Below are 130,269 nucleotides of genomic sequence, written 5' to 3'. Positions count from 1 at the left end.
AGAGCAGCGGCTGCTCTCTAGAGCTGCCAGCCCTTGCCAGCAGTGGGGAGACAATAGTTGCCCTCCAGGATGGCTCAGTCTCCAGCATGGCTTGATTGCCCTGGTGTGCAGAGCCATATGGTGCCTGGGCACCCACGTCCAAACCCCTGGTGTCTACAGGGCTCAGGAGGACCAGGTCACTCAGGCTGATGCTGCCAAGGACTCGGGTCCTCTGCAGCCTGTCCCATCACTGGGCTCCGCAGCCAAGCTTGTGCCTCATGTACCCGCCTGTCCTAAACCCTGTAGTTGCCGCTGGGGACCAAGCGCTGCCGGGAATCCCGGACAACACGGCGTGTGCCGGGCCTGCATCGCTCTGGTGTGCCAGGGAGGTCTGTGCTGGGGTTCGAGTCTGGCTGCTGCCCTCCAGAAAGATCTGCTGGTAGCTGCTGTGGGTGAGCCCTGGCCCCACTGGCGATGCCAGGAGCTGCTCAGGTGAGAGTGCCGTGCATCCCGGAGCTGCAATCCTCCTGCTCGCTGTGAGCCCCATCCTGGCGCGTCTCAGACGGTGACACAGCCCGGTCCGTCCCCGGCGCGGCGCCACAGGTACGTGTGAGCCTGGGACGTGTCAGCCCCATGCACACAGGGGGTGGCCAGGACCCCCCTCCCAAGCACCCCTGCCTCGCCTCGCTTACACAACATTATCATTTCATAATACTCTGAAATATACATGAAGTTGGCTGAATGCAGATGAAATTGCACCATTTACTTCATGAATATTTCATGCAGCCTCAGCTCCGAAGTTTCTGACTGGCAGAGCCAGGAGCCAGGGCCGGACCATGCTCTCCCCTGCCCCACGCAGGAGGTGACGGGGACTCATGGGGACGTCTGTGCCTGGCACCCACGCTGGCATCTCCTTCCTCCTCCTGGGTGTTGCTGACACCATGTCCTTCTTGCCCAGGCTCCTGCAGGTGGAGGGGAAGCAGCGTCCAGCCGTGCCCAGGCCCCTGGCAGCCCACTGCCTGAGGCAGATCCCCTCTTACAGGGTCCTGGAGCAGGGGAGGGTGGAAAGTGCCAGGACAGTGTGTGTCAGCCTGGACAAACAGCCTTTTTGCTGTGCCAGCAAGCTGCCCTGCCGCCTCCTCTGCAGCGTTGCTCCTGCCACCGGGGTCCTGCCTGTACTCTCCAGCCCTGCCGCTTGTTGCAGCGCTTCCCACTTGAGCATCCCAGGCAGATGCCATTAGCAGCCTCTCTCCCCTCCCCTGCCTCCTCAGTAATGAAGACATTAAGCGTGGTGGCTGCTACCTCTGGCCTCTGCAGCTCCTCACCTCCTTCCACGGCTCATTCCCAGGGGAGCGATTCCCCTGTTGTGCCCCAGCTCTCTGTGGGGCCACAGTGGTCTCCATCCTGGGAAGTAGGTACGACCTCCTGTCATCTCCACCGGCTCCTGTGATGGCAGTGCTTGTCCCTCCTGGGGCTGAGGACGTCCTGGGGTGAGCACCCCGACCCCAGTCCCCCACCACCGCTCGGGGTTGGTGGCTGCTCAGGACTGGACACACTGCTTTGTATGGATGGCACAGCATTTTGGGTAATGAAATATTCACAGGTCAGTGATTCCTTGAGAAATGACGGGGATCAGTCAATTCCTTTTCAGGGAGTAATTTTCTTCCCCTTCACGGCCTCTGTTTCATGTTGACAGTCATTAGCATGAGCCAGTGGCCGGATCGAAGCGGGGACGTTGCAGCAGTCACGTGGATGAGCCGTGCCGGGCATGGCCGTGCAGCCCCCGGGTGCTGGGGGAGGCTCTCCCGCTGCCCCAGGGCACTTTCTGAGCCCATCTGCTTCACTGCCCTGCTCCCAGGCAGCGGGCATGAGGGCACAGGCTCCTGCCAGCCTCTGTGTGTGGTGCCTTGGCCGGCCCCAGCTCCGTGTCCCGCGGGCGGACCCCAGCGCAGCAACGCGCTGCAGGCCTGTTGCAGCAGCAGGCGGCTGCCTCAGTGCAGGCAGAGCCACGGGCTGGGAGTGACCTCAGGGAATTGCTCAGCACCCGTCTCCTGCTCAGCTCTGAGCTTGGGCTGTGTCACCGTGTGTGAGGGGATGCCCTGACGGCAGGCTGGGTCAGCGGAACGCGCTTTCTGCCGGCACTGCCTGCAGGACGTGCTGCCTGTTGTGGCTTTGCAGCTTGGGAGAACGTCTTGGTGGTGTCCTTGGACACTGTGGTAGGATCAGGACACAGCAGGTGGCTGGTCTCAGCGGGGCCCGGGCTGGGCTGGCTGCCCGTGGGTCTGTGCTGCCCGTCTCCCAGACACCGCAGCTGCAGACCCCCGGGTGTGTGCTGCCGCTGGGGCTCCCTCCTGCTGGCGCTGGGGAGCGTGTGGTGACGGGACTGTGTCGGGCTGAGCCCGGTGTGCAGGACGAGGCATTGCAGGCACAGCTGTCGGGAGGAGTTTCTCTGGGCTGGAGATGAGCACAGACCAGGCCAGGGCAGCAGGGTGACCACGAGGCTTTTGGAGGAAACTCTGGACACTTTTGCAGCAGCCAGGAGTGAGGGGATCAGCCCCAGGCCAGGCTCACACCAGGGTGGACGTTGTGACTGTGTGTGCAAGCAGAGGCTGTGGCTGAGCACAGGCACAGCTCGCTGGCCAGCCTGGCGAGCTGCTCGTGAGGGACTGGGGAGCTTGAGACCCCCACACTGCACCTTTGCACCATGCCAGCAGGATGCCCACCGCGGCCAAGGTGTCCTGGCACGTTGCAGGGTGCTGGGGCCAGCGCGTGCCCTGTCGTCAGCCTGATGCTCTGTGCTCAGCTCATTGCTCAGACGTGTTCTCTGTGTTTGGGGGCTCCTGGTGCGCTGTTTGCTTAGAAAGGAGCAAATGTTAGAAATGGCGTCGTCAGCCCCGAGCTGACAGGCACAATCACCAAAGTGCGGCGTCGGCAGGAACCGGCCCCACGCGCTAAATGACTTGAAAGGAAATGGCCTGGATTGTGCTGAGGAGGCAGAGTGCAGTGGGGAGAAAGCAAGTGGAGCAAACAAAAAAAACTTCATTAATTAAAGAAACTCGTTAATGAGGGACATTTAATCAGCTAAAGATGATATCTACCCCCTGCCTGCTGCGGCAGCCGCTGCACAGGGCTGGTGGCACGAGGCTGAGCCGCGGGCAGGGCAGGGGACACCGTCAGGGGAGCTGAGGGTCCTGCCAGCTCTGCCCCTCGTGCTGGGCTTGGGGAGTTTCCTGCATCCAGCTGGATGGAGCCACTCCCGGGGGCTACCTGGGCCTCCGGGGCTCCTCAAGCTGCTTGGCACAGTGCTCTGTAGAGGAGCTGGAGCAGCAGGATGCCCATGGGATGCAGCAGCCTGTCCTGCGCTTCCCAGAGCCCCTTGATGGCAAAAGCCTCAGCTCCTCATCCCAGCCCCTCTGCTCTCAGCCCCGTGATGGTTCACCTAAGGCTGTGCCACAGCCCTGAGGCTATCCTGCCCAAGCAGAGGGGCAGAGTGGGGAGCAGAGGCACTGGGGTGCTGCTCGTGCCCCCCATGCTATGTCAAATACTGATGGCTTTGCTCCATGCTCAGCTTTGAGTTCTGCACTGATCTGTCTCCTGTATTAAATCAGGGCTACAGGCTATCAATGATCAGAATTTCTTTTAATATAGATGCCTCACAAAGTGCTGGGCAGGAGCATCCCCCACACCCTGGGCAGTGTGAGCAGGGGATGCCTGTCAGACCCCTGTCCCTGGCACCACGGAGGGCTCACTGTGCAGCTGGGCACCCTGAGCTGTGGGGCAGAGGTGGGTCCCCAGGATCCCCCAGGTACTTGGCACAAGGAGAGACCCAGGGAAGGGGTTTCTCTGGTACGGGCTCAAGCACTGCTGTGTTGGGGGGCAGAGGGGCTCGCTCACTGTCTGGGGACAGGGCTGTTCCCACACTGCAGGCTGCTTGGAGCTGCAGACAGAGGAGGGCCCAGGCAGTGTTAGGTGTGGAACGGAGGCAGCCACTTCTCTGTGACATCGATGGGCCTTGCACAGCCAAACCAGTTGCCATACCCCTCCCCAGGGGCCCTTGCCCCTGGCATCCCCCCACCACCGAGCCCTGGCCCTGCCCAGGGATGGAGGGGCAGTGCTGTTGGGAGGAAGGCACTGGGAGCCATAGGTCTGCACCTCTGCAGCACCGGCAGCAAAACAGGGGAACTTAATGGTCCCTGAATGAAATAATACTCAGGCTGACAAGCACTGCGACGGCTCTAATTAATAACAGATATGAACGTGGCTGTCGGGATAGGCTGGCAAGGGGCCAGTGGGGCCCAAGACTTGGGCAGGTGGGGATGATCTCTGCCCCAGCACCCACCTTCATCCCCCTGCCTGCTGGCTCATCCCGCCTGGGCAGTGGTGCCCATCCTCAAGGACGAGTGTCCAGCACAGGGAATGCAGGAGCGGCCCTGGCTGCTCCTGCTGCTGGCTCCCTTCGCAGGCTGGGAGGGTCAGATGTGAGCAGGGGTTGCAGGCAGGGGCAATCGGGCACTGGGCACAGGATGGAAACCCTCAGTGGTGCAGGCAGGAGCATCACCCCGGCTGCCTGGCTCGATGGGGCTGCACCGCCCCGCAGCTCCGGCAGCCCCTGGCCGTGCTGGCAGGTGCCTGAGGCTGGCGTGGCCCCCAGCAGCTGAGTCAGCACGGAAGGCGCTGGCGCAGCTGCCGGTGACTTGCAGATCTGTAGCGGGGTCTGCACGTGGTCCCCAGCACGGGCTCCGCTGCCTCCCTCGCAGGCGCGATGGCCTCGCCAGCTCTGCCAGCTGCGGCCCCCCAGCAGCCCCCCGCTGCCCCTCCACGCCATAAATCGGCCACACACACAATTAAGGAGCCTGTCTGCAGGGCTGAGCCGCAGCTGTATTTCATGGGCGAGTGGCTGCCACGGCAGGTTGTAAAGCACTGAGGGGCTGCTGGCGCTGGCCCAGGCGGTCGTGGCCTCTTGGCCATGGCGGGAGCTGCTGCCGTGTGCCACGGTGGGTGTCTGTGGCTGCCGGTGCTGCACACATGTGGGTGAGAGAGGAGAGCTGGAGAGTGCATGCAGGGCTGTGAGGATGGGTGTGCAGGAGAGGCCCAGGCTGGCAGCCCCAACCCCAGCGGGCAGCCCTTGGCGCGTGGTGCGGGTGCAGCTCACCCCGTTTGACCAGGGCAGCCCAGCCGCTGAGTTAGAGCAAAAGGTCTAATCAAATATTTAGCAGTTAATTGATCCATGTCTGGTGTTTGCCAAGGGGCCGTTGGCATCCCTCCTGGCTGCCCTTCCCTGCCTCCCTTCCCTGGCCTTGCTCCCCTTCACTGCTGCCTCTGTGGGTACTGGTGCTCTGCAGCCCCCCCTGGAGCAATGTTACTCTCCTGGCTTTGCTTTGCCCCACACAGGGCTCCAATCCAAGGGCTGCCCTGGTTTCCTTCATGGAGGAGAAGGTGCTGTGCAGGCTCCCCTAATTAAGACCCAGTGGAGGGGGTGAGGGGATGCTCCATCCTCCTGCTGCCTGAGCCCCAAGCACTGGGCAGTCACGACTCCGGAGTGAGGGGAGATGGGGGCTCAGCTGCTGGCAATGCCACCCGGGAGCTGCCATGGCACAGAGACCTGGGTTGGGGGTGGACAGCAAAGGCTGTGCTGGGGCTGAGGGGGCTGGGTCTGGCTGAGGGGACCAGGCCCCCTCCCTGGGGCAGGTGGTAACCCCAGCATCCCGGGGCCCCTGATGGGTAAGGGGCTGGTGCCGCTGTCTCGGCAGGGTAACCAGGACGCCACGGCTCCGCCGGACGCGATGGCTCAGCCCTACCCTCCGGCCCAGTACCCCCCACCCCCCCAGAACGGGATCCCCGCAGAATACGCGCCGCCGCACCCGCACCCCACACAGGACTACTCGGGGCAAAGCACAGTACCAGAGCACGCCATGACCCTCTACACACCAGCACAGAGCCACGCCGAGCAGCCGGGCACCGACGCCAGCACACAGTCCATAGCAGGGACGCAGACGGTACCGGTAAGGGCGCGGGGGCAGCGGTGCTGGGCTGGCTGCGATCCCTTGGGGTGCTGGGTGGGTTGCCCTCGCCAGCTTGCTCCCTCACAGCCCCTCCTGTCGTTTCTAATCACTTGTAATCTACCTGCTTGGCTGCCTTCCCACCAGAGAGCTTCAATTACGAGCTTGTAATGCAGCGCCAGGAAAGTGCTGAGCTGAGCACTTCGCAGCCCGGCTGCAGCGTGCCCGTGTGCCGCCCGGCGACAGCGGGAGAAGCCACATGATGATGCTGGCTGTCCCTCTGCACGGGGTCACCCCAGGGTGTGTTCCCTGTGCCCCCCAACACGCAGTCCCCTGGAGTGGGTGGTGCTCTGACCCCGCTGGCTGTGGGCAGGGGCGATGGCTCTTCCCCAGGCTGGGCATTCCTCAAGTCTCTGCAGGCAGAGATTCCCTCCATCACCTCCCAGCTCACTGGGCTGTGGGGAGACCCACAGGGTGCTGCCCAGAGCTTGGGGACCACTGGGTCAAGGGTGCCCCTGGGGCAGGGCCAGGCACAGGGGAGGGGGAACGTGGGGCTGGGAAGTCCCGGGCTGACAGCCGGTGGTGCTTCCCTCAGCAGACAGACGAGGCGGCACAGACAGACAGCCAGCAGCTACACTCCTCAGACAACACAGACAAGCAGCAGCCCAAGAGGTTACACGTCTCCAACATCCCCTTCCGATTCCGGGACCCCGATTTGCGGCAAATGTTCGGGGTGAGTCCAGCCCCATCCAGGCACCTGCAGCCTCTGCTCTCTGCTCTTTGCCCCACAGCACCGCAGGGACCCTGCCCCAGCCCTGCCTGCATGGCACCAGGAGTCCCCATGGCAGCCCTGTGCCAGCAGCCCCAGGTGTGGGGCTGGGGGCTCTGTGGGTGCTCACCCCTCTGCCCTCTCCTCTTGCAGCAATTTGGGAAGATCCTGGACGTGGAGATCATTTTCAATGAGCGGGGCTCTAAGGTGGGTGCTGCCTGTGGCTGGTGCTGTTTTGGGGAGGGGACCAGGTGAAGCCGGGGTGCCCAGCAGCTCCTCTACCCGCTCTCCCCTCCTCTGCTGCCCTGCAGGACCCAGGCATGGGGTACCCCATCACCGGGCAATGTGGGTCCCTGAGCACTGGAGGGAGGGCTGGGCTTGCTCTGCCCCCCTGCACAGGCAGCTCGTGTCCCTCTCTGTGTGGATGTCTCTGTTGTATCTTCCCTGCTTTCTGTGCCCCTCTCCCAGACTCTCCTCCCAGCTCGCAGGCGATGCCGGGGCCTCAGCTGGGACCCCCGGCCCGAGCGGGGACCCCAGCCTGGGCTCTCCATCTCTGCACTGCGGCAGCCTCATCTCCTGCGCCAGCTCTCCTGATTCACCCCCTCTCTCTCTCTGTCCCCGCACCCTCTCTCTGTCTCTTTCTGTCTCTTTCTTTCTCCTTTTCTCCTCTGCTCACAGGGTTTTGGGTTTGTAACTTTTGAAACTAGCACAGATGCCGACCGGGCACGGGAGAAGCTGAATGGCACCATCGTAGAGGGCCGGAAGATTGAGGTGCTCAGATAAGTGTGCTAGTGCCATGCCCGCGTGTGCGTGCGGCCCCTGGCCCTGCCCAGGGGGCTTTCTCCTGCCTGGGGCTGCAGCCAGGGGAGAGCTGGGGCAGGGGACGCGTTGGGGCAGCGCCAGGTCCCAGCCCGGTCCCGCATGCCCGGGGGAGCCGTGCCCAGCGCGTGCATGCGTCCGGGAGCGTGTGTGCCGGCTGCCGGGACAGTCAGCCCTTGACACAAGGAGCCCCCCATGCCTCTGCTCAGCCGCCCTGAGCTCTGCAGGGAGCAGGGGGGCTCTCTGCTCCGTGTGCTGTGCCAGAGAGGGCAGGGTGCTGTGCAGGCAGCTGCCACGCTGCCCAGACAACAAGGCTTCTCTTTCTTCAAGCCAGGCAGAGGGATCAGGCTCTGCTGGCTCCTTGGCAGGACCTTGCTGGTTGCTGGCGGTGGGAAGTGGGGCAGCATGGGGAGGGGGCAGCAGGATGCTGAGGTTGCCAGCAATGCTCAGCACAGGGCAGGGCAGCCGGGCAGGGCCCAGTGATGCCCCCATGGAGAACATGGTCTGACAAAGCAGGCAGGAGCTCACAGGCACTCGCAGGAGGGAGCTGGGCTTCTGCCCACTGTCTGTCCTTCCTGTGGGCCAAGGTGGGCTGGGGTGGACACAGGAGGTGTCTGGACCTGGTGGCAGCATGTCAGGGCTCAGCCTGAGCAATGACACCGCAGCGGTGAGGGCACTGGCCACCAGCCCAACCAGTGCCTGTCACTCGAGCTGGGAGGCCTGGGCTGGGGGGACGGGCAGGACAGTGTCACGGCAGCGTGGCTGCGGGCAGAGACTCGCCCCACGTCTCCCCGTGCTGCTGCCACCCTTCACTCTGGCACCTGAAGCAGCAGTGACACGCCGAGTGCAGCCGAGTGGGCCTGGGCACAGCCCCACCAGCCCCACAGCCCCCAGGCACTGAGCTCCCTCCTCTCCCCACAGGTGAACAACGCCACAGCCCGGGTCATGACGAACAAGAAGGCTGCCAACCCTTACACCAACGGTACGGGCTGGAGCTGCGGTGGTGGGGGCATCCCCGAGCATCCTCGCTGCCAGGCTGCTGCTCAGCTCCTGCAGCAAACACCCGTCACACCTTCAGGCATTCAGGAGGGCGGCCGCTGGGATGGGAGCTGCTGCCCCTTGGAGCCCGGCCGGGGTGGGGGGAGCACAGGGGGAGGATGCCCTCGGCCTCACCAGCTCTCTGTGCCCACAGGCTGGAAGCTGAACCCGGTGGTGGGAGCGGTCTACGGCCCCGAGTTCTACGCAGGTAACACGGGGTTGGGGCCAGCCCTGCCGTGGGTCCCCCCTGACACTGGCCCCACACAGCGCCCGGCCCCACCACATCCCTCCCTCCCTCCCGCAGTAACGGGGTTCCCCTACCCCGCCACGGGGACAGCCGTGGCCTACCGAGGGGCTCACCTACGGGGACGAGGACGTGCCGTCTACAACACTTTCCGAGCTGCGCCGCCGCCCCCGCCCATCCCCACCTACGGCGCGTGAGTACCCACCAGCACCGGCACCTTTGCCAACACATCGCTCCAGTTCCGCTGCCATCGGAAGCTCCCCCAGCACCTCCTGGGCTTGGGCTTTGTGACACCCTTCCCCCAGCTGCTGCCTCTGGGCTGACCCTGGGTCCAGCAGCCCCTGTGCCCCAAAGCACCGGCCGGCACCCCGGCTGAGGTGGGTGGTTCAATGGGAATGCTCTGTCCCGGCACACGCGGCCACTCCAGTGTCAGGCACAGACATGGCGATCTGTGGCTGCTCCCAGCAATGGTCATGCCCTGGACCTCTCCATCCCTGTGGCACCACCTGCCCTGTGCCCACCCCCACATCCCTGCCCTCGCTACCGGGAGTCCTAGCCCAGGATGTGACCTCAGGCTGCCTGGGTGGCCTCTCTAGCAGCAGCTCCCCCCATTTCAACCCTCCCTGGCAGCCAGTGGCACAGGCTGGGCTCTGATGCCTCCACCTTCCTTGCAGGGTCGTCTACCAGGACGGGTTCTACGGAGCCGAGATCTACGTAAGTGCTGCTGTGCCAGGGTCTGGGAGCGAGCGGCACCAGGGGGGCTCAGCCTTGGGCTCTGCCCCCTGCCAGCTCCTTCCCCAGGGAAGGCAGCTGGAGCCCGGGCAGAGGGGAGTGGGCAGGGTTGGCACCGCGTGGGTCCTGTGCCGCAGGCAGCCCCTCGCAGGGCCCTGTGTGGCGTCCCCAGCCATGGCGGGCGCCGGTGCCCTCTCACACCCACGTTTAACCTCCGTATTTAAGAAGCCGTGGGTGATATTTCAGGCGGGCAGCTGAAGGATTTATCTAACATGACACCTCATTAAAGCGATCAGGGAGGTGACATTCTCTCCTCTGGAAGTTTAATGTTTTAAGGTTAATGTTTGTGAGAGCCCCTGGGGAATGGTTAATGAGGCTGCTGTGTGCTGGGTGGCACAAGCACCGGCTCCCATGGGGTCTCTTCGCTGCTCCTTGGCAGTGCCCAGGGGTGTGCAGCTTCCCCAGCCCCCCAGGCTGCCCCCTCACTGACACGTCTCTCTCTGCTGCAGGGGGGTTACGCTGCCTACAGATACGCTCAGCCTGCAGCAGCAGCAGCAGCGTACAGCGACAGGTGAGCACCGCAGCACTGCTCCGGGGGATGATGCCCCATTTCCTCCTGCAGCAACCGGCCCCACACACCCACAGCTCAAGCCCCACAGGATGAGACCAGAGCCAGGCACCATGAAGGCATCCTGCAAACCAAGGCCCACGTGCTCTCCTGGGGCTCACTCTGCAAAGGGAGAAGCGGGGAGCCCGAGGGGCTCCTGGGCACAGCAAAGGGAGGGGGGCTGCTGAGGGGAGACAGCCCCCCGACCCTGGATACTAACACCCAGTGCTGTGTTTGCTCCTAGTTACGGCAGAGTGTACGCCGCGGCAGACCCGTACCACCACACCATCGGCCCCGCCGCCACGTACAGCATCGGCACCATGGTAAGAGCACCCCCTGCGGCCTTTCTTTGCCCCTCGATGTGAGCTGCAGCCGGCCTGGGGAGGGGGCCCGGCCCAGCAGCCGGGACGCTCGCGGGGTGCAGGGGCTGCGGGGGGAGCCGGCGGCAGCGGCAGGAGCAGCGCAGCCCCTGCCAGGCTCTGTCTGCAGGCAGGAGAGAGAGGAGACCCCCACCCACCCCGTGCCCCGTCACACCCACTGGTGCAGCCCTGTGCAGTCCTGCCCACACATGCCAGGGGCGGGGTCCTGGCTACCCCCGACACTGACTGCATGGGCCCTGCCTGGGGACCAGGTCCCCATTTGTCCTCGCACATCCCTGTCTCGTCCCACATCCCCAGACCCACATGCATCCCGCACAGGCAGCAGGCGTGTGCCTGCCGGCGCCTGCAGCCCACGCACGCACGCGGCTCTCAGCTCTGCAGCCAGCATCAAAGATGAAAAATCCAACTCATGGGTGGGATCTCAAAGCCAAACTCTCTTTTTCTTCCCTTTTTTCACGCCGGGGCTGGGCTGCCCAGCGCCCCTCAGCACCCCCAGCCCCAGGCAGCCCTGTCCCACAGGGGATGGCAGGCAGGTGCCAGCCCGGTGCTGCGGCAGGGATGGGGATGGGCTCCTCTGTGGTCACTGCAGGCAGGAGGAGGCCCAGTTACAGCAATGCCACGCTGGGGTCACTGAGGCTCGATGCTCCCCACGGCTGCCAGCCTGTGCTCGGCTGCCAGGCAGCAGCCCAAGCCGCCGCTGAGCCCAGGCAGCGCTGGGCGCCCACAGCCCTGACCGCCCCTCATGTCCCAAGGACAGAAACAATTTGGTGGCATTTTAAAAGAAAAAAGGAGAAAAAAATGAAGGGAAGAACTGGGCTTTGCCTCTCTCTCAAATACTGATTGGCTTTTTTTTCATCTTTGATGTTTCAGGCTAGTCTATACCGAGGAGGGTACAGCCGCTTCACTCCCTACTAGCAAGACAGACCCAGCCCCTCCCACCACTAACACTGAGCGCTCACTAGCACCAAACCAAACCAGGCAGACAGAGCCCGGGGCCGCTGGAGGAAGCGCAGGCGCTGCCCGGGGCCTGGGGCTGGGCATCGCCGGGCTCCGCTGAGCCCGTAGGGTTCCCTCGAGCCGCTCGTCCCGCCGCCCGCCCGCCGCTCCTGCACCGTCGCCTGCCCCGTGCCCCGGCGCTGCCACGCGCCGCACGGGCAGCTCCTGCCCAGGCACCTCTGGGGACCATGGGGAGCAGGGACGGCCCTTGGCCCCAGTGGTACCCCAACCCCAGAGCTGGGACGAGAGTCCCCGTGCAGCTCCAGCCCAAGCCCCATGCTGGGGGTGCAGAGGGCTCACTCCTCTGCGAGGCAGGGGGAGATGCTCAGCTCACAAACACAGGGGTGTGATGGCAGCAGCCCCTCAGCCCATAACAGAGAGAGGAGCTGGCAGAGGTGCTCCAGGGACGGCGCCAGGCTGGGGTGGGTGCAGGACCCCGGGGACAGCCCCCAGGCAGGAACGGGGTGTGCGGCACAGGGCGAGGCTCGGGGGGCTGCCCTGTGTGCTGCTCCAGCCAAAGACCTGCCTCTCTGTTTCTGTTGTAGTGAAACCGTGGCCGTTTCCTTCTGGGACCAGGAAGGGCAAAAAACAATCCACAGACACACACAAAAAAATCAAACATTACAAACCTAAAAAGTTAAAAGCAAAGCAACAACAACAACAAAAGCAAAGCGGTAACAGCCAAGTGAAAGTCCCACATGTCCACACACGCACCGAGCAAGCGAGGCCCGGAGGAGCGCGGCGCCGAGCACTGACCGGCCGCGGGGCCCCTCTTGGCACGGCCGCGGCAGGGAGGGAGCAGCCGTGTGCCAGCGGGCGCGGGGCAGCCGAGGGGCCTCTGCCCACCCAGGCGCAGGGCCTGGGCACCACGTCTTCCTTTGAGCCCCGGCACGGCGGCGCTGGGGGTGCCGGCGGAGCGCTGCGGACGCTGCCCCTTCGTTGGCTCTGGGACCGGTGCCGGGGTGGGAACCGGCTCCATGTGTACTGGGCAGCAGCGTGTCGAGTGTGCGAGGCCTCGGCTCCCGCACGGCGGCGGCCGCGCAGCCGCGTTCTGAGGCGCTGGGCGTTGCAGGGGCACGAGCCTCTGCCTTTTAAAGGCAATTTTTGTTAAGAGGAGCTTGCAACTCGCTTGCCATCCCTTTCCCCTCCCCTCCATCCCCTGACGCACCCAGGGCTCCCACCTCGCAGGGAGCAGCCCTGACTGACGCCGCTCACGGTCCCCTGCACCGAGCCGGGACGGGGACGGCCCCAGTCCTGCTCCCGCCTGTTCTGCGGCGCGGGACACGCTCACGGCCACCCGTCCCTGCCTGGGACAGTGGGACCCCACCAGCCCTCGGCGCAGGGGCTCAGCCTTTGCGTTGCCCAGGGCTGGGGGCTGGCACAGCCCACGAGGACGAGCCCGAGCCGCGGGGCCGGCCTGCAGCCGCTGGCAGGCCGGGTCCAGTGCGCAGCGGCACAGGGCGCTGCGGGGCCCACCCCGGGCTGCAGCCCCGTCCCACGGGTGGCTCCGTGCTCAGCCCCCTGCCCCGCGTGGCCCTGCCACTCCTCAAACCTCACTTTATAGTCTGCAGATGCCCCGATGCTCCAGCGATGAGCTCCCCCTTTTCTATTCCCGGTGTACATAGCCCCGGCCGCCCCGGCCCCGCGCCCCGTGTACAAAGCTCCTTCCATCGCTGTACTGGCTTCTTCCTTACAGCAGCCCCTGCGCCGGCCGCCAGCGCGCAGGCTGGCACCGGCCCATCCTGTATGCTTCAAAGGTGTGACCATTCTAATAAACAGCATTATTATTATTATTATTATTATTATTATTATTATTACAAGGATTATTATTATTATTGAAATTATTAATAAAGATTTCTTTCTTCAACCAGGGTGACTCGGGCTGTGACTGGGGCGCTGGTGCAGCGGGGCTGACTGCAGCCATAGCGAGGGAGCAAAGGGCTGGGCCCTTCGTTTTTCAAACTATCAGATAAATCATTTCAGAGCGAGTCCCTCAGCAGAGGAGCAGCAGCTGAGCTGCTGACATTAATGTTCCTGAGCTGGAGCCAGCATTGTTTGTGGGACCGGGGCCGGTGCTGGGGGGAGCTGGGGCTGGGTGACCCCGCTGCGCCATGCACTCGCCTGCCTCCCTGCCTGCTAATTGCTTGCTCACCAGACTGTGAGAAAATAATTGCAGCTATAAATTTTCTCTCCTTCTCCACATCAGACGTGCAGGGAGGCAGCAGGGGCACAGCCGCTGCCTGCCAGCCCCGGGGAGGGCAGCGCTGGGCTCAGGGGTGGCGGATGGGTGCAGCAGCTGCTCGCACTGGGAGGCTCCTCAAGAATGATGCACTGGTCCCTGAGTGGCTGGGGGGGTCTCAAGCAGGGACCTCCAGCCCCAGCGAGTGCATTTTGCAGGCAGCAGGAGCTGCAAGAGCGGGGAAAGTCCTTGGCAGCCCCTCACGAGCCCCTGGCCACCAGCCAGTGGGCTGCCAATGGCAAGAGCTGGGCCCAGCCACGAGGTGGGCAAAGAGAGATGCACTGAACCAGGGTGATGAAACATGGCACAGAGGGGACACAGACATGGGATTGCACCTCGTTCACCTTTAATGCCCGTCCCGGCTGGTGCCGCCGGCTGGCTCAGAGTACACCAGCACCAGCCGGCCCCAGCGCTCGGTGCCCACGGGCAGCTCATCGCGCAGCACTGGCTCCACCAGCAGCTCCAGCCGGCAGGACTGGCCAGGCACCGGCCGCGGCACCGGCAGCCCCACGGCACGGAACAGGCAGCCCTGCGCCAGCCCCAGCAGCTGCGGCGCCGTCTGGCCCTGGCGACAGCGGGCACCCAGGCTGAGCACGCGGAAGCAGTTGGCGCGGCCGGGGGGAAAGACCCAGCGGAGGGTGAGGCTGAGCGAGAGCTGCTCTGCTGAGGGACCCTCCTGCCACCAGAACTGTGAGGCCACCAGGCTTTGCACCTGTGGCGCAGCAGCCGCCACGCTGGCCGCATCCAGCACCTGCAGGGGGAACCACAGGATGGTTGGGGCCGGGACGAGCAGCGGGAGCCCTTCCCACGCTCCTGGCACAGGGCAGCACCGGGGCAGGCGGCTGCCAGCAGGAGCAGTGGGCACTCACCCGGACCTCGCCGAGGAGGCAGGTGAAGGGGGTCTCCTGTGGGCTGGGCTGGTGGCGGGACACGAGCAGGGAGAGGTCCCGCAGGCTGCAGTCCTGCAGGTCCAGCTCGTAGCACCTGAGAGCAGAGGGACAGAGCAGATGTGGCATTGGAGGGCCCTGGGGTGCCCACGGCTGCCCATGAGCACAGGGTGCTGGCGAGGCACTCACCGGCTGGTCCAGCCATGGGAGCTACGGCTGCAGGCAGCGAGCAGCTTGGCGAGGCCGGGCGGTGGTGCTGGGAGGAACCGGGGGTGGTGGCGGCCGTTGGGCTCTGCAGAGGGAGCAGAGTCAAGGAAGTGAGGGGCTGAGCTGGCCCTGCAGCGGGTGCTCGCTGCAGAGAGCACAGGGGGCAGTGTCCTCACCGGGCAGGGAGGTCATGTTGCCTTCGTGGCAGGTACCCGAGTCCCATGTGGTGATTTCCAGGGCAACCGTGATCTCATCCAGGTGCGGCCCCTCCAGCTTGTAGAGCAGGGTCAGGAAGAGCTTGGGGGGCGCCGGCATCTGCAAAGAGAAAAGGCTGATGACCCCAAATCCACCCAGAGAGAGACAGAGACAGAGAGAGAGGAGAGAAAGAGAAGATGTGTCGAGTTAGGTCTGCTGGGCAGTGTGGGCAGAGAGCCCCGCGGCACGCTCACCGCGAGGCCTCAAGGCTGCACAGCTCTGCCTGTGCTGCTGCTGAGAGGGTGGCAAGAGGGCTTCATCCCCAGCTCACCGGATGGCCACGTGCTCCTCGCCAGGGGGGATGGTCCCCTGCACCCTGAGGGAGCTGCCCCCACACCAGGCATCCTGCAGGCAGCAGCTGGTGCTCAGCCTGCCCTCAAGCTCTGGATAGAGCGGCTGGATCTCCTGCACACTCAGGTCGTACCAGGGACCGGTCTCTTCCTCCTGCAGGACAGGGTGAGTTGGCCAGGTGAGGGGCTGGAAGCAGGGACCCTCTGCCCAGTCCACCCCTGCCCAGCTGGAGCTGAGCCATCAACCCACACCCACCTTCCCATCCAGGAACCTGCTGGTGCCCATGCCCAGGCTAAAGGAGGTGGCGAGGGGCAGCGTGCAGATGCTGTGTATGGGCAGGTACTCAGCCAGCAAGCCCCAGAACCTGGAGGAAAGGGGAAGCAGAGAGCTCTGGTACAGCCCTGGCATGGCATTGGGCACCGCTGCAGCAGGGGCAGGGCTGGGCAGCCAGGTCCTGGCCAGCTACCTCGGGCTGCCAGCAGCTCTGCCTCAGCCCTGCAACCCCAGGCTGCTCCCAGGCCTGTCTCCCCATCACAGCCCTGACTCAGCCCAGCTGCCCTCACTTGTTCTCATTGCTCAGGAAGTTTTCCTCCCCCAGGTGCTCGTAGACCCATCCAGGGGCAAAGATGGCAGCAGAGAGGCCGTGCTGGCGGATCAGGCGCAGGGACTGCAGAGAGGAGCAGTGAGCAGCACAGTGAGTCACCTCATCACCTGCCCTGTCCCCACTTCCCCAAGTCCCGCTGGCCCAGTGGTGGGGCAGAACAACACCACGGTGATGTGCTGTGGCACCTCCCCATCCAGGGCCGGCAGCACCGGGATCCCCCCGCCTCCCTCTCCACGGGTGATCAGCAGCCCAGCAGCTCTGGCTTCCCTGGGTGAACAGCCCAGCATATCCCAGCACGGTCATCCCTGGGAGCTCAGAGCCCTGCCCAGGGTCTCGCTCTGGCCCAGCCTCAGCACACCCACCTTGTCAGTGTCAAAGCCGCCACCAATCACGTCCCCGCGGCCAAAGACATCGATGCCCACGTAGACGTCGGTGCGGCGTGGCCCGGCCAGCCTGCGCGTCTGCTCCAGCTGCTGCTCCTTCCAGTTATAGTTGGTGAACAGCCCATCACAGGCATCGAAAAACACCCTGTGGACGAGGGCCAGGGCAGCAGGTGGGTGCTGTGGCTGTCCCCACAGACCACACAGCCCACTCCCTGATCACCCCTGAGCACCGGGTTTGGGGTGTGCTCACGGCCCCCACCCAGGGGAGGTTTAGCCTGGGCAAAGTCAGGCGTTGGGCAGGGCCCAGCCTCACCTATTCTCGTCGTTGAGCTCGTTCTGCCACCGCAGCGTGCCGTTCTGCAGGATGCTGTCGTACCAGATCACCAGCCCGCCCGGCACGGCGCTGTGCACCTGTGCCGTCAGGTGCCGCAGGAACGGCGGCAGGTTCCGTGCCACAGCCGCCTGCCAGGACAGAGCGGGGATGGTCGGCACAAGGCGAGGGGGGTCATGCATAGGAGGGGGAGCTGAGGGAGGGCAAGGCGAGGCAGGGAGTGCCAGGGCTCACACTCAGCGTGTTCTCCAGGTTGACCAGCCAGCCGTCGAAGTGGTAGTGCCGGGCGATGCGGGCCAGCTGCTCGCTCACCGCGCCGTACGCCTCCTCCCCGCCGGCCAGGAACGCCTCGCACAGCTTCTCCCCGTCCGTCCACTCCGTGATGAACGTGCCTGGGAGGCGCAAGAGCGGCGTCAGCCGTGTGCCCTGGCAAACACAGAGCAGGCCAGCGGCTGCCACGGGCCCGGTGCCGCCGCCCTCACCCAGCACGGGGACGCCGTTGCGGTGCGCCGCGTTGGTCCAGCACACGGGCGGGATGGTGACGGTGTGGTGGCTGAAGTAGACGAAGATGTCGATGTAGCGCCAGTGGTAGAAGACATAGGGGTTGCGTGTGGCCGAGCCCTGGATGAACCTGCAGCCATAGACAGGGAAGAGGGTTGGGCAAGGCAGGAAGGACGCGGGCAGACGGCTGCGGGGCTGGGCAGGAGCCTGACTCATGCCCCCAGAACCGGGCAGGGCTGTGGCACCAAGCACAGACCCAGGGCTGGCTAGGAAACAACTCAAGCAGAAGAGGGTTTGAGATGCCGAGCCCCGCTGTCACGCCTCCCCGGCGCCCAGCACGTGCCTGTCCTCCAGGTACCCGCCGCGCATGTCGTGGCACACGAGCGTCCGCGGCCTCTTGCTGTGCAGCGGCGGCTCTCGCTTCGCCAGCGGCACGGCCGAGATGTTGAAGTCACCGTTGCTGTCGGGCTGCCAGGACAGCAGCTCCTCCAGGCCGGACAAGAAGAAGCTGATGGGCTCCGTCGTCCCGGTGTCGAAGTACCTGGCTGGGGCGGGTGGGGAGAGGGGCAAGGGACTGAGCCGGGAGCGCCCGCTGGAAGCCGGTGGAGCTGCGGGTGCCGTCCCCGCGGTGCCTCACCCGGCAGCGGCTGCGGACGGGCGCTGATGGTTTCGTGCAGGACGGTGGTTCCCCGGGACTCCGCCGCCGGCTGGAAGCTGCGCGGGGCGGGGGGTGAGGGCCGGGCCGGGCCGGGCCAGCACCGCGGCCAGCGCCCGCCGAGCCCCGGCGCCGACCCCGGCCCCGACCGCGACCCCGGCCCCGAACCCGGGCCCGGGCCCGCTCCCACCTCCGCCGCCGCCGTCCGGGCTGCTCCTCTTCCGCCTCCGCCGGCTCCTCGGCGCCGGCTCCGGGCCTCTTGCCGCGCCGCCCGGGCCCTTCCCCCGCCACGGCCGCCATGGTGTCGCTGTCGCTGCTGTCGCTGCTGCCGCCGCCGCCGCTGCTGCTGCTACTGCTGCTGCCGCTGCTGCCGCTGCTGCTGCTTCTGCTGCCGCCGCTGCTGCTGCTGCTGCTACTGCTGCTGCCGCTGCTGCCGCTGCTGCTGCCTGCACTGGCGGCGGCGCGGCCGCGTCCTGGCCCCGCTCGCCCGGAGGCGCGGCCCGCGATGCTCCGCCCGCCGCGACCCGGCTCCGGCCCCCGTGTCCCGGGATGGGAGTGTGCAGCGCTACAGCGTGTGTGCTGGGTTACACCGTGTGTGCTGGGTTACACCGTGTGTGCAGCGCTACAGCGTGTGTGCTGGGTTACACCGTGTGTGCAGGATGGGATCCCTGTCCCAGGATGGGGTGTGTGTGCAGGGTTCCACCGTGTGTCCGGGATGGGATGTGTGTCCTGGGTTACACTGTGTATCTCATCCCGGGATGGGATGCGTCCCAGAGTGGGGATGTGACTGTAGGGGTGGGATGTGTCCCAGGATGGGACACGTGTCCTGGGATGTGTTGTCTCCCAGGCCCTGCCTGGGACAGAGCCAGTCCCTGGGCTGGCAGTCGTCCTGCCACAGGCAGCCTTTCCTTCCTGCCATGTGTCAGCCAAGGGCCTGGTGCACGGGGTCCTTGGGGCCATGGGGCAGCAGCACCAGGGCTCTGGAGGCACTTCCAGCCCTGGATGGCCTGACCAGCCCCACCTGAGCACCCACCTGTGGGACTAGGGCTCTATTTAAGCTCAGCCCCAAACATTCACTCCTTTGGTATGGAAGGAGGGGTGCTGGTCTCTAGGTGCAGCCCTGCTCTGCCCAGCCACAGACCCACTAATCTAGCACCTAATCACCAGCTTCCCAGCCAGACCTCAGACCTGCCTCATCATCGTGGACTCCAAGTTATCTGGATTATTGGTAAGCTCATCCTCCCCCCAGCCTGCCCTGCTTGCAAGATGACAGGCTCATTACTGTGCTCAGCTTCCTGGCCCTTGCAGGAGCTGGCTCAGGTCTCCCTGGCTCGCCAAGGCCAGTCTGTCCCTCCCTTCCCACCACCAGCCCAGCAGCACCCTGCCCTGAGCTGCTCAGAGCCTCCCTGCACAGAAAGCAAGAGACACACTGAAACTGTGAGTAGGACTGGAAGTTGTGGGGTGTTTAATGTGGTCACAAGCTGTACAGAGAGCAAGGGCGAGCAGGCTGCCCTAGGCCTCGCTCTGCTATTGCATCTACAGAAGTGCAAAGCCTGGCCAGCAGATATCTGAGTGCAGAGGGAGTGGCTGGGGCTGAAGGGCCCGGCAGTGGCTGTGGAGGGGAGCCAGCCCCCCTCTGCAGCTCACACCGAGCAGAGGCTGTGATGGGGGAACTGTGACAGGGCATGCTGAGGGGAGCTGATGAAATTCACACCTCGTGGGAGTGCTTAGGGGAGGTATCAGCCCAGAGAGCACCCAGCACTGTGTTGTGCCTTGGGGCCCAGCTCAGCAAAAGAGCCCTTAGTGGTTTTATTTCCTTTCCTGCTGGATGCTGAGCACTTTCTGCCCTCTTCCAGGAGCAGGAGCCTGCAGAGCTCAGCACAGTGCAAGCCAGGCAAAGGGGGGAACACAGTGCACGTGTCTGTCCTGCCTTGCACCGGGGCACTGGGAGCCAAACCCATTCATCTGGCACCAGCTCACAGCCAGTGCCAGGGGTGCTTGTGCCCCAGCAAACCAGCTCTGAAGGGCACAGGGGTGAATGAGCTCCCTGCCAGCCCTGGGGAAGCAAACGCAGCGGAGGCTGGAAGTGGCTCCAACCCCTCCAGACACAGGGCCTGGGAGCTGGGGGGGATGTTCACACGCTGCTCGGGGAGCGGTACACAGCAGGGCCAACAGCTTCACGGCGGGAGGAGTGCCCGGGGTGAGGGGGCAGCGGGGGCTCCGGGGACACCCTCCCCAGGGGATGAGGGGCAGGGGGCACTCGGAGGGCAGCGGGCGCTCAGGGGTCGCCGCTGTACTTGACGAGGTGGCCGCTGAAGGTGACGTACGTGTCGTACTCGTCGCTGAAGACGGCGTTCTCGCGCTCGCCCTTGTAGAGCCGCACCCAGACCTCGTCCTGCTCCCGCAGCTCCAGCATGACGCTCTGGCTCTGCATGATGCTGCGGTCGCTCACCTGCGCGTACAGGATCACCACCTCCGCCCCGTTGCGCATCAGGTGCAGGTACGTCTCCTTCTGGTTCCACGTGTGCACGTTGAGGCTGAAGTAGTAGATGCCGGGGACGTAGCAGTAGAACTTGCCCGTGAACATGTTGAAGTGGTCGTAGAGGTTGACAAACTCGGTGTCAAAGATGAGGGTCTGGTAGTAGTCGTTGCTGTGCAGGGGTTTCTTGCGGCCCACCGAGAAGGCTGCGTAGTGGCTTTTGCAGCGCTCACCCGGCGCCCCCACGCTGCCCTTCTGCCCCTTGGGCCCTGCGTGGCCCCTGCTGCCGGCCACCCCTGTCTTGCCAAACTTGCCCTGCATGCCTCGCTCACCACGATCCCCCTTCTCACCTGGGCAAAGCAGGAGGGATGGTTGTGCAGTCAGAGGCAGGTGCCACCTCTAAACCCAATGCCTGAGGAGCCCCTTTGCCTGACAGAAAGGGGTGAGGATGGCAGGGACCACCCCCCTCCCCCCAGCCCCTGCCCCCTCCACGGGCTCATGTGCTGCCTCCAAAGCTGCTGCCCAGAGGCCTCCAAGAGCACAAGCAGCTCATGCCTCAGAGCATCTTCTGCCTGCTGCCCCTCTGCCCACACAGGGCACTGGACTGCAGGCACCAACCCCCAGCATCTCGCTCCCAGTTTGGTCAACACTGGCTCCCCAGGGAGCTGGCACTGGGAGCCCAGCTTTGCCTTGACCCTGGGCTGATGCCAGCAGACCAGGCAGACTGATGGTGCCCAGGTTTGGCTGGAGGCAGTGCTGCCAGCCCTCACCTTTCAGGATGGTCATGTTGATCTGAGGCAGGGGCTGGTAGGGGGGGTAGGAGAAGTGTGGGCTGGGCGGCTCACAGCAGCGAACGCAGCGGGGCCGCGAGTGCAGCCCCTCCTGGGCACCGCCGGGCTCCTGCTCCTGCACAGGCCTGGCGAGGACAGAGCAAAGCACCACAGGGAGCTGCAAAGGGGCCACGGTCCTTTGTGGTGCCAGGGCTGCCCCAGCCCCCACTGCCAAACGCCCTGGCCCTGAGGTGCCCTCACCTGGCACGGTGCTGGGATGGTGCCTCCTCGGGGTCCATCTGCCAACGCTGGTCAGGGCTGGGAGTGGTCTGGCTGCCCGCAGGGCAGGGCACCAGCAGGCAGGAAAGCAGCAGGACACCGAGTGCCCAAAGCCCCTCCATGCTGAGTCCGTGCCCTGTGAGATGCCAGGGGTGGCTGAGGGGGACAGCACAGCCTGGCAGAGGCAGAGATGCCCTGCCCTGCCAGCCTGGCTGTGCCCTGCACCATCCTCAGGACAGGACCTGGTGTGCCACTCAGCCCCAGGCACTGTACACCTGAGCTTTCCCCATCTCTTGCAGCTGCAAGGACCATCTGTATCTAAGCAGCTGCTTTTAGCTGGGCCATGTGCCTTGGTGATGTTCCAGTGAGTTCCTGGGGAGCCCCACACTGGAGAAGTGCAGGGGCTTGGGGCTCACCAGCAAGCTGGGAGCTGGGGACATGCAGCCCCTTGAGCCCTGGCATGCAGGGGAGAGGGAATTACCTGGGCAGCCAAAGGTGGAGTGGAGCAGCAGTCTCTGCCTGACTGTCCAAGCCCTGGGCCACGTGCTGCTGCTCCACCTCAGCCTGGCTTCAGCTGCCTCTCATGGATGCCCAAGAGCAGCAACTCGGTGTCAGCACCTGAAAAAGTTACAGGCAGCTCCAGCTGCCATGGGGCAGATGCTGGGGTGCAGCCCTGCCTACCCCATTCTTGCCTGGGGAGTGTGCCTGCATCCTCCCTCCTGCACCACAGCGTGCAGGATGTCCACAGCACAGGCCCTGTGGAAGGGGCCCCTGTGCCCCAGGAGCTGCCAGCCCTTGATCTGAGGGTTTGCAAGGAGACAAGTCCCACTTTCCCAGAGCCATGGATGTGGGCTGGGAGCTGGCTGCCACAGGGAGAAACCTTTCCTGAGGGCCCACATCGTGTGTGGGGCCAAAGCTAATATTTGCAGTAGCTGGTGGCCCCATGGCCCAGCCTGGGCAGCTCTGCTGCCCTTCCCTGCTGCATCAGCACTGGAGGGGCTGCAGGTGCGGAGCTGGGCACGCAGCACCTCGCCCTGGGCCCCAGGGCAGCCGTGGCCAAACACGTGTGGTGCTGCCCCAGTGCTCAGCAGGTCTGAGCTGGGGCATGGCCAGATGGGCACAGGTTTGGGCTGCCCCATCCCACACGCTGCGGTGCTGCAGCCCCCGCTCTGGCCTCGGGCACGGCTGTGTCCATCTCCCCTCCCCTCGTGCTGCCAGGCTGCACCCCACATGCTCTCTGGGATGCTGGAGTGCCTGAGCCCAGGGTGCTGTGCTGGGCTGAGCCAGGCCATGAGGAAGGCTTTTGGGGCAGGATCCTGTTGTTTAGGTGAAAGTGTGCACTCTGAGCACTGGGGGTGCGAGTGATCACCAGCCTGGGCAGCGGGTACCGTGTCGGTCTGGGGTCTGGGGACAGGGCAGGCATGCTGGGGCAGGGTGGTGAGGCCAGGGTGGATGCCTGGCTCATGAGTCACCTTTGGTGGGGCTGGGAAGGGGAGGAGGGATAGGGAAAAGCTCCAAAGGTCTTTCCCTGCTGCCCACACTCTCTGCAAAGGGCCTGTCCCCTCTTGGGTGCCTGTGTCCCCCCCTCCCTCCTGCCTCTGGCCCGTTATCTCAGCCCACATCCCCAGGCACTGTGGGGACAGGGAGGGGCAGGGCTGTAGGCACTGTGCAGGCAGCCTGGCAGCGTGTCCTCCCTGCCTGTACCCTGGCCTGGGGCCTGAGGGCAGGGGAGAAGCGGGTCTGTGGGTAGAAGCACAGAGGAGGCCAGTCAGGGGCTCGTGAGCCGCCATCACCCTGGGGAGCCTTGGCCCTGGCTCTCCAGCTGTGCCAGCCACATGCCAGTGAACACGATCTGCAGCCCAGTGGGGTTTTGGGAAGCCTGTGGCTTTCCCTCAGTTCTGGGATCATGCAACCAGACATTCCCCTGAGAGCCGCAGCAGGCTCAGCCCCGGGGGAAATGCAGCTTCCCAGGGAACTGCTGCACGAAGAGGAGAAATCCTTCCCCAGGAAATCCCCACCACGACAGGCCCCTGTGGTGGGGCTGGAACTGGAGGTGGGTGTTCAGCACAGGGCACCCACCAGCAGCACCTGGGGCTCCCGGGCAGGAGCGTGTGTCCCCCACAGCCCAGGGGCAGGCGGCACACGCAGCCCTGCTGAAGGGACGCTGTTTTTCCTGTTGAGTTGGATGCTCTCCAGGAGCAGTTGGGAGATTTAACTCCAGTGGCTGCTAAAGCCGTGGGACTGTAAGTCAAAACATCCTGAAATACATTCCCGGCAGTGACAAAGACCAGGATGAAACACGAGCAGAGCCTGGGGCCGGGAGGAGGGGGCTCAGAGCAGTGGGGTGCTGTGCTGATGGGATGGCTTCAGGCCCTGTCCTTTGCTGCAGTGGCTGCAGAGCTGTTTGCACACCCAGAGCAGCGCAGACCCTGCGGACAGCAGGGTGGAAGCCGTGCGAGGGCAGCAGCAGTGGGATGTTGTGCTGGGGATCCCTGCAGCCAGCACGTCCCCCACAAACGTGCCTGGGGGCAGCCCAGCCTCGGGTCTGCTGGGCTGTTTGGCGCAGGGCTGAGGGAGCCACGCTGGATGTGTGCAGGGTCGGTGCCGCTGGCTCCAGCCCTCACCCGCAGCCGGGGGCCAGGCTGTGCCCTCGGGGCTGGGAGCCTCTGCCAGCCGCCCCCCGCACAGGCAGGGCAGTGGCCTCGCTCGACTGCCCGAGGCTGTGGGGGCCAGCGGCCCCGCTCCCGCGTGCCTGGCCCCACGGTGCGTCCCGGGGGTGCAGGTCCCCGGGCCTGGAGGGGCTCCCCAAAGCCGCCCCCCACGTACCTCTGGGGCAGGGCCGCTCCCTCCTGGCGCTGCCTTTCCTGCCCTAGAGCATCCCGCGCCCCCGGCAGCGGCCGCGTCCCGCTCCAGCCGCCTCCGCGCCTCGGCCCGGGCGGAAATGCACTTTCCAGGAGGCAGCGGCGGAGCGGGACGAGGCGCAGCCCTTCCCCCTGCCAGATGTGCGCCCGGCGGCGCGGGCGGCCGCCCTTAACCGTGTGCGCGCCCGGCGGCTGCGGCGCCGGGCCTGGGACCCAACGAGCTGGGGCGGCGCGGGCCGGGGACCGGCCGGAGCCTGCGCGGAGGGGTTCACCCGGCCCGGGGGCAGCGGAACGCGGCCGGGACGGGCCTTCGGCGGCCGCTCGCACACGCGCGGCGTCCCGCAACCGGTCTGTGCCCGCTCCGCAACCCGAGTGACGGGGGGGGGCACACAGGCCGCGGCCGGGCCAGGCTCCGAAGGGCAGCGGCTGCCGGGGCCGGGCCGCGGGCGCCGGGGCAGGGCCGAACCTCGCGTGGCGGCGCCAGGGCCGCTCGTGCGGGCAGCGCGGGCCGGGCCGGGCCGCTCCCGCCGGGCGGCGGCGCGGACTGCAGCTCCCGGCGTGCCCCGCGGCGGGGGCGGGCGGGCCCCTCGAGGCCTGCTGGGAGTTGTAGTTGCGGCCGCGGTTTGGCCGCTACAGGCCGCCGTGGCGGCGCGCGGGGGCTGCCGGGAGCTGTAGGCGGCTGCGCGCGGGCGGCGCCGCGGTGAGCGGGGACCGGGGGCGGCGGCACCGCGCGGGGGGCACCGGGGCGGGGGCGCGGCGTGGCCTGGCGCGCCGAGACCGGGCCGGGCCGGGCCTGCAGCACGGGGCTCGCTGTCGGGCTGGGGCGGGAGCTCCGCGGGCCCGCAGCGCCCCGCTCGGGCGCGAGCGGCGGGGTCCCGGGGCTGAGCCCCGCGCCGAGGGGTCCCGGCCTCCCTCAGGGCCGCGTCCGGCGGGGCCGGTCTCCGTGTCCGTGCCCGGATGGGCTGGGAGTCCCATGGCCGTGCTTCGGGGCAGCTGCTGGGGTCCCTGCGGCCGCGCGGGGGGCTGCGCTGCACCGAGCGGGCTCCCCGGGCCCTGCCAAGGGCGATGCTCAGGGGTCTCGCCGGGACGGACGGGTGCGCCCAGCCCGCGGGGTCCCGGCGCGAGCAGCCGCCCCTCACGGGCTCTCCCCTGTCCCAGCCGCGGCCCGGAGCACCCGCCGCCTGCTCGGGGCTCGGCCCCCCACGCTCAATGCAGCCTCTGTTCACACCTCGGGCTGCTGAAAGGCACATTGAGAGCGTGGCCGTGCGGCCGCCCGCGGGGAGCAACGGCCCTTGCCCAGCGCCAGGCCCAGGGCCCCACCGCAGCCGCCGGTGGGCCCTTCGGGGCAGCCCCGGGCTGCAGTCGCTGTCCCACGGTGCGTGGCACAGGGGCAGAGCGAGCGGTGCTGGGGCAGCTCCCTGGCCCCTAGCTGGGGCTCCCTGGTCTGGGTCAGCTTGGCCCCTGCGCCCTACACAGCCTGTCGGGCCTTGTCTGCAGGAGCCCAGCCGGCTGCCACGTCCTGTGTGCCAGGCAGAGGGAGGTGGCAGGGACAGGCACTGCTGGTGTCAGGGCCCCGCGGTGGGCACAGCTTGGGGTGGGCTGAAGGGCCCCCAGGTGAGTCCTGCCTGCAGGAAACGCTGTGGCTGGACAGAGCTGTCAGGGGGGAGCTGCTGTGAGTTTAAGGCCGGGCAGGTCGAGATGTTTGTCCCTTAGACCTTGGCACTGCGCTTCCTGCTCAGGTGTGTGCATCCTGCTTGGGTGGAGCTGCCACGTGTCTGGGTATCGTGGCGGGGCTGGGGACACACTCAGCAGCAGCGCCAGTTCCCGCGGCCGCCAGAGCTGGGCCAGGCTGGCTGCTCCACAGGCAGCAAGCGACAGGCAAGGAGCTGCTTCCCCTGGGACTGGACCTGGGCACCACTCAGCAGGACACCCCGGGGGCTCGCCCCTGGCTCCCTGCCTGGGCTGCTGTGGAGCCTGAGGCAGGTTGAGGTGCTGAGCAGGTCCTGTGTGCCTGCCAACACACCAAGGCTTGCTCTGGTCTGGCAATGCAGGGGGAGGTGAGAAGGGGCTAAGCATCAAAGCAGCGCTCTCGGCATGCTGGCTCTTTCCTGTGTGGGACAGCAGCACCTCCTGCTGCTGCAGGGGAGGGGATGAGGCTGTGCCCTGCTGTCCCCCGAGCTCAGTGCAACACCAGGCTCCAGCTTTCTTCCAGCTCTCTGACCAGCTTCCCTCTCTTTCTGCCAGGTTCTCCTCGCCCCCAGGCTGATGCCCGTGCCGCCCTGCCATGAGTCTATGAGCCCGCTCCGGATCAGCGTGGGGGGCCTGCCCGTCCTCGCGTCCATGACCAAGGCTGCGGACCCCCGCTTCCGTCTGCGCTGGAGGGCCATTGCGCTGTCGGCCTGCGTGGGGCTGCTGCTGCTGCTCTTCTTCCTTCAGCGCTCCTCCCCAGCACGGCACAGCCCGCCCAGTCCCCGCACCTGGCAGCTGGGCCTGCGGGCAGGGCAGCGCTACAATGACACCTACCCGCTGTCCCCCCCGCAGAAGAACCCCGAGGGCGTGCGCTACCGCATCGGCCTCATCGCAGACCTGGACACGCGCTCCCGCGGCCCCCAGGAGAACACCTGGTTCAGTTACCTGAAGAAGGGCTACCTGGTGCTGTCAGACAGCGGGGACAGCGTGGCGGTGGAGTGGGACAAAGAGGAGAGCGTGCTGCAGTCCCACCTGGCTGAGAAGGGCAGGGGCATGGAGCTCTCCGAGCTGGTCGTCTTCAACGGGAAGCTGTACACAGTGGACGACCGGACAGGAGTGGTTTACCAGATCGAGGGGAACAAGGTGGTGCCCTGGGTGATCCTCCCGGACGGGGACGGCACAGTGGGGAAAGGTGAGCAGCCCCATCCTGCCCTGCAGGCGCAGAGCAGCAAAGCCCTTGCCCCTCCGTGGCTCTCTGGAGTGGGGTGTGCCACTTTTTTGACCCCATATCCCATCCGGGCTGGGGCCGGTTCCTGCCAGGGACCAGGTGTCTGTGTGGGCAAAGGCTGTGCCCAGCAGTGGGTCTGGGGTGGTGTCCAGGGCAGCGGGGACCAGTCTGATGTCTGTGTACGAGCCCTGCCTCATGCTGTTCTCTCCTGTGCAGGCTTCAAGGCAGAGTGGCTGGCAGTGAAGGACGAGCATCTCTACGTGGGGGGACTGGGCAAGGAGTGGACCACGACGACAGGGGAGGTGGTGAACGAGAACCCTGAGTGGGTGAAGGTCGTCGGCTACAAGGGTGACGTGGGCCACGAGAACTGGGTAGCCAACTACAATGCGCTGCGGGCTGCGGCAGGGATCCGGCCCCCAGGTACTGAGCAAGGCTCCCCCTCCTCACCCCCTACCCCAGGCCTGCTGCTGGCTCAGGAGCTGAGCCCTCCCTCCCCATAGGCACGGGGACTGGTGTGGGGTTTAAAGGATGCCGGAGGCCAAAGAGCTCCCCATCCCGGTGTAAGGGCCAGAGCCGCCCTGGCCAGTTTTATCCCCTCTCTGTGCCACAAGTAGCTGGAGAGTGGCTCAGCCAGTGCTGAGCCTGGCAGCCAGGCCCCTGGGCAGCCCCATCCTAGCTCTGGGAGGGAGCAGGAGTGCTGCTGCAGGGGCGGCGGGGCAGGAGCGGGTGGGAACGCTGGCAGCGGTTGCCGGTGCGGGGCTGAGCTCCCGGGCTGCGGCGGTGCGGGAAGGGCTGCGGTGCGTGCCCGTGTGCCGCGTCAGCCGCCGGTCCTGCCGCAGGTTACCTGATCCACGAGTCGGCGTCCTGGAGCGACACCCTGCAGCGCTGGTTCTTCCTGCCGCGCCGCGCCAGCCACCAGCGCTACGACGAGGCGGCGGACGAGCGCCGGGGCACCAACCTGCTGCTCAGCTCCACGCAGGACTTCGGGGACGTGACGGTGGGGCGCGTGGGAGACGTCGTCCCCACCCACGGCTTCTCCTCTTTCAAGTTCATCCCGGACACGGACGACCAGATCATCGTGGCGCTGAAATCGGAGGAGGACAACGGCAAGATCGCCAGCTACATCATGGCCTTCACGCTGGACGGGCGCTTCCTCCTGCCCGAGACCAGGATCGGCAGCGTGAAATACGAGGGCATTGAGTTTATTTAACCTTAGACTTTGGCACTGGACCAGAGGGGCTCGGGGGGGGCTGGGGCAGGCCCTGCCCACGCTCGGGGCCGGGCGCCGCGGGCTCGCTCCCAGCTCTGTCCTTGGCATCCCCTGTAAAGCGTTGGCTCGCTGCAGCAGCCTGGTGCGAGTGTTTCAGCAGTGGCACCTGCTGGCAAGGGGCTGCCACCACAGCGGGCACCGGCACAGCCGGGTGGCCCAGGCCCCCAGCGCCGCGTCCCTGGGCAGCCCCTGCGCTGCAGTTGTTAGTGCCCAGCCCCTAATTACCACAGAAACCCTCTGCAGCGGTGGGTAGCTCTGGTGACATCCAGTGACTGTCTCCTGGGGCCACTCTGTTTGACAACCTCCAGCACCTCACTGGGAGTGTACTAGAGATGTGGGGACAGGCACCGCCATGGGGAGCAGCATCCTCGAGGGCACAGTTGGTCGGATGCTGCCCCGTGCCTGGCACTGTGACCAGAGCAGGGTGTCACGCCAGGGCTGGCTGCGATGTCACAGCCACGGGGGATTTCATCAGGCCTTTCCCCAGAAGCTGCTTCTCCTTCCCTTTTCCCCCGAAGCTGGGCGAGGTGACGGCCGGAGTGACGGGCAGCCCTGGCCACTGGTTTCTGGGGAAGGTCTTGCGTGGGAAGGGGCTGTGACTGTCCCTCTGCCCCGTCACCGAGGGTGACGCAGCACTTCCCGCCACTGCTGGGAAAGAGGCTTTTGTTGGCCCCTGGGGCTGCTGCAGACCAGCACAGCCGCTCTGCCCACGGCGCTGGGAGAGGCGAGTGTTGCCCCCAGTGACTGACAAGGCCTTGAGCTGTCACCAGGTGTAACATGGCATGTCCTGCATCAGTCCCAGCCCATGCCCCAGGGAGGTTTGGGGTCTGCTGGCTTTGTGTCTCCTCCCAGTCCCAGCTGTGCATGGCTCAGGCCCCAGAGCTGCCTCTAGACCCAAAGCTGTCAGCTCTGGGAAACGCCAGGGCTTGGGCAGACGCCTGGGGCTGGTGGGTGGCGTGGCCATGAGGCTTCCAAGAGCTGCAGCACTCGCTCGGTGCAGGAGACAGAGCCAGAAGCACCAGCTTGGCTTCCCGGGGCCAGCAGCAGCTGGGAAGCAGTGACAGCAGCCCTGGGCTTGGCTGGCCAGGGAGCCCTTCCCCAGCTTGCCAGCGCTGTTGTGAAATCGCAGCAGCAGCCCGTGGCCCCCAGGAGGAACTTGCACAAGTCTCAGGAGCCAGAAGTGCGAGATGTGGGCATCTGCAGCCCCCTGGGCCTCCGTCCCACCCCGCTGACGGCAGGGACCGCAGCACCCAGGGTGCAGAGGCCCTCCCCAGGGTTCAGCGCCGCCCGCCCGCCCCGGGTCGGGTGAGGAGCGTGTGCGAGGCCAGACACGTGTTTTCATTTAGCCCAGACAATGACTCAGCCGGCGCTGGGCTGAGAGCAGATGTGCTGTCTCCACGGGCACGGCCCCAGCGCCACGGGCAGCACCCGGCCCGGGGCACCTGAAGCATCCCCAGCCCGGGCCGGGCGCCAGCTGGCCACAGGCCACGGCGGCTGCTCTGCCCTGGGCTGCTCTTGGCTTGGCACGGCCGCTCCTGGCCTTGCTCGCCCTCCCGGCCTGGGGCTGGCAGCTCCACAGCACCTGTCCTGCCCCAGAGCTGTCCCAGTGCCCATCCCTGCCCTGTATCCCCTTCGTGTCCCCTGGGCTCAGTCGGGCCAGGAGCTCTGCACCCTGCTGGGAAGTGGGGCTCCCTGTACCGTGTGCCCCGGCATTCCCAGACCACCCCAGTGCCTGCCCACGCTGCCCCTTTTCCTAGTGATGTACCTGGGCCCCATCTGCCCCCCACATCGTGCAGGCAGGATGGCAGGGGCCTGGGAGGCTCCAGGGCAGCGTGTGGTGTGGGCAGCAGGGCCATCAGCCCCGCAGTGCCGTCGGAGCAGTGAGTGTCCCTCAGTCGTTTGACTCCTGGTGACTGCTGCCAAAGTACAGTGGGCTCAGAGACCCAGAGCCCCATCTCCAGCCTTCATCCAGCCTCCTGGTGCCGTGGATGATCACGGCAGCAGCTTCGCTGTAGGCTCAAGCTTGGACCAGGTTCTGCTGCCCACGTTTCTGCTGTTTCTTTTCATCCTAAAGGGCAAGCTGCTCTGACACTTCCTTCAAACAAAGTAGGTGCTGCAGGGCGGCTCTGGATCAAGAGGCTGGCTCGGGAGCAGGTTCTGTGGCCATGACACTGGCTTGTTCCTGCCAACGTTTGCCCACGGCTGGGCTCAGAAGCTGTGTCCCTGCCCAGAGGCAGCGTGTGTCACGGGGACAAAAGCACTGCTGGAGGGATGGAGCGTGGGGCTACAGGTGAGGCAGCTGGGACAGGGGCAAGGTGGGGATTTGAGAAAGGGCAGGCAGCTCCTGGCTGGGGGGAAGCCCGAGGTCTCTGGGCACGTCTGAGGAGCGAAGACCCCCGGGTGAGCACAGCCACGGGCCAGCCGTGCGCCGGGCGCAGGGGACGGGGCAGGCAAAGGGGGCCGGAGTGGTGGGATGAGCGGAGCCGAACTGGAAGAGCAGGAAGCAGAGGAAATGCTTGGGCACAGACATAATCGCGCAGCCCTCCCCTGCAATTTGCTGCTCGGCTCGGCGCAGGCCGGCGGCCAGGTCTGCGCGCCGGGGCCGGGCTCCCGGTGCCGCCCGGTGCTTCCCGCCGCCAGACCCTTCCCGGGCGCGGGGGCGCGGGGCCGCGGGAGCGGGCGGCATGCGCGGGGCTCGGCCGGGGGCGCGGGCGGCCGGTGCCCGCGGCGGGGGCCGGGCCGGGCCGGGGGCGGCGATCGCGGCGCGGAGCCGCATCCTGCGGAGGGGCGGGAGCAGCCGGGCTGGCCCCGCGCCACGCAGAGGAGGAGCAGCAAATCCCCGGAGCACGTTAAAAAGCGAGGCTGAGCGGCAGCCGGGGAAGGAAGAAAACACCTCCCTAGAAGGCAGCGGAGCAGCGGCGGCAGCAGCGCCCGCAACGCCGCGCAGGGGCCGCGGCTGCCGGAGCCAAACTTTCCGGCGGCGGCTCGGCCGGGCCCGGCGGTGGATGCGGCTTTGTCGGGAGGGTCGCTGAGGCTGCAGCCCCGCCGCAAGATGCCCGCCGCGCTGCCCAGCCTGCTGGCCTGGGTGGCCGTGCTGCTGCTCGGCAGGGCCCGCCCGGCCGACGCCTGCAGCTGCTCGCCCATCCACCCGCAACAGGCCTTCTGCAACGCGGACGTAGGTGAGCGCCGCCCCCGCGCTTTGTCCCCGCGGGGCCCGGAGCCCCCCCGGCAGCAGCCCCGGCCCGGCCCGCGGCAACTTCGCGGCGGGGGAAGGGGCGGAAAGTTGGCGCGGAGCGGCCGGGCTCGGGCGGGCAGGGGCGGGCGGAGCCGCCGCGGCCCCGGCACCTGCCCGCAGCCCTGGGCGCGGGGGTGTGTCACGGGAGCAGATGCGCTCGGCCCGGCCGTCCCCGCGCCTTTCGGGGCACTCTCGCGGCCGCGCCCCGCGTCGCTCCCCGGGGCGGCCCCCGCCGCGCAGCCCCCGGTGACACGGGCGGGCCCGGCCTCCTCCTTTTAACTTTGATTAAAGCGCGGTGGTACGTGGCAGCGCGGGGAGCTGCCGGGGCGGGCCGGGGCCCTCCGAGCGCGGCCGCCGCTCGCTCGGTACCGGCCCCGGGGAGCGGCCGCGGCGGGCTCGGTCAGCTCCCGGCTGCTCCTTATTTCCAGGCATTTCCTCTCCCCCGTCCCACTTTGTTCGGCTTGGATGCTGCTGAAAGGGAGGGCTTGGCAGCGCCGGGGTCCGAATTCCTCTTTCTATGAATAATGCCCTTATTAAATTGTAGCAGATCAGACAAACAGCGCAGCCCCAGCTCCGGACACCCGCCTGTGCGGGGCCGTTCCCAGGCTCGGCTGGAGAGGCAGCATTCCCAAGCACTGAGGCAGCCCCAGCCTCGGGACAGCCCAGGCCTGTCCCCCGCTCCTGAGCGGGATGCTCCCGGTGCATCCCCGGGCTCCCCTCGCCCCTTCCAGACCCGGCTCCCGGCGTCTCCCCGGCGAGGGCAGCCCCTGGGCGCCCCGGCTCGGCCTCGCCGCTGGCGCAGCGTGTGCTGCGAGGCACGGTGGGGACGGGGAGGCTTCTAGACAAAATGGAGCACGGAGTTTTTGAGGTTGCTGCTCGACCCCGCTGTCCCTGCGCCGTGGGATCCCGGTGCCCCCTCCGGGAGCGGGGCTGCGGCTTCCCGTCACGCTCTCGCCCAGATCAGCTTTCCGGGGCACTCGTGACTCACTGCCCGGCCAGGGGTGCTGGCTCAGCCGTGACTCAGCTGCTGAGTCACCATCTGTCTCGGCGGCCCCGGCTGCCTCCGCTGTCTCCGGGGGGTGCAGCATGGCCGGGACGGGGTCTCTCGCAGGTCGGGCTGCCCACTGCCCTCGGCAGCTGCCTGTCCTGGGGGTGCCTGAGCTTGTCCCGCCTCCAGCCTCCTCCCGGGCTGTGCTGCCCACAGCACTGGCACCGTCTGCCTCCCAGCCCGAGTCCTCTACACTGTTGCTTTGTGTGAGCCCAGATGGGGATGGTGACGGGCTCAGGGGAGCAGGTTTCACCGTGGGATGAGCTCCCCAGCCTTCTCTTCCCACACAGCACAGATGTGTCTCCTGCAGGCTGCGATGCCTCTCGTCTTGCCCCAGATGCCCTCTGGCCAGGCCTTCAGTGGAGACGTGGTGGCTGCTGATGCCCCGCGATGCTGGGTGCACCCAGGGCAGCTGATGAGCCCTTAAAGACCTGAGCAGGACTCAGCAGGGGAGGAAGCTGAGCTAGTGTGGTGCAGGATCGTGGCCCTGTGGGGCTTGGATCCCCACTCCATGCAAGGTGCCTGCCAGGTCTGTCTGTGCATCCTTACAGTTCCCCTGCCCTCACTCATGACCTGCAGCTGGCTCTCCCCTGGAGCAGGGCTGGAGCAGCCAGAGCCCAGGGCTGCATTTTCAGACAGCACAGGGGGAGGCAAATGCAGCTCTGCCTCGAGCATGGAGTGCAGGAGGAGCTGAGGCTTGTGTCACTGGAGCTGGTGACTTGGAACAAGTGACCTGGCCTGTTTGCACCAGGTTGCTCTGCTTGGCTGCAGGGTGAGGATGTGTCCGGGCTGTGGCTGAGCCTCTGGAGCAGCGTGGGGATCTGAGGGCTGAGGAAAGTGATCTCAGCCCCTCTGGACACAGCCGTGGCTTTGGCTTTGTGTGGCTCTGGGCATGGCTGTGGCTTTGACTTTGTGTGGCAGTGCTGGGTCAGGAAGGGTCAATGAGGCAGCGGAGAGTGAGGGCTCGGTGTGCTGCCTGGGATGGGGGCACATTGGATGCAGCCCCAGCAGCGTCACCCCCATCGCACTTGTCTCAGTGCTTGGTTCCTCAGGATGAAGCACAGGGGAGGAATGGTGAGAGCTGTGGCACCCGGCAGAGACCAAGCAGAGGGTTCAGGTTTGGGGAGAGAGGTGTGAAAGCCCCTGCTGAGCGCTGCCAGGGGAGCGCAGCTGCCTGCCGGGCCCCACTGAGCCCGGAGGGGCCGGGGAGCTGCCGGCCCCGCTGCCAGCCCGCCGAGCTCTGCCGGCCAGAGCCCTTCCTGCGCGGCTGGCGCGGGGGCCGTGGGCTGACTGCTGGGGCCGCCGCTGATTGGGCCCCGTCCCGCTCCCGTCAGACGGCCGGGATGACGCAGGCGGCAGCCGGAGCCCGTGGCTCCCGCGCAGGCCGGTGGGCGACGGGGCCTGGTGCCTGGCCGCTGCCTCCCACCGCCCCTGGGCACTGCCACGCTCAGGGCAGCCCGTGGTCTCTGCTGCTGCCCCGCTGTGAGCTGTGTTGCTCAGCCCCACATCCCTCCAGCCCCGGCATCCCTCCCTGCAGCCCCCCATCCCCAGACAGCTCTGCCAGGGGTGCCCTGCTCTGCGGCTGCTGGGGCACGGGCAGGCACCTGGGGCTGGTTGCTGCCTGTACGCCAGGCGGGGCTGGGGCTGAGTCCCTCCCAGGGCAGTTTTCTGTCTCTCCATCCCCACTGGCCGCAAGCGCGGCTGCAGTGGCCGTGGGGCTGGGTGTCTGTGCTGGCAGTGCCGGGTGGGCAGTGCTGGCACTGGCAGTGGCCCCTCTGCTCAGGCGGCTGCCAGCAGCCCCAGAGAAGGGAGCTTTGTTCCCAGGCCGTTTGGGCCGGCAGCAGCCCCTGCGGTCTGTGGGCACCGGCGCTTCCTGGGCAGCCGCGGGCTGGTGCTGTGGGGCTGCGCTGTGGAGTCCGGGGTGGGATGGCAGGGGAAGGGGCAGCTGTTTGTGGTGTCTCTTCCCAGGAGGGGAGTCGTGGCGCTGAGGCTTCGTGTGCTGCCCCAGGCTGGGGTGGGTGATGGCAGGATCTGCCCCACTGCAGGGCAACACCCAGGCAGCCTCCCCTCCTGCCAGGTCTCACTGGGGCAGGTCACCACTTCCAAAACCCCTTTTCTCCTTCCCTGGGGAGAACCTGGGGCTGTTGCATCCCTCTGCAGGGTCTTGTGGCATCTCCCTGCTGCCTGCCCACAGTGCCTCCTGCTGTGATGACAACTGTCTGCAGCAGAAAGCCCCTGAGATGGGGTAGCCGTGTGGCAGGGACGGGGAGACACAGCATCCTACCAGCTGGCAAGCCCAGAGAGACCTCCCAGTCGGTTTGTGGTGCTGGGTGACTCTATCTGCTCCCAGCTTTGCTACTGGAGCTGCACAGCAGCCCCAGTCCATCCCAGCTGGTTGTGTGCTGGTTGCCCAGCCTGGGAGCAGCACAAGGTCAGCTGCCATGGCATGGGAACTGCTTTGCTGTGGGATGCCCCAGGCAGCCTCAGCTGGTCTGGATGGGAAGTGCCAGCACTCCCCACCCCTCCTCAGCTGGGGGCAGATATCCCTCTCTCTGCCTGCCCTCATGCCCATCCCCTCACCCCTCCGGGGTCCTCATTGCTGGGTGGCCGTGGCTTGCAGCCCCAGGGACCGGCACAGGAGTTATCACTGGTGAGGCTCCCCATGGCGCATCTTCTTGCCATGGCTTGTCCTGCCTGGAGAAGGAGCATTTCCAGCATTGCCCTAGTCAGATGCTGGGGACCTGCCGTGCCTGCCTTGTGCCCCAGGAGCCAGGAGAGCCTCGGCTCGGCTTCATAGAGAGCCTGGGCCTGGCAGCAGGAGGGGTGGGTGACAGGGCCAATGAGGGTCTCGGCACCTGGGGAGGTCTCTGAGTGCCGGGGCTTTGCTCCATGCCTTGGCCCTGCCTCCTTATCCTGGGATCTCAGCTGGGGTCTCCTTGGGGGCTGGCCTTTGCCATCCCTGCGTCTCGCCCTCCTCACCGCTCCGGCTCCTGGCTGGCGCGGAGCAGCTTGGCTGCGCTTCGGGGTCTTGGCGGGGAAAGCGCAGCGCAGGCGTCCCCTCCACAAAGCCGCACTGTTCAGAACAAATCCGCCCAGAATTGGGCTGCATTTTTGTCAAGTGATTCATCAGCACGTGAATGGAAAAGGCTGGAGCCCAGTGAACCAGGAACCGCTCCCTGCGCCTGCAGCCGGAGGCCGGAGCCGCGCGCGGGTCTCGCGCTCGGTTGCAGCCGAGTCGCCGCGGAGCAGCCGAGGGCCTGGCACGGGCAGGACGCGGCTGCTTCTGGGCTGGGGGGCTGAGGGGCAGCCCTGGGAGCTGTGGGAAGAGGAGCAGGCGCTGCAGCAGGGCAGGGACCAGGCAGAGCTCCTCCAGCCCGCCTCAGGGGCTGGGGCTGGGGACTGCACTGAGGGACCTGCCCTGCTGCAAAGGGGCTGGGGCTTCCTGCATGGCTGAGGTGCTGCAGCGCTGACAATGTGCACAGGCAGCTCGGCCCTTCCCCTGTGAGGGGGGCACGGCTGGGGCAGCCCTCGGTGCATCCCCAGTACTGATGGGCATTGCAGCCCCCTGTCCTGCACCCAGTGCCCACACTGGTTGTGGGAGGCTCTTTTGGGAAGGCTCTTCCCTGGCTCATGCTGGTGGCAGCTCTCCCCAGAGTGAGCTCAGTTGGCACTTGTGGTACCTGCATGGGGCTGTGCCCGCTGTGACCTTCAGCTTAAATAGCCCGTGTGCATGCCCCTGCGCCCCGCGGTATTTATAGAGCACGGTCAGATTCCCTCTCCTTGCCATGCCAGGCGAAAGAAGGCGAGCTCATCCGTGCCAGGCTGGTGGGTGGCCCCCTGCACCTTTCAGTGGGCGACACAAGCTGGGTCCCAGCTCAGCTGGCACTTGCTCTCCTGCCACCCTGGCCAAATGTCCCTGTTCCCTACCCCTGCGAGCCCCTGCCCTGCAGCCACCCCCCTCCCTGGCTGTGAGGGTGCTGAGCAGGAGCTGTGGCTTTGGGGCTGCCCCTTCCCCCCGCGCCATCGGCGTCCCTGGGGCTGGCCAAGAGCTGTGACCTGCGCGCTGCAGCTCCGAATGCGGCCGTGTCCCGAGCTGGTGAGTCGGGGTGAGCTGGCTGCCTGCTGCCCGCCCTGCCCTGCCCTGCCAGCCCCGGACACTGCAGGTCACTGCCACGTGCCGGCCGCTCACATGCTGGTTCCTGTGTCCCTGGGCTGCGCTGGCAGCGTGACCGCCGGCACCTTTCCACTGCAGAGATGTCCCCACGGTGCCGTGGCCTCACCACCCTTGGGGCACTCGACCTTGTGCCTTGGCAGCTGCTGGGACCACCCTGGGGCTGCGTGGAACCGGGGGGGCTGCTCGGCACTGCCAGCTGGGAGCTGCCTCCCCTCCCTGGGCCGTGGTTCTCTGTGTCCCAGCCCCAGCTGTCCCTGGGTTATTTCTGCAGGCAGTGAGAGCAGGAAGCAACAGCATAGCCCCAAGAGGATGTGGTTGCTGCACCTGCATGGCGTGAGGCTCCATGGGGCAGGGGCTGAGGCCTGGCAGGGACCCCAGGCTCCAGCCACGGGGTGTGAAGGCAGCCTGGCCTCAGGGCCCTGCTGCCCCGGCACAGGGTGCAGAGGAGCTGGCAGGGGCTGGTGGGGTCGGGGCTGGCATGAGCTGCCTGTGCAGGCACTTGGTGGGCAGCACTGACGTCCGTGGCAGTGCCACAGGGACACAGCTCCCAGCTCCCTCTGACGGCTCCCTCTGCCCTTTTCTCCTCCAGCCTGGACAAGCCACGCAGGCGCTTGGCTGGGGCCCACGTCTGGTTTAATTAGTGACAGAGGGACAAATGCCGTGGTGCTCCCAGCCTGCTGCTGGCAGGTTTCAGCTGTGCTGGTGCCATCTGGGTGACAGGCACAAGCCTGGACATGGCCACCCTGAGCCTCATCTGGCAGGGGCTGGGCAGAGACCGAGGCAGCGCTGGCCAAGGGCGACTGGTCCGTCACGGCTGGCGGCGGTGCCGGGTGATCCTGGGGTGACCTCTCCTTGTCACCTGCCATGAGGACACTGCCACAACGCTGCCCCTCACCACCCACGTGTGCCAGAGCCCCGCGTGGCTTTGGGCAGCTGGGCATCTGCAGGGAGGGCAGCTGGCCCCGAGCGAGAGTGAGGGGCTCTGGGGTGGGGGGCTGAGCGAGGCCACTCTGCCAGGGCAGCACCACATGGCAGTGGCGGCACCTCCAGTCCCTGGGCACCCTCTGACCTCGAGGCCTCCCCGTTGCAGTGATCCGAGCAAAGGCTGTCTCTGCAAAAGAAGTGGATTCAGGGAACGACATCTACGGGAACCCGATCAAACGGATCCAGTATGAAATCAAGCAGATCAAGGTAACGGGGCGGACTGGGGCGGGAGGCCGGGGGGCACGGGGCAGCTGCCGTGCAACTGCTCACCCCCTCTCCTTCCCCCCAGATGTTTAAGGGCCCTGACAAGGACATAGAGTTCATCTACACGGCTCCATCCACCGCCGTGTGCGGCCGGCTGCTGGACACCGGCGGGAAGAAGGAATATCTCATTGCAGGTGAGCGGCCACAATAGAGGGCTCGGGGGCTGGTGTCAGTACTGGCCTTGCTGCCTCATGTGCTTCCTGAGACACCCGTGGTGTGTGTGCCCGCCCCACCACCCCTCTCGGCAGCCCCCCTGGCTGTGCCCTGCCTGTGCCCTGGGCTGTGGCAGGGACAGCGAGGGGACGAGCTCCGCTCCCTGGGTAAAGTGCATGGTGGGAGGGGCTAGATGGATGCAGCCCCCAGCCCCTGGGCCAGGCTGACCCCAGGCACCTCGAGTTGACATGAGGTTCAGGGCACCTGGGGGACCCTCTGAGCAGCCGGTTTGGCCTCTCCTCAGGCAAGTCAGAGGGCAATGGCAAGATGCACATCACACTCTGTGACTTGGTCTCCACCTGGGACTCACTGAGCCCGACGCAGAAGAAGAGCCTAAACCAGCGGTACCAGATGGGCTGCGAGTGCAAGGTGAGTGGCTGAGCTCCCCCTGAGCGTGGGCTGTGCCCCCCTCCCCATGCCAGCAGGGTCTGCAGCCCCGGGGCAGGCGTGGGCTCCGTGGCAAGATGCTGCTCCCTGTCCTTCAAGGATGACTGTGCAGGGGCACAGCACGTGGCCGGGGCTCTGGCTGCCTGACTGGCAACTAAGGCCCTGCCTAGGACCTGCACCCAGGGGCTCCCTCGGTCCCCTCCAGTGGGGTCACGTCCCTGCTGTGTCCTGCAGGAAAGGGGGGAGAGCTGGGGGAGGTGAGTCAAGCTGTGGAGGCTCAGTGTCCCCAGCTGCCCTGTGCTTCTGCCTGTCCTGCTCCCACCTCGGTGCTGCTGCTGACAATGTCTGTTGTGTGCAGATCTCGCGCTGCCTCTCCATCCCCTGCTTCGTCTCCTCCTCGGATGAGTGTCTCTGGACAGACTGGGCGATGGAGAAGAACAACGTGGACGGGCGGCAGGCGAAGCACTACGCTTGCATCAAGAGGAGTGACGGCTCGTGCGCCTGGTACCGCGGCATGGCCCCCCCCAAGCAAGAGTTTCTCGACATCGAGGACCCCTAAAGCCAAACGAGCGCATTCCAGTAGCCAGTAGAAAAAAAACCAACCCTGCGAGATGTTAGACTGGTCCACGCTGATATCAACTCCTGCAGACAGCATGAAAACCTGCTCGGCCGCGGGCTGAGGCTGCCGCGGCGTGCGGGGGGCAGGGACAGGGACCCGCTCTGCTGCAGGCTCCTGGCAGCCCGTGGCCACGCTGGGCTGAGTGGGGTGCGGGGGGACCCCTCTGCCAGGGCCACGTCCTCCCTGGCCACACTCAGCCCTGGCAGCTGTGAAGGAATCGAACCCTTGTGGGTGGCGGGAGCTGCCCCGTCTGCGTAGCCGGTCTACCAGTGCCCCCGCCGCAGAGACCCCCCGCAGCCCCTGCCAGGCAGCGTCCCCTCTGCAGCGTCCCGGCCCCCCTCCTGACCCTGCCGTGTCCCCACATCCACCCAGCGCCTGCCCCTGCCTGCAGGGTGCAGGGAGGGTGCAGCCCTCCAGGCAGGAGCTCGGGGCAGAGCCCCGGCTGTGTGCGAGGGGCTTTTGCAGAGTCAGACGGCTCCTGCATGGGCGTCTCCTCTCAAAAAGCCAGAAGGGCACGTTACTGCAGCTGGGGTGACCCCAGGCACTGCTGCCCCCCACCCCGTGCTCCTCTCCTCACGAGGACTTGGAGGTGAGCGTGGGGTTCGCTGCCTGCCCCGGCATGGCCGGGGGGGCCCTTCCCACTGCAGCCTCCTTCCAGACCCTTCTGTGGCCACCACTGTTGGACGGGCTCAGAGCCACCAGCCTGGGCAGGGGGCTGGGCAGGGAGCTGCCCCTCGGCAGTGCCCCGGAGGGTGCAGAGCGTTCGCTGGAGCCTCGCGCAGCTGTTGCCTGAGCCAGGCCGTGGCCTTGGGCGCTGCGGCGGCACCACGGCCGCCTGACCCCCCGTCCTGTGTGGTGAGGGATGGAGCCTGGCACCGGGCTGGGCACAGGCAGCAGCACAGCCGCAGGGAAACCCGTCCCCTCGCCGCGGTGATCCCCCAGGCTCCGCGGGCCCCGCTGTCTCTGAGCCATTCCCGCGGGCTCCGGGCCCTCGCCGCAGCTGTGGGAGCGTGCTGGGAGTGACCCCGCAGCCCTGCGCCCGGGGGCCTTTTCATGCTGTGATCCCCGTAGGGTTTGAGATGTCGAACTGGACCAGTCTGGGCAATTTCAACGTATTAAAGAGAAAAATTAAAAAGAAAGAAAAAAAGACAAAAAAACCCCCAACCTCTAATCCATCCCATATACGAGTCCCGTTCGCTTCCTGTACGGTTATGTCATATCTGCCATTTACTCCTCTCTGCTGGTAGTCTGCCTTTGAGTTTAATATTGCCACTGTTTTCCCACCGGCTCTTTGGTCCCTGTCCGTGATTTCTGTCGCTGCTCGTCCGGCGCTGGAGTCGCTCCGGTTTCGGGCGGGGAGGCTGCGCCGGGAGCGCCCGGGCAGGGGCGAGAGCGGCGGCGGCGGCCGCTCCCCCGCCTCGGCCTGAGCCCCCGCCGGTGCCGCCGGCGGCCGCGGGAGGGGGATCGGGCGAGGGGCGACGTCAGAGCTGCCTTCTCAGCAACGTCACAATGGCTGGGGCCCGAGCGCGGAGGGTCCCGTGTCCCGGCTCCAGGAGCTCGGCAGTCCGTTGTCTGGACGTGCCAGAGGCGGAGCTCGCAGCTGAGGCGGAGCCGGAGACTGAGCCGGAGCCAGAGTCCGACGCTGAGGCGGAGCCCGAGGCGGAGCCAGAGCCGGAGCCGGAGCTAGAGTCCGAAGCTGAGGCGGAGCCAGAGCCGGAGCCGGAGCTAGAGTCCGAAGCTGAGGCGGAGCCAGAGCCGGAGCCGGAGTCCGACGCTGAGGCGGAGCCCGAGCCGGAGCCCGGGGCGGAGGCGGAGCCCGAGGCGGAGCGGTTGGGCCGGGCCGGGCCGGGCCGCGCCGGGCAGCGAGTTCTCGGGGCGAGGCGGGAGCGCGGCTGTTCCCGCCCCCGAAGGGAGCGGCGCGGAAGCGGCCTGTGGCGGCGGCGGCCGGCGCGGAGCGCGGCTTTCAGGCAGCTACACGTGCGCCGCGATGGTGGGGTCCCGGATGGTGAGTGTGACCCGGCCGGGCCGCGCAGCGTTCCGGGTGCTCACACGCGGCGGCCGGCGGCGGCGGCGCGGCGGCGCTGAAGGTCGCGGGCGGCGGCCGGAGGGAGAGCGCGGGGCCCGGAGCGGCGGCCGGGGACCCGCTGAGGGCCGCGGGAGCGGGCCCAAGGCGCAGCGCGTTGTTCGGGTGACGGGTGGCCCCGAGCCGGGGGCGGGACGGGCCGGCGTCTCCCCTCGACCAGCCGTTTCACCCGCGCAGCCGAAGTCGCCGGGCCCCGCCGAGTCGGTCGCCGAGAGGCTGAACGAGGTGCTGAAGCCGGACCGGCAGGAGACGGGCGAGGCCGCGAAGCTGGGCCAGCTGCTCGCTGCCTCGGCCAAGAAGGTGCTGCTGCAAAAGATCGAGTTCGAGCCCGCCAGCCGCGACCTGGCCGGGCAGCTGGGGCAGCTGCGGGGAAAGTATCTGCTGCTCAACCCCGAGGCTAAGGACGGCGATTGCCGCCGTGACGCCGAGGAGCGGCCGGCTGACAAGCAGGGTAAGCAGAGGGGGCGAGCAGAGCCCTGCCCGCGCTGCCCACCCGCGGCTCGTGGCCTGTCTCTCACTGCCTCTCTCCCTGCAGGCGGCGGTGGTGACGCCAGGGAACCGGGGGATGGCATCCCCGCGCCCCAGAAGGTGCTCTTCCCTGCCGAGAGTCTCTCCATGAAGTGGAAGCAAATCTACCGTGTCGGCGCAGGGCTGCACAACCTCGGGAACACTTGTTTCCTCAACTCCACGGTGCAGTGCCTGACCTACACACCACCGCTCGCCAACTACCTGCTCTCCAAGGAGCACAGACGCAGATGTGAGTGGCTCTGGCTCAGCCTGCTCTGCTGTGGGCTCTGGCAAAGGCCGTGCGGGTGTCAGGATGCGCCTTCTCTGCCCCCTCCTGCCCATTTCTCCACTGAGGGGTCAATTCCTGCACACAGGTCACTTTTCTCAGCTGTAGCAGCGATGCTGAGCTCAGCATCCTTGTGTCTGGGGAGGCTCTGTATCTGCTAGGCACTGTAGCCAGGATTGAGATGGGTCCAAGGGGGTCTGTTGGTGCCCGGGGGCTGACTGGGAGTCCCAAGCAGCTGCTGCCTGTGGGGACTGCCTGAGGGCCTGGCAGAAGGTGCCATGTATGGGTGGCTTTGAAAGGCAGGCTGGTGGGCACTGCTCCGAGCTGTGAGCAAGGGGAGCGGACAGGGCTCGCAGCCCTGTCCGTAGGGCTCTGGTGGGATCTGCCCCTCAGGGCCGGCCTTTGGCCTCCTCCAGCAAGTACCTGTGGCCTGTTTTCCCTTCATGTGATGCTGCCTCACCCAGGGGGTTGCAGAGGCTGTGCCAGCTGGGGTGGCAGTGCTGCTCCCTGGGTACCTGGGGTGCCCCAGAGCTCGTAGGGAAAACTGCGTGTGGCTGAGCTTGTGTTGGACCGGGAGTGCCCCATCCCCTGTACTGCTCCCATCTCTCGTGGGTTTGTCCCAACGTCTGTTCTTTCCTGCTGCAGGTCAACAAGGAGGCTTCTGCATGATATGTATTATGCAGAATCACGTAATCCAGGCTTTTGCCAACAGTGGGAATACAATAAAGCCAATGGCCTTCATCCGAGACCTCAAGAGTAAGGATAACTGCCTTCCCCTCCCCTCCCATAGCCACGCAGGAGAGCGGTGACTAAGGCAGGAGCAGAACCTTTGAGAGTGGGGCAGGAGCTGGCACACAGCTCTCCCAGGATGACTCGCTGGGCCTGATGGTGTCCAGTGGCTTCATGGCCTGCCTGGGGCTTCCCCTATGGGCAGTATGAGTGATGGCTGGTGTGGGCTGGGGGTCCTGAGAGAGAGAGGCATCTGTTGCAGCACTGGGGCTGATTCCTCCCTCTCCCACAGACATCTCCCAGAACCTGCAGTTCGGCAGGCAGGAGGATGCACATGAGTTCCTGCATTATGTCATAGATGCCATGCAGAAGGCCTTTCTGAACGACTGTACCAAGTATGTGCAGCCCCTGGTGCCCCTTCACTGCAACTCTCTGCTGTCCCTTCGCTGGTCCCTTGTACCTGTGGGAGGGGACTGTGGGGTGAAAATGTGCCCTGGGTTGGATTTCTGGAGGCTTCAGCTGGGCTTCTCTGCCCCTCTGTGACACAGCTTTGGGCTGTCATCTGCTTTCTGCCTCCTCCAGCCCATCATAGCTCTGGGCTTGTCCCCAAACCCTGAGGCTGCTGTGGGTTTGCGTCCTGCCCTGGTTGCCAGGGGATACAGATGTGTTTGCTCATTAAGCCCCAGCTCTGTGACTGTGGGCGAGCAGCTTTCCCCTGGTCCCCCTATCCTGGGAAGCCTGCATTGCCCCTCTGCAGTGCCCAGCTCTGAGCCCTGGCCAGACATTTCTGCTCCTTCTAGAGGAAAGTGCACTTTGGAGCCTGGTGCCACTCCTTGAGCCCTGGCATTGGGAGAGCAGAGTGGCAGAGGCTGCTGCTTCCCTCTGCTACTGGAGCTCTGTGGCCCGTCTGCTGGCCAGAGCACATGGGGGAGTTGCCCTGAGGACAAGGGGTGGCTGCTGTGGCGAGCAGGTTGAGATCTGTGCTACTCTCTCTAGGTTGGATCGCCAGACCCAGGCCACCACGCTGATCCACCAGATCTTTGGCGGCTGCCTGCGGTCCCGTGGTGAGTGCTGGGGCTGAGACACTCAGGATTGCTCTTTTCCCAAGAGCCTTGCAGCAGAAATCTTTAGGGGAAATTGCCAAGCATGTGTCCATTACCCAGGGCTGAGGCTGGTCAGTCTTGCAGTGCCTGTGGGTTGTGACCCCTGTTTGGTTACAAAGTCACCTGGGCAGGGTGAGGGGAGGGCTGGGACTGCAGCAGCTTCAAGGGCTTTTCCAACCCAAACAATTCCTGTGATCCAGCCACACTTTGTGTCCCAGCATGCAGTGGAATTGCCAGCCCTCCTCAGAGCCAGGCTGTGAATCTTGATGCTCACATCCCAGAGCCCAAACCTGGAGAGGGGGGATTGCAGCTACCTGGACTGGGGTGGGCTGGGGGCTGTGCCAGCGTGTGCTCATTGCTCTTCCTTTTGCAGTCATGTGCTTGGCGTGCAAGAGTGCCTCAGACACCTATGAGCCTTACCTGGACCTGTCTCTGGACATCAAGGTACTGCAGCAGGGTTGGGATGGGGAAGAGCTCTGCAGAGGGATGTTTCTGAGTGCTTCTGAGGCTCCTGAACCTGCCAGCACCAAGGCATGGTGCAGCCGAGAGAGAAGCAGCTTCTGTTTGTCGTGCTGCCATCTCTGCCTGGCAGAGCAGTGCCTGTTGCTGAGCGTGACCCCCGGCTCCTCTGTTGAGGCTCCCTGGTGCTGGGGGGCCATAGGGATGTGCCTCACTGCCAGCCCCACGGCTTCAGTGTGGTCTGTGGTCCTGTGCTCAGGCTCTGTGTGGCCTCTTCGGGCCAGTGTCCTGTGGGGAGCCAGGCTGTGCGTGGACTGGCCACTGGTGCCCTGAGCACTGCTGTGTCCTTGCAGGAAGCTCCAAGCGTAGCACGGGCGCTGCAGCTGTTTGTGATGCCAGAGCTGCTGGGTGGGGAGAACGCCTACATGTGTGACAAGTGAGTGAGGGGCTGTGGGGGTGGGGAAGGGGCTCGTGGGTGCTAGTGGGAAGCAGCCACGTGTCTGTGGAAGAGGCCATGGGAGGCCAAGGTGCCCAGGCTCAGCAGGGTCATTTCCGTGGGGTTTGCCGCTTGGCCAAGGCTGGCAGTCACCGTGGGGTGGAACAGCTTGACTAGCTCGAGCTCTTTCTGTGCAGATGCAAGAAGAAAGTGTCAGCCTGCAAACGCTTCACCATCCACCAAGCCTCCAACATCCTCGTAGTCACCCTGAAGCGCTTTGCTGACTTCACTGGAGGCAAAATCACAAAGGTGAGCGCTGGGCGGCCCAGAGCCAGGGCTGCCTCCTGGCCGAGGCCCTGCTGCCCGCTGCAGGGTGGGATGTGTCCTGCAGCCCTTCCCCAGCGCTGCGGACTGCTGGGAGTTGGACTCATCCTGTGGCATCTTCCCCACTGTGACCTCTGCCTGGGGAGAGCAGGTCTCCCTCCCTCAAGAGATGGGGCTTGTAGGATAGCTGAGCTGCTCTTGCTCTTGTCTGCTGTGACAGCTCCTGAGATATCCTCTTTCCACAGGACGTGGGATACCCCGAGTTCTTGAACATCCGGCCCTACATGTCGGAGAACCACGGGCCCCCCGTCACGTACAGGCTGTATGCAGTGCTGGTGCACTCAGGGTACAGCTGCCACGCAGGACACTACTACTGCTACGTGAAGGTGAGCCCAGGGTGCTGCCCTGGCAACCGCTCGGGGCTGGGGGTGCTCGTGGCTCCCTGTGCTGTGCAGAAAGGAGGATGCTGAGCAGGGAGCGTGGAAGGCTGCAGATTCCCCTGTGGGTTCTGGGGAGAGCAAGGCTGCTGCTGGGCATTGCTCCTGCTGCTCTTCATGCCAGGAGGGTCCCCGGACACAGCCTTACTCTGTTCTCTCTTCCACAGGCCAGCAACGGGCAGTGGTATCAAATGAACGATAACCTGGTCCGCACCAGCAACATCAAAGTGGTCCTCAACCAGCAGGCCTACATGCTGTTCTACCTGAGGTGAGAGTGCCCCCTGTGCCCCCTGCCCCTTTGTGTCCTCTGCCCCTAGCTCTTGGTGCTTGGGCCAGGGCTGGCAGCCTGTGCCTGGTGTGGCTCTGGCGTGGCTCCGGCGCACGCGCTGCCTCGGGACGGGCCCAGCATTTGATGCAGAGCACCTCAGCTCCTTGGAGCTGCTGCTCCTGTGTCTCACGTGGGTCTGGTAGGCGCTGGAGTGGCTCCAGCCCTCGCAGTTAACCCCAGCACTTCTCTGCCTGTGCCAGACTCCAAGAGAAGAGCAAGGAGGTGCCTGTTAGCAAAGCTGCCTCTGCCTCCAGGTGGACCAAGAGGATTGTGACCTCCTTCCCAGCTTCCCCATCCACGGGCTTGGTGAGTTCTGAGCTGCTCTCGGTGCTGCTCCAGGGGGGCTGCTGCCCCTCTGCCTTCCCTGTGAGGCTGGGGGGCTGCAGCTTTGCAGGGAGGACGGTGCTGAGCCGCGGGTTCCTGCGTGGGCCTAGGCAGGGAGGGATGGGCAGGGTCATTGTGTCCTTGGCTCCTTGAATTCTCTCCTCACTGAACTTCTCTCTTCCTGTCTAGAAACTATCTGTGGTGCTAGGGAAGAGGCAGCTGGGGCAGGACATGGGGGTCCCTGTCGCCCGTGACTCGTTTGGGACAGCGCTGAAGCAGCCAAAGCTGCTGAATGGAACTGATCTGCTGCAGATGTCCAATAGACCCCTGCCACCCAAAGTGCCCCACACAGCCCCAGTGCAGTGCAGTGACACAGCCCAGAAGGTCAGAAAGCTGCAGCTGCCTCATGCTCCCGTTGCTGAGGACTCCTGCAATGCCAGCGATGCAAGCAGGGCCAAAGAGAAGCTGCCCCAGCATAGCTCCTGCGAGAGCAGGGGGCCACCTACCTCATCCAAGCTGCCTCTGGAACCTGGCCAGCAGCCTGGAGGCAGTGGCGATAATGCCAGTGCCCTGGAGAAGGACTCCAATGGCAGCAGTGCTGCCAGCCCAGCCCAGGGCACAGTGTGGAAGCCTTACAAAGAATCCCAGAAGGCCCAGAGCAGAACCTTCTGCCCCTCTGAGGAATTGGACTGTGGCTCAGCCCCCGCCACTGGCCCTGGTGCCACACCAGCTGCCCACAAAGACTCCAAGTCTGCAAAACTGAAATCCTTCCAGCTAGCCAGAAGCACTCTGGAGCCGAGCAGCAACGTGTCCTCACCACCAGCCAAGGAGATGGCACCCTCTGGAAAAATGGTGAGTCTGGGCTCCTGCCTGGAGTCTTCAGTAGGCACCTTGTGCTTTCTGAAGTGGGGCTTGTGTTGGGGACAAGTGTAGAGCTAATGCTGAGTGTCTTGCTAAGTTGGAGGTGGATGTGGAGAACCCCTCAGCCCCAGGGCTGCAGCAGTTGTTCTGCCCTCCCTCTGGCTCCTGTGCAGAGTCTGGCCTCTGCTGTTGTTCACATCCCTGAGTGATGCAGGAGAAAGGGCTCCTGCCTTCTCACCCAGGACAGGGGTGGCTGTGCCCGTCCCTGCAGCGGGGCGGCCTCCATGGCCTTGCCAGGGGAGCGTTGGCCTCCGGGGCGAGTGGGAGCAGCTGGAGGGCAGCAGCGTGGGACTGGCCCCTCGGGGGCTGGGACTGGCCCTCTGTGTGCTGCTGTGCAGCCAGGGCTCGGGGCAGTGCGCTGCGGTTTCTGATCTTTAAGTTCTCTTTTTCCCTATATGCTTCTGACTAAAACCACTCTGATTGTTCTTCTGTCACCCCCCACTTCTCATCCCCTGTCTGCATCTGCTCCCCTCCCCTTTCTCTGGGATCCCCTTTTTATATTTCTCCTCTTGGCTCGTGGAAGTGTCTTTTCTTTAGACTACAAGTTGTTATTTGTGTCAATAGCTGCAGGGCAGCCTCCCACAGAAGGGGAGTGGAAGCGATGGCCACACACCAGTTCACCCTCAACCTGCGACCACCATCCAGCTCAAGCCCCCTCCCCAGCCTGACATAGGCAGGCCGAGGTAAGCAGTGCCAGCTGCTCCTGGGCTCCTGCAGGCAGCAAGGCCAGCAGCAGCCTCGGGGTGCTCCACAACTGGTTTGGGTGCTGTTTTGGTGGCTGGACATCCTGTCCTGGGCTGGCAGAGCAGCTTCTCTGACCATTGGCAGAGGGTGGGAGGGAGCTTTGGAGGCTTTGGCCACATACTCATGTCCTATGGGATTAGGAGGCACCAGTCTGGTCTAGATCTTGGTCTGGGTCTCCCTTGTACCCTTGCCCATGGACACGTGCTGCAGCAGCATGAGGCCTTTGCTGCTCCCTACGGGCTGGCGGGTGCTGCGTGTGTGGGGCAGGGGCTGGGCCACTCTGTGCCCTTGCAGCTGCTGCTCTGAGAGCAGGGTCTGATGCAGATCTCATGGCTGAGGAGGTGGCAGTTGGGTGCTGTGCTCATGTGCCTCAGCATGGGGAGGAAGAGGAGCTCCTGCTCCTGAGCTGGCTTTCGGATCATGTCAGCCGCTTTTCCTGGCCTTCAGGCTGTCCCCATCTGCTTCCAAACTGCCCCGTCCTGAAAAGCCTGCCTCAGCCCAAGCCATAGCTCAGCCCCTCAGCTCCTACCCTCCCTCCCTCATGACCAATGGTTCCCCTCATCCTTCACATGACCTTCTTTCCTGCAGAGGGAAGAAGAGGTGCCTAGAAGCCAGCATTGGTCCCTCCAAAAAGAAGCGTTGCAAGTGGCGTCAAGGAGCCGAGGGCTCCACTCCTGCTGAGGCTACGGGGGATAACGATGACACCTCAGAACCCCCCAGGAAGAAAAGGAAGATCTCCACTCTGGAGAGCCTGGTGTCCCTCATGGGGAAGGAGGCAGCAGACAAGAGTCCCAGTGATGGCCAGGGGAAGCCACGGTGTCAGAGCTTGGAGAGCAGGTCCAAACAGCCAGTATCAGACCCCAGCACTTCCCCAGGTACAGAGTCCATCAAGAAGAGGAAGAGAAAGAGCAAAACAGAGGACACGGAAGAGCGGTGCTCTGAGGTGCTCCCCGCAGACAGGTGAGGTGCTGTGGTCACAGGAGCACTCTGCACCTCCCTGCTCGGGCTGCATTTGGACTCTCTGTGCTCTGGGCAGGGGCCTCTGTGTGTGGGACAAGCCCCACCGTGGAGCCTCTGAAGCACCCTCTCACTGGGGGTGGCTTCCCCACTCTCTGGGTGCAGTGCTGGACTATGGGGATCCCCATGTCCCACTGCCCTGGGGGCAGCCCCTGACCCACGCTGCCTTCCTCAGCTGCAAGGCCAGGCTGAAGCCCTGCGGCATGGAGCAGCTGTGGACAGCAGAGGCTGGAGCTCAGACGAGCGAGAGCTACAAGCAGAGCCACAGCATGGGCAGCTCAGCCCTGGCACAGCCAGCTGCCCCCAGTGCCTGTGCCACGGATGGTACCCCAGGTATGCCTGACCATAGGCTCCTTGCTGCTGGGGCCTGGCAGGGGACAGATGGCAGCTTGCCTGCTCACGCTGCCCCCCCCAGCACTGGGGTGCAGTCCCTGATGCTCTTTGGTCCCGACAACTGCCTGCTCATGCCTGAGCTGCCTGCAGGCCTGTGTGCTGCTCCTACAGGAGCTGCCTGGCTGTACCCAGGATGAGGGGGTGGTCCTCTCCAGCCTCATGGGGATGGGCCCCACAAGGTGTGGAAACCCCAGTTTCTCCCTGCCCAAGGTGCCCAAACACACTGCACCATCACAACCTTGTTAGTCCCAAGAGCATCTCCTGGGGCAAGATCTGCCTTGGAGATGGAGCAACATAGGCACTCCCTGCAGCTTGTCCTCACCCCCACTGTTTCTTCAGTAGCAGCCTGTGCCTCAGATAACAAGACAGGGCAGAAGAGCAGCACCTCTTCCAGCTGGGGGGCCAGTGCAGCACCCGTGAACGGGGAGCAGTCCAGTGTGGTGGGCGAGCTGCTCAGGAACTCCTTGGACAAGGCTTATGGAAAACAAGGTAATCCCTGCTCCTCTACCTTGAGCCCTGTGTGCGAGCCTGAGCTATCCCCAGCCACCAGCACAGGCAGCTGCAGGGCTCCTGCAGCTGGGCAATGCTCCCGGACCAGGGGATGGTGGGATGAGGGTCCAGGGGCCCTGTGCAGGGGCCACAGTGTGCTGCTCACTGCTGAGGGTGCTGTTCCACAGTGCTGACCTGGGAGGGCACGGCCTCAGCCGTCAGCCAGGATGCCATTCAGGATGCCAAGTGGGTCCGGAGTGTGACCATCGTCGATGAGTGGGACAAGGAGTTTGACAAAGGGAAGGTGAGTGCCGGCCATATCCCAGGCTGGGGCAGGGGGGAGTTGGGAGGACACTGTGCTCTGAGCCCAAGAGCCTTCCTATCTCTTCACAGGTTAAAAAGGTGAAGAAAAAGAGAGGCTTCAGCTGCTTCCAGCAGCGGCAGAGCTTGTGGTCGGTGTGGCCTGGCCGGGGGCCCAGCCTGGGCCACCGCCTCTGAGGTGAGCGAGGTGGGGGTCGGGGTCGGGGGGGTGGCTGCCTGGAGTGGTGCTAACGCTGCTCCTTTCCTCCCAGGACCCGACCTGCGTCCCTCAGCAAGCGAACAGGGCACATGTGGGGAAGTGCTGTCCTGGGAGCTGCTGCTGGACTGCTACCCCGTCCTTCCTCCTCCTCACCCGGACGTTCCTGCCTCTCGCCTGCCCTCCCTCATCACGTTTTTCTCCCGGACTGTTCTTCCCCCGCCGACCCCCGCCCCCCGCCTTCTCTTCACAGCGGTTGTTGTGAGAATACCGTTCGCCCCGGGGGCCTGCGGCCTCGCGCTGGCGCAGAAGGCAGCAGCGCCCACCCCGCGGGCCGGGGCGCAGCCGCCACTTCGCCGGGCAATAAAGAACCCGGCGCCTGCCGGGGGGCCGCAACGCGCACGTGCTGCCTTCCGCTCGCGGGGGGCGGGGCCGGGGCGGGGGGGGCGGGGCTTCCCCGGCTCCGCCCCGGCGCGTCACGCGGCGCCGCCCGTGGCGGCCTCGGCGCGGCTGTGCGGGCGGGGCCGGAGCGGCGGCGGGATGGAGGAGGAGGGCGGATACGGTCAGTGCGGGCCGGGGGGGCCGCGACCCGCGCCGCGGGGGCACGGGAGCGCCGAGGCCGCGGCCCCGAGCGTGCGGCCGGCGGGGCGAGGGGCCGGGGCGGTTCCCGCTGGGGCTGCGGTGGAGGGGGGAAGGCTTGTGCCGAGCCGCGCTCAAGGGCGAGAGCGGGGCCGGCGGTTCTGGGCCGGGAGGGGCGGCGGAGGGCGGCGGGACCCGCGCCCGCAGGTGCCGGAGCGGGGATCGCCCACGCGCGGCCGCGGCATCGGCGGGGCGGGGCGGCGGAGGAAGCGCCGAGGGAGACGAGCGGCGGGTGCCCGCGGGCCGGGCTGCGGGGCCGGGTCCACCCCGTCGCCGAGCCCCCGCGCTCCGCTTCCCCGGCGCCGCGGCCTCGTCCTTCGCGGCGGCTGAGCCCCAGCGGCCCCGCGCAGCCGCCGCGGCTCACGGGCTGCCCGCGGCGTCGGTGCCGCTGCGCTCCGGGACGCGCTGCCTGCGCTCCCTCCCTCCGCCGCTCACACTTGGTATTCAGCTGCTGCCGCTGCGGGCTGAGGCTGCAGAGCCGCGGGGCAGGCTCGTGTGGATGGCGCACAAGCCACCCCGGTTCGGCAGCGTGTGTGTGGCACAGCAGTGCCCAGCGTGCGCCCGGGGCAGGTGTGGTGAGGTGGCTCGGGGGCTGCCAGACCCCTCGGCCGTGCACCTGCCGGTTGCTTCCCTGCTTTCCGCCGTGGCTGCAGAGCACTCCCTCCCAGCGCTGAGGAGCAGGATGGGGCAGGAAGGCGCTGCCTGTGCCTCGGCCCGCTGAGGCAGGTTCCTGTGGGTCTGCAGGTGTGTTTGCTGCGGGTGAGGGTTTTGTTAGGGGGGAAGCTGGAGTCTATCAGGGTGAGATCTGAAACCGTGGTCCTGATGCCATGAGCTGTGCTGGTAACCGTTCTTTCCAGGAGCCAAGGTCACCAGGGTGCTGCCGGCAGCGCTGGTTCTCGGGCCGGCTTCCTGCCTGCCACAGTTGTGCAACGCAGCTGATTAGGAGGCTCTGTTCCAGCCCAGCCGTGACTGTGCTGGGTGGTGGGGAGTTTACTGTGTGTGATAAGGCGCGAGTGCCCAGCCCTGCTGGAGCGTGGCCTGGCACAGGCGTGTTGGATGCTCCCCAGTGTGGGGAACGATTCTGCCAGCAGCCTCTCGCTGCTTCCAGAGCCGCCTGCAACACCTCCTGCGTTCAGCATCAGAAACAGCCCCGCGCCGTGGGGGCTGCAGGGCCCAGCCTCTTCCCAGCCCCCACTGCTGCCCCGGTCATGGGAGTATCACAACCTGTAGCCATCCCAGAGCCTTTGAGCTCTGTTGGCTTTGCACAGGACAGTTGGCTGAGGCCTCAGTGCGGTGGGTGCCTGGTGGGGAGGCTCTGGCTGGTGGAATTGTGCTGACGCCAGTGTCTGCCCCACAGTCTGCAGCCCCTCTCCCACCGTCTGCCTGAGCAGAGAGCAAATCCTGGGGTGAGCAGCTGGCGGCACAGATGTGGGCTCCCCCCGCTCCTGCCAGGGCACGGGGCCACGCTCCCACCCCCTTCCCAGCATCTCCCCCCAGGCACAACGCTGAGGCCAAACCCAGCCCTGGAGCGGGCCTGACCCCTGGAGCGGGCCTGACCGAACACAGTGGTGCTGGGCAACGTCTCTGGACGGGAGCTCGTTGCTGTCGTGGGATCCATCCCAGCTGCTCCTGCCCTCGAGCTGCAGCACCAGCGAGCAGCGGAGGGGAGCACAATCCCAACCCAGCACCCGGTCCTGAGCTGGGCCCAGCCCCAGCGTGAGGGGCATTGGGCAGCACTGGTAATCCTGCTGCGCCCCAGGGATTACTACGCACTCTGGCCTGGGGATTAAGGGATTTCTCTTAAGTGGGGCTCGTGCAGCCTCTTGTAAAGCAGCTTGTGCCTAGGGGACTCGCTGCCTGGGCAGGAGGGCAGTTACAGAGGCATCTTTGCACCAGGGAGCCAAGGCTAGGGAGGATGCTGCCAGGGGAGCTGTGGGTGATGCACCAGCCCTGTCCTTGGCGTGGTGCAGGGGTGAGCCTGGGTGAGTGTCCCAGCCTGGCTGGAGGAGAGGCTTCTCTGTAGAGCTCTGGGACTCCTCTGTTGAAGACACAGAGTCAGTGCAGGGATGGTGTGGGGCTCAGAGAGCAGATCCAGGAGCTGTCTGAGCTTGGGCAGCACTGTGCTGAGAAGAGGCCACTAGCTGTTTCCCCTCCTGAGATGCTTGGGAGCAGAGAATGACAATCCACGTTGCTGATACTGAGCAATCAGGTGTCAGGGACACAGCAGGGCCTGTGTGTCCCTGAGCGGCTTTTCCATCCTGTCTGTGCACTGGGGGGGGTTGGACGTTTCTGCTGGGGGTGGAGCTGCTCTCCAAAGCCCCACTTTGAGACAGGCTTTGGAGGAGCGAGGCCTCAGAGTGTTTGTAAACACCTTCCCTGGCCCAGGTAGGGTGTGAGGGTCAGGGTGTCTGGGTCATTCAGCAGGGGAGATGCTGTGCCTGGCCCTTGCTGTGTGGGGTTTCTCCAGGGGTCAGTCCAGGCCCCAGAGAGGTTCTTGCCACGCCATGGGCCCAGCTCAGCACCCTCGTCCCTCTGACTCCTCTCACCTGCCCTTGTGGCTCCCAGTGCTGTGGCAACCACTGCTTCAGGCCCTGGGAAAGGGGAAGTGGTGCCGAAACCAGAAGGTCAGTCACGTCAGCAGTGGATGCCTGTCTGCCCTCACAGCCTTGGAGCTGCCCTTCTCCTCTACCTTTCCTCCCATCTGCAATCAGACTTCTCCTAGGAGCCAGGGTCCCCTCCTGCCCATGGGGATGGCTTCCTCCCCGCTGCCTGCCCAGCTCAGTGTGCCCAGAGCTGCGGGGGCAAGCGTGCAGACCCCGCTGGCTCCTGGCAGCCGAGCTGCCTGCGGGACGCTGCCTCCTGCCCCAACAGGCTCTGGGGTTTGTTACTCAGGGCCGTGCCCTGCGTCAGGGATCGCTCCTGGTTTGAGGGAAAGAGCTGTTGATCCGGTTTGGGTTTGCTTAATGCCTGTGGGGCTGAGGGGATGCGGGTGCAGTGGGACTGGAAGGTGGGAGGGCTGTGCCTTCCTCCCCCTCCTCAGCTGCCCCCGAGGTCGGGATCCAGGGCAGGACCCTCCCCTCGTGCTGCAGGAGCTGCAGCTCGTTGCTGGGGCTCAGCCGCCAGCCTGCGGCAGGGCCTGTCCGTGCACGGCTCCGGGACAGGCTGAGCCTGTTGGGGCTGTGCTGGGCGCGGGGGCCACGGCAGCACCCCCAGCTCCCCACGCCCCGCCGGAGCCGCCTCGTCTCCTGGTGCACCTTCCTTTATGCAGCGCCGGTTGCTACGCGACCGCCGGCTCCCGATGCTTAATGCTCTAATACGGAGGGATAAAACCGCTCTAAAAATACCGGGTGCCGGCCCCCCGCGGGGGCAGCGGGGCTGCCGGGGGCAGGCGGCCCGGGGCCGGGGGGGCTGCCCGGCACTTCCCGAACTCCCCGTCCTCCGACTGGTTTGGAGCCGCCGGCCGGAGCCGGGGTGCGGAGCGGCGGTGGTGCAGGCGGGGATTGGCTGCGGCTGGTGCGTGGGCTCCTGCGGCTGGAGCTCCCCTGCCAGAGCCACCGTCCCCGGCTCCGCGGCCTGCACGCTGCCCGGCCGCCCGGCACAGCCCACGGCGTCCTGCGCGGCACCTCGCGGCATGGGGACGGTCAGCGAGCTCTGCGCCTCCAGCTTCCAGGCCTTCCTGTGCCCCTCGGTGGCTGCCAAGGCAGGTAGGCGCCCCATGCCCTCCCCTCTGCGTGCCAGGGGCTCCCCGCGGCAGCGCATGTGGCTGCGTACGGCTCCTGCTGACGGCAGCACGGAGTTCTTGCTCCTTGCTGTCTCCTTTCCCCAGGCGCCGCCGGCCTCCCCGGGCTCAGGCCTCTGTTGGGCCCCGGCTTGGCACTGGCTGCCTCGCCTGGCGTTGCCCCACACCGGCGTTTGGTGCTTGGGAGCCAGTGGTGATGGCTGGGGGGACGCAGACACCCAGTGTGGCTGTGGCACGTCCTGGCCCAGCCCCTTGCCCTGCTGCCCTGCCTTGGGCGATGCACGAGAGCTCAGCCCCCATCACAGCTGCAGGTGTATGCGGCTGCAAGGGCAGCCCAGGGCAGCTCTTCAAACCAAACTGTGTGTGGGAGAGCCCAGGGCCTGCTGCACGGGGGAAGCTGGTGAGGGTTGGCTGCCTGCGTGAGCTGCTGCTGCTGTCTGTGGGTTCCTGCCCGAGCGTGGGACTGGGGGTGGCTGCGGGGTGGCCATGGAGCTGTGAGACCCCTCCAGCCAGCCCAGCACCCTGCTGGCAGCTGAGGCCGAGCGGCAGTGGCTCTGCTCCTCCTGAGGCCCAGCACAGTGAGGAGTGACCGTGGGGCACGTCAGGCTGTGCTCTGGGCGCAGCCCAGCCAGTGCTGTCCTGGGCACTCTGTGGGCCAAGGGCCTGTCGTGGGGAGCGCAGGGGCCTGGAGGTGCTGGGGAGCAAGGCAGGGCTGTGGGGCTGAGTTCCCAGCCGGGCTCTGGGCGCGGGCAGCAGGGTGACGGGCGACAGGATGATGGGCAGCGCTGTGCCAGGACGAGGCCGTGTGCTCCGGACGCCTGGGAGGGTCCTTCCTGGAGCCGCCTTCCCCCAAACCCTTCTCCTGACGCACCTCGGCTGTCGGTGGGGAAGGATGGGGCTGACGCAACCCAGGATGCGCACAGGCTGCTGCAAACAGGATGTGGTGTGCTGAGACGGGCAGGAAGTTTCGGGGGGCCCTGTGGTCCCCGCGGCCGAGGGGCACGGCAGGAGCGGGCGGCAGCGCCCGCAGCAGAGCGCAGCCGCAGCACCGCGGGCTCGGCCCGGGCTCTGCGTACCCCTGGGGCACGGGCTGGCAGGGACTGGCTGGTGCTGCCATGGAGCTGTGGGCCAAAGACTGGCGTGAAGGCCTCCCTCCCTGTGAGCTGTTCCTGGCGCCTGGGTGCTGTGTCTCCATTTCACGCTGCTGAGCAGCATTTAGCTGAGTCAAGGTGGCCGAGGCTCACGCAGCCTTTCCAGGCAGCTGGCAGGGACAGGGACGGGGCAGGGCTTTGTTCCTGCAGCAGGCACGGTCCTGGGGGCACAGAGGTCTTGTGCTGGTATGGTGGGGTCCATACAGGCACCCTAGAGCAAGGGGAGTAGGGAGCAATCTCCTGTGGGGACCAGCATTGCTCCTGGCCCTGCTCCTGGTTCTGGTTCTGGTCCTGTCTGGCCCTGTGAGCTGCTGTGGAGTCTGCAGTGGGCAGCAGGCACCAGTGGTCACCCCAGCTCCTCCTGGTCCTGCCTGAGCCTCCATCCTTACAGCCCAGGCAGGCCCTGGACCTGCAGGGGAAGGTCTGGGGCAGGGGCCCCAGGTAGTGGAGGGGACCCTGGCATTGTGGCAGTGAGCTCAGGATGTGCCAGGTCTAGTGCCCCAACAGAAGGAAAGGGCTGAGACCCCAACACGTCACGTCCCCCGAGCGCAGGGCTGAGCAGGGCCCTGGCTGCCCCGTGCCCAGCTGGGAGCAGAGGAGTTAAGGCGCTGTCGCGGTCGGGCAGGAACAGGGTGTTGCTGGCTCCTGGCGAGGCCGGATGACGGCCCGGCAGCCCCGGAGCTCATTGGCTCCGCAGGGCCCTGACTCACCGGGAAGCACCGGGCAGGTGCCCGCGCCCCGAAACAGGCAACCACGGCAGCACCAGCACAGCCGAGGGAGCTGGAGGAGACAGGCTGCCAGGATGGTGCTGAGGGCCGAGGGCAGCGGTGAGCTCGGCGTGGGGAGGCTGTTGGGACAGGGGTGAGGGGGAGGCTGTTGGGACAGGGGTGAGGGGGAGGCAGGTGGGGGCTGGGTGTTCACTCCTGTGCCTGCGTGGCTCGGGCAGCAGCGTGGGGAGAAGTGCAGGGGCTGAGTGGGGTGGTCTCTGTGTCTCAGGGGCTTTGATTTGGCCAGGGTGGGAGAGGGGTCATGGTGCTGCTGCTGCTCCCAGCCACCACAGCCCTGGCAACCCTGGAGCCCTGGGCAGACACTGAGTGCTGCTGGTGCCCCTCGATGCCCCGCTGCTGCTGCTGCACAGGACCCCTGGGGCCTCATGCTGTCAGGGAGCAGTGCCCGTGCTGGCATCCTGGGGGCTGCTGTGCCCCAGATCCTGGGCTGGGCTGAGGCCGGGGCAGCGAGTGCCTGCCCAGCCTCCCCATCCCCATGGCTCTGTCATGCCCGCAGCCAGGCTGGCGGCCCCTCGGCCCGGCTGGGCGCGGTGGGTGCTGTGCACAGCGCCAGGGAAGGGTTAACACCCGCTTCCTTCCCCAGAAAAGCTCTTGCGTCTGGGGTTTCTCTTCCTCTGGCTGCTGCTGACATGGCTGGGCTGGTGTCACGAGTGCTCTCGGGGAGGGACCCAAAGGACCTTCCCAGGCTCCGGCACAGACCCCACGTCCCCCTGTACCCTGCGGTGCCTCGTCCTCTGCCGCAGCTGCCCTGGGGCCTGCCGAGACCCCTGCCCGCTCGCAGGTGGGCAAGGGGAGCGGGGCTGCTGCTGCCGGGGCTGCTGCTGCCGGGGCTGGCTCGGCTGCCTCGGCTGCCTCCAGCCAGCGACTGGGAGGTTTCTGGTTGTGTGGTGCAGCTGGGCCCCCGCAGCGAGCTGGGGCTTGCCGGGTGCCCCGGGCAGGAGGGGCTGAGGGGGTGGCTCCGGGGCGCAGGGGCGGTGCTGGGGTGCACGGGTAAGGCCAGGCCTCGCGGATGTGAAGTTTTGGTAGCGTTTAAGCTGGTGCCGTGCGCTGGGTCGGCTGGTTCGTGCTCCCTGGCAGCAGAGGCTGGCACTGTTGGGAAGTGTTGCCACGGCGTCTGCAGGGTCGGTGTCGCAAGCCCAGGCTGCCTCCAGCCCTGGCAGGGGGTGTTGAAAGGGAGGAAGCTCGTCAGCCAGCCTGAGGGAGCCGGGGAAGGGCTGAGTGCAGAGGCTGGGTTTGTGTGGTCGTCACCCAGGGGCACGGGGCTGAGCCCGGGGCACGAGGGCACGCGGCGGCCCTGGCACTGCGGGTGAGCCCGGGCTGGGGGCTGGCGGCAGCAGCGACCTGCAGACCACGGCCCTGGGGACGCAGCGGAGCGGGAGCACGGGGGAAGGAGAGGGCAGCGGCAGCCCCGGGCTGAAGCCGACACGAGGGGCCGGTGCTGTGGGGCCCGGTGGGTGACCGTGGTGTGGGTGCTGGGGGCTGCTGGAAGCCGCTGGCCGGGGCAGGAGCCGTGACCTTGGGGACAGGAATGGGAGGCTGTGCTGGGGCAGAGCAGCAGGTCACACACCGGGGAGCAGCGGGAATGGCCCGGCAGCTGCGGGTGGTGGTCTGGGGGTGAGTGCTGCGGGGTGTCCGTCTGCTTAAGCATAGGGAAAAGCTCTTTCACTGCTGAGGTGAGGGAGCCCTGGCCCAGGCTGCCCAGGGAGCCTGTGGAGGCTCCTCGGGAGGTCTTCACAACCCCTCTGGCCACGTTCTTGTGTGACCTGATCTAGGTGAGACCCGCTTTAGCAGGGGGGTTGGACTGGATGAGCTCTGAAGGTCTCTTCCAGCCCCCACCATTCCGTGATTCTGTCACAGGGGACAGGGTTTGTCTGGAGGGTGCCCCAGCTCCGAGCCCTGACTCAGAAGGACAGATGCAGTGTGGAGGGGCAGCAAGGGCAGCCAGAAGCTGGTTTGCTCTGTGGCTGGCCCAATGTGACCTGACCCAGGTCTGCGTGGAGCCCGGTGCTGTGGGGCACGGCAGAGCTGCCCAGCCATAGCAAGGCCCGGGATGGGCACCGCCACCGGCCTGTCTGGGGTAGAGTGGAGTGAAACCAGCCGTGGCAGGGCTGGGGCCGGAGGGAGGAGCGCTGGAGCCGGTCCAGGGGCTGTGCTTGGCCTCGCTGCCCAGGCGCCGCGGGCTGAATCGGCAGGAACCGGCGGTGCCCGGCTCCCCCGCTGCCCCGGCCCTCGCGTGCCTGGGATGCCGTTGGTGCCACTCGCCCGCTGCACGGGGCCGAGGATCCACTCACCAGCCCAGCTCCTGCGGGCACCCAGCAGCTCAGCTCCTGACGGGCCCCAGGCAGGGAGGATCTCCATGGCCACATGTTCTGACCTGGATGTGTCTCTGCTCAGTGCCCAGTGACCTGACCCCGGAGGAGTGCCAGGAGCTGGAGAACATCCGCCGTCGCAAGCAGGAGCTGCTGGCTGACATACAGGTGTGGCACCAGGGATCACACACGGCCCCCTGTCGGCAGCCTCTTGCTGGGGCTGTCCCCTGTCAGGGAGAGTCAGTGGGCAGGGTCCCTGCAGCCCCGTCCAGGGTCCCCTCACCAGCTGCTGGGGAAGGGGAGGGTGGCCCAGGTGAGGTGGGGAGGAGAGGCTGCCCTGGCCAGGGCTGTCTGCAGCAGCCATGAGATGAGGTGCAGTGTCCCACACCTGCAGAGCCTGAGCAGGAGCCAGGCCCAGGCAGGGCTGCGGGTTGGGTTTGTGCTCTCATCCCCTTTGCTTGCCAGCCTCTGACTCCCTGCAGCCCAGGAGGGACCTCATGGACCTTCAGGGGTGGAAGATGGAGCTGCTGGAAGTGCAGGGCAGGGCAAGCTGGGCCTGTGGGGCAGATGCCAGCAACTGCTGTGAGACAGCCCCTGATGTGCCACCCCACTGCCTCTGCGGGACTTCAGGAGGGGGGAGAGGGTCCCAGGGGTCCATGGCCGGGCTGCAGCCCCCTGCCCAGCCAGACCCAGGCAGCAGCAGCTTTTCCTGTGCCCTGCAGAGCTCTGGGCTCTGCACTTGTGCCATTCCCCATGGCACAGGGCAGCAGCACCTCAGTGCCAGCCCCTCCCTGACATGGGCAGGGACCATGTCTCTGGGCCAGTGGCCTGGCAAGCGGCTGCAGGGTCAGTGCTCATCTGGGACACTCGTCAGTCGTGGCCCCGATTAGGGCAGCACAGGCTAATTACTGCCATATGCTGGCCATGATCTGAAGGGATTAGGGGGTAATGTTGTTATCCTCTGAATCTCTTCCTTCCTGCACGCACCGAGCATGGCAGCGCTGCAAGGGGATTAGCAGGGGGTGCAGCCAGAGCCCCCCGAGCTGCTTCAGCCCTGGGGTGGAAGGAAGCAGGGAGGGGCTGCCACCAGGACTGGGGGGCTGGAGGCTGTGGGAGGGAGGAGAGGCCCCTCCTGTTTCATGTGCTCTCTCCCCGCAGCGTCTGAAAGATGAGATAGCAGAAGTGACGAATGAGATCGAGAACCTGGGGTCCACGGAGGAGAGGTGAGTCCTGTGTGTGGCAGCAGCACCCCCGGGGCCCTGCTGAGCCCCCTCCCCTCCTCGTGCCGGGTGGGAGCCATGGGACACAGGGCAGAGCAGCCCGGCCCCTGGGTGCTGGTGGCTGTCCAGGGCACTCCAAGTTCCTGGGAGCGGTAGCAGCAGATCCCAGCCTGAGCTGCTGCTCCAAAGCTCTGTTTTCCCAAGCCTCAGCCCCTCTGTCTGGCCACAGGGCCCATCAGGCTGTGTTGTTGTCAGCTGTCAGGCCGTGCCAGCGGGGATTAGGGGGTCCCAGCCGCCGTGAGCTGACGGCAGCAGGTTTCCAGTCACTCGCTGAGGCGTGAAGGGGCCCCGGGGCCGCTCTGCCCACAGCCCATCAGACCCAGCCCCGGCCTCCCCGTGCAGAGGTGACGTGCCAGGCTGCTGCACCCCTTCTGCAGAGGGTGACCCTGGGGACAGGACCCAGCAGGAGCAGCCCCGTGCTGCTGCGCTGCAGCCTGCCAGCTTCACCTCGTGCATGATCCACACAAGGCAGCTGGCCTGGGCAAAGTTTCTTGGCTCTGATTTGGTTTAGGATGACTCCTCTGCGCTATGCTCTGCCCAAGGGGTGAGGAGATGGGCAGGAGGCAGCCAGGTTCCTCCTGGGTGCTCAGAGCAGCTTTGTGTCTTGCAGGAAGAACATGCAGAGGAACAAGCAGGTGGCCATGGGCAGGAAGAAGTTCAACATGGATCCCAAGAAGGTACCACAGGGTGGGATGGAGGGGGAGCAGGGTGGTTCACCAACCTGTCTGGGGCAGGGCTGGGGGGCAGCAGCGAGCCCCAGAGCAGCACCAGTGGCACCGTTCCAGGGCATCCAGTTCCTGATTGAAAACGACCTGCTGAAGAACACGTGTGAGGATATCGCTCAGTTCCTGTACAAGGGAGAGGGCCTCAACAAGACAGCCATCGGTGACTACCTGGGCGAGAGGTACGCTGGCCTGGGCCCACTCCGCTGGCCTGGGAGTACCCTGGGCTGCCACAGCCTGAGAGACAGGACACTGCTGCTCCTTGAGCTTGCAGGGCAGCCGAGTTGGGGTGCTGGAGGCCGGGCATCCCCAGTGCCAGGGCCAGTTAGGGGCTGTTTGACCCATGGCTGGCGCTTGCAAAGGGCCAGTGTGTGCAAGGCAGCCCGGGGAGACGGGGCAAGTGTAGCTGCAGATTCCTCCCCTAACTGAGGCTGGAGTGGGGCAGAGCCGTGGGGCTGCTCGGCAGTCACAGGACTCGCTGATCATGCACCCCTCGTGCTCTGGCTTTGTTCCCACAGGGATGAGTTCAACATCCAAGTCCTGCATGCCTTCGTGGAGCTGCACGAGTTCACCGACCTCAACCTCGTGCAGGCGCTGCGGTGAGCGGAGGGGCCGGGGCGAGGGGCCGAGGCAGTGGGCACATGCTGGGGACGAGCGGGGTCTGGGGGGTGCAGAGAGCCCCTGGGGCAGTGCAGTGCCTCCCTCCTCACAGGCAGTTCCTGTGGAGCTTCCGCCTGCCCGGGGAGGCGCAGAAGATCGACCGGATGATGGAGGCCTTTGCGCAGCGGTACTGCCAGTGCAACCCCGGCGTCTTCCAGTCCACAGGTGAGCCCCGGCCCCGGCGCCTCTGCCCAGCCGCCCTGCCCCGCAGCTCACCCTCCCTCTGCCCCTGCAGACACGTGCTACGTGCTCTCCTTCGCCATCATCATGCTGAACACCAGCCTGCACAACCCCAACGTCAAGGACAAGCCCACGGCAGAGCGCTTCATCGCCATGAACCGCGGCATCAACGACGGCGGGGACCTGCCCGAGGAGCTGCTGCGGGTGAGGGCCGGGACCAGGGCTAGGCTGTGGGGCAGAGCAGAGGCTCCCTGGCCTGTCACAGGGCTCCTGGGCAGAGCAGAGCTGATGCCTGGTGTCGTTGCACCAGAATCTCTATGAAAGCATCAAGAACGAACCCTTCAAAATCCCCGAGGACGACGGCAATGACCTCACCCACACCTTCTTCAACCCCGACCGCGAGGGCTGGCTCCTGAAGCTCGGTGAGTGCTGGCCATGGGCAGCTGTGGCCCAGGACGGGTCAGGGATGGAGCTGGGCCGTGGGTGCCATGCCCTTGGGCTGCCTGTGCCTCGGAGCGTGGCCCAGTGGAGGGGCCAGAGGCTGCAGACAGGGGCAGAGCTCTGTGGGAAGGCGTCTGTGCGTCCGTCAGCCCTCAGCTTCCCTGGGCTGGGCGGCAGGAGGGAGCTGGCAGCCCACAGGGCCCTGCAGTGCGTCCGGGCGGGCGTCTGGAGGGTTCTGCCTCTCGCTTGGGCAGCCCCGGAGCTGGTGCCGGCGTCCAGCGTTTCGAGCGCAGAGACCATGAGGCCCTTGTCGGCAGTGGGTGCTGCCGGAGCAGGCGCCGGGAGCGTGTGGCGAGCTGCCCCAGGCTGCGTGCGTGCCCCCCTCCATGCCACGGGCCAGCCCCTGCCTCACCTCCCCACGGCATCATCGCCTCGGCATCGCGGCTCACGTGCAGGCAGCGTGCATGGCATCCCCCGCCCCGCGCCCTGGCTCCTGTGGCTTCTCTCGGCAGCTCTGGGGAACCCTCTGCCTGGGTTAAGTGAGGGGGGACAGGGTGCTGCAGGACCAGGGTCTGGCGAGGGCCTTTCCCCGGGGTGTGTTTGTGCCGTGTTGCCACCCTCTCGGGATGGGATAGGAGCCTTTACCCCTGCACCGTGCCCTGCCCTGGGACTGAAGGGTTGTCTGTGCCTCAGCTCTGGAGTGGGGAGCACGGGGATAGCTCCAGAGCTGCCTCTCCGGTCCCTGAGCAGCCCAGTGGCCGCTGGCACGGGACATCAGCACCCAGGGCTGCGTGTGGCTGCTGGGAGGAGAGGCAGCAGAGTGGCTGTGGGCACAGCTCACCCCTGGGGCAGGGAGGGACCCACGGCAGGGCCATGGGGCAGGGGCCAGCCCCCACCGCCCCCAGCCCAGCAGATCCGTCCCACAGAGCCACAGCGAGCCAGGGCAGGTCGGCCGCCGCGGCGGTGCCACCGGCCCAGCCCAGCCCCTCACGGCTTCGCCGCTGCCCCTGCCCACTGCCCCGCGGGGTGAGGGGGGATCTCTGGGGGTTCCTCTTTTTATTTTTTTTCCCTTTTTTGTAATTTTCTTTTCTCCCTCATTTGTATGTTTCCATGATTTTGGCTCTTCCTTTCCTTGCCCCCAACTCCAGGAGGTACGTACCCCTCTCCCTGCTCTGCTCACGCCGCTGGGGCTTCGTTTCCTTTTCGTTTCTAATTGCTGGTGATTTAGTGTCATTGCTGCTGCTGCTGCTAACCACCTGCACCACGCCAGGGCCCTCGCCTGCCGCGGGCACCGCCACGCTCTGCCACCGGGGCAGGGACACAGGGCACCGGCCCCTCCCAGGCTGAGCCCCTCCTCAAGCCTCTCAGCCCCCTCTGCTGCCCCGGCACGCCCCGTGGCCTGAGGATGGAGGGGGCTGTGGCTGCTCCTTGCCCACCCTCTGGCAGGGGCTGCCAGCCTGGCCGTGCTTCGCCGTGTTCTCAGGCAGCGGGTCTTTGCCACCAGCACCATGAGGGATGGGGACGGGTTTGAGGTGTCCTCAGGTAGGGCCCCAGCCTGTGCACGGGGTTTAGGGGGTGCTGAGTGCCTGGAGCTGGAGGGGAGCAGGCAGGAGCTGTCTGTGCTGTGCCCTGCATCAGGCTGAGGGCTCATGGCAGTGCCTGGGCTGCTGCCTGGGCTGTGCTGGTCCTCGGTCCTGTGCAGCTCTGCCAGCGCTGCCTGGCCCTGCAGAGCCCCAGGACAGGGACGGCGGTAGGTGTGTGGCTGGCACGGGGCAGCAGGAGGGTGTGAGGCCTTCCCAGTGTGCTGTGAGGGCAGAGCACAGCCCCAGCACACACACAGGGGCTGGGAGGGCAGAGCACAGCCCCAGCACACACACAGGGGCTGGGAGGGCAGAGCACAGCCCCAGCACACACGCAGGGGCTGGGAGGGCAGAGCACAGCCCCAGCACACACGCAGGGGCTGGGAGGGCAGAGCACAGCCCCAGCACACATGTAGGCACTGGGAGGGCAGAGCACAGCCCCAGCACACACGCAGGCTCTGGGAGGGCAGAGCACAGCCCCAACACACACACAGGCTCTGGGAGGGCAGAGCACAGCCCCAACACACACACAGGCTCTGGGAGGGCAGAGCACAGCCCCAGCACACACACAGGGGCTGGGAGGGCAGAGCACAGCCCCAGCACACACACAGGCTCTGGGAGGGCAGAGCACAGCCCCAACACACACACAGGCTCTGGGAGGGCAGAGCACAGCCCCAGCACACACACAGGCTCTGGGAGGGCAGAGCACAGCCCCAGCACACACACAGGGGCTGGGAGGGCAGAGCACAGCCCCAGCACACACGCAGGCTCTGGGAGGGCAGAGCACAGCCCCAGCACACACGCAGGCTCTGGGAGGGCAGAGCACAGCCCCAGCACACACACACGGGCTGGGAGGGCAGAGCACAGCCCCAGCACACACACAGGCTCTGGGAGGGCAGAGCACAGCCCCAGCACACACACAGGCTCTGGGAGGGCAGAGCACAGCCCCAGCACACACACAGGGGCTGGGAGGGCAGAGCACAGCCCCAGCACACACGCAGGCTCTGGGAGGGCAGAGCACAGCCCCAGCACACACACAGGGGCTGGGAGGGCAGAGCACAGCCCCAGCACACACACAGGCTCTGGGAGGGCAGAGCACAGCCCCAGCACACACACAGGGGCTGGGAGGGCAGAGCACAGCCCCAGCACACACGCAGGCTCTGGGAGGGCAGAGCACAGCCCCAGCACACACGCAGGGGCTGGGAGGGCAGAGCACAGCCCCAACACACACACAGGCTCTGGGAGGGCAGAGCACAGCCCCAGCACACACGCAGGCTCTGGGAGGGCAGAGCACAGCCCCAGCACACACACAGGGGCTGGGAGGGCAGAGCACAGCCCCAACACACACACAGGCTCTGGGAGGGCAGAGCACAGCCCCAGCACACACGCAGGCTCTGGGAGGGCAGAGCACAGCCCCAGCACACACACAGGCTCTGGGAGGGCAGAGCACAGCCCCAGCACACACACAGGCTCTGGGAGGGCAGAGCACAGCCCCAGCACACACGGGACCCTCTCAGTCGGCACAGCCTGGTGCTCGTCCGCGGCGGCACGTCCGGCTCCGCTGCCATGGCCAGAGCATGCCTGTGCGGTGGAGGGAGAGCCAGGCCCGGGGCTGAGCAGACCCCGAGCGCAGAGAGCCGCGTCTCGCTCTGTGCTGGCAGTGGTGAGACCCGTCTGAGCAAAAGCCCGTGGCCGTGGGCAGGTGCCTCGCTCGGTGCTGGGCCGCGGCCGGTGCCAGCCGAAGGCGCCGGCGTGCCCGTGCTGCCCCGCGGCTGCGGTGCCCGTGGCCACGCCGAGCGCGTGTCCTGGGGTGGGAACGGGCGCAGCTCTGGGCCTGGCCCCTCACCGCCTCCATCCTCATCCGTCTGCTTGCGCTGCCGCTCGCTGCCGGGCACGGTGTGTGTGCTGCTGCTGCTGCGCCCGCCTGGCTCTGCTTGCGCCCGGCCACGCTGCCTCTGTGTGTGTGTGTGTGTGCGCGGGGGCTCCGGCTCTGCCGCGGCCGCCGTGTGCCGGGGCTGCGCCCAACCCGCCGCTCTCTGCTCGCAGGAGGCCGCGTGAAGACGTGGAAGCGCCGCTGGTTCATCCTGACCGACAACTGCCTTTACTACTTCGAGTACACGACGGTCAGTGGCCTCTGCTCGGGGGGTGCTGGGCCAGGGCAGGGCACACCGGGGTCTGGGCACGGGTGGCACGAGGTGTTGGGGGGCAGGCAGGGTGTGCAGCATCCAGCCCTGGGCCTGGCAGTGCCCAGCCTGCTGCTAAAGCCTCTGCTTGCCTCTCCCAGGATAAAGAGCCCCGTGGCATCATCCCCCTGGAGAACCTGAGCATCAGGGAGGTGGAGGACTCCAAGAAGCCCGTGAGTGCCGGGGGTCTGGAGGCGCCAGGAGGGGCCACAGCCACCGGGGGCTGCCCCTGGCAGAGGTGGTGGGGGGCTGAGTGCAGATGTGGGGCTGGGCACGGGGGGGATGTGGGGTCACAGCGTCTGTCCCTCTGTGCTGCGTTGGGGTTGACGGGCAGGGGAATGCTCTGCTCCCAGGGAGTGGGAGCTGCCTCTGACCCATCTCCTCTCTCCCAGAACTGCTTCGAGCTCTACATCCCCGACAACAAGGACCAGGTGATCAAGGCCTGCAAGACAGAGGCGGACGGGCGGGTGGTGGAGGGGAACCACACCGTGTACCGCATCTCTGCCCCCACGCCCGAGGAGAAGGAGGAGTGGATCAAGTGCATCAAGTGAGTGCTCGGGGGAGCGGGGGGCCCGGTCTGCTGTGTCTGAGGGGTACAGTGCTTCCCAGGGCACCCTGCAAGGGGCAGGGGCGCAGAGGGACCTGCCCGAGCCCCCACCAGCCAGGACAGACACAACCTCACCACAGTCTGTGCCTGGCCTGGAGCTGACGGGAGCCCTCCTTCCCCTGCCAGGGCTGCCATCAGCCGAGACCCTTTCTATGAGATGCTGGCTGCCAGGAAGAAGAAGGTTTCCTCCACCAAGAGACATTAGCAGCCTCCATTGGCCCCGGGAGGCCGGCGTGGCCTCGGCAGCCCCCGCGTCTCCCCTCCCCGGTGGCTGCGGGGCTGGGGCTGCGCTGCAGCCTGGCCTTGGGGGCCCAGGACTCAGCTTCAGCTTTGCAGTTTCTTTAGCATGGGGAGAGCGAGTGGGCACAGGCACCTCACTGGCTCTGGCCTCCCCATCACTGCCTCCTCTCCAGGACAGCATCTTCCCTCGCTGGAGCTGGGACACCAGCCCTGCTGCGTGCGGGGTGCCGGGGCTGGGCAGAGCCGTGTGTGAGCGCCCACCTCCCGCCCCGCCGCAGCCCCGCGGGTGCCCTGCACCCCCCGCTCCCCCAGCACCCCCTGCACCGTATCCTGAGGCACGTGGGGTGCCCCGTGGGAGGGAGGGCTGGTGGCTGGCAGCAGTGGGTTTGTGGTGCTGCGGTGCCAGGGGCAGCAGCCACAGGGTGGGCAGGGGAGACGTGGAGATGCGACCCGTGGTCCTCGTTGTAGCGGGCCTGGGTCTGCGCTGCTGGGACCTGGCCTGTGGTCCTGGCAGGGACAGTGGGTTGTCACCGTGTGCAGTGGTGCCACACAGCGGTGTCCTCGCCCATCCCTGGGGTGCTGGAGCCCGGGCAGAGCCCTGGCCCGGCAGCACCGTGTGGCATCGCCGCCAGCACATCCCCTCAGCAAGGGGCGGGGGGCTGTGCTGGGGATGGCCGTTGTCTCCTCATGCACAGCCCCTCGCCCTGGAGTGGGCGGTGGGAGGTGCCTGCAGCCTGTGCCAGGGACGGCTGCTGTGGGGCTGGGCTGGGCTGCAGCCCCTCTGCCCTGCAGATGCCGCAGCTTGTCCTGCCCCACGGCCCCGGGCTCGCTCTGGAGAGGCGCCTGGATCAGTATTAGTCTATTTATCAGAGGTGTAAATACTCCTGTATAGTTTTCTCCTTTTAGATTATTTTGTATGTGGGGTGGTTGTGCAGAGGCCTCTCCGGGGGGGGAAGGATTTTTTTATTCTAAGTTTTATCGTTTTTGGGGTTTTTTTGCCTTGTAAAGTAGTGCTGAGGGTCTGCAGCCAATAAACACCGAACCACGCTCAGCCTCAGCCTCCTGTGCTCTGTGTGCAGCTGGGGGTGGGCAGCAGCCCCCAGCCCCCACGCCAGCCCCTGCCCAGGACCCGGCCCGCAGAGCCAGGGCAGAGCGGGGCCATGGCGGGGGCTGGCAGAGCCGGGGCAGCACAGGGGTTGTGTGGGCAGACAGCGCGGGGCAGGGGGTGGGGCTGCTGCCAGTGTCCGTTGGGGCTGGTGCTGGTGTCGGTTGGGGCTGAGCCCAGTGTCAGTTGGGCTGTGGAGGGCGGCTGGAGGCTGCTGGAGAGCTGAGGGGTGCGAGAGGGCTGGGATGTGGGGGGCTGGGCAGGATTGGGGCTGGCTGGGGGGTGCTGGAGAGCTGAGAGATGCGAGAGGGCCGGGATGTGGGGGGCTGGGAAGGACTGGGGCTGGCTGGGGGGTGCTGGAGAGCTGAGGGGTGCGAGAGGGCCGGGATGTGGGGGGCTGGGAAGGACTGGGGCTGGCTGGGGGGTGCTGGAGAGCTGAGGGGTGCGAGAGGGCCGGGATGTGGGGGGCTGGGAAGGACTGGGGCTGGCTGGGGGGTGCTGGGGCCGGGCAGGGCTGTGGCCGGCAGCTCCCCTGAGGCCGCAGCGAGCAGAGGGAGGCTGAGGGCAGCGGGCAGGGAGCGTGGGGGGCCGGGCGCGGGCGCTGAGCGGGGCCTGGCCGTGCCCGCAGCCCCGGCGCAGGATGGCGGACGAGCGCCATGGCTTCCTGGAGAGCTTCGCCGCGCTGCTGCTGCGCGTCCGGCCCGACAAGTGGAGCCAGTTTGTGGGCAGCGAGGAGGCCGCGGCCGTGCTGGACGAGTTCTTCAGGCAGCAGGACGTGCTGGAGCTGGTGCTGGGGCTGAACCCCGGCGGGCAGCCGCTGGCCGGCACCCGCTTCCCGCCCGCCCTCAGGGACAAGGGCATCTACTTCGTGAAGAAGAAGAGCGAGAACATCACGCGGGAGAACTGCCGGAGCGGGCTGCTGGTGGGAGACATCGGCCCCTCGCCCGTGGAGCAGCTCATCACCGTGGTGCAGGAGGTGGGTTGCCCACAGGGGTGGGCGCTGGGCATGGGCTGGGGGCAGCAGGACAAGCTGGGCATGCACCACTCAGGCTGTGGGGGCAGCGGGACGAGCCGGGCATGCACCACTCAGGCTGTGGAGGCAGCGGGATGAGCTGGGCATGCACCATTCAGGCTGTGGAGGCAGCGGGATGAGCTGGGCATGCACCACTCAGGCTGTGGCAGCCACAACCAGGCAGGCTCAAAAAGAAACTCAGTTGAATAGAGGAAACATTTCGCAGGTGCTGGCCCAGGCCTGGGGAGTCCCGGCCGCTGGGACTGAGCCCCAGCAGGACACGGGGCTGGGTGAAGGTCACACGCCTGTTCTTTCCCGGGCCGCAGCTCTCTCGCTTCCTCCCTGTGGTTTTAAAATCTCAGCATAATTCCCCATGCCCCACAGCTGGGAAATGTCTCAGTGGATTTCTCTCAAACTTCACATAAATATTCCCTCCCAGAGCAGCCAAAGCTGAGCTGGGCCCCAGCAGCCCCATGACCCCCCTGTGCTGGGGGTTTTGCTCATGCAGCAGCCCCTGACCCCACTGGCTGCACCCCCTGTGCCACTCCCAGCACTTCCCAACCCCTGAGAGTGGGAAACACACCACAGGGCAAGGGGACTCTGGTTGTGCTGATAAGAAAAGGATCAGCAAAACCCGTCCGTGGCTGCTGGAGCTGCGGGTGGGCTGGGCAGAGGGGCTGCTGGGCAAAGCGTCGTGGCTGCCTGGTGCAACTGGGGACCCCGACCCAGAGCCTGGCCGAGCCCTCTCCTGCAGGTCGTGGCACCCCTGCTCTGGAGTGAGGACAACATGGCAGGGTGGCCCAGGGTGGTGGTGGAGGACGTCATGCAGCAAACCCAGCAGCTGAAGAACGAGATGTTTGTGATGGGTGGGAAGATCCAGGGGAAGCCGCTGCTCCCACTGCCGGAGTGCCTGGACAGGCAGGATGACTCCAGCACCATCCTGGACTGGTGGGTACCAGCAAAGCCTGGCAGGGGCCTGAGGCAGCAGGGAGAGGCAGGAGCTGGGGCAGCATCCCTGGGCACAGCAGCACAGCATTTTCAGGAGCCTCGTGCCAGGCTGCTGGGCTGTGCTGGCAGAGGTGGCCACATCAAGCACATGATGCTGCCCTGGAGCAGCTCAGGGCCAGTCCCGGTGCTGGCTGGAGTGTCACCCCTCTGCCTTTCAGCCTGGAGGAGCCTGTGGACACCTCAGTGCTGCACACCATGGATGCCATTGTCATTGAGTGGTCCCACCAGATCAGAGACATCCTGAGCAAGGACTCGTCGCAGCCACTGCTGGAGGGGCTGCACCCCCTGCCCAGGACTGAGTTTGAGTTCTGGCAGACCAGGGTGGTCAATCTGCAGTGTCTCAATGACCAGGTACTGCCTGGCCCATGGGCAGCTGTGTGCTCCTGGTGCTGAGCCCCTGGTGCTGAGGCAGCCCCTCTCCTCGGCAGCTGCTCTCGCCCCAAGTGACAGCACTAGCTGAGACGCTGGAGAAGGCCAACAGCTGCTACTGGCCAGCGCTCCAGAGCATCTTCAGGACTGTCAGTGCCAGTAAGTCCCTGGGTGAGGTGGTGGCCCTCTTGCCCCCCCAGCAAGGCTTCCCCATTCCCAACATGGGGTTTCTCCCTGGCCCAGACCTGGAGGAAGCCAGAGACATCAGCCTCCACCTGCAGCCACTTCGGGTCCTGCTGGAAGAGATGGAGCAAGCTGATTACTCCCAGGTGAGCTGTATGTGCCACAATAACCAGGCACTGCCTGTCTTCCTCCTCTGGGCAGAGGCTGCGTGGGGTGAGAATCCTGCCCAGGCTCTGCCCCACTGACGGGGTTCTGCTCCCGCAGCTGCAGCCCTACGTGGACAGGATGCTGTGCACCATCCGCCTGCTCCGCGCTCACTGCCCGCACTACAGCTCACCCTCCCACACCAGCATCCTCCTGAGGGAGATCTGCAACCTCCTTATGGAGATGGTAAAGCCCCCGGGCTGGCAGCAGCTCCAGCCCCTGCTCCAGCCGCCTGTGGGACTGTCAGGGGATGGGTGACACCTGCAGGCGTGGGGAGCCCAGGCAGGGTGACATGGAGACAGCCCAGTCCAGTGAGGGGGATGGTTTGGGGCAGCTGTGGGTTGCGGGCAGGCACCAGAGAGCCTGTGAGGAGCCCCCCATGCTCCCCTCTGCCAACGGCCCTGCCTGATCTGTCTGTCCTAGACCTGTAAATTCCTGAGCCCTGAGGACCTGATGAAAGAGCTGCAAGGAGAAACCGAAGAGGCCTTAGCAAGGATCAGGCTGAGCATTTCCATCATAGAGAAGCTCTTCCAGTCCTACAGCACTCTCTGCTCCAACCCAACGCCCACGCTGTTCCAGGTGGGTGCAGGGGACAGCATGGGTCTGCCTGGTTCCCTCTTCACCAGTTCCACTCCCTGACAGCCCCTCTGTGCTTCCAGGAGGAGCCACAGCTCTGGGACTCCCCCCAGTCCCCTGTCTTCAACAGAATAGACTCCTTCCTGCAGAGGCTCCAAACCATGGAGGTGACAGCACAGCTTTCCAGGGCTCCCCCTGCCCTGGGGGTGCTGGGGTGGTCCCCTGAGAGCTGCACAGGGGCAAACTGCTCCAGGGGTGGGCTGGGGCTGCAGAGGGGAGGTGGGAGCCCAGCAGTGGGGCATCGTGGTGGGGGGCACAGGGGCATGTCCCCAGCACAACCCCCGGGGAGCCAGGCTGTGCTGCCCAGAGGAGCCGGTGGGACAGTGCTTTGTGCTCACCAGGAGCTGTACCAGACATCTATCGAGTTTCTGAAGCTGGAGAAGGCAGAGATGGGTGGAGTGAGAGGGAACCTCCATGGGAGCCAGGTGTTGCAGATCTACGAGGAGGTCTCTGAACTCATCAAGAGTTTAGCTGACTGCAAATACGATCCCTTAGATCCCACAGACGAGGTGAGTGAGTTCTGGTGTCAAGCGTGAGCACCTGATAAATGGGAAAATCCCCTCACTTGTCAGATCATTCTGGAGGGGCTGTGTGTGAGGCTGGCACAGGCAGCTCCTGTGCTTGCTTTGGGTTCAGTGAAGCCTTCAGGAAGGACTTGGAAGGGAAATGTGAAGCCTTAAATCATTTTCTCTTACCGGCAGCAATTGAACAAAGACTTTGCAGAGTTCCAGAAGAAGATTCAGGATGTGGACACGAGGTTGGCCACCATCCTCTGCCGAGGCTTTGAGGACTGCAACTGCCTGGCATCTGCTTTGAAGGTACCTGTGCCCTCTGGCTCGAAGGGTCCTGCCCTGAGGCATGGGGCATCCCTGCCCATGGCACTCTGCTGCAGCCCAGCACGCTGCAGCCCTTCCTTCTCCTGCAGCTGGTGCACATGTTTGCCTTCATGCTGGAGCGGCCTCTGATAAAGGCTGAGGTTTCCCCCTATTACCAATCCCTGCTGGGGATGTTCAAGGCCGAGCTGGAGGCCGTGAAGGTGCTGTATGATGCCCAGACCTCCAGCCCGCCACCAGGCCCGGCCCTGCACCGCAACATGCCGCCCGTGGCTGGGCAGCTGAAGTGGGCTCTGGAGCTGCAGCAGCGGCTGGAGGGGCAGCACCAGGACCTGTTTGCCATCAGCCACCCGTACGTGAGGGTCATCCCTTGGGGCAGTGGCCAGGCGGGATCTGGCTCCTCCTGCGCCCTCCTGCTGCAGAGGCCTCTGTCACCACCTTGGCAGGGTGATGGTCAGTGCTGAAGCCAAACTGGTGTCCGAGAAGTACAAAGAAATGATGGAGCTGCTGCAGCGTTACCGTGAGAAGGTCTATGAGGAGTGGGCACACGGAGCCGTGCAGGACTGCCACTTCAGCCTGGAGCAGCCCCTGATCCTGAGGGACCCCGAATCTTCCCTCCTCAGCGTCAACTTCAGCAAAGAGGTGTGTGCTGGTGGGGCAGCCAGCCTGGCGCAGGGGGTGACAGCCATCCCGCACCCCACTGGAAATGCCACTTCCTCGCAGACCCTGGTGAGGTGCTTCAGGTTTTGCTGATGCCTTTTCCCTGGCTATTGTGTCTCACAGCTCGTTGCTGTTCTGCGGGAGGTGAAGTACTTGACCTTCCAGCAGCAGGAGGAAATCCCAAGCAGTGCCAAAAGCCTCTTTGCTCAAAACGAGACTCTCCAGAAGTTTGTGGACAGCCTGGATCTTATCGTTGGCTGGTACAATGAGGTAAGTTGCAAAGGAGAGATGACTCAGCTGCTTTTCCATGCCCTGAGCACTGTCCAGGCTGAGGCTGTCTGGGCAGCCTCCTATAAATGGGTCAAGGAAGCCTGGGGGAGCCCTGCCCGTCCCATGGCTGAGCCAAGCTGTTGCTGCTGCCATCACAGCAACCTCCTCCCACCCCAAGCTCCATGTTGGTGGTGTGGGGACTCTGTTCCTCTGTCACACGGGTGCTGTCTGAGGGGCAGGGTCCCCTCTGCCTGCTGGGGCTCACTGTGGCCGTGCTGGCTCCCAGGTGAAGGGGAAGCTGCTGCCCGTGGAGCTCTCGCTGGTGTCGGAGGAGCTGACGGCGGTGGACGGGCAACTGGCTAGTGCAGAGCAGACCCTGTTTTGGAACGATGAAGGTACAAAGCCACTGTTGGCTGGAAATCTTCTTTGTGCATCTAGAGGATGATCCCTGGGCCCTGGCACCATCCCCACTCCTGCCCAGCAGCTGCCCTCGGCTCCCCACAGCCCTCAAACCCAAAACACAGACCCCTGTCCCCTGGGGGAGGATGAGCCCAACCACAGCGTGGTGCCTGTGTAACCTGCCCAGCCTGGATGTGCCCTTTCCTGCCAGGTGTCGTGGAGTACATCCAAGAGATGAGAGAGAGCCTGTATAACCTGCAGACCCGCATCCAGAAAGCAAAATTAAACCTGGAAACTATCACCCAGCTGATGGAGGTAGTTTGTGCTGAGGGGTCAGAGGGCTGCCACGGGACTGACGCTTCCCAGCACAGTGCAGCAGCCGCAGCCTCTGCCCGCAGGACTGCTCGGCTGCTCCCCTCTTCGAAAGGAAAGACAACAAAGAGACAACGCTCTTGGACCTGGATGGGAAAGCTGCCACCTTAACCAGGCGCTGTGCTGCCATCAGGGATGTGGGTGCAAAGATCCAGGAGCTGGTGGAGGTGAGACACGTCCCGGGGCACCTTGGTCGGAGTCCAGCCCTCGGCTCCCAGCCCGCTTCTGTCACCACGAGCCTCAAAGCTGGGCTGCAGCCCTGTGGCCTGCTAAGACTCCAGCCAAAGACCATTCCACACCCCACATGGGCTCCAGAGATGTGGTGCCTTCAGATGAGGTCCTGCCTGCAGCTTCTGGTACAACCAGGAGAAAGGGAACGGTGCAGGATCTGTGCGACAGCCAGGCAGGACAGACGCAGGGGCCAGGCGAGAGCACACACTCGAGTGCAGGAGCTGGGATGTTTGATGTGTATTTATGGACAAACACTGGCTGTCTTTTCCTGCTTGCAGGAGAATGCAGGTCTGTTTAGGGCTGACAAGTCATCTCAGCAATGGCAGGACTACGTGGACTACGCAGACAGAATCGTGCTGGAAAAACTCTTCAGACTTGTCCACAAATCTCTGCAGCTGCTGCGAACCAACATGAGCCCTGAGGTAGGCGCAGGTTTGCCCTGCAGTGCCTCTGCTCAGCACGTCGCACCGCTCCCTGTTAGTTTCTTCAGGTGTTTGTTTAATGGGCAAACGTGCCCATCGCAGTGCAGCCTGGCAGGGCCTGGAGGGACACGAAGCACATGCAGAGCGCTGACCCGTTTCAGGCTGACGTGGCCCCGCTGCTGGAGGTGCGCATGGAGCTGTGTGACAGCAGGCTGCAGTACCGGCCCTCCCTGGAGGTGGGAGTTGACAACAGCCTCTTGGAGCTGATGGAGTCTCTGCTCAGTGATACCTACAAACCTGCAGCCTGTGTGCCCCGGCTGCTGGCGGGGAAGCTGAGCTACAAGGTCAGTCCATGGCAGGCATCACCTCCCCGCTCAGCTGGAGGTGGGTGAGGATGCTTGGTCCCCTCAGACGGTCCCTGAGAGCTCTGCCCGTCCCTTCAGACCACGTTGGAGGAGGAGGAGAAGCTCACCAGGCTGCAGGAGGAGGTGCTGTCACTGGTGGTCAGTGCCATGGCAGAGGGCGAGGAGTACAGCACCAGCTTTGAGGACCAAGCCGACCTGTGGCTGGTGGAACCCGAGGAGTTCCTGCAGCAATTCCTCACCTTGGGAAGTGTCTCCAGCCCCGAGGAGCTGGAGCTGTTGACAGAGCAGCAGCCAACCCCTGGCCTCCCGTCCCTCCAGCTCTTTCAGCAGGAGGTATGTGGTGGGTGCCGGGGCTGCACCGGGTGCCTGGGGAGGTGCTGGCCACAGGCTGTGACCGGCTCTCGTCCCCAGATTGACGCGTGCAAGGGCCTGTGTGAGGAGGTGTCAGAGATCCCCAACACCAAGGTGTTTGGAGGGTGGCTGCGGAGCGACTGCCGCCCCTTCAAGCAGGTGCTGCTGAGCAACATCAAGCAGCGGAGCCTGGCGCTCCGGCAGCACCTCGCCAGCCACGTCACCACCAGGTAGGGACCCAGAGAGCCCTGGCAAGAGGACAGGGCTGTTCCCATGGGGCAGTCACAGAAGTGTGGGTGAAGGGGCCTGGCACCCACCCTGGGATAAGTCCCAGGGTCCAAGCCCTGCAGAGCAAGCCCCAAGCAGCCCTGGGGTGACTGTGAGCCCATCCAGGGCACTCGATGAGACGTCGCCTTCCTCCCAGTCTCCAGGAGCTGAAGGATTTCATCCAAAAGACAAACGCCAGCTTGAGTAAACCTTTGAAGGAGGGAGACTATGATGGGCTGGTGGAGGTGATGAAGCAGCTGCTGAGCGTGAAGGAGAGGCAAACAGCAACCGACAGCATGTTTGAGCCCCTGAAGGAGACAATTGCTCTGCTCAGCACTTATGGAGATGAGCTGCCAGAGGAGATCCACCTGCAGCTCCACGTGAGTGGCTTCAGGGTGCAGGGGGCTGGGCATGGGCTCCCTGGGGCTGGCTGCCAACACCCTGTGGTGCTTTGCTGCAGGACCTCCCCGAGCACTGGGATGCCACCAAGAAGCTCTGCCTGCGGGTCAAGCAGAGCGCGGCCCCTCTGCAAGCCATCGAGGTCAACAGCATCCACAAGAAATGCCAGCAGTTTGAGGTGCCTGTCCTGGGACTTGGGGGCAAGTGAGCGGCTTCTGGGCAGCTTTGGGAAGGCCCTGCTGCTCCCTGGCTGCTCCCCCTGAGCCCCATCCTCCCCTCACAGGTCCAGCAGCTCTCCTTCCGCGAGAGGTTCCAGGAAAAAGCCCCTTTCTCATACACTGACCCAAACCCCTACAAGTCCTTGAAAAAGGTGAGGAAGGGCAGGATGCAGGGTCACTGCTGTCCCTGGCACTGCCTGGCCACCTCCAGCTCATCAGCTGACAGCTTTTTGTTTTCTCTGGGCAGCAACAGAGGCGGATTGCAGCCATGGAGAGGGACATGGCAGCCCTGGCCGAGTCAGCCGGGCTGTTTGAGGTGTTGGTCCCAGAATACAAGCAGCTCAAGGCGTGTCGCAGGGAGGTGCACTTGCTGAAGGAGCTCTGGGACATGATTGTCCTGGTACGTGCCACGGTCTGTGAGACAGCACAACAGGGAGGGCAGGCGGCAGGAGCACAGGGATGTGCACAATGGGCTTGTGCTGGGCTGGTCCTCACAGTTTGGAAGTTCCTGAGGCCGTGACAAGCTGCCACAGGCAGTGGCTGCTGGTAGCCACCTGCAGTTGAGGGCAGTGACCAGGAGCCCTGGGCTTGGTGCTGGCCCCTGCACCAGGGCACGATGCCCAGCGCTACCTCCCAGCAAGGACTTGACAGCAGACTGCCAGCATGGGCACTAAAGGTGCTAAGTTGTTCTGGCACCCCCAAGGGCTGAGACACAGGTTGTCACAGCGTTAGAGCTGGTGCCCTCCAGCACGGTGCAATGGCTACACAGGGCAGCAGGCACGGGGTGTGTTGCTTTCATCGTGAGCAGGAATAATGGCTGTGCACACACATTCCTGGATTCAGGTTAACACCAACTTTGATGACTGGAAGACCACAAGGTGGAAGGACATCGACGTCGAGCAGATGGATCTCGATTGTAAGAAATTTGCTAAAGACATTCGGAGTCTGGATAAGGAGATGAGAAGCTGGGATGCATTCACAGGGCTGGACAACAGCGTGAAGAACATGATGACGTCCCTGCGCGCCGTGAATGAGCTGCAGAACCCGGCCATCAGGGACCGGCACTGGCAGGAGCTCACACGGGAAACCGAGGTGCTCCAAGCCCTGGCCCCAGAGGCTCTGGGGATTTGCATCCCCCAGGGGAAGCAGGGATCTGTACACAGATATTTGTGTAGAGTCTTTAATCATGGGTGCTAATGTGGGTGAGCAGTGGGGCTGCCTCTCTGACAGAGTCCGTGCCCTGATGGTGCTGGTTCTGCTCCAGGTGACCTTCACCATGTCTAAGGACACAACTCTCGCAGATCTGCTGCAGCTGAACCTGCACAAGTTCGAGGATGAAGTTCGTGGCATCGTGGACAAAGCTGTGAAAGAGGCAGCGATGGAGAAGGTAAAGGGGTTCAGTCCCTGCCCCGCTTTGCTGAGCATGCTGCTGCCATGGGGCCGGGGCTGTTGGCGCTGTGTTCCCGCTCCTGGGGGCTGGAGTCCCCACACTGCGCAGCACCCGCAGAGCTCGTGCCCCAGCGGAGGCGTTCCTGTCCCTGCCTCTCTGCAGGGTCTGGGACTCACCACCACTGAGTCCACCTCATTTCTCATGCCCCAACTGCAGGTGCTGAACGCCCTGGAGACTACCTGGGCAACGATGCAGTTTGAGCACGAGCCCCACCCCAGGACTGGCATCATGCTGCTCAAGTCGGACGAGGTGCTCATCGAGACGCTGGAAGACAACCAAGTGCAGCTGCAGAACCTGATGACCTCCAAGCACCTGACCTTCTTCCTTCAGAAGATAACAGACTGGCAGCAGAAGCTGTCAACCGCTGACTCCATCATCAGCATCTGGTTTGAGGTGCAGAGGACGTGGAGTCACCTGGAAAGCATCTTCATCGGCTCCGAAGACATCCGCAGTCAGCTGGTGGAGGACTCCAAGCGTTTTGATGCCATTGATCGCGATTTCAAGGTGCCTGTCCCCCGCCAGGCCCCCCGGGAGCTCCCCACCCGTTTGGGTAAAGCTGAAGCATTTTCCTGTGGCAGGAATTAATGGCTGATGCGGTGAAAACTCCCAACGTGATCAAAGTGACCAACAAGGCCGGGCTGCTGGGCAGGCTGGAGGAGCTGCAGGGACGGTGAGAGGCCACCACCAGCCGCTCTCGGGCCAGGGCAGGAGCGGGGTTTCTCCAAAGCAGCGTCTGTCTCAGCACAAGGGCCGAGCACAGCCTGGCTGTTAACACCTGGGGGGTAACTGCAGGCTTTTCCCCTTGTCTTCCATTAGGCTGGCGGTCTGTGAGAAGGCTTTGGCCGAATACCTTGAGACCAAAAGGCTGGCTTTTCCCAGATTCTACTTTGTTTCCTCTGCAGACCTGCTGGATATTTTATCTAATGGCAACGAGCCAGTGGAGGTACGGGCTGTGTGTAAAGCGTGGGGACAAGTCCTGTGGCTCTCACATGCTAATTGTTATAGCAGGTTTAAAATAAGCTTCCTCCTGACAGACAGCAGGACCCTGGTAGCCCCTTGCCCTGGGCTGCACAGGAAGGGCTGCCTCTGTGGGACACAGCCCCAGAGCCCGATGGGTCTCTGTTCTCAGGTGTCCCGACATCTGCCCAAACTGTTTGACAGTTTGGCTAAACTGAATTTCAAGAAGAGTCCAGACAAAAAGCCTCTGAAGGTTGGGCTGGAGATGGTCAGCAGGGACAAGGAGTGTGTGCCCCTCAACGCAGAATGCGACTTGTCTGGCCAGGTCAGCCGAGCTCTGTGGAGCCTCTGTTTGCAGGGGCAGGCTCAGGATGAGCAGACTCAGGATGGGCATCAGCCTTTTGCTGCTTGTGCAGCCTGGCACCAGTTTTGGAATGCAATCATAAAGCCTTTCAGCCCCTCAAAACCCAGAAATGAGATCTGCACTACAAGTGTGGAAGAGCACTGGTGCACTATCAGTCCTATAAACCCACCACAGCTCCTCGGGTGCTCGCAGCGTGTGTCCCTTGGCTGTTGTTCACCCTCAGACCTCACTCGTGGCACAGAGCAGCCTGGAGCTGTTTGCCTGCAGCCACAGACACAGCCTTGACTGGACACGGCTGCGAGCTGCTTGCTCAGGGTGTGCTGGATGTGGCCCTTCAGGTGGAGGTCTGGCTGAACCGGGTGCTGGAGAGCATGCGCTGCACCCTGCGGCAGCTCATCCCCAAGGCCTTGCTCACCTACGAGGAGAAGCCGAGGGAGCAGTGGGTGTTTGACTACCCAGCACAGGTGGGGGTTGCCCAGCGGCTCCCTGAGCCAGGCTGCGAGGGGAGGGTCCAGCAGGGAGCCCGGGGATGGGGTGTTTCCTTCACGGCTGTTTTCTCCTCCCTTGCTGCAGGTTGCTCTGACATGCACCCAGATCTGGTGGACCACAGAGGTCGGCATTGCCTTTTCCAGGCTGGAGGAAGGCTACGAGAATGCCATGAAGGATTACAACAAAAAGCAGGTTGGAATCCCTCAGCTCTGAGCTGGAGCTGTCCTGCAGCCCCTCTCTGCTGCAGAGAGCCGAGACCCAGTCCAGGAGGGCACAGGAAGATGCACAAAGTGTGAGACCATTTTCCTGTTCATTATTTTTCCTTCCTCAGATTGCTCAGCTAAACGCCCTGATTTCACTGCTCATCGGGGACCTGAATCCTGGGGACAGGATGAAGATCATGACAATCTGCACCATCGATGTCCACGCCAGGGACGTTGTGGCCAAAATGATCCTTGCGAAGGTATTTGTCACCAGAGGGATGCTCCTCCTGCTTTGCTTCTTGGAGCTTCTGGTATTTTCAAAGCATCCCAACTGCATGGAGGGGGTCAGGGGAGCCAGGAGATCAGGGGCAGCACGGGCTGAGTGTCACGCAGAGCCAGATCCAGGAGCAGTTTTGGTGGTTCCTGCCGCGCTCGGTGGGAGCTGCAAAGCCCAGCGCCGGCTGCGCACCGCGGGCACGGGGAGGGACGGTCCCCGAGGCGCATCCGGGGCTCGGTGCATAGGTCAGAGTGGGCAGTGCCGGTGCCTGCCCTCCGCAGGTGGAGAGCGCCCAGGCGTTCACCTGGCAGTCGCAGCTGCGGCACCGCTGGGACGAGGGCGGGAGGCACTGCTACGCCAACATCTGCGACGCGCAGCTGCAGTACGCCTACGAGTACCTGGGCAACACGCCGCGGCTGGTCATCACCCCGCTGACGGACCGGTACGGGCTCTGCCCCCCGCTCCTCCCGCTGCCCAAGCCCACCCCGGCCCCACGGCCCCGCTCAGCTCTGCCCGTCCCCCCCACAGGTGCTACATCACCCTGACACAGTCCCTCCACCTCTACATGGGGGGGGCCCCGGCCGGCCCCGCAGGCACTGGGAAGACGGAGACCACCAAGGACCTGGGCCGGGCAGTGGGCATGATGGTCTATGTCTTCAACTGCTCCGAGCAGATGGACTACAAGGTGTGCTGCCAGGGAGCGGGACGGTGGCATGGAGATGAGAGGTGTGGGGTGTCTGCCATGACAAGGAGAGGGACCCTCTTTCAGGAGCCCCTATGCCAGGCTGTAGCATCCAGCACCAATGTCCTGAAGCTGCTCTCCTCTCTCTGGCTCCACTGCCAGAGAGAAACGTGACCAGCAGCTCCTGGTGCCATCCCACTGTGGCTGCAGCCAGCTCATGTCCTCAGAAGCCTGGGGAGCTGTGACACTGTGGAGCATTTCCCCAGGGAACAGAAACTATAAAAGCAAGAGCAGCTCCCAGCACTTGGGCTTCCTTAACAAATGCCCATGTTGCAGCCTCCATGTAAAAGCTGGGGGTCTGAGCCTTGGTGTTTTCTCCCCAGTCCTGCGGGAACATCTACAAGGGCCTGGCTCAGACCGGTGCCTGGGGCTGTTTCGACGAGTTCAACCGCATTTCAGTGGAGGTTCTGTCCGTGATCGCTGTGCAGGTACAGTCAGAGCCTGGAGCTTCCCACCGACTGCTGCACATCATCTCAGCTACACCTGGCTGCCAGAGGTTTTGCAGCTGTTTCCCCTGCGTCATTTTGGGAGGCAGCTGAAGGGGGAGTGCAGCAGGAGGGAGGCTCTGGGTGTGTTTAAGATCTCACAGCTCAGCTGTGTCCCATCCCAGTGCCCCATTGCCCCTATCACTGTGGACAGGACCTGGCGGTGCCTGGGCAGTGGCTGCTCTAAGGGGGCTCTGCCATCACCTCGGCATTGCTCTGCCGCCAGGGCCTTGGCAACCTGGCCCAGTTACTTGAGCACAGGGTCAGGGAGCTGCAGGGCGACCAACCCCGACGCTCTGCTCACCCGGCAGGTGAAATGTGTTCAGGATGCAATTCGTGCCAAGAAGAAAACGTTCAATTTCCTTGGGGAGATGATCACACTGGTGCCCTCGGTTGGGCTGTTCATCACCATGAACCCCGGCTACGCAGGACGGACAGAACTGCCCGAGAACTTGAAAGCTCTGTTCAGGTACCGCGGGCAGAGGGTCGGGGTGTGTCGGCGCAGATTTACCGCTGCGGTAACACTCCTGTGCCACAGCCACAATGAGACCTTTGCCAGCGCAAACGAGCATCTCTGTGTGTGCCAGTGGCCCTTGTGCCAGGGGCAACTTGGCACCTCAGGACAGCCCTGCTCAGAGCCCGAGGTTGGTTGGGAGAGCTGGATGGCTCAGCCTGGGGAAGAGCGTGCTCGAGGTGTCGAATTGCCATCTTTGGCTAAAATCCAATCGGTGGAAGGGGTGTCCCAGAGATGCTGCTCCCAGTTCTGTGGTGCTAACAGAAGTAGGGTACAACTGGTAGTCAAAACTGGCAGGAATTGTTGCTGCCTGCGGGAGGGTGAGGAGTGTGTGGAGGTTGTCCATGGCCCTGCTAACCTGCACTGCTCATCTCCAGACCCTGTGCCATGGTGGTGCCAGACTTCGAACTGATCTGTGAAATCATGCTTGTTGCAGAAGGTTTTATTGATGCTAAGCTTCTAGCAAGGAAGTTCATTACTTTGTACACACTCTGCAAAGAGCTACTGTCTAAACAGGTAATTTAACAATACTGCAGGGTTCTTCAGGATGAAGGAGTTGGTTTGAATTCCAGACCTGAGGGATTGCAGTAGGAATTGCTGGTAGCAACGTGCTGATGATGTTTGGAGCACAAGTCTATGGCTGTACAAATACCACTCCCACTCTGGTGGCATATTTCTGCCTTCTGGAAGTCCAAAAATAGAACAGAATAGAACACAGCCAGTTAGGATGAGAGCATACAGATATTCACCTCAGCAGGGGTGGCTTACAGGGAGGCGAGTTGGGCTGCTGTTCAGCCCGTGGCTGCCTGGGCTTGGCTTGTGCACAAGCTCACATTAAGCCCAGTCTGGCTGGCACTGCGTGGGCCTGGGGTGATGGACAAGGACATTCCTCTGTAACCTCGTTTAGAGCATTCTTTCTGCTGCCTCTTGGCAGGACCACTATGACTGGGGTCTGCGGGCTATCAAGTCCGTGTTGGTGGTGGCCGGTTCCTTGAAGAGAGGGGACCCTGACTGTGCCGAGGACCAAGTTCTGATGAGAGCTTTACGAGACTTCAACATCCCCAAGATTGTGACAGATGACTTACCTGTCTTCATGGGGCTGATAGGGGATCTGTTCCCAGCACTGGATATCCCCAGGAAGAGGGACCTCGACTTTGAGAAGGTGTGAGACAGCACCAGAGACCTCCCAGCCCCGGCAGGGGCCAGAGGCCAACGATCCCCTGGGCACTTCTGGGGGAGGCTGGTTTGTCTCCAGGGTCTCTCTGAGGCCATGACAGCTGCCTGTGCTCAGCTCCTGCTCCCCTCCAGGTCATCAAGCAGTCCATTCTGGAGCTGAAGCTGCAGCCGGAGGAGAGCTTTGTGCTGAAGGTGGTGCAGCTGGAGGAGCTGCTGCGAGTGAGACACTCGGTCTTTGTCATCGGCAACACTGGCTGTGGCAAGTCCCAGGTAGTAGCCAAACACTCCCTGAGGCCACGGGTCCCTCATGGGAGCAGCTCCACGGCTCACAGTTCCCCTCTGTGTAGGTGCTGAGGTCACTCAACAAGACCTACCAGAGCTTGAAGCGGCAGCCGGTCACTGTGGACCTTGACCCCAAGGCTGTGACCTGCGATGAGCTGTTTGGGGTTATTCATCCAGCCACGCGAGAGTGGAAGGACGGTGAGACACCTGAGCAGCTGCCTACTCCAGGTGGGACCTGGCACAAACCTTCCTCCAGCAGCCCCTGTGCACAGGCAAATGCCTTCATAAAATGTGAAGCCATAAACACCTGTGATGCCGTGGCAGGAACGGGAGGACCTTTCCTTGGGGCTTTTTGCTGGAGTTGTAAGGGAGGAGGAGAGTGTTTCAGAGTCCCACCCGTCCCTCAGCAAACGTGCTGTGTGTGGAAAGAGCTGCAAAGGACGTGTCTGTCTTTGGGGCAGGTCTGTTCTCCTCAATGATGCGTGATCTGGCCAACATCACACATGAGGGGCCCAAGTGGATCATCCTCGATGGAGACATTGACCCCATGTGGATCGAGTCGCTGAACACAGTCATGGATGACAATAAGGTCAGTGCCACCATATCCTGGGAGGTCTGCTTGCTCGGGATGATCCCCAGGGCCAGGGCATCGCCCCACGACAGGCTGCTCTCCCCAGGTCCTCACCTTGGCCAGCAACGAGCGCATCCCTCTCAACAACTCCATGCGGCTCCTCTTCGAGATCAGCCACCTGCGGACGGCCACGCCGGCCACCGTGTCCCGGGCAGGGATCCTCTACATCAACCCCACGGACCTGGGCTGGAACCCGTGAGCTCGGGGGAACGGGATGGGATGGGACGGGAGGGGACGGGACGGGATGGGACGGGACAGGAGGGGACAGGACGGGACGGGATGGGACGGGACGGGATGGGCACTGCCCCCACACGCTCACCCACAGCCCTGCCCATCTCTCCCGCAGCATTGTGACCAGCTGGATCGAGACAAGGACAGTGCAGTCTGAGAAGGCCAATTTGATGATCCTTTTTGACAAGTACCTGCCGGTGTGCCTAGAGAAGCTCAAGTCTGGATTCAAGAAGATCACGCCGGTCCCTGAGGTGTCAGTTATCCAGATGGTGCTGTACCTGCTGGAGTGCCTCCTGACGCCGCAGACCGTCCCGCCAGACTCGCCCCGGGAGCTCTATGAGCTCTATTTCGTCTTCGCTTGCACCTGGGCCTTCGGAGGGGCCATGTTCCGGGACCAGGTACAGCTCCTGCCCAGCTTCATCCCTGGGAAATCTCCCCATCCAGGGAATGCTAAAGCCAGAACATTGGCCAGCTGCTGAGATTTTCTGTTTGTTTCCTCCCAGCTCATGGATTACCGCCTGGAGTTCAGCAAGTGGTGGGTGAATGAGTTTAAAACCGTCAAGTTTCCTTCCACGGGGACAATTTTTGATTATTTCATTGATCCGGTAACAAAGAAATTCATGCCCTGGACTGAAAAAGTGCCAAAGTTCACCCTGGATCCCGAAGTCCCTTTACAGGTACTTCCCACAAGCTCCCGTGTCTCTGTGGCTTATTGATTACCCCGTGGTCTGTCCCTGGGCAACACTGGCTCCACAGATTCTCATAAAATAATATTTTACATGTAGATAGATGATATAAAACACATTTATACACACATACATACATGTGTGTACTCTCCACGTGCATATTCCCTCTCTATATATATAGTACATACATACTATATATACCATATCTAATATCTGTGTGGTATATAATGATATCTATGATATATATAACATATACAATGTGTACACACTAATGATATGTACAACTAATGTAACTATTGCTTGAATGCAAAACTGTACTTTAAACCTTTACGTGTCTGTCTTGAAATGCTCCCCTGAGGGTGCATTGGCTGAGCAAAGGCACTTGGGCAGCTTCAGGAATGGTGCTCTGCTGTTCTAGGTCAGCAACGTGTTTTCCCAACAGCTCTTAGTTTTGGTCAGAAAGTCTTTAGAAAACCAAGCACGTGAGGAGTTTTGCTTTAGAGAGGGAGCAGGTCTGTACGGAGGGAGCACAGCGCCCGTCAGCGCCCTGGGCACTGTGGGAAGGGCAAAGCTCCTGCCCCGTGCCCTGAGGCAGCCCTGGGACTGATGGCCCCTGTCCCCAGGCCTCCGTGGTGCACACAACCGAGACCATCTGCATCCGCTACTTCATGGACCTGCTGATGGCGAAGCAGCGCCCGGTGATGCTGGTGGGGAACACGGGCACGGGGAAGTCGGTCCTGATGCGGGACAAGCTGGAAGCGCTCAGCACAGACGAGTACCTCGTGCAGTCCGTGCCCTTTAACTTCTACACCACCTCGGCCATGCTGCAGGGTAAGGCTGCCCCGAGCCGGCAGCCAGCCCCATGCTGGGCTGTGCCACGCGGCCCCACGGCGCTGCCCCACTGCCCACCCGCTCCTCTCACTGCAGCTGTCCTTGAGAAGCCCCTGGAGAAGAAATCCGGGAGGAACTACGGCCCACCCGGGACCAAGAGGCTCATCTACTTCATCGATGACATGAACATGCCAGAGGTGGACAAGTATGGCACGGTGGCACCGCACACGCTCATCCGGCAGCACATGGACCACGGCCACTGGTGAGAGCCTGGCCAGTGGCCACAGCTGCGGGGCCATCCCCAGGGAAAGTGTCACAGTGCCTGTCCCTGTGCAGGTACGACAGGAACAAACTGACTCTGAAGGACATTCAAAACTGCCAGTATGTGGCCTGCATGAACCCGACTGCGGGGTCCTTCACCATCGACTCCAGGCTGCAGGTACACGGGACCGGGTGTGGGATGGGATGTGGGAGGGATGTTGCAGTCCCCCTGGGGCACAGCTCCCACCTAAACAGTTGCCCCTCGCCCCAGCGCCACTTCTGTGTGTTCGCCGTGAGCTTCCCCGGGCAGGAGGCTCTGCTGACCGTGTACAGCACCATCCTGGCTCAGCACCTGGCCCTGCAGCGGATGCCCACGGCTGTCCAGAACCTGCAGCCCCAGCTGGTAGCAGCAGCACTGGGTGAGCCCCTGCCATGCTGGCATCAGCCCCGGGGATGCACCCACACCACCAGCAAACCCAACCACCCTGCAAGCCCCCTGCCCTTCCGCACCACAGCACCACACCAAATCAGCCTCAGTTCTTCTCTGTCTCCTACTCATGTTCCAAACTCGGTGTCCTGGCCCTAGAAATCGACAGGCTAAAACCTGGGGCTTGTCCTGACTGCCCAGCTCATGGAGGGGAGCATGAGCCCAGCCCTGGGACCACTGTGGGCTCTGGGACCTGCCCACCCACTCACCCCTGTCTCCTGCCAACAGCCCTCCACCAGACAGTCGCCTCCACCTTCTTGCCAACAGCCATCAAGTTCCACTACCTCTTCAACCTCCGGGACCTCTCCAGCATCTTCCAGGTACTGGGAGGGCTGTTTCCTCTAATAGGCCCCATTCCTTTCCTTCTTTCATCAAGCATCCTGGCAGCATACCACAACCTCTTCTAAGGGCAGCCTTTAAACTCAGCTCTGAGTAGCAGTAAAATAACCCCCGAGGACTAAGGGGTCCGTGTGTTTGTCAGGGGCTGCTGTTCTCCACCCCCGAATGCCTGAAGAGTCCCATGGACTTGGTGCGTCTCTGGCTGCACGAAGCCGAGCGGGTGTACGGAGACAAACTCGTTGATGAAAAGGATCAGAAAAGCTTTGGGAAGATGTTGGCAGACACCTGCAGGAAGTTCTTTGATGTAAGTTGTGCTGTAACAGGAGGCAGTGCCCAGAGCTGCCAGCACAGGCTCAGTGGGGCACGGGCAGCGCTGCCCCATGGCTGAGCCCCACAGCTGAGCCCCGTGTCTGCCGTTGCCTTCCCCAGGATCTCAGCAAAGATGTGGTGTTTGCCAAGCCCAACATCTACTGCCACTTTGCCCAGGGCATGGGGGACCCCAAGTACCTGCCAGTGCCGAGCTGGCCGGCTCTGAACAAACTGCTGGTGGATGCCTTGGACAGCTACAACGAGATGAACGCAGCCATGAACCTGGTGAGTGCCACCGCAGGCAGCTCTGCGCCAGGGCACCTCAGACATGCTGCTGCTTTGCTCTCACTCGGGTCTGTTTGCTGCTTTTCCTGCTGTGATCTGGACTCTCAAACCCTCCCCTCCTGTTTTCCTCAGGTGCTCTTTGAAGATGCCGTGTCTCACATTTGCAGAATCAGTCGTATCTTGGAGTCCCCCCGGGGCAACGCGCTGCTGGTGGGGGTGGGAGGCAGTGGGAAGCAGAGCCTGGCGCGGCTGGCAGCCTACATCAGCAGTCTGGACGTGTTTCAGATTACTCTGAGGAAAGGCTATGGCATCCCAGACCTGAAGGTGAGAGCAGCTTCCAGCTCCCAGGAGAGATCCTGCAAACATGGAGCAGGGCTGAGCCCTGAGGTGGCTCCGGGGCCAGGGCGGGTGTGCAGGGCTCTGCTCTCCTCTCGTCACTCTGTGATCTGCTCAAAGGGGCCTTCCAAACACCCACAAGTCCTGTCCCAAGAGGCTGTGGTGTTTCCCTGGCCAGGGATGGGCAGGAGTGGTGCAGGCAGCCCATGGCACCTTCCCAAAGGCATCTCCTGGCTCTGGGCGGCCCAGGGACACCAGGCTGAGCTGAACCAGCCACTTTGGAGAGCAGCTTGGGAGGTTGAGAAGAGATGGGTGACAGTTCCTCTCCTGCTCCAGCTGGACCTTGCCTCCCAGTACATGAAGGCAGCCGTGAAGAACATCCCCACCGTGTTCCTGATGACAGACTCCCAAGTTGCTGACGAATCGTTCCTGGTCCTAATCAATGACTTCTTGGCATCTGGGGAGGTGCCAGGGCTCTTTCAGGATGATGACCTGGAAAGCATTATCAGTGCCATGAGGCCCCAAGTGAAGTTCCTTGGGCTGCAAGACACAAGGGAAAACTGCTGGAAATTGTTCATAGAAAAAGTCAGGCGGCAGTTAAAGGTGGGCGCTCGCTCGGGGGGTCGGTGCTTCCCCAAGCCAAAACCTCCTTGCAGACAGGACACACAAACCTGTGGGTTCATTACACAGTGATGGGTTTGGGCAAAAGGTGTTTTCAAAGGTTCCCCAGCCACCAGTGCAGCTCTTCACACCCACACATTTCTCTGCCATGGGACAGAGGGTGCTGAGCCGCCTCCACAGCTGTGAGCGGGTGCTGGGCTGTGCACTGACACACACACAGTGCCAGAGCCCATGGGTGCTGGCCCAGCCCCGCTGAGAGGCGCAGAGAGCACAGTCACAGACCAGCTCCTGTGTACGGGGAAATGGAGTCAGTGGTGGGAGGCAAAGCCCTGCTGTCCCTCAGAGCACCCACGGTGACGGAGGCATCACTCTGCCCCAGGTCATCCTCTGCTTCTCCCCCGTGGGCTCAACCCTGCGGGTGCGGGCACGGAGGTTCCCAGCTGTGGTCAACTGCACGGCCATCGACTGGTTCCACGAGTGGCCGGAGGACGCGCTGGTGTCCGTCAGCAGCAGGTTCCTGGAGGAAACGGGGGACATCGAGGTGAGCTGGGACCCCGGGTCAGGGCGTGCCGTGGCTCAGCCTGCTCCTGGCAGAACATCTCACTGTGTGTGCTCCTGGTGCAGCCCCAGGTCAAGGTCTCCATCAGCCAGTTCATGTCCTACGTCCACATGAGCGTTAAGGAGATGTCCAAGACCTACCTGGCCACAGAGAGACGCTACAATTACACCACACCAAAGACCTTCCTGGAGCAGATAAAGCTTTACCAAAACCTGCTGTCGAAGAAACGGAGCGAGCTCACTGCCAAGATCGAGAGGCTGGAGAAGGGGCTGACAAAGCTGCAGAGCACAACGTCACAGGTGCCTGTCTGCAGCATCACTTATGGTCAGGGTGGCCGTGAGGGCCCCAAGCCAGGCCGAGCCACCGCTGTGAGGCTGGGCAGGGCTTGGCAGGGCCAGCCCTCTGATCTGTCCCGTTTCTACTCCCATCAAGGTGGATGACCTGAAAGCCAAGCTGGCGGTCCAGGAGGCAGAGCTGAAGCAGAAGAACGAGGATGCAGATAAACTGATCCACGTGGTGGGTGTCGAGACGGAGAAGGTCAGCAAGGAGAAAGCCATCGCTGATGAGGAAGAGATGAAGGTCGAGGCCATCAACAAGGTGTGTGGTGCTGAGCTGGTGCCTGGTGTGCCAGGGTCCAACACGGGATGGGGCAGCACAAGCTCTGTCAGCTCTGGCTGCTCACGCTGTCCTGTGCCCTCACCTCCCCAGAACGTGGCTGAGAAGCAGCGAGCCTGTGAGACTGACCTGGCGAAAGCAGAGCCGGCACTCGTGGCTGCCCAGGAGGCCCTCGACACACTCAACAAGGTGGGCAACGCCTCAGTGGGAGGCGGGTCCCTGGGTGGTGCTGGAGTGATGCTCAGTGTCCCCCTGGTACCTTCCCAGAACAACCTGACAGAGCTGAAGTCCTTCGGGTCCCCGCCGCAGGCGGTGGTGAACGTGACAGCAGCTGTGATGGTCCTGACGGCGCCCAAGGGCAAGATACCGAAGGATAAGAGCTGGAAGGCAGCAAAAGTCATGATGGGGAAAGTAGACACTTTCCTTGACAGCTTGAAGAAGTTTGACAAGGAGCACATCCCCGAGCCGTGCCTCAAGGCGTTCCAGTGAGTCCACAGACGCCTCCAGCCCTCCCCAGCAGGCGCAGGGGGATGGGGGGCAGGAGCAGGACCCAGGCGTCCGCTCTCCCCCACTGCCGCCCACCGCAGCCGGGGCCGTGGCGCAGCGTCTCCTCCTGCCCCAGGCCCTACCGCTCCGACCCCACCTTCGATCCCGAGTTCATCATGTCCAAGTCCACGGCCGCTGCAGGCCTGTGCTCCTGGTGCCTCAACATCGTCCGGTTCTACGAGGTGTACTGCGAGGTGGAGCCCAAGAGGCAGGCGCTGGAGGAGGCCAACGCCGAGCTGGCCGAGGCGCAGGACAAGCTCCGTCGCATTAAGAACAAAGTTGCTGTAAGTGTGTTCCCCGCAGCACACGGACACGGCCAGAACCGCCCAGAGCAGGAGCCGTGTCAGCGCCCAGGGGCTGCTGCAAAGCTCCCTCCTGCTCTGGCAGCCTCCTGCAGGCTGCGGGAGGCAACTGTGGATGTGTTGTGTTTCGAAGGACCTGAATAACAACCTGGCAGCTCTCACGGCAGAATTTGAGAAAGCTACAGCTGAAAAAATCAAATGTCAGCAGGAGGCTGATGCGACCAACAGAGTCATCACCTTGGCAAACAGGTACCACGCAAACAGCGGCTCCAGGAGCACTGCGACTCTGCTGCTCGCTGGCATTGCCCTGTGACACAGCGGTCAGGGAAGCATCAGAGCCCCCCACATCCTCCCCACGTTAGAAAAACCCCAGGTATGGACTGGGCTAGAAATGGGGGGATGCAGCCGTGGAGCCGTGCACCCCGGGTAAGGGCAGCCCAGCAGAGGTGGGACAGTCCTGAGGGCAGCTGGGCTGCTCTGGGGCATCAGGGCCAAGTCCCCCCAGCCCTGCAGAGGCACCACTGCAGCCCCCATCCCCTCTGCTCCCCCCAGGCTCATCGGGGGGCTGGCATCCGAAAACGTGCGCTGGGCTGAGTCAGTGGAGATGCTGAGAGAGCAGGAGCAGACCCTGTGCGGAGATGTGCTGCTGATCTCTGCCTTCGTGTCCTACCTCGGCTACTTCACCAAGAAGTACAGGGCTGAGCTCCTGGAGAAGCACTGGATCCCCTTCCTCGGCAGGCTGGCGGTGAGTGGCCACAGGCCCTGTCTCGGGGTGCACCGAGGGGCTCCCACTCCTCCCAGCCGGGCACCCAACGTCCTGTGCCCGGCAGGTGCCCATCCCCACCACGCCAGGGCTGGACCCCCTCAGCCTCCTCACAGACACGGCCGACGTGGCTGCCTGGAACAACCAGGGTCTGCCCAGCGACCGCACGTCCACCGAGAATGCCACCATCCTGTGCAACACGCAGCGCTGGCCCCTGGTGGTGGACGCTCAGCTCCAGGGCATCAAGTGGATCAAGAACAAGTACAAGGAGGAGCTGCAGGCCATCCGCCTGGGCCAGAGGAGGTGGGTCAGGGGCTGCGGGGTGGCTGTGGGCTCAGGCTGGAGCGGCGGCACGGGGCACCCACAGGCTCTGCGGGAGCCTCTGCTCAGCCCGTGCCGCACCGCCCTCCTCTCGGCCGCAGTTACCTGGAGACCATCGAGCGGGCGGTTTCCGAAGGACAGACGCTGCTGATCGAGGATGTCGGTGAGACGGTGGAGCCGGTGCTGGACAACCTCCTGGGCAGGAACACCACCAAGAAGGGCAGGTCAGCACAGCCCATCCTCTGCTGCCAGGCACCTTCACCTGCTCTGAGCCCCCACATTTATGCCCCTTGCATGACGCTGCCCCTCTGATGATCCTTCAGGGAGGCAGATGAGAGCCTCTGGCCACATCCCCTGCTTTTCTCTGGGTATTTCCCAGTGAAGATACTTGTAATTGATGTGACATTTCAGAATGTTCTGGTCTGCAGAGTCCAGGTCATTTAGTGGTTTAAGAAGAGCCTGTTCCCTTGTGCATCTGCAATAGGGTGTGATAAACTGAGACCCCAGCCCTGATGGGTTCTTTCAGCAGTTTGGCCCTTGCTGCAACTTTTCCCAACCAGAGAAACTCACCTCAAGCATCTGGGGTCAGCACATAGGCTGCAGGCTTCTGCCTGTGACAAGTTACTGCCCAGTAGGTAAGTTAATTTGTTCAATTAACTGAACAGATACATTAGGATTGGAGATAAAGAAGTGGAGTATCACCCGCACTTCCGCCTGATTCTGCACACCAAGTATTCCAACCCTCACTACAAGCCAGAGGTGCAGGCTCAGTGCACCCTCATCAACTTCCTGGTGACCCGGGAGGGACTGGAGGACCAGCTCCTGGCTGCCGTGGTGGCCAAAGAGCGGCCAGACCTGGAGACCCTGAAGGTAGGAACACAGCGAGTGGGCAGCAGCGCGTGGCCCAGGGCAGCTGCAGGAGCTCTGCTGGCAGCGAGCAGCGAGATCCCGCCTCCCTGCCACTGCTGCTGCTCATGGAGAGCTGAGCAAGCCCCGCTCAGAGCTGCCACGTGTGCGGGTGGCTGCGGGTCCCAGCAGGGGCCACGTCCACCCTCCTCCCACATCAGCGCTGCAGCAACAGCACGAGAAGCTTGACTGGGTTCTGAGACCCGTAACTCAGCTGACAGGTACCTCGGTGCCTCTACCAAGGTGTATTTACAAATTGCTGGGCTGCATTTGTGAAGGGAGAGTCTGTAACCGGCAGAAGACAAAGCAGATGAGCAGAGCTGTCGATGGGCCACGGTCTGCCACACGCGGGTCGTTAGTGAGACAGCGATGGATGCCAGAGCCTCGCCGCGGGCTCTTGCATGACGCGTCTCCACGGGGCTCTGCTGTTGTAGGCAAACCTCACCAAGAGCCAGAACGAGTTCAAGATCAGGCTGAAGGAGCTGGAGGATTCCCTGCTCGCCCGGCTGTCTGCTGCCACGGGGAACTTCCTGGGGGACACGGCGCTGGTGGAGAACCTGGAAACAACGAAGCGCACGGCCATGGAAATTGAGGAAAAGGTGAGCGAGCTGCTGCAGAGCTGGTGCTGCAGGGGCAGCGGGAGGCTGGGATGCTGGGTAACACCCACCTTCACGTGCATCAAGGTGAAAGAAGCAAAAGTCACCGAGGTCCAAATTAACGTCGCTAGAGAGAACTACAGGCCAGCGGCAGAGCGAGCGTCCCTGCTGTACTTCATCCTGAGTGACCTCAACAAGATCAACCTCATGTACCAGTTCTCTCTCAAGGTAAGATAGGGAGCAAGCAGGGACTTGGTTGGTTTGGGCAGGAGGGGGTGGTGGAGGGAGCTCAGTGAGTCAGTGGTTTAGCATTGCCGCTGCTCACAGAAGCCCCAGCAGCTGAGCTGCCCCCGGCTCCTCCGCAGGCATTCAACAGGGTCTTTGAGAAAGCCATTCAGCGCACGGCCCCCGACGAGGACATCAAGCAAAGGGTGATCAACCTGATGGAGGAGATCACCTACTCAGTCTATGTGTACACTGCACGGGGGCTGTTTGAGAGAGACAAACTCATATTCCTGGCCCAGGTCACCTTCCAGGTAACTCAGCCAAAGGTTTGGGGCTTCCATTGTCCAATACTGTGCATGAGATTGATGGTTTAGACACATGGTTCTGCTCTCAACCTGCCAGGTCCTGGCAATCAAGAAAGAAGTGAACCCAGCAGAGCTGGACTTTCTTCTGCGCTTCCCTTCCAAGGCCGGTGTCACGTCCCCCGTGGACTTCCTGCAGCCCCAGGGCTGGGGTGGCATCAAGGTTGGTCTGCACCGACTCCCATGCAATGTTGGCACAGGGGTCTGCACTCAGCCCTGAGGGGATGCAGGGACAGCTTGCTTGTGCAGCAGGGACAGGCAGGTGAGGTTGTGTCTTGGCAGTGTTTGGACTGTCAAGTGTCCACAACTCCTCACCCAGGAGCTCAGGGTGTCTGAACTGTGTCCCACCATGAGCAGCATCCCCCCTTCACTGCGGGGACCTTCACAGAGATGCCCCTGGGAGCCCCAGTGCAGCCGTGCCCAGCACAGGGCAGGTCTGGCACCCTGGATCCTGAGCCCAGGGTCCCCGAGGGCGAGCAGAGCCCAGGAATGATTTAGCTCTTCTCTGCGGGACCTGAAGGTGCTCTCGGAAATGGAAGAGTTCAGGAACTTGGACAGTGACATCAAGGGCTCGGCCAAGCGGTGGAAGAAGTTTGTGGAGTCCGAGGTGCCGGAGAAGGAAGTGTTCCCCCAGGAGTGGAAGAACAAGTCAGCTGTGCAGAAGCTGTGCATGCTGCGGTGCATGCGGCCGGACAGGATGACCTACGCCATCAGGTGCGTGGGCAGGCGGCACGGCGCCCTCCCGGCACCAGCACCCCCCGTGCTCCTTGCAGCATGGTTTTGTTCTCCTGTAGGAACTTTGTAGAAGAGAAGATGGGGAGCAGGTTCGTGGAAGGCAGGAGCGTTGACCTGTCCAAGGCGTACAAGGAGAGCAGCCCCTCCACGCCCCTCTTCTTCATCCTCTCCCCCGGCGTCGACCCGCTGAAAGACGTGGAGGCCCTGGGTGAGCCCTGCGCTCGAGGGCTGCAGCTCTGCAGCTCCAGCTCCGTACCCAGGCGAAGGGAGAAGGCGCCTGACGCTGCGGTGGCCTCTTCCCTCCCCAGGCAGAACCCTGAACTTCACCATCGACAACGGGAGGATCCACAACGTGTCGCTGGGACAGGGCCAGGAGGCCGTGGCAGAACAAGCCCTGGAGGTGGCAGCTGCCGAGGGCCACTGGGTCATCCTGCAGGTTCGGGGCCAGAGGGACACAGCCCTGACGGCACCTGGGCGGGGATGGGGTGGGATGGAGCACGTCGGGGCAGCCCCGGGGCTGTGCTTCAGGCCCAGCAGTGCAGGAAGGGTTCCTGTTGCAGAACATCCACCTGGTAGCCCGGTGGCTGGGCACGCTGGAGAAGACGGTGGAGCAGCACAGCCTGGACAGCCACAGCGACTACCGTGTGTTCATGAGCGCCGAGCCTGCCGCCAGCCCCGAGGCTCACATCATCCCCCAGGGACTGCTGGAAGACGCCATCAAAATCACCAACGAGCCCCCGACGGGCATGTACGCCAACGTGCACAAAGCCCTCGACCTCTTCACCCAGGTACCACCCCCGACAGCCCCACTGGGCACGGCCCCAGCCCTGCAGCCCCTTTGGCTCACCCTGTCCTGGGGTTTAAGGGGCTGAGCACCCCTGGGGCCTCCCTGCAGACACAGCCCTGTGCCAGGAGTCCCCCAGGCACAACCTCTGGAGTTGTCCAGAGACCTCCACTTGTCAGGAGGGATTCAGGGGGCACTAGAGCTGCCCCGGGGTTCCACAAGCAGGGAAGGTGCTGCCTTCCTACTGCCCTTCCCCTTGATGAAGGCTGCTGCTACAAACAAGCAGCATGGGAGGGTGAATTCCTAATATTGTTATAAACAAATGAGTGCCAAATGTACCCAACCAGCAGATCTTTACAAGACCATTTGATGCTTGTTTTTTTAACAGTTTTCACTTCTCCTTTGCCATCACCTGTTAATCACCTGTTCTTCAGCTGAGGGATGGCTGATAGCAACACTCCACCACCCACACTATCCTTTCCATTCCACTGCAGGACACGTTAGAGATGTGCAGCAAAGAAATCGAGTTCAAATGCATCCTGTTTGCTCTCTGTTACTTCCACGCTGTGGTGGCTGAGCGGCGCAAGTTCGGCGCCCAGGGCTGGAACAGACCCTACCCCTTCAACAACGGGGACCTGACCATCTCCATCAACGTGCTCTACAACTACCTGGAGGCAAACCCCAAGGTGAGGCTGTCGTGGTGACCTCGGCACAGAGCACACTGTGACCACCACCCTTTGTGAAAGCATTCACCTGGTTGGTGCACAGAGGCTTTTACCTGAGGCCAGAGCAAGGCCAGCAGATCCTTCTCTGGAGCTGCCCACAGGCTCTGCCAGGGCACGGTACAGACTGAGCTGGGTGGAAGCGAGTGCCCAGCACCAGGCTGGGCCAAAGGCCTGCTCTGGCTCATGGGTTGGTTCTTTTAAATCACTTCCTCCCTAAAAGGCAAAACCTGCCCCAAGTGTGCAGGTGCAATGGGTGGCACGCAGGTCTCGCCCTGAGCAGAGTCCTGCTTTCACCTGACCTCACAAGTGGGATCAAGTGTTGGTCTGAACAAAGAGGGGATGCTGGGGGTTCAAAGCATAGGGAGAAGGTGAAATCTGTGGGCAAACAGGAGAGACACCTGACACAGGGCCTCAGGCTGCAGAGGACTCCTGGAAGCCACCCTGAAACTCCACAGCAGCCTCTCCTTGCAGGTACCGTGGGATGATCTCCGGTACCTCTTTGGTGAGATCATGTACGGGGGCCACATCACGGACGACTGGGACCGCCGGCTGTGTCGGACGTACCTGAGCGAATACATCTGTGAGGAGATGCTGGAAGGGGAGGTGTACTTGGCTCCAGGCTTTCAGATTCCTCCCAGCCTGGATTACAAGGTAAGAGACTAACACTGTGAGTAGCTGTGGATAAATGGGCACTAGTCGGAGTTCCCTTACGGTCACCAGGGCGGAATGGTGGGGGAGTTTCAACACCCTGGAACATGCAGAATCACCGCAAAAGTCATTCCTGTGGCTGGGGGTGGGTAAGGGAAAAACTTAGGTAAGATGTGAGCACAGAAACATCCTGCACAAGGCAAAGCAGCCGTGTGTGAAGCACCAGGGGCACTGTGAGGCAGCTCCACGGCCGCCGCAGCACCGCGCTGCCGGCACGGACCCGAGCTGAGGCGAGCGCCTGCTGTGCCCCCTGCCCAGGGCTACCACCAGTACATCGACGACAACCTGCCCCCCGAGAGCCCCTACCTGTACGGCCTCCACCCCAACGCCGAGATTGGCTTCCTCACCGTCACCTCCGACCGGCTCTTGCAGACCGTGCTGGAAATGCAGCCCAAGGAGTCGGACGCTGCCGGAGGCTCAGGCGTCTCCCGGGAGGAAAAGGCAAGTACAGCTTCTGCCTCTTCACCTCACTCCCAGGCAGGAGCCGGGCACCCAGCTCGTATGACATGAGCTGCATCCTCCAGCATCTCAGAGACACCCCAGCTGCTGCCCGGCCCCCTCTGCCCCACAGCTCGGGTAAGGGCAGGGGTCTCCGGAGGTCACTGGGGATGAGATGCCCCGGGACACAGGGCCCAGGCTGCGTGCTCAGCAGCTGGAGCAGGCTCAGTGACTCCCACTGGTGGTGGCCACTACTGGGGAAAAAAAGAAAACTCCTCCTCCTGCCTCTCCTGGGCTTGACTGTAATTTACAGCCTGTGGCTGCAGCTTCACCTTCCTGGCCAGCAAAAGAGCTGCAGCTTTTTGTGAGCCAAGAGCAGTCAGTAAAAGAACAGAGTTCTAGTAACAGAGGAGGAAGCACGAGAAAACACAAAGACAGCAAATGTGAGTCAGCAAGTGCTGACCCCGCAGTGCTCTTCCTGAGATGAGCAGCTGCATGGGGTGTTCTCTCCAGGTGAAGTCGGTCCTTGACGACATCATGGAGAAGCTGCCCGAACCGTTCAACATGGCAGAGATCATGGCAAAAGCAGCAGACAAGACCCCCTATATAGTAGTTGCCTTCCAGGAATGTGAGAGGATGAACATCCTGACCCATGAGATGAGGCGCTCCTTGAAGGAGCTGGACTTGGGACTGAAGGTACGTGGTGTCCCTGGCAGAGGGCTGATCCCCCTCCCAGCCCCTGCTCCGTGGTCAGCCCGAGCCCAGACCCTCCCTGCAGCCTGGCTGGGCTCGGCTGACATGGCTCAGCCTTTCCTCCCCTCCCCAGGGCGAGCTGACGATCACAGCTGACATGGAGGAGCTGTCACACGCTCTCTTCTACAACACAGTCCCGGCCTCCTGGACGCGTTACGCTTACCCCTCGCTGCTGGGCCTGGGCGCCTGGTACACAGACCTGCTGCTGCGGGCCAGGGTGAGCACAGACAGGAGCCGCCTCTGACACTGCACGGTGCTTAACTCGTTTATTTTTCAGTATTACCATAAGCAGTTTGAAGTACCTGAAATGACCCCTTACCCCGGGGAGGAAAGCAGCAGTTTGGGAAGGGCTCACCCCCAGCATCCCTGTGTTCCCACAGACCACGAGTGAACCCCGATACAACTGTCTCAGAGGAGAAAATATGTCATAGACCCATCTATTTAAAGTGGGGCTTTGTTAAAAAAATAACAGCACTATTTACTGCAATCCAAGTTACTGGGTTTAAGTTTAATTGCTGCAGTGGAATCTGCTATTTCTTCATCACAGACACCTCCATCCTAGTCTTCACCTCTGGAAGATTGACTGAAGCTTGAGTTAGGCACAGGGAAGCATCAGCTCTGTCCCGTGGTGTCTCCAAGCAGCACTGTGCTGCTCGAAGGCCACATTTTGCTCTCATGGACTTTGTCGTTTTGATTTTCCAGGAACTGGAAGTCTGGACAACAGACTTTGTGCTGCCTGCAACAGTGTGGCTGTCAGGATTCTTCAACCCCCAGTCCTTCCTCACGGCTATCATGCAGTCCACAGCCAGGAAAAACGAATGGCCTCTGGACAAGATGTGTCTGTCGGTGGATGTGACCAAGAAAAGCCGTGAGGAGATAACAGCTCCGCCCCGAGAAGGCACCTACGTGCATGGATTATTCATGGAAGGTAAAAGACCACATTTTCTATGGAGTGTTGTGGACACAGAAAGCCCAGTTCAGCCTGCCGGGGGTGGGTGTCAGCACTCACTGGTGGCTCTGAACTCTACAGCTCTGCAGAGGGCTGAGCAGCAGAGCCCGTGGGGGTGGGAGACACCAGCTGAGGGCAGCACCCGGCCGCCTCACAGGCAGCTGGCTTTTGTGTGGCATGAACCTGAGGGCTGGGTTAGCTGAAGCCTTGACATTCCAGTAAATAAATGTCTTCTTTGATGTGAGAGTAAAACAAATCAGGAAACACAGAACCTAGAATAATTGCTACTAAGAAATGAGGGGGAAGGAGCTGGTGGTGTCACACAGCACCAATAGTACAGACCACACAGGACAGCTCACTATAGCTCCCACCACCACCACGCTTTGCCTTGAGCTAAGCAGCTGCCATGCAAACCCATGCTGCAGGGGTGAGTGGGGACAGGATTCGTCCAGACATCCCACGCACAGTCAGCCACAACACATCCAGGGGTCACGGTGCGATGATAACGTTGGCCCCAACAACTACCAACCCGCAACTACCCACCCTGCACCTCCACCCCAGCTGTGCTGCTGCAGCAACTCCTTCCCCACCGTCACTGCGTGCGGGTGCCAGGGGCAGCCCAGCAGCCGCACAGCCGGTGCCGTCTCCCCGCAGGCGCGCGCTGGGACGTGCCCTCGGCAGCGCTGGCGGACGCGAGGCTGAAGGAGCTGACGCCCACCATGCCCATCCTCTTCATCAGAGCCGTCCCTGCAGACCGCCTGGACACCACCAGCACCTACGAATGTCCCGTCTATAAGACGCGGATGAGAGGTCCCACCTATGTCTGGACTTTTAACCTGAAGACAAAAGAGAAAGCCGCCAAGTGGGTCCTCGCTGCTGTTGCTCTGCTCTTACAGAACTGAGCTCCAGCAGTTACAGGAAACAGCAAATGCTTTTACTTGCAAAAACACCCAAAGTTGTGTAATTTAGATGAAGTTTGATTGTACCAGAACTATTTTAGCAAAGTACTAATAAAACCAGCACTGGAGGCTGCTCCTCCAGGACGTGGAGTTTCTCTGGGCAGACGCTGGGCTTCCAATGGGTGGTTTCTGATAAAGGGCTGGTTGGGAGCCAGACCAGCAGAGGCAGCCAGATGGAACCACTGCACACAGACATCCGGGTTCCTTTCCCCCTCAGAGCTCTGGCTTTCCACAGCTGTTTGTTTGGTTGCTCAGTGCTGACTGTGAGCAGAAATTGTCCAAGCCACACGTGGGCCGGGCCCATCACCGTGTGGAACTGCAGAGCACACAGAGGGAAGGTGCAGATTTGGCCCAGCTCACCAACACATCATCCCCTACAACCCAGAGAAAGCCCAGCTGCAAGCAGATCAATCTTTGGGGTAGCTTCTTTGTATTTGTAGGTTATAGAACCCACCCTTTCTTTCACAACAAATAACTCCTACCCGCAGTAATGCCTGTTAGGGCAGTCAGACCTGCTCTGGCCACCACACAGGCCAAGGTCTGACCCTGTAATAATTCACCAACATCTAACCCCGTGAAATATCCAAACAAGTAGTTCTAAAACACAGCTGCATAAGCTTCACTCACAGCTAGGGGTAAGAAAAGCCACAGGGACAAGCAGAGCTGCTTGTTTGTTTATAAAGGAGCAGCATTTAGAATACACAACTATAAGCTTTAGACTTACCTCCAGCCTTCTCAGGTGCCAGGAATCCCTCTGTGGCACTATGAGATCAGAACCCCTCACACACACTCTGCCAGCGACCCTCAGAGGGCAGCCCCAGCCTGTGCTGACACCTTTCCACCTGCCTTCCCAAACAACTTCTCTGCAGGACCTATGTTAACAGCTTGAGCCTCCCACTTACAGCAAGTCACATCCAAAGCCCATTAGCACCAAAAGTCCACTCGTAGCAGATGAAGGAGTCAGCCCCAGAGACAGAGGCTGGTGTAAGTAAAGTGGAGATGTGAAGTGCAGGGGCCACACACAGAGCACAGGGAGGATGCATCCAGGCAGGATGGCAGCATTGCAAGGTTCAAGGAAAGCACTGATCAGATGAAGAGAGGACAAAACACTTAAAATATTCCAACAGTGTTTTCTATTAGCTGGTCAAGCCAGCATAAACACAATGTCTCTCCACAGCACTCTGACAGGAACACTTCAGAAATCAAAGCTTCAATTCCATGCAAGGGAAATACCCTTCCATGGGTTCTGTGTCATTGACCCTTGCAGAACTTCCAGTAGATGAAACCCAATACAGGCCTTGAGCAATGATTCTAGTCAGAGGCAGAAGAAAAGGGACGCCTGTTTTTTTCCCCACATCATCTATTCTTCCACACAACAGAGTACTACACTTAGTAATTGTGTAAATTCCCCTAAGAACGGCAAAGAAAACTCACCCAAAGCAGCAACTCTTCTTCTTTCAAAAGAAATTCTTAATCAGAGGTGTGACCAGCTTCACCCACAGCTTCACATACCGACTTGGCTGCTCAAAGGTTGATGATGAGACCACCCCTGAGCAGAGGTAAAGCTGCTCCTGTTCCTGTACACAGAGAGAAACATCATCCTACTAAATCCTGAGTGTTAAATTATACCATGGCCTGTAAGAAAAGCGACTTCCCAGGTGAAACTGGCCCTGGATCCAGACAAAAGTATATGCATAATTTCTCCCACGAGCCTGAACACAAGAGCCTCATTCCATGCAGCACAGCTCCCAGGACCACTAGAGCACCACAGAGCAAGGGCAGGATGTGTCCCCCACTGCAGCACTGCACCCTCCATGGCTCACACACCCAACCTCACTAATTGGCAATTTAAACTCCACATGAGCACAGGTGGGAGGTTTTGCCTGTTTCTGCCTCTCAGCTGCAAGACAGCAAAGCTTCAGTCTTGGAAAAATCCTAAACCCCTCCCTGCGATGGCCAGAAAAGGAAACCTCCCCAGGCTCAGGGGACTGGCTGAGGCAGCTCTTTCTAGATACAGCTCAAGCGCTGTGTTTGCAAATGAATACACAGTCGTGATTTCAATGAAGTTACCAGAAGCACTCGGAGGCTTCTGCAGTGTGCACAGCCTGCTGCTGCAGGAGGAAATGAGCCCTGGCCACGCTCACACATGCTCACATGGTATGTGAAAGCACCTGCTTCATCAAAGGCAGTTTTCTTTTCTCAGCCTGCCGGGTTCCTGGGATCTGCAGGCACACAGGGAGCAGAGCCCCTGCCATAAGGCTGTTCTCAGTCTTTTTTATCACTAGTTATGCTGTCACACACAACAGAAAATCCTCTGCTCTGTTTAAATGGGGCGTGTAGCAGGGAAGCAGCAAGGAACTGCTGGAAAGTAACACCAAAAGGATGAACCAACACCAGAAGGAAGGCATTCCTGTGCCAAATCAGTCTAATTTTAGCAACTCCAAATGCACCAAGAGCCATAGTCAGCCCTGCTATGGAGATTCTGCAGCGAGGTCATCTGATACAGTGAGGTCATCTGAGCCCTGAGGTGACACCGGTGTACTGAAGCTCAGCTCATGCAGTGGAGCACCCACAGACACCCAGACCACTCCAATTTCTTCCCAGATCTCACCACACATTTTTCACAATGGAACTGAATGTTACACAGGCAAAGTGATTCCATGGCAGCGTCCCAGTAGTGTATTAAGTCTTCTAAACAAAGGTCACAGAAAGTAAACAAGCAGCCAACCTCAAATTCTGCTTCCAGCAAATGGGAATGGCTTCAAGCCCTTGAAATTAGATCACTGCAGCTCTGCTTGAGAAAATTCCTTTGTCATATTTTCATTGATTCTCCCCTTCCATTAGAAACAAGCAGAGACAAGATATGAATTGAAATATTTAAGCAACTCTTCCAGTAATAGAATTGTTTTTGATTAGATACACTCTGACTCATCCTGTGGAAGAGCCCTGATGCAACAGGGCAATCCCCATTGATCTTGAAGACAACTCTGCCTTCTTCTGCCAGGACTTGGAGTAACAGAACGTGGTTTTGAGATCCCTAAGTCACACAGAGAGACACCAAACCACTTTGCTTTGTATCAGCACAGTACCTGAGAAATTACTTGGGACGCTGTCATTTCCAGCAGAAGATGAAGAGCCCAGACAGCCAGAGAACCAGGCAGGACTCAGGGAAGCAGCTGAAGTGCTCAGCAGTCTCAGCTGCTTCATGACAAATAACTAACTAACCTGGGACACTCAACACTAAACCACTGAAAAATGTCTGTGTCAACATTACACAACATCACATGAATATTGAGGATTATGTCATCTAATTTCACGGGCAATCCAACCAGCCCAGAAGTTCTCCTCTTGTAGAAACTACATCAAGATCCCCTGCCCTTGTTCACCTCCACAGCCTGCAGGCAGCCACCTGTTGTTATAACAGATTGGCATTTATACACCTACAAAGGACCTCCCAAGTGCTTGGCAAGTAAAATCCTCCAGAAGCCCAAGGTTAGCAATTCAAAGGGCCTGACCTCACTATCCCAGAGCACAGTGGCCCAAACATCGTGGATAAGGCTCGAGAAGGTGCTGTGAGATCAGTGAGAGCAGCAGGTCCTCTCCCAACGCCGTCTCTGAGCATCCAGGGCCTGAGCACTCGATATGTGAGTTCACTGGGGACACACGTTCCTTCCCGTTACTGCCTCCGTTTCCCAGCAAGCGGCCCTTGCAGGAGGCATCTCATCAATAGCCACTTAACTGACAGCTCCTGGAGGCTTCCTACGCTCAGGAAGGGTTTGAATTATTGTGGCTGTAGGGTTTTATTGCAACTGCGTCATCAGCATTCCCCATGTGACCGAAGCACAACATCCACACGAGCAGCCACTTACCTGGTGCAGCTGCTGCTGCAGGGCTTTGTTTTCCGTCACTATGGCAACCTGAGCCTCCAAGTCGCGGTGAACTGACCGATACCCAAAATTGGGAGAGCCAATCAGAGTCAGGCAGGGAAGGTTACTCCCAGCCAGGTACAGCCAGAGGCCTGCAGGAGAAACAGAAGGAAGGAGAGGCGGCAGCAGGGGAACGACAGGGTGGTCTCACGCAGCTGCTGCGCTTCAAAGGAACTAAGCATGTTAGATTAAGGAACTGTGCAAGGCCACAAGACAAAGGAAGGTTCCCTGCAGATGGTCCAGTGTGGCTTGTAAAGCTTTGTGTGAATTGTGGGGTATCCCCTGCACAGCTCAGTGCCCAAACTGCCGCTCGCTCGGTGCCACCCTGGGCGTGGAGGGCCCCCCAGATAATCCAGAGTGAGTCACTGTCATGAAGCCAGAGGTTGTTTTGCACTTCAGCATATCTCAGAAACACTGAAATAAGACAGACTTTCCGTAAAGGAAAACCTACAGCATGCATCAGAGCCCCAGGCAGACAAGCCAGGCTGGGACCAGTCAGGTCCAGAACTGGGAGCAGTTGCACAGTGACTAAGCCCTTTCCCGAGACCAGACAAGACAGTGACATGAAGAGGCATCTCCCTGCTGTGACAGGTGAATTCACATGAAATAGAGACTCGTAACAGAAGTGTGAATTATTCCACTCACTCACTTCCTGAGGAGCCACCCCAAGATGAAATCAGCCTCTTGCCAGGACACAAGACACCCAAGTGCACTCCCCCTCGCAGCTCACCCACAGCTTTGCCAGGACAAAGAGCAAGTGGGATACAACCCAGAGGCGTTTTTTTCAAGGGCAGGATGGAAACACTGTACTATTCTGTAGCACAGCAGGAAAGAGCAGCTAGGAATGGCACGGGAGAGTCGGGACTGTTGCCAAGGCGAGTCTATGCAGCCATTCTGTGTATAAACGGACCCAAGAAGTGTTTGCTCTCCTCATAGCACGGCACAAGTGCTGAGAACAGCCCTGGGCCTGTCTCTGGTAGATGGCTCATCCCAGTGCAAGTCACACAAAGACTACAACAAAGAAACTGTAGCATAAAAAGCACCTAGTCCTTAAAATAGAAGCAGGTTTCCTAACTCAACCCCAGAGCAGTTCCAAGAACGCCTTGAGTAAGAAGTTGCCGATTCACCGCTGGTTCCTGTAACCTCCTCCCCACCCCCACATCACACACACTCAGCAGCTCTGCTGCCACTTTCAGTTACACCTCCTGGCTCAGGGCTGGCACTGCCCATAACTCAGTGGCACAACTCCTCCCCAGGCTTGCCCCCACCTGCAGAGGGGCAGCAGAGCTGACACAGGGGCTCTGGGAGCCACAAAACAACACCCGAGTGGCCCAGGGATTGGTCAAGTCCTGCCCCCAGGCCGGCAGCAGCAGGGCTGTGCCCGGGCAGCAGCGACACGAGCACGCTTCCCTGTGCTCTCCAGGCAGCAGGCCCAAAGCCTTCACGGTGTCTCTGGCTTTATGGCCACCTGGCAGGATCTGCTCAAACAGTGACTCACCTTTCCAGAAAGGGGAAGCGCCGCTTCCCAGCCACCCTCAATAGCAGCGAGGCAGGTTTATCTCGGGGCAAACAGACACCTGCCCGGCACCCTGTCACCCAGCCCTGGCACGGAAAGGACCCTAATCCTGAAGGATGGGCTTGCTTCACCCACAGCACCACACCCAGAAAGGCAGCAGCAGAGGGGCAGATGTGCCCTGCTGCAGGCAGGCTTCATCACCTTCACCCAGGAAAGCCTCTCTCGTGTTGGTCCTCACACGTGCCTGAAGGCTGTGCACGCTGCCAGCTGCGCTGCTGCCGCTGCACCTGCACTGACCCAGGGGGAACACACACTGTGAGATCCTGTGCAGGAGGATACGACATGCTTCACGAGGAGCTGAAAGCATTTACAAACCAGCAGTCACAGCATTTGGTGTAAAGCAGCCAGATCATGGCTATGGGACACTTAAAGGGTGATTTTCCTTAGCCCCAGCAGGCAGCGTGACCAGGCACTGCCTGCTGCTCGGGATCTCACCTTCCCTTCCAGGGACCAGGCTCCATGTGCAACTGCCCTTCAACTGTCTCCAGGGCTTCCTCCTTTGCCCTCTCCCGTCCTGTCCTCTCTTCCACACACACTGCATGACTCCAGCAGAAGGAAGCTGGGTGAATCAAACACGTGCCAAAGGGCAGAGTATGCCACAGAAGGCGGCTACAAGCTGATCTTTCCAGCACTCCCACAAGGAAATGGAAGCACAGCAGCAAACATCTCCAATTGTCCCTCCTGCTAAGCACAGGAGCTGCTGAACTTCAAGCCTTATATCCCCCTCTCAGAGATAATACCATACAGCAGAGAGAGCCCAAAGCATTTCCATGAGAAGCCCACAGCTGGCCCAGAAACTGACTGACTGCCACGTGAGTTTGGTGTCTTGGAAAGACAGCCCTGGCTAGCTCAATCCATGCCAGGCCACAAATCCCACTCAGGAGTCAGTGGTGCCCAGCAAGAGGGGAAACCTGCAGACTACACATGGCTAGAGCACGTGCTTTCTGAAAGACAGATGACACAGGACTTCCCAGGCAGGCAGGCAGGCAGCTCCATCAGGCTGCCCCGGACTGAGATAAGGGTTTTACTGCTCTGGAGTTACTGATCTCACCACAGGAGTGGCACAATGCTCCTTAGAAAGGTCTGTAGTTTCAACACAGAGGCGTACCAGTAACACTGGTATATATTCTTCAGTCCAGAGAAGGCCTACTCAGCAGCTTTCTCCCCCTGCGACCTCTGAATCTGCCCCTGAACAGCCCTGCAGGAAGCAGAGGCATTCCCACAGCCATTAACAGCTTCTCCTTGAACAAACAACAGGAGAAGGACAGGAACAGGCCACAGCTCCAGGGGCCACATCCTTCCAGCCTTCAAATCAGACACGTGCTGCAAACAATGGAAATGCCCCTCAGCACGAAACTTGCATGTTAATGAGTGCCAGATTGGGTTCTGCTTACAGTAACAGAGCTGTCCCAGGGGAGCAGTGAGCCATCACAGGAAGTGACACGGTGACACGGTGCAGAGCTCTGCCTGCCAAAGATCAGAGGAGCAGAAGATGCTGTGGAAGACACAGAAGATGTCTCAAAGGGGCCAAGGGCCATGCCTGACCACAACACCGGGTCCTTTTGTGAGGTGTTCCACTGGGGCACCTCCACGTGGGGACACCATAAGGTTCCTGAGATTTATGAAGTGCATCAAACTCCTCAAAACAAACCCTCCATTAAGTACATTTCCTAAGCCAGTTGCAATCTTAAAATCTGCTACTGAGCAACCAGACTCCTACTGCTGTGTATAAAGTGTGCATTCTTTGGAAGGCAGCAACAACCAGTCAAGAGGAAAATACTCGTGCTCTGGTCAAGGTGGCACCGAGCTTTTTGGACACCGTCTAACAAGCAGGAGGGAATCTGGAGCCTTCTACAGAAGACCATGATCACAACATTATTTTCTGTTGTTTATAACAACTACATTTATTAAGCAATATTAATTTCTCAGCAACTTCCTCTCCAGCTGCCTCCAGCTCCGAGAAGGCGCATGGGTGCAGCTATTCACTATCCTGTGCTTTCCTGTATGCCACGACCAGGAGCTGGCACAAATTCCTTGTCACCTGCATCATCCCCAGGAAGAGCTGCTCCCAGAGAGCACAGCATCCAGGCCCTGGAAGTCACCACGAGTTCCCTTCCTGCCTCTGCTGCATCCCGCCTGGGGTCCCTGACACTCATCACTTCTGGCTGCTGAAGCTGCCCAGAGGAATACCAGAAACTGAGTCACAAGTGTTGCTGAGATCATGAACACATCCAGATGCCTCCTGTTCTTTCACATCAATTTCACATCAAGACAGTGCCTTACTGTCACCACAGGGACAATTCTTGTGTAATCTCTGGGACTATATTCGAACCAAAAGCCCAGAGGCCAAGACATGGCTTTGCATGGTTGTCCCCTGAGTGACCCAAACCTTCCAGGTTTATGCAAGAACCTTGGACGAGTTCGAACCTTGGATGAGAACTTGGGAGGCTGAGTCTCGACTCAGGCCCCCAGCCATGTCCTCACAAGTTGCACAACCCAAATTTGCACAAAGTCTCAAATGCCTTCTGAACAAGCCCCCCTTGGGCAATCTTACCTTTGGCATGGAAAGTCCACCCAGCTCTCGAGTACTCCTGCAGCTGGACCCTCTCCTGCTGGTGAAGGTAGCAGACCTCACTGTAAAACTGGCGTTCGATGTAAACATAGGCAGCAGGGATGGCACCTGCTACTCCCTTGGCACCAAAGAACCCATTCACCTCCGGCGAGGCCAGGAGGATCCGATACTCAGCCCGAGTGCCCAGCACCAGGTCCATGTAGGCCTGTGTCAGGTTGAAGTAGCCTGTGGTAAGGTATATCCTGGCATCCCGTTCAGCCTCTGTCAGCAGCGTCTCTGTCACCATCTCATCTATTTGAATCCCAAAAGGTTTCATTTGGATTAAGGGATAGATCCAGGTGTCAGGTTCTGGTTTCAGACCCCCAGAGGCTTGAGAGTCTTGCTGGGATAACAAGGAGCTGCCTTGCTTCCTGCTGTGGAAAGTCTCTGCATGAAGGAGTTCCTGCCGTGTCCTGGCAGCGTTGATCACCTCCATGACTCTGCGATTCGCTGTCTCACAATAAGCCTTCTTGTCTCCTGCAGGGAAACCACAACAGGTTGTGCTGAGGCACAGAGTTACACATCCCGTTACCCAGTGGGAAAAACTACTGACAGGACACCAACACCAGAACAAAAAGAGGACAAGTCTCAGAAACAGGTATTTTAAGGTTTGCAAAGCCACATCACAGAAGAAGAACATTCAGCTTAAAGTAGGGCAAGAAATTTAACTAGCAGCTGCTTGAAAAATCCACCAAGAAATTAAAAGACCAGGGTAAAATTAAAACAGTCACCGAGAGTGAACTGAAACACACAAACTAAATTTCTGCCACAGTCTAAGCTTCCATCACACAGCAGTGCACAAGGCCAGGGCAAAAACTCATGATGCAATCAGCCTGACAGATAGATGCCCTTCTCTGCCCACTCCAGTTCTCGCTCTGTCTTCCTAACTCAATACTCACTTGATTCCCAGCAGAGACCTGGCTACAAAATATTAATTACCAAATTAATAATGAATTAAAATAAATAATAAAAGTAACTCTTATTATAGACATTAACATAAAACCCAGGAAGAACCTGTCAAGGAACATAAGCTTTATTTAAGGTGAGAATTATGAAGAAGCAATGACAGCTACAGAGGAATCTCCAGCCTTTGCACTCTCGGTCAGATTGAGTGGTGATGGCCACTGTGCTAGGAACACTGAGAGATCCAGTCTCAAAACTCTAGCAGTGTTGATTTTAGTAATGTGTGGCACAGAAATAGGACACCCTGCAGCCTGTACACAACAGTCAGCCACTCAGCAATTCACAAACGGATGGAGTCTAAGTCACCCTTCAACCCCAGCTGTCCTCCAGCCCGAGGAGCCAGCTCCCCCCTACCTCGGTACGGGTGCACCATCCCCTCCTTCATCTGCACCGTATCATCTTGCTGTAACTGCAGCGACACGTCTCCAATGGCATCCACTAGCTCTGTGAAGAAGTCTGCAATCTCAGGAGAGTCCTGCAGGAGAACATAGCGGTCCTGACGGTTGGTGAAGTACAAATCACTCAGGTTGGCTCTAGGAGAGAAAAAGAGAAGTTGAGTTCCAGAAGGGAGCGTAGGCACATGCCCCTGAACACCCCAGCCGAGGTTACAGAGCTCACTCTGCCTACACCTGGACTAACACAAAAATTGGCCATTTCCTTTCAAGTCCCAAGAAATCTTTCTTTTTCCCTTTTGAGAAACTCTTTTGCATGAGAATCTCACATGGAAGAGCTGTGGTTGCTCCTCCATCTCAGAAGAGCACTGGTACCATCACCAGGCAATGAGCAGATGCCAACAAGGAAGCTCAGACAACACTGGCAGCATCCACAGCCTCAAACCTTGCCCCAAAACCTCAGCTACATGAACCGTGTAAGGGCCTGAAGAGGCAGGACTCACCCGCTCAGGATCACATTGTCATCAAAGAGATAGACCTTGATGTGCTGCAGTCCAATGGTCTCGTTAAAACGCTCTGGGATGAGGAGCCTGAGAAGCCCACGCAGGTTTGGCGTGTGGAAGAGGGACACACGGACCTGCCCAGGGAACCGCTGCAGCAGTGGAATGAGCATCGTCCGAGAATTCTTCCTGCCTGGGAGAGAAGGGGGGTCTCACACAGGGGTCACAGCAGGCAGGGCACCCACCAGGGCACAGCACCACAGCAGCTCAGCCAGAAGCTGCTTACACAGCGGGCACCCACCTCACCCACTGGCACTTAACCTCTGCTCCTTTTTCTTTTCTTTTTCAAGTCACTTTCATTTATACAATGTCAATATTGAAATTGACATCCAGAACTGTAAGTTCTTTGATGAATGGGCCTTAGAAACAGTCACTGAGCAGGTCTGACACCATTCAAGATTCTTAATCAAGCCACAGTTAGCACTAGTAACATGTGCTACCAAGGGTGACCACAAAGGTTTCTGATTAAGTGTACTGATACCTCCAATGATTCCCACTTGCCTTTGACAGTGAAGATATAGGAGACTATGATGGACAAATCCACTGACAAGAGGATTGAGCAAGACAGTACAAGTTGCACAAAGTAGAGTTTGTCCCTCGCATTCCTACCACCTATTTTTGGAAGAAAAGCTCCTCAGCTTGAAGATTTTCTGGGAAAAGGTAGTGAACTGGTCCACAAAAGGCCAGTTTTGAAAGGGGTATGATTTAAGCAAGTAGGTCCAACTGGTCTAAACAGCCTCTCTCTGAAAATGCAGTTTTACACAGCCCAACTGTAAAATAGGCCTTTGAAGAAAGCAAAGGATTGCAATACCTACCCCGAGATCCCCTGGTGTAGTCAAGAAGAATGGAAACTCTGAGGTCAGACGGTCCCTTTGCTTGCAGCGACTTCTCCAGGGTTTCTTCTAAGCAATCCACCTACAGAGAAGACATTTCTTTACTCACTACAGAAAGCAAAGAAAGCTTGATAAGGAAAGTGTTCAGCAGACAGGAGGCTGGTAGCCATGAAAGCTTCCACACCCTATATGAGTCTTTCCTATTCATGCAAAACGCTGCTAGTTTAGACTTTGCATCTGCCGGACTGGCAACCTACTCCATCAGCCTAAAGCAACACATGAAAGGGCACTGGTTTTATATGCACACATTCCTCAAGCCACTGAAGGGCAATTAACAGTAGCAGAAAAAGTCCTAACATCATCCCCAAATGACAGATTTGCATTTCCAAAGAGAAGCCTTGGTATGAGTTCACAAATGATACAGAGGTAGTTTTACTCTTCAACTACAACGCTGTTTGTCATATGCAAATTCTAACCTTGTGTACAAGCCCAGACAATGCCAGGCACAAATCCCTCCCCAGAACTTTGTCCACCTTTACCCTGGTGGGGAATGTGCATTCTGACATAAGGAATTGGCCAAGGTCAGGCTTCTCCCTAAAGGTCTTTGGTAATGCTTTTGTTTTGAGAGGGGAGAACAGGAAACAGAAAAGGTAAACATGCAGCAAAACTGACCTCTGTCTTAAATGCAAGGAGCTAATACTGCATCTGCACCTACACTTGGAGGTCAAAACACAGCACTACATACTGACAACTTTATCCATGTTCAAGAAAGTGCCAGGGAAAAAAAAGTTACTTGTGAGCCCAAAGTTCTGCAAAACCCCTTGGAACCTGGCAGCCTGAAACAGCCAGGCTCATCGGGCACTAAAAGGTGCAGCAGTTCCATGGCTCTGCTCTAGGCATAAACCAGAACCTCCCTGTGCCCCCTCCCCACCCCACACATAGGTACATCAATGCAGGAGGAGCCCCAAGAACACTCCCAAGGAGAGGAAAACACACATGTCAAATTAATCCCTGCAGGAAGGTTTTAAGGATATCACCAGTTCACCAACTGCACCTCACACACATCTCCTGTGGAACAGGAAGCTTTTTGCAAAGGCAGGCATTTTCCTTCTGCATTCACATTCTCCCCTTCCCAAACCCTTTCCACACTCACCAGCTCCTGTTCACGGAGCCCCGTTCCCAGGTATAGAGACGCCATCACCACTCGCCGTTTCGCTGCCTTTATCTGTGCCTGGGGTGGCAGAAAACAAGTTGAGTTTCCTCCTCTGTCTCTGTGACAACCAGGAGCTGAAGTCCTAGACCACAGAAGAGCTGTGGGTGCCCCAAGGAGAATCACTTCAGCCAAATCACAGCACTGTCTCTCTTGCCTTGTGGCAGGCAAGGTACAAGGACAGCACACTGACAGCAAAGATGTGAAACACACACATCTGCACAGAACAATATCAGCACCACTGTCACATCCAAAACTCATCAAAATGCTTTCTGCAAAACTGCTCCTCCCTAACAACTTATCTGTGATTCTCCATAACCACTGCAGCTCCCAGCCCCTAAAAACCATTCCTACCACTTGGAACCCACAACTCACCTTCAAGAGTTCGTAGAATTCAGTTGGGGATGAGAGCACCTTGACATGCGAGCTGGAGATCCCAAACTCTGGGACCACATTCCTGATCCACTGGAACCTGTGTGCTCCTTCGGAACAGAGCAAACACGGTGGGGCTGTGATCACAGGAACGGGAGATGTGAGCAGTGGGGCTAGAAGTAGCCATGATGATCTGTGAAGAGAAAGATGGGGAAATTATGGTGGAGCAAACAGCCTCCAAGGAGGTAACAGGAGAGCTGCACCCAAGGCCAACGTGCTGCAAGGACCCCCAGTGGCAAGGTGCCTTTGCCTTTCACAATACCGGCAGAATCACCAAAGCCAAATCTAGAAACAGAAACACACAGGCAAGAAGTGGGATCACAAGGTCACCAGCTCTTTTCCCTAGCTGGCAAGGGAGATGAGGGGAAACTACTCTTTCATCCAACAGGAACACAGGAGAGGAAACAGGCTAGGAGCTGGAGACCCTGGGGAGGTGAACTCTGGCACGCAGACGTCTGGCGGTGCCACTGTGGCACCAGCTCTACCTGTAACCAGGCACTTCTGAAGGGCCTTCATCACACATGCACTGACCAAAAGTCACTTCCATGCCCAGCTTAGTTCTCAGCTTGGATAGTTTCATTTCCAATTCGTTTTAAAGACATTTTTTTAAATCATGCTACTCTGAAAGTGCCTCAAAAAACAGAAAAGTGCCTCAGTGCCTCAAACTTATCCGAAAGAAAGATCCACAGCACACACAGAGCCCGAGTGCAAGTCCCAGCAACAGCGGGGGAGTCACAGCACCAGAACCCCATATCAAGGATTGAGTGTGTTCCAACAGGTAGGAGCCAAGAGCCACAACTGAGAACCACCAGGCAGTCCCTACAGCGATGCCACTTGCACTCTGCACAGGCACTTACAGAAGGTCAAGGCTTCTCTTACAGACTTCAAAGTAACTGTGAGGGAAACAGCAGGAAGCTCCTTCTTCAAAAAGAAACTGCAGAGCAAGTTTAAGCCCTTTGAAGTCACTGAGGGAAGAAACCAACAGGCATGCTGAATGGGGTGATGAGAAGCCAACGGCATCTTTTCCTCTCTGGAGGCTTCACGTGGGCAAATCCATTAAGTCATACAACAACCCCTGGTGGGGTTTGTCCACATGACAAAACCACATTTCAACACAATTAGCAGCAGCAACTCCCATGAGATCCAGGAACCGAGGAGCTACGCACTGAACTACATCCCCCAACCCCTCAGAGAGCGTTCTGCCCTGCAAACCCTGCCCACAGGAGCCAGACCCGCCGTCGGGACACGGCCACGGAGTTGCTCCCAGCCCGGAGCAGCGCCAGGCCCCTGGGCCATGCTGGGGCCCATCCTGGGGCCGCTGCTCCACCACCACACACCAAGAGGAAACGTGATTATGACCTTTTACCAGAACTGGTTGTGAGGAACTTTCAGGTTTTACCACAACCCGAAGCCCAGATGACCACAGATTCCAGGAAGATGATTTCACTCATTTCCTTCGTGATAAAACCCGGGATCCTCACAAGGTTTCCGAACACCCTTACGCAGAAATCAGACAGTTTGCAGTTGCATTTCCTGGAAAATCCACTAGTTTGCCACTGACTACTCATCACAACAGAAATCTGAGTCAACTTCAGCAAGAATTCCTAGGACTGTGCTTTCGACAGATCATGTGGGCCAGGCTCAGGCTTGACACACACGGGCTGCTGAAAGCAACAGCTCACAGAACCAGAGTCACAGAACGGTGGGGGCTGGAAGGGACCTTCAGAGATCATCTATTCCAACACCCCTGTCAAACCAGGTCCCACCTAGATCAGGTCACGCAGGAACGTGTCCAGGCAGGTTTGGAAAGCTCCTGAGGAGCCTCCACACCCTCCCTGGGCAGCCTGGGCCAGGGCTCCCTCACCTCAGCACTCAGTTTACTCCTTATGTTTAAATGGAACTTTTTGTGTTCCAACTTCATCCCATCACCCCTTGTCCTGTCACTGGATACTACAGAAAAAAAGTGCTGCCCCAACCTCCTGGCACCCACCAGTGAGATATTTGTAACTATTAATGAGCTCCCCCCTCAGTCTCCTCCAGACTAAACAGCCCCAGTTCCCACAGCCTTTCCTCACAAGGAAGATATTCCAGCCCCCTGATCATCTTGGTGGCCCTACGCTGGCCTCTCTCCAGCAGTTCCCTGTCTCTCTTGAGCTGGGGAGCCCAGAACTGGACACGGGACTCCAGATGAGGCCTCACCAGGGTAGAGCAGAGGGGCAGAACCTCCCTCAAGCTGCTGCCCACACTCTGCTGGATGCCCCCAGGTATTCCATGGAAGATGTTAACAGCTAAAAAAAAAAAAATCAAAGCAGAAAAGAAATACCAGAAATACTGGTTTTCAAGCACACTCCAGTCAATCTTTACACAGAACCTGAGCAGGATTGTCACGAGTCTTTGCTCAACTACATTTCCAAACACTAGTACAGGGACAAGAAGCCACTTCCCAGAAACACGATCCCAAGAAGCCATTTTCTGAGAAAGAGTATGAAAACAGCCCATTACACTTCACCCACCCGTGCTGGGGCTGAATGTCAGGGTAGGGACTGACACGGGAGCCTTCCCTGACTGAAACCCATCCACCCTTTGCTTGGAGCTTTCAGATCAACTCTACACATGTACTGACAGCAACCAGCTCTGCACTCAGGATTTTCTGCTGCCTACACAGCTGAGAGCAGATCCACACCACTGGAGTTTTTAATCCAACACTGAAATTTCAGAACTCGTTTAGTGCTGAGAGCCAAAAGCTTTTAGAATGGCCAAACACATCGGCATTGTGCTGCAGCCAACAGCAACCGTCCACCAAAGCAGCAGCTTCTAGGCGCCGGTGCCCGAGAGCAGCCCAGGCAGCTTCCCCAGCAGCACGCAATCCCAGGCCACACACACCACGGCCAGGAACCACGTAGCACTGTGGAGAAATCACCAAAACTCCTCACTTTGACGAACCAGCTTTCAGAGAAACCAAGCATGGGGCAGGGGAGCCCGTCCCTTGTACTCCACGTCATCAAGTTAACCAGAAAGGGAAAACAGAACTAGAAGGAACCACCTCGAGTCTTTTCTGCAAAGGGAATTGACCCTAAATAGAAAGGAGGGATTTTTGGTACGTGTTCTATTTTTAAAAGGTGTGGTTTTGGTACACAGACTCATGCTGGAGCCGAAACACTTTTGTTCACGGTAAAACCTCAGCTGCAGAACCAGAGGTGAAGTGAAACTGCAGGATGCGGCGCCGTCCTTTCACCCACGCACCCACCACCAGCGAGGGGATCTACACGTTGCTCTGAACGCAGGGCTCAGTAATTCACAAGCACCACACCGTGCTGAGGAAACCAAAACAAAGCTTGAAAGTAGCTTCCTTGGCTTAACCGGGACATGGAGCAGAAGAGGGGCCACCGTGGCGCTCTGAGACAACCATGAGGGCGACTGCAGCACATCTGCTGCCAGGGGAAGGGAGAGCAAAGCCGTGCCACGGCACTGCCCAGCTTGTCCAGCTCAGCACCACGGCTTGTGACAGCCGAGGGCAAAGCTGTGCCGAGCACAGGGCGAGTTCCACTCGGCATATGAAAGACAGAAGTGGAAGAGAATGAAGGCCAGGGCTTGTGCCGCGGGCAAAGGGGCAGCGGGCGCGGGCTGACAGCCCAGCTGAGCTGCAGTGGCAGAGCCGGCCCCGGGCCGCGGCGGCGAACAGCGACCGTGCCTGCGGAACCGCCGGGCCCGGAGCAGCCCGAGGGCCGCCCCTTCCCGCGCCCCGGGAGCGCCTTGACGGGGACGCGCGGGGCAGAGCCGCCGGGAGCGGAGCCGGGCGGGTAACGCGGCGGCGGCAGCGGGTCCTTACCTGCGGGCGCGGCGGTCGCGGCCGCGGGAGAGGCGGTCGGAGAGGCGTCCGAGCAGCGCGGCCAGGCCCGGGCGGCCCCGCGGCAGCCAGGCCGCCAGCAGCCGCCGCCACAGCGCCGCGCCGCCCGCCGCCACCATCGCCCCGCGCGCCTTCTGCTTCCGGCCGCTGCCATGGCGACGCGCCGCCCCGCGCTTCCGCTTCCGGGCCGCCGCGGGACGGGCGGGTCCCTCCTGCGGCCGGTCCCCCCCCGGCCCGGGAGCGGCCGCTGCGTGCCCCGGCGCCCGCGGCACGGCCCGGCCCCAGCCCCGGGGGCTTAGCCGCCGGCCCCAGCCACCCCCGGTGTCCCAGAGCCCTTCCCCCCCGCCGCCGCCCCGGCCACCGCGGCCCCGGGCGAACGGCTCCTGGGGAAGGACGCGGCTTCTTCCCGCGGCGGGACGGGCCCGGGCCCGCTGTGCGGTCACGGACGGGAGCGCCGGCCCCCGCCCCGGGCTCCCCGCGGCTCGGCGCCGGGAGAGGCGGAGCGGAGCGGGCCGCGGGTCCCGCCGCGCTGTGCCCGGCCCGCCCCGCTCCCGCCCCGGCCCTGCCCCCGGTGCCGCCACTCCCGCGGGCAGAGCTCCAGAGCTCGTTTGCATTTCAGACCAGCTGGTTCACCGCAGCCTCACTTCCCAGAACTGCTCCTCGGGTGTTGATTCCTGACTGGCAGCGGCGGCGGCTCCTCAGGGCAAATTAAACTATTTAAAATAAACCCCACTGACAGAGTCTGGTTTGTTTTCGAGGTCGGATCTGATACTCGCCAAACGAGAACGCAGAGAAATCAGCTGGGGAAGGGGGCACCCGCGGCCCCACTCCCCTCCGCCCGCTGCCTGCTTTGCCAGGCCGGGCACGAGCCTGTCCCGAGTCCCACCGCGGCCACCGGACCCGAGCCAGGCCGAGGGACAAGGAAAGCCCTCCGGGACAGTCCCCGGGGGCACGCAGCCAGGGGAGGGAGGGCCCGGGCCCGGGCGCCTCGCCGCGGCTCCCCCCGGCCTGCCACGGCTCCGCAGACGGGCGCCGCGGCCTCTGCCCAGGGGCACACGGATCCACAGCTCCAACCGCGTGGCGCGTCCCGGGGCTGCTGGAGCCGGCGCGGTCCCACTGCCGGCCACAGCACCGCGGAGCCACCGCGGCCACGGGCCCCTGTGGGGCACGGCCGCCCCGGCATGGGGCTGCGGGCGGGCTGGCTCCGGCGAGCCCCGAGGCACAGCTTCGGGAGGGGTTCGCCCGTTATTGCCCCCAGATGTGAAGATCGAGGGGCTTCCCCCCCCCTCCCCCGGGTCTCCTGGGCAGGGCAGAGCTCTGGCACGCCGTGCTTGAAACAAAGGTCGGCAGCACGGGGGCGGCGCATCTGCAGCCCCCGCTCCGCGGTGCCCCCGCCCGAGCCCACCCGTCTGCCCGCACCGGCACCGGCTGCGGGGGGGCTCCGGACTCCGCCGGGCCCGCGGGACGCCCACCCCGCGAAGGGCCGTCCCGCGGGGAACGGGGGTCTCGGCGGGTGCTGGGGCCGCCCCCGCGGCCCGGCTCGGGGCAGCCCGTCCCGGCCGAGCCCGGCTCTCCCGGCAGGGACGGCAGGGAAGGGAGGCAGGGCGCGGGGGGGCGCCGCGGCCGGGACTCTCCTCTTCTTAGAAGGAAAGAGCGGGAGGGGGCGGCCGCGCTGCCCGGAATGGGCCGGCGGTGGCTGGCGGCGCGCCGAGGCGGGCCGGGCCGGGCGGGGCGGCGGGAGGGCGCCGGGGAGCGTTACAAGAAGCCGCGCAGTTCCAGGAACCCGAGGGCGGGCTCTGCGCCCGCTATAAGAGGCCTCCCCGGGCGGCCCCGGCAGCTCCGCCGCCGCCCGCCGCCGCCGAGACCGGCCCCGGCACCCGCGCCGCAGGTACAGCATCGCTTGCGACGGGACGGGGCCGCGGGAGGGGAGCCGAGGAGGGATGGCCCGGCATGCCGGCGCCCCCGGGGGGGAGGAGGTAGCCGGGTGCCAGCGGAGCCGGTGCCCCGCGGCCGGAGGATGGCCCGGGAGCGGGGATGCCGGCGCTGCAGGGGAGCGGGACGGCCGGGACGCCGGTCCCCCGGGAGGGCGATGGCCGAGGGCCGCGGCTGCGGTGCCCCCCGGGGCCGGCGGCGGCCGGGAGTGCCGGTGCTCGGGAGGGCATCGGCCGAGTCGTCCCGGGGACGGGGCGCCGGGGACCGCGGTGCCGTGGCTCACCGGTGTCTCTGCCGCAGGTGATGGTGTAGCGGCGGCTGCTCCCGGCAGCAGCACCCCGAGCACGCAAAGCTGGCTCCCTGCGCCATGGTCACCCACAGCAAGTTCCCCGCCGCCGGGATGAGCCACCCCCTCGACACCAGCCTGCGCCTCAAGACATTCAGCTCCAAGAGCGAGTATCAGCTGGTGGTGAACACCGTGCGCAAGCTGCAGGAGAGCGGCTTCTACTGGAGCACGGTGACAGGCGGCGAGGCCAACCTGCTGCTGAGTGCCGAGCCGGCCGGCACCTTCCTCATCAGGGACAGCTCGGACCAGCGGCACTTCTTCACCCTCAGCGTCAAGACGGAGTCGGGCACCAAGAACCTGCGCATCCAGTGCGAGGGCGGCAGCTTCTCCCTGCAGAGCGACCCTCGCAGCAGCCAGCCCGTGCCCCGCTTTGACTGCGTGCTCAAGCTGGTGCATCACTACATGCCGCCCGCGCCCTGCGCTGTCCCTGAGCAGCCGGGGGGGGCTCTGCACCCCAAACGCACCTACTACATCTACTCGGGCGGCGAGAAGATCCCCTTGGTGCTGAGCCGCCCACTCTCCTCCAGCGTCTCCACCCTGCAGCACCTCTGCCGCAAGACCGTCAACGGGCACCTGGACTCCTACGAGAACATGACTCAGCTGCCGGCTCCCATCAAGGAGTTCCTGGACCAGTACGATGCCCCCCTCTAAGGGGCCGGTGATGCGAGGTTGCACGCTACAAGCACAAGAGGACAGGCACAACGCCCCACCGGCGCAGGGACTTGCAGGACACGCCGAGCCTCTCCCTCCGGGAAGGAGAGGATGGGGACTGGAGTGAGCTGCTGTGGGCCCGGGCCTGTGGCCAGCGCCGCCGGGTGCCCTTGGTGCTGGGGGACCCCCCCCCCCGAGGAAGCGCAACACTCCCCATCCGTGGGGAAGGAGACTGCTCTGGTCAGACTGTGGATGTTACAGTGCAGGGGCCTTCCTGTCACAGCCCGGGAGAGCCCGTTGGCAAAGCCTCCAGGGGCTCGGGCAAGCCAGGACGGCGCCCGTTGCTGGTGCCCAGCAGCTGCATCCCCGCTGCTGCAGCGGGACCGCCCCTGGGGTGTCCTGGAGAGAGCCCTGTCTGCCACCAGAGAACGGAATGCACTGGATCCAGCTAGTGCCTGATCGCTTTTCCTCGGTTTTAAGGGGAAAGTGTTTTTTGCCCATACTGTACTTTACCTCTTGCTGCCTCCTTGCAGCTGGAAGCTCCTTTCAGGCCCCAGACTTGGAGGTTGCTGCCTTTTTCTCCCCTCGTTGCCATTTTCCAGGGACTAAGCCTTAATATTCTCACCCTGCCCTGTGGTCTGGGTTACTGCACATCGTTTGGTGACGCCACGTGATAACGGTCCCGGTGACACGCCGTGAAGGGAGGGGAAGCCGTGTCCCGACACCGCTGAGAGTCCCGCCGGAGACCCGGTGCCGCTGCTGGACTGTTACCCCGAGTGTCAACCCCCCTCTGCCAGGCCCTGCAGACCCTCTCCACGCTGCTGCCCCGGGAGCAGGGCGGGAGGATCCCCCGGAGCATCGTCTCGCTTTTCTGCGTCCGCCCAGAGAAGCTGTTGGGTTTTCCTGGCTTTTTCTTTTCTTCACTTTGAGTTTTTTACACCGAAGGGATGTTTACAGGCCAACGTGAATCACTGTCTTTTATAAAGATTCCATCTTCACCTCCAGCCTCGAGGGCTGAGCAAAACCATGCTTGAAAATTCAACCAAACCAAAACTCGGACGAAACTTTGCACATATTTATATTTATATTCAGAAAGGAAATGTTTCCATAATTTATAATAAAGAGCACTATTTTTTAACTAAGCCCCTCAGACCTGGTTTGTTTTCTCCCTTGTGCTCCCAAGGCCGCCCGGGCCCCCCCGGCGTGACGCACGTCCCTCCCGGCCGCTGCCCTCGCTGGGATGGTGTTTACACCACGTAAGCGTCGGTTTCCTGGAGCCGCTCTCCTCGCCGGGTGATCCCGCCGGTGACTCACAGCCGGCGCCCAGAGCTGCTGCCCCAGGTACGTCTGAGCCCCGCGATGCCGCTGCGCTGCCCGGGCTGAGCCGCGAGGCACCGCGGCGACGGGACCCGCCCCCGGCTCTGGGCACAGGGCAGGACACGGCCTGTTGCCCTGGGCACAGAAGGGCTGAGCTGGTGGCCAAGGTTGGCCCCTAGCCCAGTTTTGAGAGGCAAAGGCTTGTGATGGTGTGAAGAGCTGCAGGAGCAGGGTCCTGAGAGGTGTGGAGTTACAAAAGGAGTTTGTGATGCTTCTACCGTGGGTGCAGCAGGCTCAGGGGAGAGGGGTTAAGCAGGAAGGCAGAGGGCGTTAAGCAAGGAGGCCAAGGTCATGCTCACCCCCAAAGCAGACTTAAAAGCTCCATCCCTGATTGGGGCTGTCCTGTCCTGTGCAGATCCCCACCTACCAGACCCCAGCCTGGCCCAGAGCAGATCACCAGGGAACGGTAGAAGAGGAGGGAGAGGATTTCCCCAGTGTCCTTGGGGGCATTGGCCATGAGGCCATGAACCGGGCACTGGAATAAACTCCCATCTGTGGCTGGCTGGAGTGTGATGCCCAGTGGGAGAGCTGCATCCAGGGCAGAGAGGGGAACTCTGGTACCGCAGAGGTTGGCCCCTGCAGAGCCCCGGGCAGCCAGGACAGGCTGTGTCCAGGTGCTCTGTGCTTCACAGCTCTCCCAGCACCCGCTCAGCCTCCACAGCACCCTCAGCCCCACACCCCCAGCATCGTGCCAGGAGTCCTGCACCACGCTCCTGTCCAGGGAAACCCAGCCCCTGGGAAAAGGCTTCCCTTAGGAACCTTCCTGGAGCAGAGGGAGGGTAAATGTGCCCACTTGGGCTGCAGGCACAGGACTGTCCCAGTGACTATTTTGGTGCTGCTGTGTGGGGCTGTGGCTCATGCTGCCAGGAAGCGCCGTGCGCCTGTCCCGGCACCCGCCCCAGCTATGTGAGGAATGTCCATGTGCACGGGTGGCTGCCCGCCAGGCCCTGCCAAGGCACATCCCCACGTCAGGGCTCCCAGCAGCACCGGTGACTCCCAGCTCTGTGCCAGGGAACGGGTGGGAGCAGCAGCAAGGCCACAGCAGCTCCCTGCCATGGGCAGCACCTTCCCTGCAGCACTCGCAGCACCTGGGGAGGGATCTGGAGCATCACAGCCCTTGGGCAGAACAAGGCACAGCCGGGGATGGGGAACCAGGGCTCTGGAGGAGCTCTGAACATCCCCAGCCTCCTCCATCAGAGTGTGGGGAGCTGGCAGCATCCTGCCTTGGCACAGAGTAGGGAAGCTGCCCACTGGGGGAGGGCAGCCGGGCTGCCTGCAGTGGCCCTGCCCAGCACCCCATGCCGGACCCCTGCCCTCTCATCCCTGAGAGAACGACCCCGGCTCTGCCGCTTCCCAGAAGGTCCCCAGACCCTTCCCTCCCGCTCAGGCTGCGGCGGTGCTGCAACCCGCTGCTGAGTCGAGAGTCCGGGAAGCGCCGCCAGCCCTGTGGGTTTCTTGGAACAAACCCAACCTCACGGCAGCGGTGACGCAGCGGCCGGCGGGCAAATCCCTGCTGGAGGTTTCACAAACCTCTCGCCTTCTCCAGAAAAGCCAAGTGGACTTGGCCCCGTGTTTCGTAAGCAGAGAACTGAGCGTGTCACGGGCAGCCAGTTCCCCTCTGCCCCGGCCAGCTGAGCTCCTGGATGGGGAAGCGTTCACCACGGTGATCAGACCCTGTCACTGCCAGGAGCTGCATGGGAAGTGAGGCACAACTGCACAACCCCAAGCCCGTGGTGGGAGGGAGGTGGCACCGCAGGGAGCACCCTAAGGGTGTCCCCTGGGCTCACTGGGCTGTCACCCAAAGGGCCGGTCACCCACCAGCCTCTCCTGCCCTTGCACCCGGGACTGGGTGATTACCTCAGGGAAGGTGGCAGTGACCAGCGGCACTGGTGGTCCCTGGGGTGGCAAAGCCAGGCGGGGAGCTCGCCGTGAACACCCCGACCTGGCGGCACAGGCCTCGTGTGCTTCCTGCTGCCTCAGTTCCACAGCGCCAGGACGTTCCCACATCAGCGCCGTGCTTCCCAGTAGGATGCAGGAAAGGGCTGTGCTGCAGCCGGGGACTTACTGTAAATGGCACCACCTGCTCCTTACATGGCAGTTCCTCTGCAGGCCAGGGCCAGGGGTTGGTTGGGAACAGGGACTGAGGCATCTGCTCCCCGGTGTGCTGCCGGGAAGCACAAGCTCAGCTCTGTGGCACAGCCCAGGGCTGGTGCCAGCTGCCCCAACTCGGGATGGGCAACGGCTGCCAGTACTGGTGGAAGAGCAGGGCTGCAGAGCCCTGCGGCTCGACCTCCCTGGAGCCCATGGGAGAGCCCTGGTCCTACAGCATCCCCTCATCTCACTTCTCTGCCCCGGGCAGCCCCATGCACACATTATCCCTAGCCCTGGCAGGGGCTCGGCCAGCAGTAACCCATCTCACAGCTGGCACAGAGGAGAAAGAGACTTGACCGCCAGGAGAGCCGCAGGGGCTGCCCCACACCCCTTCATCAGGAGCCTGGTCTGAGCCCCCAGCTCTTCCCAGCCCAGGCAGGGCTGTGAGTAGGGGGGAGCGTGGGGCAGCAGCAGGACCGCCGCGCCGAGGCCAGGGTGTATTTCGGGATGCCGATGAGCCCAGAGGCCTGTGTACATCCCCATGGAAACCCCTCTCTGTTGCTGCTTCCCCAGCCAGACCCGCAGCCAGCCAGCCGGGAAGGAGCCAGCAGCTGCGGATTCCTCACTCCTTCCATCAGCAGCTCCGAGGCCGCGCTGCCCCGGCGCCCCCGCCCGCAGCCGCAGCCCACCGCTGCCCTCACAGCCAGCAGCACCCCGAGCTCTGAGGGACCCCAGGGGCGCCGCGGCAGCGTGCGAGGCCGCAGCCCCGGCCGCAGCGCCTGCTCCCGCCGGGGGTCGGTCCCGCACGTCGGGCACGGCGCGGGGCGCAGCTCCCGCTGCACACGCCGCCGGAGACGCTCAGAGTGGAACGTCCCCCCGCCCCTGGAGCGTTTCCACGGCCCGGGAGGAAGTTTTCATCCCGGCAGCGGCGGCTGGAGCCCGGAGAAAGTCTTGACGTTTCCGAGGAAGGTTTCAAACAAAGCCGCGTTGCCGTGGCAATGGCAGCCGCAGCCCCCCCGCACGCCCCGCGCCGGGGACGCGGCCAAGGCACGGGCAGCAGCCCGGGGCCGGCGCTGCCAGGCGGGGGGACGGCGGGGGGCCGTGTCCTGCAGCCCCAGGGCTGCCCCTGCGCCGGGGCCGGGCGGTCCTACTGCCCAGTGCCGCTCACACCGTCTGCCGGGGGGCCGTGCCGGGGCAGGCTGAGGGTACCAGCGCACGGGCAGACCCCGTCCCGCACCCTCCACATGGTCAGCCCTCTCCTGCTCCTCGGCCTGAGCCCACACAGCTCTTGCACCTGCGTCTGCAGAGAGCTTCAAGGTTCCTGCCACTGGCTGTGGCCACTGCTGGCCACGGGCACGCTGGTGGCACGTCACGGGAGGTCTCCATGGGTGCTCCGGGCTGCAGGCTGCCAGGTGCCTCGGGTGTGTTTGCCCAGCACAGCGCAGAGTCCTCGGATGACCCTGGCAGAGCAGCTGTGGGCAGATGCCAAACCCCAGCCCTGGAGTATCCCTTGGCCTCGCATCAGCCCTTGCCTCGGCCCCGGCGCAGGAGCAGGCAGCGGCAACGCCACACGTGTGGCTGGCGATGGGGACTCTGCATCCGTGGGGCTGGCATGGCTCCCTCCCCGCCGGTGTATGAGGCCAGGGGACACAGAGGTCCCTGTAAGTCTAGTGGGTTGTGCCCATCCCATGGCTCCCAGGCCCCATTGTCAGAGAGCAGCTCCAGGCTGCACTGGCCAGGCCAGGGGCGAGGGATGGAGATGCCGCTGTGCTGGGCAGGGCCGGGGTGTGCAGCTGGCAGAGGACACAGCTGGAGCAGATGTTCCCTAGAAGGACCCAAGGGCCCTGTCTCAGCATTTAACGAGTGGGAATGGGAGCAGGCACTTTACTGTAATTCCAGCAATTACATTGTTCATCCTTGGCAGTCAACACCAGTTGGTGTCCAGCGCCATGGGATCACAATAAGCCACCTGGCACAGAGACTTGGCAGCGCCGTGTCACCGGGCAGCCAGCCAAGGCAGGGCAATAAAGGGCTGCAGAGCAAGGTGCGAGGTACGGTAAGGGCCCGCCCCAGGAGTTCCTGTCACTGTCACAGCCTCAGCGTGCAGGTGCTGCCCTGGTGCCTGGGGGTGCCTGCTGAGCCCACAGAACCTGGGGATCTCCAGACCTGCAGCTCCAGGAAGTGGAGCTGCTGCCCAGCATGGGCCTGGCAGCCTCTTTGCACCGCAGCAGCTCCTGTGCCCATGCAGTCTCCCTGGAGCAGCAGGATGCTGCAGCTGCGTGAGCAGCAGGGAGGGCTCAGGGTAGTGCAGTGCCATGGGCCGGAGGGAACCACTCCCTCGCTGGGTACCATGATGGGACAGAGACTGCACTCAAGGGTTTATCCTCCCCTGAGGACCCCAGGGATGTGGTGTCCCACCCAGCCAGCACCTCCCAAGCCCCTGCTAACCTACTCCCAGACAGGCACTGCCCCGGACTCCTCCCCTGCATCACCAGCCCTGGCCTGGCTGCCCATCTGCTGGGTGGTCTAGGCCAGTGCCCGGGGCTGCTCAGGAGCAGGGGACAGTTGGCACCCAAGGGACAGGAGTGTGAGCCCTGCTGAGTCATCACTTTGCTGTTCTCTTTTTTCCATGGTGCTGTTGTGCAGTTTGCTGGAAGCCAGCTAAGAGCCATGACTAATCTGTTCTCAAAACAAGCACAAAGAGAGCAGGGAGGTTTGTGCAAACCCCGCGGGGAAGGGAGGCTGAATCACAGCACAGGGCTGGGGGGAGCGAGCAGCCTGGAGCAGCTGGGAATGCCCAGCCAAGGAACAGCCCCACGGGCAACACCTGCGAGGGGTGGGCACAGCCCGGGGCTGGGCAGGGGCAGCGGAGACCCCCAAGCTGCCCTCCCCATGCAGGGCAGCCCAGGCAGGCAGGGCTGGGGCGCAGGCAGCACCCCGGGGCAGGGGGGTGCAGGCAGGCAGGGGCCATCCATCTGCGCTTGGAAACCCACGTGCGGTGACCAGGGTCAGGGCTCCCGTCCTGGTCCTTTCTGGCCTCAGGGAAGCCACCGGCTGGAGAGGCCGTGGAGGGAAGCGCAGGAGTTTGCTCTGGCTAGAATCGGGCATCCATTGATTTGCTGTTATTAAAACCAGAGCTGCTGTCGGGAACTCTGCAGCCTGGCTGCCCTCACGCAGCTTCCTGGAAACAGCCGTCCCGCATACCCTCAGCGCCGGGGGACGGTCCCCCCAGAGCACCTGCGCACGGCACTGGCCTGCACACAGGGCAGGGGAGACCCCCCCGGGGACGGGCAGCTGGGGAGTCCGTTCTGTGCTTGGTGCCCACCTCTCCTCTTCCCAGCAGCTCTGAGCCCCCTGCTCATCGCTTCCCAGCACTGCCCACGGGGCTCAGGGCAGCCCCATCACCCCACAGCGGGTGCCGGTGACAGCGAGGGTGCAGCAGCACTTGCTGCCTCTTTGTCTGTTGTGCTGAAGATGGTTTACTGGACAGGCAAAGTCACATTTCCAGTGGGGATGAATCACCCCTGTCAGGAATTCTGCCCGGGGGCTTTTCTGTAAGAGCCTGGAATTTCAACACTGGTGAGGGAGGGCCGTGGCTGCCGTACCCTCCCGGCCCTGTGGGTCCCTCCTCCTTGCACAACCTCCTGTCGGGTTCCTGTTCCCAGCCACGGCAGCTGCGGAGGGGTGCAGGCACCACGGCGGGGGCACCACAGCAGGGCCCTGGCAGCCAACAAGGGGGTCAGGAGGAGCCTGGGCTCCCAAGTGGCATCGGAATGAGCCAGCCATAAGCCTGTCCCTGTGTGACCGTGGGCTGGGTGGTGCTGCCTGTGCTCCGCACCGTGTGGCAGTGGCTGCTGGTGGGTGGTTGTGTCGGGGGGCATCTGGGGTCAGAGCCCTCCTCTGCACTCACACTCACAGGCTGGTGCCAACAGTGGGTCCCAGCCATGGCGGGAGCAACATCTCAGCAGCAGCATCTTCTCTCTGCCCCAACCAGCCATATCTCACCCCCATTAGTGCTGGTGGCACCCCGGCACCCCACGTTGACGGGAGCAGTGTGGGACATGGCAGAGATGTGCTCCTGCAGATGAAGGCAAACACCCACCCACTGCCCCAGACACCATCCCAGAACGGTTCTGCTGTGGGGACACTGCTGACCAGGGGCTGCCCTGGCATGGGCAGCTGCAGCCCTGGCACCAGGCCACAGCTGGAGGGGAGGTGGGGAGGGGGCCAGGGGCCAGGGCTTTCCTACAGCGGGGCCATGCTGGGACTGGTCTTTCACTTGGTTTCTACATATCACAGAAACTCTCAGAGTGAGAGCTGAGTTCTTGATAAGGGGGGAAACACCCTCAGAGCAGGAACTGAAACGTTACCTCTGAGTCTGGCAGCTCTTCCTCCCACCAGCCACCCGGCACAGCCTTGTCGCTCTCCTGGGAGGTTTGCAGGAGAGGGGGCTGCCAGAGCGGGGGCTGCCCCTGCCCCACACCAGCAGAGGCTCACAGCATGGCCCTGTGCCCCATCCTGCTGGGGCTGCTGCCTGCACAGGCTCATCTCATGTCCCCTGTGACGGCCTCTCCAGAGCCTCTGCCCCACTGGTCCCTGCAGCCAGGGCAGAGCTGAGTGCAGCCCTGCAGATCCCTCCTTTGCTTAAAGCCCCTGCTGCCCAACCAGCTCATTCTCCCCAGGGAGCTCTGCCTTGGGAAGAGGCACGCCGGGGCCAGCCCTGAGGACCGGAGTGGGGGATGTGATGGCCAGTGCAGGAGGCATGAGGGGGCTCAGACAAACCCCCGGGGGCAGATGAAGCAGGCAGGAGCCCCTGCGAGTGAGAGTGCGAGTGAGCCCTGGCACAGGCTGTGGCCACAGCAGCTGCACTGCAGTGGGAGCCGTGCAGCAGCAGCCTCGGGCTGCACCAGTTCCCTGAACAGGGTCCCCGAGGTGAGGGGAGCAAACAGCCCATTTGCCCGTGGCCCCGCGGGTCCCTCCTGGGTGAGGCGAGTGCATCGCTGTGGGAAATCTGAGATAACGGGTCCCGCTTCCCGGCGCCTCCTTTCCCGGACGTGCTGCTGCTGGAGCAAAATCCTCAAATGCCTGTTCCCAGGAGACCCTTCTCACTGTGAATCTCCTCCGTGCCCCACTCTGGGCATCCCAGCGAGGCTCCCAGGCGGGCACGGCCCCACACAGTCAGTGTCCCCAGCCAGCAGGGGACGGCTGCTCTGGGCAGGGCAACCCATGAGGGTCACGCAGCCCTTGCAGCCTCCCTGTGCCCACTGGCACGTCTGCCACGGGCAGCTGCCGTGCCACGGGCCCACGTGCAGGCCCTGCCACCACGGCTCTGCTTCCTGGCAGCAGCCGGCCGCCCTCAGTAGCCACCAGCCACAGCTGCAGCCACGCTTCCCGGAGGGCTGGGTCATTTGCCTGCCCTGCTCTGCATGCCTGAGGCTGCCCCGGGGCTGGGGGCTTCAGGCTGGGTGGCACAGCCGGTGCGGGCCACAGCTGCAGCTCCCACCCCGAGGGTGGGCGGGGGGGTACAGCCGCCCCTCCTCAGCGTGCTGAGGACGGAGCAGCCTCCGGGGGCTGGGGGACGGAGGGGGATGGGCGATGTGGGGAAGGATCAGGACACGGCGGGACCTCGGCTGTGAGAAGCTGCTGGTTTTGCTCTGCACTTTCTGCCATTCCTGGAAGCGAACAGGCGGGGGGGCCGCTCGGACCTGCCTGCTGGGAAGCGGCCCCCTCGCCCCCCCGCCCTGCCCGGATGCTCCGTACCCGGGGGCTGCCGGCGGCTGCCGCGGGACCCGCTCCTCGCCCGGAGGGGCTCCCACGGCCCCCGCGGGGCTGCCGAGCCCGCGAGCGGCACGTCCGACCGCCCCGAAAACAGGGGACGTTCTGCCTGGGTGTCACGGAGCATCCCCAGCCCCGCGGGATGAGCAGCTCCGTCCCTCCCAGCCCCGCGCATTAGCACCAGGTTGATTTATAGAAATCCAATGGCTGGGGCTGCCGGTGCCTCCTGCCAAACCTCATTAACGGCTGGCCTGGGAGCAAGGCAAACAGCTCGTGCAGCAACAAGGAAATCCTTGTTTAAGCATTTCTGGCCGTGCCGGGCCCTTCCCCTCATGCCCAGGGGAGGGGGAAGCAGGGAGGGGTTGCACATCGCAAGCCCCAGGGTGGCACCTCCTGGCAGCCGTGAGGAAGGAGACGCAATGGGACACAGTGGGGTCTGCAGAGGGACGCAGCCCCAGGACGGGCTGTGAGGATCCAGGACGGGAAGCTGCAGCGGCAGGTGAGGGCAGAGCGCTCCCACGCTGCCGGGTCTGCCCTCCATGCACCACCACAGCGGCAGTACTGAGGATGGGGACACAGGGACACCACAGTGCCAAGCAAGGGGTGAGCAAGGGCTGGCTCAGAAGGCAGCACTGCTCACCTGACAGCTTCAGGCAGCCGAGGCTTTGTGGCTCACTCCTGCTCCTCTGCCAGGGGCCACCAGCCAGTCCCCCTGCACTATGCTGTGCTGCAGGGCAGAGGTCTGCCAGGGCTGGCCAGGACAGTCCCAGAGGGGTTCACTGGTCCACTCTGTGCAGAGCAGCCTGGAAGGAGCTTCTGCACAGGGCTGGGGTGGGATCCTGGCTGCTACTTGGTGCTCACTGTTCCCAGCCATGCCAGATTCCCTGCACAGTGCACTGGCCACGGGTGCAGTGATCTCTGGACGTGTGGGGCTGCTGGGAGGCCGTGGGAACCAGCACCAGCATGTCCCTGCAGCGGGCACAGGACACTGGCATGGCTGGCCCACAGACCTGGCACCGGTGAGCTCCAGAGCAGCCTCAGCGACCTGCATCTGCCTGCCTCGTGTGTGGCTCAGGATCTATTTCATCATCTGGAGAAAAGCATTTACTGCCAATAAACGGGCTAATTAATTCTCCTCAAAGACCTCTCAATTATTCATCTCGGGCCACAGAGAAAACAATTACAGCACTTACCTCAGCCCTGGCTCAGCCAGCGCAGCAGCCATGGCGGGGCCAGGGCTGGCGGCAGGCAGGGCACAGCCCGGATGGCCGGGCACAGCTCCCAGCACACAGCTCCAGCTCCTGGTGCCCAGTCAGCCCTAGTGCTGCTCACCCAGCAGGATTAGCCCTGTAGAGCTCTGGGGAAGGGTCACTGAGCTGGCACAGCCACCCAGCCCGAAGCCATCAGGGGCAGCAGTGCCATCCCAGGGTGTTCCGAGAGCTGCTCCCAGCAGAGGGCTCAGGAGTGAGGGGATCTCCTGGGCTCCTGCACCACTTGCTGTCAGGTCTGTACCAAGGGTCTGGCGCCAATTCGCCCTCGCACGGCTGGAGCTGCCGTGTCCCACTCACTGAGATGACTTGCTCCCTCCTCACCACCCACCTGCAGGGGTCTCCTCTCCCACCCTCCACATACTCAGGGACACCCACCTTGGAGCCGTGGCAGAGCCCAGCTGTGGGTATTCACTGCAAGCAGGAGCTGGAGCTGTGGGCCCCATGACGTGTCTCTCAGCACTGCCCAGCCCTGTGCTGCTCTGCTCCTGCTTGGCCAGACTGGGGACCCACACCCCGGCTGCCCCCAGCCCCAGGGGCTGTCCTTGGGGTCCTTCTCAGAAAGGGTTTTTTTTTTTCCCAGAGGGTTCTCCATCTCCTTGGCCCTCAGGATGCTCCTTCTGCCCCACAGCACGGCCAAGCCCCTGCTCCCTCCTTGAGCAGGGAAACCCACTGCACCGCTGGCACCGCTGGCAGCTGGACCCGCCTGGGCAGGATGTGGGTGCAAAGGTCTCTCGGGGCCGGGGGCCATGTCAACTCCCCTCCCCCCTTTCCCCCTGCTCGGCGGCTCCGGCTGCACCAACACCGCTCTCCTGCGGCCCCCCGGGACCACTCCGGCCCCCCAGAGCACGGAGGCATCACTGACCCGAGGCGGGTGGCCGGAGCCCCCAGCGCAGCCCTGCGGGGTGCCGGGCTCGGAGCCGCCGTCGGGGGCAGCGCGG

General features: G+C 62.7%; 10 protein-coding genes across 36 annotated transcripts; 7 read left to right on the top strand and 3 right to left on the bottom strand.

Moving 5' to 3' along the window:
- The first annotated feature begins 5,729 nt into the window (after window positions 1-5,729).
- On the top strand, window positions 5,730-11,482 carry RBFOX3 (RNA binding fox-1 homolog 3). 4 transcript variants are annotated; one of them, XM_062010503.1, is made up of 11 exons: window positions 5,730-5,975; window positions 6,574-6,711; window positions 6,901-6,954; window positions 7,426-7,518; window positions 8,488-8,548; window positions 8,759-8,812; window positions 8,909-9,041; window positions 9,523-9,562; window positions 10,090-10,151; window positions 10,432-10,510; window positions 11,438-11,482. In XM_062010503.1, the coding sequence occupies exons 1-11, from the start codon at window positions 5,763-5,765 to the stop codon at window positions 11,480-11,482; spliced, it is 972 nt and encodes a 323-aa protein (XP_061866487.1). In that variant the 5' UTR covers window positions 5,730-5,762. The 4 variants fall into 4 exon arrangements, with proteins under 4 accessions (XP_061866487.1, XP_061866486.1, XP_061866483.1 ...); XM_062010499.1 differs by having other exon boundaries at window positions 5,748-5,981; XM_062010501.1 differs by having other exon boundaries at window positions 5,763-5,981; window positions 6,577-6,711.
- Window positions 11,483-14,126: 2,644 nt separating this feature from the next.
- On the bottom strand, window positions 14,127-18,406 carry ENGASE (endo-beta-N-acetylglucosaminidase). 2 transcript variants are annotated; one of them, XM_062010670.1, is made up of 14 exons: window positions 18,107-18,406; window positions 17,899-17,975; window positions 17,605-17,806; window positions 17,243-17,391; window positions 16,995-17,152; window positions 16,743-16,891; window positions 16,409-16,574; window positions 16,006-16,109; window positions 15,698-15,806; window positions 15,423-15,595; window positions 15,073-15,227; window positions 14,879-14,981; window positions 14,672-14,786; window positions 14,127-14,553 (listed from the first exon to the last, which is right to left on the bottom strand). In XM_062010670.1, exons 1-14 carry the CDS (start codon window positions 18,214-18,216, stop codon window positions 14,149-14,151), a joined length of 2,175 nt encoding a protein of 724 aa, XP_061866654.1. In that variant the 5' UTR covers window positions 18,217-18,406; the 3' UTR covers window positions 14,127-14,148. The 2 variants fall into 2 exon arrangements, with proteins under 2 accessions (XP_061866654.1, XP_061866655.1); XM_062010671.1 differs by lacking the exons at window positions 15,698-15,806; window positions 16,006-16,109.
- Window positions 18,407-19,352: 946 nt separating this feature from the next.
- Window positions 19,353-24,666, bottom strand: C1QTNF1 (C1q and TNF related 1). 5 transcript variants are annotated; one of them, XM_062010680.1, is made up of 5 exons: window positions 24,271-24,666; window positions 21,926-22,087; window positions 21,427-21,580; window positions 21,166-21,311; window positions 19,353-20,745 (listed from the first exon to the last, which is right to left on the bottom strand). In XM_062010680.1, the coding sequence occupies exons 3-5, from the start codon at window positions 21,564-21,566 to the stop codon at window positions 20,195-20,197; spliced, it is 837 nt and encodes a 278-aa protein (XP_061866664.1). In that variant the 5' UTR covers window positions 21,567-21,580; window positions 21,926-22,087; window positions 24,271-24,666; the 3' UTR covers window positions 19,353-20,194. The 5 variants fall into 5 exon arrangements, with proteins under 5 accessions (XP_061866664.1, XP_061866662.1, XP_061866663.1 ...); XM_062010678.1 differs by having other exon boundaries at window positions 21,427-21,619; window positions 21,926-22,062; XM_062010679.1 differs by having other exon boundaries at window positions 21,427-21,600; window positions 21,926-22,062.
- Window positions 24,550-28,712, top strand: CANT1 (calcium activated nucleotidase 1). 4 transcript variants are annotated; one of them, XM_062010676.1, is made up of 4 exons: window positions 24,550-24,653; window positions 26,550-27,186; window positions 27,439-27,642; window positions 28,062-28,712. In XM_062010676.1, the coding sequence occupies exons 2-4, from the start codon at window positions 26,571-26,573 to the stop codon at window positions 28,430-28,432; spliced, it is 1,191 nt and encodes a 396-aa protein (XP_061866660.1). In that variant the 5' UTR covers window positions 24,550-24,653; window positions 26,550-26,570; the 3' UTR covers window positions 28,433-28,712. The 4 variants fall into 4 exon arrangements, with proteins under 4 accessions (XP_061866660.1, XP_061866658.1, XP_061866659.1 ...); XM_062010674.1 differs by lacking the exon at window positions 24,550-24,653 and adding an exon at window positions 24,938-25,005; XM_062010675.1 differs by lacking the exon at window positions 24,550-24,653 and adding an exon at window positions 25,351-25,680.
- A 2,633-nt stretch (window positions 28,713-31,345) lies between these two features.
- Window positions 31,346-40,702, top strand: TIMP2 (TIMP metallopeptidase inhibitor 2). Its single transcript, XM_062011104.1, has 5 exons — window positions 31,346-31,671; window positions 38,040-38,140; window positions 38,223-38,331; window positions 38,655-38,779; window positions 39,156-40,702. The coding sequence occupies exons 1-5, from the start codon at window positions 31,545-31,547 to the stop codon at window positions 39,354-39,356; spliced, it is 663 nt and encodes a 220-aa protein (XP_061867088.1). The 5' UTR covers window positions 31,346-31,544; the 3' UTR covers window positions 39,357-40,702.
- A 581-nt stretch (window positions 40,703-41,283) lies between these two features.
- On the top strand, window positions 41,284-50,909 carry USP36 (ubiquitin specific peptidase 36). Of its 6 annotated transcripts, none has more exons than XM_062010662.1 (20): window positions 41,284-41,421; window positions 41,677-41,950; window positions 42,035-42,256; window positions 42,938-43,048; window positions 43,314-43,416; window positions 44,018-44,085; window positions 44,498-44,568; window positions 44,937-45,019; window positions 45,217-45,328; window positions 45,589-45,729; window positions 45,948-46,048; window positions 46,309-46,414; window positions 46,622-47,284; window positions 47,918-48,036; window positions 48,686-49,057; window positions 49,290-49,447; window positions 49,850-49,996; window positions 50,185-50,300; window positions 50,390-50,495; window positions 50,569-50,909. In XM_062010662.1, the coding sequence occupies exons 1-19, from the start codon at window positions 41,404-41,406 to the stop codon at window positions 50,492-50,494; spliced, it is 3,090 nt and encodes a 1,029-aa protein (XP_061866646.1). In that variant the 5' UTR covers window positions 41,284-41,403; the 3' UTR covers window position 50,495; window positions 50,569-50,909. The 6 variants fall into 6 exon arrangements, with proteins under 6 accessions (XP_061866646.1, XP_061866645.1, XP_061866649.1 ...); XM_062010661.1 differs by having other exon boundaries at window positions 49,847-49,996; XM_062010665.1 differs by lacking the exon at window positions 49,290-49,447 and having other exon boundaries at window positions 48,686-48,972.
- A 97-nt stretch (window positions 50,910-51,006) lies between these two features.
- Window positions 51,007-68,083, top strand: CYTH1 (cytohesin 1). 6 transcript variants are annotated; one of them, XM_062010517.1, is made up of 14 exons: window positions 54,274-54,856; window positions 59,225-59,307; window positions 60,298-60,362; window positions 61,030-61,096; window positions 61,205-61,323; window positions 61,660-61,740; window positions 61,854-61,966; window positions 62,037-62,185; window positions 62,292-62,403; window positions 63,571-63,573; window positions 66,049-66,125; window positions 66,287-66,358; window positions 66,578-66,732; window positions 66,919-68,083. In XM_062010517.1, the coding sequence occupies exons 1-14, from the start codon at window positions 54,415-54,417 to the stop codon at window positions 66,995-66,997; spliced, it is 1,617 nt and encodes a 538-aa protein (XP_061866501.1). In that variant the 5' UTR covers window positions 54,274-54,414; the 3' UTR covers window positions 66,998-68,083. The 6 variants fall into 6 exon arrangements, 2 of the variants coding, with proteins under 2 accessions (XP_061866500.1, XP_061866501.1); XM_062010516.1 differs by lacking the exons at window positions 54,274-54,856; window positions 63,571-63,573 and adding an exon at window positions 51,007-51,075; XR_009819976.1 differs by lacking the exons at window positions 54,274-54,856; window positions 66,287-66,358; window positions 66,578-66,732; window positions 66,919-68,083 and adding an exon at window positions 51,007-51,075 and having other exon boundaries at window positions 62,677-63,573; window positions 66,049-66,126.
- Window positions 68,084-68,777: 694 nt separating this feature from the next.
- DNAH17 (dynein axonemal heavy chain 17) lies at window positions 68,778-99,632 on the top strand. 6 transcript variants are annotated; one of them, XM_062010849.1, is made up of 80 exons: window positions 68,778-69,113; window positions 69,904-70,097; window positions 70,316-70,508; window positions 70,586-70,685; window positions 70,770-70,855; window positions 70,974-71,099; window positions 71,337-71,492; window positions 71,573-71,656; window positions 71,891-72,058; window positions 72,251-72,367; window positions 72,475-72,734; window positions 72,829-73,024; window positions 73,166-73,312; window positions 73,599-73,707; window positions 73,923-74,026; window positions 74,110-74,250; window positions 74,593-74,736; window positions 74,898-75,080; window positions 75,180-75,434; window positions 75,513-75,682; window positions 75,877-76,099; window positions 76,180-76,296; window positions 76,402-76,488; window positions 76,584-76,736; window positions 77,180-77,428; window positions 77,601-77,723; window positions 77,943-78,290; window positions 78,365-78,456; window positions 78,603-78,729; window positions 78,916-79,068; window positions 79,446-79,571; window positions 79,681-79,788; window positions 79,928-80,059; window positions 80,358-80,518; window positions 80,605-80,761; window positions 81,142-81,246; window positions 81,615-81,772; window positions 82,195-82,333; window positions 82,752-82,979; window positions 83,126-83,263; window positions 83,341-83,473; window positions 83,737-83,864; window positions 83,953-84,101; window positions 84,253-84,535; window positions 84,641-84,814; window positions 85,447-85,654; window positions 85,751-85,916; window positions 85,991-86,093; window positions 86,187-86,334; window positions 86,631-86,722; window positions 86,884-87,045; window positions 87,171-87,335; window positions 87,468-87,659; window positions 88,008-88,274; window positions 88,672-88,833; window positions 88,917-89,150; window positions 89,284-89,448; window positions 89,560-89,655; window positions 89,734-89,951; window positions 90,089-90,296; window positions 90,448-90,563; window positions 90,867-91,059; window positions 91,145-91,380; window positions 91,500-91,622; window positions 92,064-92,268; window positions 92,739-92,903; window positions 92,988-93,128; window positions 93,266-93,436; window positions 93,528-93,650; window positions 94,008-94,201; window positions 94,282-94,430; window positions 94,531-94,658; window positions 94,783-95,010; window positions 95,501-95,692; window positions 96,203-96,382; window positions 96,698-96,880; window positions 97,391-97,573; window positions 97,704-97,847; window positions 98,333-98,558; window positions 99,234-99,632. In XM_062010849.1, exons 1-80 carry the CDS (start codon window positions 68,778-68,780, stop codon window positions 99,479-99,481), a joined length of 13,374 nt encoding a protein of 4,457 aa, XP_061866833.1. In that variant the 3' UTR covers window positions 99,482-99,632. The 6 variants fall into 6 exon arrangements, with proteins under 6 accessions (XP_061866833.1, XP_061866827.1, XP_061866829.1 ...); XM_062010843.1 differs by lacking the exons at window positions 68,778-69,113; window positions 69,904-70,097; window positions 70,316-70,508; ... (26 more) ...; window positions 78,916-79,068; window positions 82,195-82,333 and having other exon boundaries at window positions 79,483-79,571; window positions 85,447-85,916; XM_062010845.1 differs by lacking the exons at window positions 68,778-69,113; window positions 69,904-70,097; window positions 70,316-70,508; ... (42 more) ...; window positions 85,447-85,654; window positions 86,187-86,334 and having other exon boundaries at window positions 85,772-85,916; window positions 86,019-86,093.
- Window positions 97,880-116,407, bottom strand: PGS1 (phosphatidylglycerophosphate synthase 1). Its single transcript, XM_062010850.1, has 10 exons — window positions 115,871-116,407; window positions 111,985-112,174; window positions 111,553-111,630; window positions 110,382-110,481; window positions 109,510-109,699; window positions 108,969-109,147; window positions 107,595-108,128; window positions 103,408-103,556; window positions 100,973-101,115; window positions 97,880-99,415 (listed from the first exon to the last, which is right to left on the bottom strand). The coding sequence occupies exons 1-9, from the start codon at window positions 116,005-116,007 to the stop codon at window positions 100,996-100,998; spliced, it is 1,677 nt and encodes a 558-aa protein (XP_061866834.1). The 5' UTR covers window positions 116,008-116,407; the 3' UTR covers window positions 97,880-99,415; window positions 100,973-100,995.
- Window positions 116,408-117,692: 1,285 nt separating this feature from the next.
- On the top strand, window positions 117,693-119,959 carry SOCS3 (suppressor of cytokine signaling 3). Its single transcript, XM_062010812.1, has 2 exons — window positions 117,693-117,776; window positions 118,121-119,959. Exon 2 carries the CDS (start codon window positions 118,188-118,190, stop codon window positions 118,815-118,817), a length of 630 nt encoding a protein of 209 aa, XP_061866796.1. The 5' UTR covers window positions 117,693-117,776; window positions 118,121-118,187; the 3' UTR covers window positions 118,818-119,959.
- The last annotated feature ends 10,310 nt before the right edge of the window (window positions 119,960-130,269 follow it).

Source organism: Colius striatus, chromosome 18 (genome assembly GCF_028858725.1).
Source record: "Colius striatus isolate bColStr4 chromosome 18, bColStr4.1.hap1, whole genome shotgun sequence".
NCBI classification, from domain to species: domain Eukaryota; kingdom Metazoa; phylum Chordata; class Aves; order Coliiformes; family Coliidae; genus Colius; species Colius striatus.
This window is presented reverse-complemented; position numbering and strand designations above follow the sequence as displayed.

What these genes read in the sequence shown, in the direction of transcription:
- RBFOX3 (XM_062010502.1), top strand. Translation starts at nt 5,763, where the DNA reads ATGGCTCAGCCCTACCCTCCGGCCCAGTACCCCCCACCCCCCCAGAAC. An exon ending in TCAATGAGCGGGGCTCTAAG is followed by an intron (nt 6,955 to 7,425) that starts GTGGGTGCTGCC and finishes CTCTGCTCACAG; the next exon opens with GGTTTTGGGTTTGTAACTTT. An exon ending in CCCATCCCCACCTACGGCGC is followed by an intron (nt 9,042 to 9,522) that starts GTGAGTACCCAC and finishes CCTTCCTTGCAG; the next exon opens with GGTCGTCTACCAGGACGGGT.
- ENGASE (XM_062010670.1), bottom strand. Translation starts at nt 18,216, where the DNA reads ATGGCGGCCGTGGCGGGGGAAGGGCCCGGGCGGCGCGGCAAGAGGCCC. An exon ending in CCGTCCGCAGCCGCTGCCGG is followed by an intron (nt 17,807 to 17,898) that starts GTGAGGCACCGC and finishes CACCCGCCCCAG; the next exon opens with CCAGGTACTTCGACACCGGG. An exon ending in GAGCTCAACGACGAGAATAG is followed by an intron (nt 16,575 to 16,742) that starts GTGAGGCTGGGC and finishes CCTCGTCCACAG; the next exon opens with GGTGTTTTTCGATGCCTGTG.
- C1QTNF1 (XM_062010680.1), bottom strand. Translation starts at nt 21,566, where the DNA reads ATGGAGGGGCTTTGGGCACTCGGTGTCCTGCTGCTTTCCTGCCTGCTG. An exon ending in CCATCCCAGCACCGTGCCAG is followed by an intron (nt 21,312 to 21,426) that starts GTGAGGGCACCT and finishes TGTCCTCGCCAG; the next exon opens with GCCTGTGCAGGAGCAGGAGC. An exon ending in CAACATGACCATCCTGAAAG is followed by an intron (nt 20,746 to 21,165) that starts GTGAGGGCTGGC and finishes TGCTTTGCCCAG; the next exon opens with GTGAGAAGGGGGATCGTGGT.
- CANT1 (XM_062010673.1), top strand. An exon ending in GGACGGCACAGTGGGGAAAG is followed by an intron (nt 27,187 to 27,438) that starts GTGAGCAGCCCC and finishes TCTCCTGTGCAG; the next exon opens with GCTTCAAGGCAGAGTGGCTG. An exon ending in GGCAGGGATCCGGCCCCCAG is followed by an intron (nt 27,643 to 28,061) that starts GTACTGAGCAAG and finishes GTCCTGCCGCAG; the next exon opens with GTTACCTGATCCACGAGTCG.
- TIMP2 (XM_062011104.1), top strand. Translation starts at nt 31,545, where the DNA reads ATGCCCGCCGCGCTGCCCAGCCTGCTGGCCTGGGTGGCCGTGCTGCTG. An exon ending in GAAGGAATATCTCATTGCAG is followed by an intron (nt 38,332 to 38,654) that starts GTGAGCGGCCAC and finishes GCCTCTCCTCAG; the next exon opens with GCAAGTCAGAGGGCAATGGC. An exon ending in AGATGGGCTGCGAGTGCAAG is followed by an intron (nt 38,780 to 39,155) that starts GTGAGTGGCTGA and finishes TGTTGTGTGCAG; the next exon opens with ATCTCGCGCTGCCTCTCCAT.
- USP36 (XM_062010661.1), top strand. An exon ending in CTTCCCCATCCACGGGCTTG is followed by an intron (nt 46,415 to 46,621) that starts GTGAGTTCTGAG and finishes CTTCCTGTCTAG; the next exon opens with AAACTATCTGTGGTGCTAGG. An exon ending in AGGAGTTTGACAAAGGGAAG is followed by an intron (nt 50,301 to 50,389) that starts GTGAGTGCCGGC and finishes ATCTCTTCACAG; the next exon opens with GTTAAAAAGGTGAAGAAAAA.
- CYTH1 (XM_062010517.1), top strand. Translation starts at nt 54,415, where the DNA reads ATGCAGCGCCGGTTGCTACGCGACCGCCGGCTCCCGATGCTTAATGCT. An exon ending in CGGCGTCTTCCAGTCCACAG is followed by an intron (nt 61,967 to 62,036) that starts GTGAGCCCCGGC and finishes CTGCCCCTGCAG; the next exon opens with ACACGTGCTACGTGCTCTCC. An exon ending in TGGAGGACTCCAAGAAGCCC is followed by an intron (nt 66,359 to 66,577) that starts GTGAGTGCCGGG and finishes CCTCTCTCCCAG; the next exon opens with AACTGCTTCGAGCTCTACAT.
- DNAH17 (XM_062010849.1), top strand. Translation starts at nt 68,778, where the DNA reads ATGGCGGACGAGCGCCATGGCTTCCTGGAGAGCTTCGCCGCGCTGCTG. An exon ending in TCGTTGGCTGGTACAATGAG is followed by an intron (nt 73,313 to 73,598) that starts GTAAGTTGCAAA and finishes GCTGGCTCCCAG; the next exon opens with GTGAAGGGGAAGCTGCTGCC. An exon ending in GAACCAACATGAGCCCTGAG is followed by an intron (nt 74,737 to 74,897) that starts GTAGGCGCAGGT and finishes GACCCGTTTCAG; the next exon opens with GCTGACGTGGCCCCGCTGCT.
- PGS1 (XM_062010850.1), bottom strand. Translation starts at nt 116,007, where the DNA reads ATGGTGGCGGCGGGCGGCGCGGCGCTGTGGCGGCGGCTGCTGGCGGCC. An exon ending in AATTCTACGAACTCTTGAAG is followed by an intron (nt 111,631 to 111,984) that starts GTGAGTTGTGGG and finishes CTGCCACCCCAG; the next exon opens with GCACAGATAAAGGCAGCGAA. An exon ending in CTACACCAGGGGATCTCGGG is followed by an intron (nt 109,700 to 110,381) that starts GTAGGTATTGCA and finishes CTTCTCTCCCAG; the next exon opens with GCAGGAAGAATTCTCGGACG.
- SOCS3 (XM_062010812.1), top strand. Translation starts at nt 118,188, where the DNA reads ATGGTCACCCACAGCAAGTTCCCCGCCGCCGGGATGAGCCACCCCCTC.